Below are 142,601 nucleotides of genomic sequence, written 5' to 3' on the forward strand. Positions count from 1 at the left end.
ATGTCAGTTACCAACCTTACAATTAGCCAGTCAGACAGAATACAAGTCAAAGGAATCGATTAAAGAAATATTCATGTATAGTTATTCTGACCTCGTGACTGTAGGCCCACCTAAAACACAAAGACTGGAAACAATGGGAAACGGCTACTTTACAGTATCTGTCACCCTCAGAGTTAACAATCTCAGCAGTAACTGACATGTAGCTATAAAGTCTGCTGGCATGTTTCTCTAAAATGATCATAATTTAGAAGAGTAGTATGCTGGAAAAGTTTATTTTCCTTTTTTTCTTGCATCCACAGTTATTGCTGGACTCATTGCAATAGAGACAGAGCTGTGCAGTTACTAGTATCCAGCTGTGCGCCTGTCTGTGGTGAACATTTCCTGATTGAAGATGTGAAGTTTTCTCTTACATGCCAAACCAAATGTTAATCACACATTAGGAACAGTGTTAAACAGAACAGAGTCTCTGTCTCAGGCTCTTTTTGATGTCTGACTGATACATTTGGAGACACTCTGTAAAGACACCATCAGTAAGGCAGTAATCACAAAGGCCGACAATATACAAACAGCACATGGTGTTTACACAAAACTGGAGAGCCAAAGGAGAAGCATTTAGCTGATGTAATTACGGGGCTTTTAGTGAAAGGCTTATAAGACTTATTACGAGCTTCGATGGACTACTTGAGGGATTCTCGGGCTAAATCCAAGTTGGCTTTCAGAAACGAAGAAGTCAAACGTGGGCTTACTGTGAATTAACCGCTTTGGATAAGGGACACTGGCATGGGTTACTATTGTGTTTTTCCAGGACTGTTTTTATTACTTAAAATTTTATAGGTACATGTGTTCAGTCACATCTATCTGAATATGCCAGAGACCTGCAGGCTTTCTTTTAATGTACTTAGTACATTAGCACTGACTGAATAGTATTGTGATGTAGACTTTATGCCATGTTTGCAAAATGTGCTTCCTCATGATCTGCAGCTGGTTGTTTGGCTTCCTTTAAAGGTGAAGTTTTGCCATTCATTGCTGCTTCAGAAAGCTCTCCAGTTATCAGGTTGAATTCCCACTATTGGTTTGGGTTTTATATATTAGAACTAGTAAGGTAGCAGCATGGCACAGTGCTGCAGGGTAGCAGAAGATTGTGCTGTCATCATTTAAAGCAATAGAGTACCTAATAATGATTTGGGGGGACTTTTTTGTGAAAAAGAAAAAACCCAAATTATTATTGTAATTATTATTATGATTAGCTTAGCTTGAGATGAAGGCTGGGAAAGGTAGGAGCTGTTGTAAGTTGTAAAAAAATCGGTTAGCTACCAACACCTGTAAATGTTTAATAGACATTTCTGTTTAATTTATAGACAAATATACATGGTTTGACGCCGTTGACATTTTGGGATAAATAATAGCAGTGTAGACAGATATGACATGCGCACTGAACAGATGAATAGTGACATATAAATATATAGTTAGTGACGTGTACAGGTGATGAGAAGGGATTTTTTTGTTTAGGTGTAACCAGGCTTGCTTTAGCCTTTACCTCCAGTCTTTATGCTAAGTTAGGCTAAGTACCTGCATATTCTGACTGTCTTTGGTTTCATTGGAGTAAACGCATTCCCTCAGAAGTCACAGTTTTGTTTAGCTGTAAATGTCAGAGTTTGATTTTTTTACATCTGACTTAATGCAAGCCAGTCATATAAGGCTAAATATTCATGAACAGTGTGTTTTTTGTGATTCTTTTGCTGCATGAAAGCAGTGTGCTCAAGTAGCGGGAGAAATATATCTAAATCAAAGTGCCAGTGTGATCAGTGCTTCCACATATTTTTGGGCCTTCAACCAAAATATATATAACAAAATATAGAAAAAGTTATTCCTAGAGGTAATCTGAACTATACAAATCATCTGTCTGTTATGGGGAACTCGGAGAATAATGTCTGTGCTGTTAAGTGCATGTCTCTCAGTGTAGACAAAAGCTGGGAAGAAAGGCAATCACATTAGAAAGTTTAAACATTATAAAGTCTAAAAACTCTCAAGAGATTTAAACCTTTATAAATAGAGATCTTCACTGGCATCAGCGGACCAGTGAGGCAATGTTTGCGTTAGCCCATCCAAACATTCCTGCTTCACCATTCAGACATCTCTGAGTTGTTCAGCTCAGTCAGTCCTTGCGTGATGCTCCATAGAATCCATAATTCAGACCACCTTTTATGATGCTCAGACCTCTTCTCATCCCATGAGGCTGTGAGAGAGTGATGAACAGGTTGTCACTTGTGACCCTGAGAAGGATTAAGTCAGTGAACAAGTGACAAGTGAGTCTAACAGTTAGTTCACACAGAAAAGAAAGTCATCCTCATTCACAATCCTGGCAAATAAGCTTTGGTCATTGTCAGCGTACATCAGCTGATAGCCCAACTCATACCCTGATGTGCATCCAATAGGTGAATCCTAATAAAGGGCACTTCTTTAGACAGGCCACAGTTTCTGAGAATCTCCAGTCTGCTTTGCAACCCACCTTCTCCCCTGCACTCCCTTTCATGCTGCATCTGACCGAATGACTCATTGATCTGACCAAATATCCATCATTTATTTCTTTGTATAGCACATGGTTTGCAAAACACTACAATGTACTGTAGTTGCAAACAAATACAAGGCCTTTTGCTTGATTGCTAATGTGTAGTATACAATATAATCATTGTGCATTGGTGCTGACAGAAAATAGTCCCCAACAAAAACGTGTTTTATGCTGTTTGAAGTACATTTGCTAATAACTGCACTTGCATGTGTTATTAAGAGAACATAATGTTCATTTTAGCTTTTTTTCTCCAATGCTGAATTTTAGCTTGTTCTTCCAGATTTTAGAGAAAGTCCTTGTTTAATTCTGGTCTCTATAGAGCACCGTCGATTATATGTATATATTAAGCAATCTATTAGAAAAGCATAGAATAGAATAGAATAGAATAGAATAGAATAGAATAGAATAGAATAGAATTCAACTTTATTGTCATTGCACACGTCACAAGTACATGGCAATGAAATGCAGTTTGCATCCATCCTGAAAGTACATTAGCAATAATATAGATATATTACAGAATATAGATCTATTAGAGATATGATACAATGTACACGGTATGAAGGTATGTTATGAATAAGTATGTACAGGCTATAACTGAAGTGAATGTACAAGCTATATACAGGCTATGAACAGGTTATACGTATGGTTATAAATATGAAAAGCTATAGCAGATTATAGATATACAATTGCAAGTATTAATAAACAGTTGTAAAACTATAATTATTGTATTGTACAGTATGATTGTCTATACAGCATTTACAGTAGTGCAATCAAGATCAGTAAGATATGGATAAATTATACAGTAATTATATAAAGTGCCAGTGGTTGTAAGTGGTGGTTCAGTCCAGCATCAAAACGGGGGTGTCAGTTTTTCGGTGCCAATAAATCTCTGTTCAGTTTCCCACAAGGGTAAAGTCTAAAAGAGTGCCATCCTTTTCCTGGGAAACGCAACAGATTTGGGTGTTTCAGGGAAAGGGACGCTTTTGGCTCATTTTGTTTGTAAGTCTAAATGACTGTGTATGGTACCGGTCATAGTACAAACTAAACTGTGACATGCTTATGTCCCATTATGATGCACTGCTTACTGTTGGTGGGCTCCTCTGCAGATCTGAAAATCTTGAAACAAAAATACAGCGATGAGAGTGAAGTGGCCCTCTTTAGTATAACCTTATATGACCAAGAATGAAAGTAAAGCTAGCCGGGTTAAGCTTTCTTTGAACTGCCTTATAATGTATTGTATGATTGTTTCTAAGGCTAGAAAATAGAGTTGTTTGACCTTAAGTTAAAAAGTGTGATGTAATCTCCCAGTGCTGGCTCTTGTTCTGTTTCTATTGTGAAAGACAGGAATGCCTATTTGTCATAGGTTAGAGCTTCCTAAAGATAGTTGCAGTCTTTTTGGCTCAAGACTAAACTGATTTTATTTTCTATTTTCAGTACAGGGTGCATGACTTTCAGCTGCAGTCTCACAAAAAAATTGGTATGATGTTTTCTAAATCAGCACGGCCCAGCGACCGACTAAGTGTTGCTGCTTGCACTACTAGCAGTAGGAGGGCACCTACAGTGGGGCAAAAAAGTATTTAGTCAGAATCAGAATCAGAATCAGAATGGGTTTATTGCCAGATGTTGAGGTTTACAACATTAGGAAATTGCTGCATTAGGAAAGCCACCGATTGTGCAAGTTCCCCCACTTAAAATGATGACAGAGGTCAGTAATTTGCACCAGAGGTACACTTCAACTGTGAGAGACAGAATGTGAAAAAAAAAATCCATGAATCCACATGGTAGGATTTGTAAAGAATTTATTCGTAAATCAGGGTGGAAAATAAGTATTTGGTCACCTCAAACAAGGAAAATCTCTGGCTCTCACAGACCTGTAACGTCTTCTGTAAGAAGCTTTTCTGTCCCCCACTCGTTACCTGTATGAATGGCACCTGTTTGAACTCATCATCTGTATAAAAGACACCTGTCCACAGCCTCAAACAGTCAGACTCCAAACTCCGCCATGGCCAAGACCAAAGAGCTTTCGAAGGACACCAGGAAAAGTATTGTAGACCTGCACCAGACTGGGAAGAGTGAATCTACAATAGGCAAGCAGCTTGGTGTGAAAAAATCAACTGTGGGAGCAATCATCAGAAAATGGAAGACATACAAGACCACTGATAATCTCCCTCGATCTGGGGCTCCACGCAAGATCTCATCCCGTGGGGTCAAAATGATCATGAGAACGGTGAGCAAAGATCCCAGAACCACACGGGGGGACCTGGTGAATGACCTGCAGAGAGCTGGGACCAAAGTAACAAAGGTCACCATCAGTAACACACTACAACGGCAGGGAATCAAATCCCGCAGTGCCAGACGTGTTCCGCTGCTGAAGCCAGTGCATGTCCAGGCCCGTCTGAAGTTTGCCAGAGAGCACATGGATGATACAGCAGAGGATTGGGAGAATGTCATGTGGTCAGATGAAACCAAAGTAGAACTTTTTGGTATTAACTCAACTCGTCGTGTTTGGAGGAAGAAGAATACTGAGTTGCATCCCAAGAACACCATACCTACTGTGAAGCATGGGGGTGGAAACATCATGCTATGGGGCTGTTTTTCTGCCAAGGGGACAGGACGACTGATCCGTGTTAAGGACAGAATGAATGGGGCCATGTATCGTAAGATTTTGAGCCAAAACCTCCTTCCATCAGTGAGAACTTTGAAGATGAAACGAGGCTGGGTCTTCCAACATGAGTGTGTTCCAAAACACACCGCCCGGGCAACAAAGGAGTGGCTCCGTAAGACGCATGTGAAAGTCCTGGAGTGGCCTAGCCAGTCTCCAGACCTCAACCCCATAGAAAATCTGTGGCGGGAGTTGAAAGTCCGTGTTGCTCGGCGACAGCCCCAAAACATCACTGCTCTCGAGAAGATCTGCATGGAGGAATGGGCCAAAATACCAGCTACTGTGTGTGCAAACCTGGTAAAGACCTATAGTAAACGTTTGACCTCTGTTATTGCCAACAAAGGTTATGTTACAAAGTATTGAGTTGTATTTTTGTTATTGACCAAATACTTATTTTCCACCCTGATTTACGAATAAATTCTTTACAAATCCTAACTTGTGGATTCATGGATTTTTTTTTTCACATTCTGTCTCTCACAGTTGAAGTGTACCTCTGGTGCAAATTACTGACCTCTAGGGATGGGTATCGTTTAGGTTTTATCCGATACCGGTGCCAAATCGGTACTTTTGAAACGGTGCCGGTGCTCAAACGGTGCTCAAACCGGTGCTTAAAGAATGGAGAACACAAAATTGGTCCAAAAACCTCTCATATTCAGCTGGTTTTTTGTAAAAAGATAACAATGTTAGCCTTTTCTGCAGCTATGGGGCATATATGGTATCACTCTTAGCTGGAAGCAGTGCTTAAACAATGGAAAAAATACAAACTTTGTCCAAAAACCTCTCATGTTTAGCTGTTTCCCTCTTTTTCTTTGGTCATTTTAGCCTTTTTGGCCAGGGTGAAGGGAGTATCTGCCATCAAACAAGAAGACAGCTGCATGTAGCTATGATGATGTTTGCTAGTTTACCTTACATGCATTAATGTAATAACGTGGTTAGCCTACTCAACGTAAATTACACACAAACAACATTAAGCTACTCACGCAGAGAAGAACGGCTGCTGCTGCCATCAAATACGGCGCATTTCTCGGCTTTTTAAAAAAAAAACGCTATGCGTTGCCAGGTGTTTCATCGGATTCGAGGTATTACTTCCTTTGACAGTATCACAGTATCAGCTTAAAGCACTTGTTGCAGGCTGCTGAGTTTGCATATTTTGCTGTGAAGTACAGCCAGACTTTTGACCGCTTCGCCTTGGGCATTTTTAATCTGTAGCTCTGCATAAAAGAACGTACGTACCTGGCCCCGCCTACTATCCTCGGAAACGTAAAATGATTGGCTAGAAGTGTATCACAGCTCAGGAAAAAAAAGCACCAAAATAAAGCACCGAAATGTGCGCTGCTTTTCGGTCTGGTTACTACCGTTTATGTCAGAACCCATCCCTACTGACCTCTGTCATCATTTTAGGTGGGGGAACTTGCACAATCGGTAGCTGACTAAATACTTTTTTGCCCCACTGTAGGAGCAATTGGCTAGTTGCACAACTTCATGTTCATCCAAAGAAAGAGCAAACATTTGGAAAACTATAATTTTATTGCATGCTGAACACTGGATTTGAGCAGTCTTATTCCAATAACAAATGTGGGATCAGCAGCAGCCCATTTATAAATATATACTTTGGTTTATTCCCTAACTTTTCAATAATTTGCTGTCCTTCAGCTATTTTAACCAACCAGGGATGTGATGACAGTGGAGTAGAAGCAGGATTTCACTAGACAGGTTCCTACAGGACTGCCAGACACTCACACACACAAAAGTTCCCCCTCACACTCACATTTTCAGCCAAGAACCATCAGTTACCTTAGCATCCATGTCTGTAGTGGGAGGACACTGTGGACACAAAAACTGCTATAAATGAAGGATTTTGTGTCAGCCTAAGAAGCCATTTTATCTAAGTCTGTGCATTTAAATGAACCCTCAGTTCTTTTCTCTAAGCCAGAAAGACTAGCAATTAGTTACTGGGCACAGGCTGTATGACGTTAGTGAGCTTTGGGAAACCCTGCAGGCCAGATTACAGCTTTATTATTACTAAAATGGGGGCTTTGGTTTTCAGTTGATTGATCTAGCTGAACAGTTGATTGTAGATTATAAGCTTTGGCAACCTTTTACAAGAACTATGATTTTATCTGTGATGCTGGAAACTCTAATTACCTTTTAAATGCACAGGAATGCCCCGCCTCTGAAGTTCAAAGAAACCTGTTTGTAGATTGCGTTTCCCACTGGATCTCTTTATCTGTTTTCAATGAAACTACAATAACAGCATAGGGAAACACGAGGAGTCAAACATGTTTGAATAATTTAATGAGAGAGAAAAAATTGCACTCTTCTTCCTCTATTTAATAACAAATGTATCTGTCCAGTACAGAGCCAGTAATTACAAATATTATTCATTATAGTAATTATTAGTTGGAAAAAAGTAATTAAAAGGCTAATGGCATTTTTTTTTCTTTGGCAACTGAAAACCAACGTCATGCCAGGCTAATTGCTGAAATATAAACCACTGCGCACTGCAAAGCTGTCCTGTGACCAGTAAGTGTTGTGCAGTGAATAGCGTTTTAGAAGCACGGAATAATTCTGTGGAAACCTTTATAAATTAAAACCGACACATCTGACATAAGCTAGATAAAGCAGACAAGGTACAGTAAGCAGAATAAGACAAAGTTTAAGTCCAAATTCAGAGATCAGGGAGGGAAAAGTGAGAGTCAGAGGGAGCGAGCAGGAGTCTGCCTGAGGAGGAGGGAGGCTGAGAAAGAAAAAAAGGAGAGCAGAGAGGCAGGCTTTGCCTTTTCTGGTAGTTGTAGTCACTGCAAAGACAAGCAGGAATTCTTTTTGCGCTGCAGAAGGACTGAGATATAAACCAGACTGTGGGAGCTGATATATGACAGGAGAGGAGTCTCTGTTGTCCGTGGACTAAACTTTCGCTATTGCTAAGGTATTGTAAACCAGCAGACAGAAGTTTTTATTGATTTTTTCATATGTTAAAAAAAGTTTGGGTGGGCCCTTTGTCATATTGCAATGTGTGTCTGTTAATCTGGACCCTACAAGCTGCTGTTAATTGAGTTTAAACTTTTTTTTTACATGTGCATTAAAAAGTAAATGTCCATTTCATTTAACTTAGGATACTCATGCTGACATTATATTTGTGTCTTTTAGTGAGAAAGCAAGGAGAACCTTTTGGCCACCATGGATGACGACTTTGACCGCCGCATGGAGCTGAGGAGGCAAAGGAGAGAGCAGATGCGCCTTGAAGCTGAAAAGTGAGTAATCCTGTAAAACCTGCGCAAAACAACACATGCACACACACACAAAAGACACAGTCCTGAGCATGCAGACTTAAAATTACAAGTGAAACTCACAAAAAAAGGGTGAATGCACTGTGAATATCAGAACATCTTACACCACATCATCTTAAATTAAAGCCTCATTAGCATTGTTAGCATGCAAAGTATTTGTGTCGGCTCACAAAACAAACCGGATAGATTTTATATTTGATTAGCAGGGCCTACTCACCCACTCCGAAACACACACACACACACACACACACACACACACACACACACACACACACACACACACACACACACACACACACACTTTTTTTTTTAGTTTTTAAACAGCAGCTGTTTCCCAGTCACATCTGTGGTGACACTTTTAAACCCTTGGGTGCAGTGAGCCATTCTGAAAACATTAAACAAGATGTTCCTCTTCTGATCGTTCTTCTGTGCCCTCCGATGATTGGTTCGTCTCATGGACACATGCTCAGTGAGCAGGCCTTTCTATATATGCATACTATATGTTGTTTGATGTATGGAAGGATGCATGATGGAGTTTTTTGTCTCCACACGGAGCAGAAGGAAGAGCCGATAATGGCCCAATGATCTCCACACTATCCTGAGCTCATTAAGGGGACCGTCATCTGTGCTGCTGTTTGGGTTTACCTTTCATTCTCTGTTGTTTCATTCAGTCTCTTTCATGTGCTCAGTAAATTAAACAATAATGTTTAAAAGATGGTGCTGATATCCACCCCAGTGGTGTAAAGTAGAAGGTTTGTACTTGCTGTGACCTCAGGTGGAGTAGAAACAAAGTGAGAGATGCTGACACTTAAAGATGTCAGAAGTGTTTAATCGCAGAGCTAATTAAACTGATGATCAAACACTGCGGTCACTGCATTTTACTCTCTGAATGGATTTGAAAAGATTATGATCACTTTAATCCTTTATGTGATCATATAATCAAGATGTCCAAACATAGCCCAGCATGTTGTGCTTTTTCCAGTCGGGTGCTGTCATATCAGATGTGCCATCAGTGCCCAAGCAACGAAGAGCATTCCTTGCAATTTTCTCACAGCCGGCCATGCCAAACCAGCCTGCCCTTCCTTTTATGCCTTCCAGTTCCTCTCCAAACGCTGCCGACACTGGAATGTTTTGACTGTCATTTTTATTCCAGTGCATAATAGCCTGCTCCGAGGGCTTCAGACTTACACTGCTTGAGCTGAGCTTTTTAGCCTCTTTCCTTCATTTCACTCAGCACCTCTGTTAGCCAAGTAGCTCCCATCATATTTCCCCTCATTTATTATGCTTCGTGTCCCTCGGGCTGGTTGTCTGGAAATGTAACTGTGACATTTTGACAGCACTCAGTCAGGAAGCTTCAAGCTTTGGCTGGGGTTCTCTCTAATTGGATTGCTTCCTCACTGATTTCTCTAGGTGATCCGTGCCACTTGGAGAAATCTTTGCCTGTGGATTTATTGGCTTTCCGCCTCATTTGGGTCTTTGTTGCTGTTTTAAAGACAGAAAGGATTCTTGCGGTTGCCTTCCACCTCTCGCAACATCTGTAAAAGATTGCCTCGCAGATTCAGGAAGAGCAGAGGGAAATAATACCCGTGTGCTATCAATGGACCATTTCAAGCTCCCTCTCTGTCTCATAAAGCCTGGTAATACTTAAAAAGATACTCCCAGGCATGTTGAAAGATTAACTGTGGAAGCATTCAAAGCTGGATGAAAGTCACTGACAGGAGATATGGGGTTGATGGAGAGGAACAGCATTGTTCTGCATCCCTATTCTGTTGCTTTTTCTCCCTTTTTCATATATTACATGTTGTAGTATTAAGTCCCAAGTGAGCCAGTCTTTTGAAGTACACGCATCTTCTTGGATGTGACATTTGCATGTGTAGCACGTGTGTTTATAATTATTTCTTATAGACTATTTTCCTCTCAGTTGTGGTATCTCAAATCTTCATCGTGTCTTTTAAAATCAGCTTTAGATGGTATGGCTTTAGCTTCTCATGTGGTCAACATAAAAATGTCACATATCACATATTTCTTTTGGAGGAAATTGTGTTTTTGATTTATGTGAAGTTTTTTAAATTTTTATCAGGAAAAACACTTGTTTTGTCACTTTAGGTTTCTTAAAAACATAAAATAAAATGTGTATGGGAAACTCCACTCTACACTAAAGCCTTACATAACATGTCATAGTGTGTCACAAGTAAAGTAGGCACAACCACGAGGTCCATGGAGCTCAAAGCATTTACAGTTAGGTCCATAATTTGTTTTCATCTGTTCATCTATACAGCGTCAAAGTGAATTTGCAGTCAGCTTTTAATACTATTACAAATACTAGAAGAGGAAAGTACCATTGGGAACGATCCAGCATTCTCACGTAGGCAAACGTGTAGTAAAAAGACAGAGACAGGAAGTTAAACTAATAGGCATACACAAGCAAAGTGATAGGCAAAAAACAAAAAACAAAACATGAGCCGAAACTATATCACAAACTCCAAACCAAGGCATTTACAGATTCAATAAAGGACTAGATGTTACAATCTCTGATAATGCATTGCTTCAAATGAAGAAAGTCTTGAGGGATGGCTACTATGAAGAAAGGCAGCCTGAAAGCTTTACCAGCGGGACACATCATCAGTTGTGGCTTAACTTCACAGGGTGTTTCGGGCCTTTTATCACAAATTATACCAATTTTATTTTCTGCTTCTTTTAACTTCCTTGGTTAGGTTTAGGGATTAGAAATCTGATCTAGAGTATAATTTTTAAAGACAGCTCATCAATAGTGGACCTTGGATTCATTGGGTGTTTTAGCCATTAACACTAGACAGTGATATTTTAGCACAAAAGCTGCCATTAAGCCAAAGTAGCTTTCACGTGGATTGACGTGTTTTCATGGTTTAACCCAAAAAACTAAAATGCATTTTAAACAAAAGACTGTAATTCTGCACATGTGCTCTTTCAGGACAGGTAACACCAATGATGATGATGAGGAAGAGGCTCGGGAGCGAAGGAGACGCGCAAGGGAGGAGAGAAAGAAGATGAAAGACTCAGAGGAATCTGGTACGACTGAGGTGATCGACACTAACAGGTAAGATGTGTAGCCATCATCTAGAATGAGGTTAAATAAGTAACTTCCCATTAGGGGTTTTCTTAATGAAAAAAACTTTTTTTTGACGTATGAAAAATAAATTTACACACAAGTTGAATTGTTGTGTATAAAAGCAGCACATTTTATTACCTTGGCCTATTGCACAAATTAACTGTGTCACAAAAAACAAAAAAGTGTTTTTTCATTTAATTTTATTCAAATGCTTTTTTGTTCCTGTGTAAGCGTCACTGAGAGAGAGAAAAAGAAAAACGCAGCAGCTCTACAGCCTATCTAAGTGTTTGGTATTGATAAAGCCCTCCAGCCTTAATATTTGGAAAGCTCCAGCGGTTGTGAGGTTCTTGGATTGATGTTTTCGCTGGTTAGCCACAGGAGAAAATTCCACTCAGAAAGACTTGTGGGTTCATCACACTTGATCAGACCAAAACATTTGATAGCAGCCAAGATTTTGAGGTTCGACTTTGATTGAATTTAATCTTTGGTGTTTTGTTTTTGTTCTTTAATTTTTCAGCGTGACAGAGACAGAGTCCTCCACGGCCGTAAACGAAGGGGCAGATGATGATCAAGCTTTGCTGGAGCGCCTCGCCAGAAGGGAGGAACGCAGGCAAAAGAGGATGAAGGAGGCCATGGAGAGACAGAAGGAGCTCGATCCCACAATTGGCACCACCAATGGCACAGACGTCACATTGGAAGAGCAGACTTTCATCAGCATCAGCAGGCAACAAAATACAGAGGAGGAGGAGGAGGAGAAGAAGGAGGAGGAATCTGCCCAGAAGGAGGTGACGAGAACTGATACTAACTCTTGGAGGAAAGAAGAAGAAGACACAAAGGAGGACAAGAAGGTAAGATGTGTTTCAGCCTTTTTGTTTGTTTTATAAATTATAATGTATTTACTGGGGAAAAAAGTTTTTATATTGTGATTTTTTTTATTGATTAATTGATTTATTTTTGTTGTGATTGTCAGGAATCTGTTGAAGAATCAAGAACACAAACAACAGAAAATGAGGTAGAGTTTTATGTCTTTTTACCTCTTTTAGACTCATTAATCCAACTCCATAAAACTGACGGGAAGTAAATTTAATTTGTTTTTGTAGGAAGAGACTGAGGAGAAGGCTGCAGCAACAGAGGTGGACACTGAGGAGCCAGGTTTAGAAAATAAAGATGCTGAAGATGAGCCTGCGCCTGGTGTTGACAATGAAGAAGAAGAAGAAAAGAAGAGGCAAGAAGAAGAAGAAAAGCATCAAAAGGAAATGGAAGAAAAGCGGAGGATAGAAGAGGAAGAAAGACAAAAAAGGGAAATGGAGGAAAAACTCCAGAAGGAGGAGGAAGAAAAGACACTAAGGGAGGAGGAGGAAAGGAGAAAGAAGGAAGAAGAGGAAAAACAACAGAAGGAAACTGAGGAGAGGCTTAAACAAGAGGAAGAGGAAAAACAAAAACAAGAGATGGAGGAACAAATGAAAAAAGAAGAGGAGGAAAGACAGAAAAGAGAGCTGGAAGAGAGACAAAAGAAAGAAGAGGAAGAGAAGCAGAACACCGAGGTGGAAGAGAGACTGAGAAAAGAGGAAGAGGAAAGGCAAAAAAAGGAGCTGGAGGAAAAGAAGAAGAAAGAGGAAGAGGAAAAACTGAAAAGGGAAATGGAAGAAAAGAAAAAGAAAGCAGAAGAGGAAAAACGAAAGAAGGAAATGGAAGAGAAGAAGAAAAAGGAGGAAGAGGAGAAACAAAGGAAGAAAGAAGAGGAGGAGAGACGAAAAAGGGAAGTGGAAGAGAAGAAGAAAGTAGAGGAGGAAAAAAGGAAAAAGGAGGCTGAAGAGAAGAAGAAAAAAGAGGAAGAGGATAAGCGCAAAAAGAGAGAGATGGAAGAGAAGAAGAAGAAAGAGGAGGTATTGATGGGATTTGTGGGACTTTTGTGTTAATGTAACTATTTGCAAAGTAAAAAAAACACTCTTTATTTATGTGGGTTTGTTCTTGCTTTGCTGTGTGATGTGGTTTTGTGGTTTGGTCACAGATCACAGTGCAGTCGCAGTGTTTTGCTGGAGGTGGTGATATCAAGGATGCTGCAGTGTCATAGCTCTTTAGCTTACATCTGCTTTGCATTCACTACCAGTACTCCACTATTGTTTGATGGCCTTTGTCCTGTGTGTGTGTGTGTGTGTGTGTGTGTGTGTGTGTGTGTGTGTGTGTGTGTGTGTGTGTGTGTGTGTGTGTGTGTGTGTGTGTGTGTGTGTGTGTAACACTGGATGCTTGCTGATCTTTTCTTTCTCTCTTATTTTCACATCTTCGTGTGAAGGAGGAGAAGCCGAAGAGATTTGGGTTTAAGGAGAAGGTAAAACAATACTAGCTGTCAATATTCAATATGTGTTTATTTTTCTTTTATGGAAGAAAAACTTTTCTTTTCCCGTCTTTTTTGAAAGATTGAACCAACCAAACAGAATGGAGCTGTCATTGAAAGTAAATTAAAGAAAACAGAAAAGACATCAAGGTACATCTTGGCAAACTGTCTCCACAATGTAATGGGACCACTGCTTATAGACAGTCAATGATTTTGATCACTGTTAAGTCTAATCTGCATATTTTAACATGTGAATTAAATAAACTGTGCCTGTTTGCGAGCAGGGACAATCCGCCCTCCACTAAAGCAGAAGACCTGGAGCGACAGGAGGCTGAGCGAAAACTGCAAGAGCTGAAGCGCAGACGAAACAATGCGGAAAGTGAGGAGTTTGAGAAGATGAAGCAGAAGCAGCAGGGTGCCGAGGCAGAGCTGGAGGAGCTGAAGAGGAAGAGAGAGGAGAGGAAGAAGATCCTCGAGGAAGAGGAGAGGCAAAGGAAACAGGCGCTAGAGGAAAAGAAAGCCAAGGAGCAGGCGAGGATGTGTTATTTGACATTCAGGGGTTAAATATACCAATTTAAGACAGTGCATGGGTTTGGATATGTGCTATTTATCATATGTGTGGCTACAGAAATGTGACAGCAAAATGGGGCTTTTGTAACAGGAGGAGAGAAAGAGGATGAAGGAAGAAATAGAGAAAAGGAGGGCGGAGGCTGCAGAGAAGAAGAAACAGATGGAGGAGGGGTCTACAAAACCAACCTTTACTATCAGTCCCAAAGGCTCCTCTAAGGTGAGTGTCTGAGAATTGGTTCGTACGGCTTAGTTGTCACACAAGGTTCACTGAGTTGAGTTTACACACACAGTCTCGGTTGTATTTGCCCAGATCCTGCAAAGCCAGCTAAACATATGGCCACTTATCCACAGTAGAAACAAAAAGTGTCTGTGTATCTTTTTAGAGTAATTTAAATAAATGCTTTATTATACTTTGAGCACTATAATAATAACAAACTTTGAAGTCATAGCCAGATATCTGAAAACCCAGCTGAATAGAGAAAAATGCTTTTATTATAACTTGTGTGAGTAAACTCTTGAAAATAGTGACACTGTAATAGTACAGGCTGTAAAATATAGCTGTCTTGTATAAATAATGTATCTGGTTTTTATAAACTTTTATGTAATTGAAAGAAATTCCTTGAGTTTTTTTTTTTTTGTCACCATGAGGTTGGAAGGCAACCAGAGACTCAACGACATGTACTAAGCAAATAACACACTGTTTCGTTTTCAAATCTAGGTTTTCTCACATACTGTGAGATGATTTGGAGTGCTGCCTGGTTCATTTTGTTACTTGATGACAGAGCCAGCCAACCTGTTTCCCCCTGTTTCCATGCTTTGTGCGAAGTGGAGCACAGATATTGTTGTTCTCCCTTTATGGTCAAACATTTTTTCCTGACTACTGTTTTTGTTCATTTGGCATTCCCTTATCAAGTTCTGGTTTTAATTCCACTGATATAAGCTGTATGCTATTGATTAAAAAAAATAATGACACCTTGTGGTGCAACGCTACCATAGCTTTTTTTATAGAGTGTGTCTTTTGTCGTGTCCCCCCACCTCACAGCACTGACCGGTCATGGCAGATTGCTGCCCCTTCCTGACTGTTCTTCTGATTTGGCGCTATATAAATAGAATTGAATTGAGTTGCAGAATGTGATTTGTGGCTTTGAAACGCTACTTGGTGTAAAAATCCACATTGTTTTGTGCAGATTGGGGAGAAGGCAGAATTCCTCAGTAAATCAGCCCAGAAAAGGTAAGCCACAAAAAAGATTTTTTTCCAGTACAAGAGAAAACGATAAATAAGTGGTTGGTGGCTTTTACTAATGCCCAGTGCCTGGTTCATCTGTGCAGCACCACAGCCAGAGTGTCACACACTCCTATTGTCTCCAAGATTGGCAACAGAATGGAACAATACACTTCTGCCATCCAGGTGAGAGCTGATCTCTATGTTAAATATTAATCACCATCCTTAATAAAGGTAGCAGTAATAGTCATGTTTTATTTGAACATATATTCTTTTAAGTTGCAACCAATGCAACAACCTTAAGATGGTCCATTTGAAGTCAGAGTATGATGCATCAGCTACACGAGAAACACATTTTTCTGGTGTAAATGGTTTAAATGGAGCAAGTCTCACATCATATGTATGGTTAAGTGTCATCGACTCATCTCTATTAATGGGTCAAACCAGGCTGAGAGGTGAAGTGTAGTGTTAGTTCAGTCAGATGACACAGTCAAGCTCAACCCACGGTTCATAATGACTCACATTCAGCACATCCAGTAGACCTATTTCATATGAAATAGAAGGTAAACACAGGTATTATTAATCACACCAATTAAGATTCTCCACCTAATACAATAGAATCTACACATATTTAATTAGCGATGCCTGTTTATTTACTATTTCAAATCAAAATGATTACCTGGAAAAAGTTCTATTGGCAAATCTCATTGCAGCCACTATTTAAGCTGCTTATCCTGCTTACTTGTGCTTTACAACCCACCTTCAGCCCAGCTCATCCTGGTGTCTGACTTGATTAGCGTTTGTCTGTTGTAATTTTTTCCTCCTTTGCTCCATACCCTTTGGGAGATCTTTGCTGGTGGTCTCCCTGTCCCAGGCCTTTCTTACCCACACTTCCATGTATGCACATAGATGGGTGGGTAGGTCCCAGAACAGAGCAATACTTCCAAATATAGGTTGTAGATGGAAAGAATAATTATTTTTAACTAATGTGAGTCTGACTAAAATGGTAATGGAAAAAAAAGCTGGACAGTAAATATTTGTTAAGACTGAGGAGCCATCAAGATTTAAATTTAGATAAGATTTAAAATCTTATCTAAGTAAATGTAGCAGATAAAATGTTCAATGTTAGCCTGCGAATTTGAAATATACACATATGAAGGGTGTATATTTCAAATTAAATATGTGTAGATTAAATTTTTTTTTTTTAAAGCTGTATTTTCTTCACTTGGTACTAAATGATTAAAAGTTACAGTTAGTTATATTTGTATTGCAACATGGACCTAATGTCAAAGCTCTGAAAAGTGCCGATCATCATTTTGAGGCTTTTTATCTCAGTAAATAGTAGAATAAAATTGATAAATTGAAATGAAGCACAGTTATCTTAAAATTGTGCTTAAGTACATTAATGTTCTTGGGTAAATTTAAATCTATGTTGTTATTTGTGTCCCTGAGCTTGCTCCTGTGTTTGCCCATGTAAATGTAACTAAATACATCTTTGGGTGCCTAGAAAAGCGCTATATAAATGCAGTCCATTATTATTATTATTATCTTTTTACAGGGAAACAAAGATGTAAAATCTCCCAAGTCTCCAGTGGCAGATATTCCTACGGGGGGAACACGCAGCATCAAAAGTATGTGGGAGAAAGGCAACGTGGGCAGCACCTCTGAAAGTCCCTCACCTGCAAACAAGGTAACGGAGAATGAGACAGAAAGAGGCTTAGTGTGGTTTAGTGTGTGATTGCATATTTAAAGTGTTTCTTCAGCAGGATGTGGCCGGTATCAAAGGAAGTGTGACCGGACGTGTCAACAGTTGGACGGGAAAGCCGGCAGAAGGCGAGAAGACAGTAGCGCCAGCACCTGCAGCAGCAGCACCGGCACCAGCGCCATCAGCAGCTGCAAAGCCAGCACCAGCAGCAGCAGCAAAGCCCGCAGTAAGACCTGATAAATCCTTGCCGTGATCACACATCCACACACTATTGTAAATCAGACGCCAGTCTTCAGCAGAGTAATCCCTTGATATTCTGCACATGCTGATGTGCTCATTTGCACATCAACATGCCTGTCCTTTGTTGGCTGCAGCCTTTGGGTCTGCACTCCAGGGCTGGACGGTGCTGCTGTCTTAAGTCTAGCAGCACCACATGGAGAGTTTACTGAACAGCATATGCTGTCATGGCTTTCTCTGAGTTCTTGTACACATGATGGGAAAAGCTTCAATTAATTTATTTGACCAGGAACCCATGAGAAATCTTTGTACAGAAGCAAAAAAAAGTATTTATCTATTGCAGACAACAGAAGAGCCGTGAAACACCTATCCTTTTAACATAATTTATTTTGTATTTAAATCCTATATTCCAGAAAACTGCAGTATTTTCAAACAGAAATCTCAGTTTGCATTTAACTCTCCCTGAAATGCATGTTTTAGTCCTACTGATGAGTCCATACTTTGAGTGTCCTTTGGAAAAGGAGGAAAGGGTCATATCTATTCATAGCTATCACATATTATGACATGTCACAACAAGTAGATGGAAACTTAATGATTTAATTTGTTCTCTTTATGGTCATATAGCATAAATAAATGTGTACTAGGGTAGTCAGTGAGCACTGTGTCCTCTTCTTAAAGTCAGACACCAGCTGCTAGTAAAAACTGTCTGGAGACACATTCATGGGGAGTAAGGTTGGTAGATGACGTGTGACATTGTTCTTAAGCAAAATTTATGAGCAAGATAACTTTGGTATCAAATATCTTGGCCAGAGAAGTTCTGTAACCTTGCTGTTACTCTTGCAGTAACACTTCCCCCTGATGGGTTGAAGCTGTACCGCAGTCTGGTGCATGTGTGGATATTAGCATTAAATCTTTACTGTGTCTTTACTGTGCTAGTGGTATTTTTCAGCCTTTCTGTCCTCTTTAATTGTGCTCTTTCCTTCAGCTATCCTCACTCAAGCTTTTCCTGCTGCTTTTTGTCTGCTCGTCAAACTGGTAAAGGTTTTGCATATACTTCACCAATATCACCAGTAATAACCAGAAGCCTAATAAATATGTTTGGGAACTGTATTTGCATCCATTGAAGGGAAATCATTTGGTACATTTACTCCCTGGACATTGATGACTTCATACTTCATGTGATGTTAGTTTTTAGTTCTCCTTTGCTTAAACATGTCACTTAAACCCTTTACTAAGGAATCACTGTCTTCTCAGGATGAAAGCAGTTCTATAAAGCCCTTCAAATCTGTTAGAGGACCGATAAGGAAAGCTCTCCAATGTTTTACAGACAGTCCAAGTTATTGCTACTTTTTCTCATTCCTCACCATAAAAATGGTCACACTTTCAGTTATCTGATTTAATTTAAAGTAGGTTGAGGAGAACATTTGAGACAATTTACTCATAGTACCTCTGTGCTTTCTGCTGAGAAATTTCTTTGGATAAAAGCTTCTTCTTTTCTATACTTTTTGCTTAAGTAGCTGGTCTAAATATTTCTTCTGGCACTTCCCAGGGCTAACAATCTTTTTGTGCATTTTGTTTGTGACAGGATGTGAAACCAGCTGATGTGGGCAATAAGCGTGGCATGTGGGAAGCAAAGAAGGGCTCTACGCCTGGAAAGGTAAAGACACAGACACTGTTCTTTGAAGGGGCAATGTTAGTGTTTTAAAGGATTTACAATGATGTGGTAATAGTTGTTTTTCTTGATGTAGTCTACCTAATACATGAGTGAAAGTGGTCATTTGTGAAAATGTGACTCCAAGCTGATGTTACTTATTTGGAATCTTAAGTAAAAACATAAGATACACGGCTGCTCCAGTAATTCACTCGTTCCACATTTTGTCATGTTATAGTCTTATTTGTGTTTCACCTCAAAGTTCTACACACGATACACCATAATGACGAAGTGAAAAAAGATTGCTTGAAATTCTTGCAAATTTATTACAAAATATAATAAATAAATAAAAATACTCAAAACTGAGCTCAGATGCATCCTGAGCATCTGTCACATCTTTCTACAACTTAACTGGAGTTCACCTGTGGTAGATTCAGTTGATTTGACATGATTTGGAAAGGCACACACTTGTCTATATAAGGTCCCATACTAGACAGTGCACAAACCAAGCCATGAAGTCTAAGGCATTGAGCACAGATCTGGGGAAAAGTGCAGAAATTTCTCTGGCCACTGATGGAGGCCACTGTGCTCCCTGGGAGCACAGTGGCCTCCATCACCTGTAAATGAAGAACTTTGGACTCTTGGTAAAGTTGGCTGCCCGGCCAATCTGAGAAATTAGGGTAGAATGGCCCGAGTCAGCGACTTGACCAAGAACTCGATGGTGACTTTGATAAAGACAGGAGAACCTTCCAGAAGGACAACTATTTCTACAGCACTCCAGTAATCAGGCCTGTATGAGTGGCAAGATGGAAGCCAATCCTCAGCAAAAGGAATATGACAGCCCACCTGGAGTTTGCCATATGCTTACCTGAAGGACTTTCAGACCACAACAAACAAAATTCTCTGTTCTGATGAAACAAAGATCGAACTCTTTGGCCTGAATGCCAAGAGTAATGTCTGGAGGAAACCAGACAGTGCTCATGGCCGGGCCAGTGCCATTCCTATAGTGAAGCATGGTGGTGGCAGCATCATCCTTTTGGATGTTTTTCAGCAGCAGGAACTGGGAGACTAGTCAGGGTCAGAGAAAAGATGAATGCAACAATTTACAGAGATGTACTTGATGATAAGCTGCACAAAAGCACTCTGGACTAGGGCGAAGGTTCATTTTCCACCAGGACTATGACCCAAACCTCTAAGATCATATTGAAAAAGACTTGAAGCTGTAACTGCTGCCAAAGGTGCTTCAATAAAGTGTTGAGCAAAGGCTGTAAATCCTTATGTACATGTTATTTTTTTATTTTTAATACATGTCAGAGAATGTATCAAGCATTTTTTTTTTCACCTTCACCTTCATTATGGAGCACTGTATGAAGAACTTTGAGGTGAAAAATGAATTTGATCCATCTGGAACAAAATATGGAAAAAAGAAAGCACTGTGAATACTTAGATGATAATTTGCCTGAATACCAGTAGATGATTTGTCTTCCCTCATTTATTTTGTTTCCTTTATTCCTTCTGCTTGCACAGGTGGCTGTGGGAGGCAAGTTTTCTCGTTAATGGTAAGCTTCTGAAGTGACTGTATGCAGTGGTCAAATGTAACTAAGTACCCTTACTCAATACTGAACATTTATCATTGCACAAGTAAAAATAAATAGTCTAACATACAGTAACACTTGTGCATAACTATAATATACCACTAAAAGAGTTTAATAGTTGTTCCTTGTTTAATGTCAGAGAAAAGGTTTAACAAATACTAAACAGATAGACTCTCTTATGGTAGAGTTAATATGAAGTGACACCTAGCTAGCTTACAGAGATGGGAAATTAGGGCAAACAACCGATCATTTAAAAAACAATAGTTCAAAGTTCAAACTTATTTATATAGCAGTTTTAAAACAACAGGTGTTGACCAAAGTACTGTCCAATAACATGGACAAGGCAATAAATATAAAAAAAAACAGAATAGTATTTTAGAAGAGAATAAAATCATAAAAAGAGAATAAAATCATAAAAAAGAATAATAGTAACAAACTCATGATGAATCAAAAGCCAGAGAATAAAAACGGGTCTTTAGACGACTTTTAAAAGTATCCAGTGTTGGGGAGGATCTGATAATCAAAGGCAATGTATTCCAAAGTTTGGGGGCAGTCACAGCAAATGCCCGGTCTCCTCTGTGTTTTAATCTGGACCTAGGGATAACCAAAAGCATTTGGTCTGCAGACCTCAAGGATCTTGGGGGAGAATACCAGGTTAGGAGATCAGCAAGATATGTAGGGGCTTTCTTTGCAAGCTCCTTTGACAGCAAGATATGTAGGGGCTAGTCTATGCAACGACTTAAAAACAAGTGTTAAGATCTTAAAGTCAATTCAAAAGCTGACTGGCAGCCAGTGTAGTGATGCAAGTATAGGAGATATATGATCTCGCTTGTGTGTGCCAGTTAGGAGCTAGCTGCAGTCGGCCAGTTGATGAAGAGGTGACACCAGACTAGAGACTATTACAGAAGTCGAGGCGAGATGAGATGAAGGCATGGATCGCTTTCTCAAAATCTCTGAAACAGAGAAAGATAAGATAAGATAAGATAAGATAAGATAAGATAAGATAAGATAAGATAACCTTTATTAGTCCCACATGTGGGAAATTTGTTTTGTCACAGCAGGAGTGGACAGTGCAAAAGTTATGAGGCAAAAATTAGAATACAATAAGAATAAATACAGTACACAACTGTACAGAATAGAATAAAATAAAATACTATATACAGTAGAATAAAATAAAATAAATATACAATAAGATAAAAATAGAATACAAATACAAATACTATATACAACTGAGTAAAAATACAACGATGACAGAAAGGATTATTGCACTTAGTATTATTGCATATGTATGGATGTGTGTGCTTGATCAGTTAAAGTCTTTATTATGGAGTCTGACAGCAGTGGGGAGGAAAGACCTGCGAAATCTCTCCGTCCCACACCGTGGGTGCCGCAGTCTCCCACTGAAGGAGCTGCTCAGTGCTGTCACAGTCTGCTGCATGGGGTGGGAGATGTTGTCCATCAGGGATGACAGCTTAGCCGCCGTTCTCCTGTCACTCACCACCTCCACTGGGTCCAGAGGGCATCCTAGAACAGAGCTGGCCCTTCGGATCACCCTGTTCAGTCTCTTCTTGTCCCCAGCAGAGATGCTGCCGCCCCAGCAGACCACACCATAAAAGATAGCAGAAGCCACAACAGAGTCATAGAAGGTCTTCAGGAGTGGGCCCTCCACTCCAAACGACCTGAGTCTCCGCAGCAGGTACAGCCTGCTCTGCCCTTTCCTGTAGAGGGCGTCTGAGTTATGAGTCCAGTCCAGTCTATTGTTCAGATGAACACCAAGGTACCTGTAGCTGTCCACAGCCTCAATGTCCATACCTTGGATGTTCAGTGGTTGCAGTGGAGAATGCTTGTGCCTGCGGAAGTCTACCACCAGTTCCTTGGTTTTACTGGCGTTGATCTGGAGGTAGTTCAGCTGGCACCAGTCCACAAAGTCTTGGGTCAGACCTCTGTACTCCTTGTCGTCCCCATCAGTGATGAGGCCGACTATTGCAGAGTCATCAGAGAACTTCTGCAGGAAGCACTGGGTGGAATTGTGGGAGAAGTCTGCAGTGTAGATGGTGAAGAGGAACGGAGCCAGAACCGTTCCCTGTGGGGCCCCCGTACTGCAGACGACCCTGTCCGACACACAGCCCTGAGTCCTCACATACTGTGGTCGGTCGGTGAGGTAGTCCAGGATCCAGGTAGTGAGGTGATGGTCCACTCCAGAGTTCACCAGCTTGTCCTTTAGAACCGAGGGAAGAATAGTGTTGAAGGCACTGGAGAAATCAAAGAACATGATTCTCACAGTGCTTCCAGCGGTCTCCAGGTGAGCGAGGGAACGATGTAGGAGGTGAATGACGGCATCATCCGCTCCAATGCCAGGCTGGTAGGCAAACTGAAGTGGGTCCAGTGATAAGCTTATTAGGCGCCGAAGCTGAGCCAGGACCAACCGCTCCAGGGTCTTCATCAGGTGGGATGTCAGAGCCACCGGCCTGTAGCTGTTGAGGTCCTTGGGGCGTGAAGTCTTTGGCACTGGTACAACACAGGAGGTTTTCCAGAGCTGTGGGACTCTTCCCAGCCTCAGGCTCAGGTTGAAGAGGTGCTCCATCACCCCACACAGTTGGTCCGCGCAGGACCTGACGACCCTCGAGCTGATGCCATCTGGACCCGCTGCCTTCTTGCCATTAATCCTCCTCAGTTCCCTCCTAACCTGGGTGGTTGAGAGAGACAGGCTGGAGCCTTGTGTTGAGTGTGTATTGGATGCTGCAGTTGGGGGTGGGGGGGAGTGAGCAGGGTGAATAGAGGAGGTGTGAAGTGTCTGGGCTTAACTTTTGTAATTAGGTGAAGATGAAGGAAACTGGTTATGACTACATTATTTATCTGTTTATGAAATGTTAAATTGCTGTCAAAAATCACCCCTAAATTTCTTGCAAATGGTTTTTTATCACTTTCTAAGGGGCCATGGTCATAATGGTCAGAAGGACCAAAGACAATGACCTCAGTTTTCTGTTCATTTAGATTTAGAAAATTTAGAGCCATCCATGCCTTGACATCTTCTAGACAATCAAACAGTCCCTTCAGAGGATTCACAGATTTTCATTTTAGTGGAAGGTAAATCTGAGAATCATCTGCGTAACAGTGAAACGAAATTCCATATTTTTTAAAAATAGATCCCAACGGGAGCATATAAATTGAAAAAAGGACTGGACCAAGGATAGAGCCCTGGGGGACCCCGCAAAAAAGGGTCGTCTTTGGAGACAATGTGTCTCTGAATCTAACAGAGAAAGTACGATTAGATAAGTAGGATTTAAACCATTCCAAAGCAAGCCCTTTAATTCCGGCACATTGTTCCAGTCAAGAGATAAGAATCCTGTGATCTACTGTGTCAAAAGCAGCACTGAGGTCTAATAATATTAAAATAACAGAATCTCCCGAGTTGGTAAAAGTTAAAAGGTCATTAGAAACTTTAAAAGAAAATAAATCTGCGTATAATTTCAAGTGGGTTAAATTCTAGACTATTTGTCTTTATCCAGTGACTTCCTGTTCATGGAGTCTCCAATGACCAGAACCCCTTTGGTAACCAAACCAACTGCTAGCTGTAGCTTTCTTCCTTCCTTTCTTCCTTCACAGACATAGCTGTAGCTTTGTATTTACAAACTTAAGTGTGGTATAGGTCACCACTTCCTTTATCAGAAATAGACAGCCTAGAATAAAGTAAAGGGCGAATGACAACACACATTTCCTAAAATATCAAATTAGTCCTTTTGCTGGAGATATTTTTAGTGTCTCTACATTGGGGTTAGCTCTACTTTCACTCGGGCAAAGTGAATACTTCTTTTAACACTGCAAAGCTGAACATCGTACATGTTAAACCAGGGCTTTATGTTGGTCAGTCCTGGGGGAAGCAAACTTGAGATGAAGTGTGTCTGCTCTTCAAAACATGTACTGGACAAGTACAATAAGCCTTGACTGATTTATAGCCCAGCAGGAGCTCGTAACTACTACTACCCACCAACTTCTCTTTCTACCAGCGTAGCTGCTCACTGTAAATCAAATCTGCTGCTGGAGATTTTTGGGCACGGGCTCAGCTCTGTGGCACTGCGATCTATATTTAAAAAAACCCTCACCCTGACCTTGTTTCCCAGTATAAAGAAAGTTCCAGACTCCTGGGATGACTGTCATGTTTTTGCTGTGGGCTGTTCCCCAAGTTCCACCTGGACTTGGGGAACCGTGCGGAGTGTCAGAGAGCTGTCAGGCATACCAGAGTGCAGCTGCTTGATTGTCACATTACAACTGACTGCTGAAAAGGATTACTAGCCATTTAAGAAGCAAATCGGGCTCGATCACCAGGCTTATTCACTCAGTGCTAATGATAAAAACCTAAGATGAGCTACCACAGCTACATAGGACAAGTTAAAACGTTTGACTTTACAACATAAATCATGAAAAAGATATTGACTTTGGCATAATAAAGCTGCCTTGCTTCTTCGTGTTCAAATATCACGTTTCTTCTGACATGAAGGCATCAGTGCTTGGGCCAAAGTGTGAACAATAGGAGTGGAAAAGTGTTTGTCGAGTGTCAACTTCAACTCTAAATAGCACTCCTTGCTTGTAGCCTTCCAACTTCTTCATCAGAAATAGACGGCTGAGCAATGAAGTAAAGGGCAAATGACCAAGTTACAGCTTTCAGTCACAAAGCAAAGTGTCCTAACTCTGAACAACAACAACAGCGGCACTGAACATGCATTATATTGTATTTATAGAGAACAATGGTCGTGAAAGCATTGATTAATGATGCTGAGGCTAGTGGCTGATGATCTTTATGTTTTAAAGTTGACACACTTGAAGGAAAATATGCACTGATCAGTTTTAAGCTGCTTTCCCCTCTTGTATCTGTGGAAGTATTGTCTGTTAAATTGTCTGTTAAAATGTTTGAGGCCCATATCAAACATGGCCAAGTATGTCCTCCTTCATTTCTTAGTTTTTTGCATATTTGGTACACTTTCATGTTTCAGATATTCAAATAAATTTTAACAATAAGCATAAATACAAAATGCAGCTTTTAAATGAAAATTTCATTTATTAAGGGAAAAGGTTAACCAAACCAACCTGGACCTGTGTGAAACAGTAAGTGCTCCCTAAAACTAATGATTGGTTGTGTGACCACTGGCAGCAGGAACTGCAATTAAGTGTTTGTGATACCTGGCAATGAGTCTTTCACATTGCTGTGGAGCAGTTTTGGTTCACTTCTCTTTGCAGAATCGTTTTAGTTCAGCCACACTGGATGGAAACGGCCTGCTTAAGATAATGCCAAAGCATCTCAATCTGATTTAAGTCCAGACTACTCAAAACCTTCATTTTGTTTGTATTTTTATTTTGGGGGGCAATTCAGAGGTGGACTTGGTGGTGTGTTTCTTATCATTGTCTTATTGCATAACTTAAGTGAGCTTGAGCTTCAGGCCATGAACTTATGGCCTGACATTCTCCTTCAGGATTTCTGCTAGACAGCAGAATTTATGGTTCGTCAAGGTCCTGAAGTATGATCCGCTGGTATGATCTGTTTATGAAATGCTGTGTTAGTTTTATGCCAGATGTAATAGGACTCAAACCTTCCAAAAAGTTCAACCTTTGTCTATTCAGTCCACAGAATATTTTCCCAAATGTCATCAAGATGTTTTTTGGCAAATGTGAGGCGAGCTTTTGTGTTCTTTTTGGTCAGCAGTGGTTTTCTCCTTGGAACTCTGTATTGTTGAATCATGACCTTAATCTAACGAGTAAAGTCTTCTGTTCTTTAGATAGTGTTCTGGGTTCTTTTGTGACCTCCTGGATGACTTGTAGATGCATTCTCAGAGTAATTTTCGTGGACGATCACCCCTGGGAAGGTTTATCACTGCTCCAAGGTTTCTCCATTTGTGGATAAAGGCCTTCGTCATGGTTCACTGGAGTCCCAAAGCCTTAGAAATGGCTTTGTAAGCATTTCCAGACTGATAGATGTCAGTGACTTTGTTTCTCATTGTTTTTAAGTTTCTTTCTTTCTTTAAGATCTTTTAGGCTCCTTCATTTTGTGGAAGGTTGTTGACAGGTTCTGTTTGATTGACTTAACAGATCTGCCAAGAATCAGGCCTAAGTGTGGCAAGCTAAAGTGAACACAGCTTTCCAAAAAAAGTGTAAAAAAATTGTTCGATTGAGGATCTGAAAGATGTAAGTGTGACAATATGCAAAAAAGAAAATAAAATAAAAAAGAAGAAATCTGAAAGGGGCAAATACTTTTTCACAGCATTGTAGAAATTGCTTCAGGTTGCTCTATAAAACACACCACTAAGGCAGAGTATACGAAAATAACGATTATGACCGTGACTCGTGCACCGTTACTTCAGTACAGTGTAAGCATGAAGCGTGGTGTTGGAAACAAGAAAAGCATTTTTTAGTTTTGTAATCTCAATGATTTTACTAAAGTTTGTTTTAATACCATTTAGAGGCTGATATATATAAAATAGTTTATACCTTAAAAACATGGCATTTTTTCTACTTTTCTCTATTTTAAAATATTTTTTTATTCATTAAGGGATAAAAGTAGATTTCCAACATCAAAGAAGATTTTTGTACCAACAAAATAAAATTTACAACATTTGGAATTTATTCATTGTTCAGATTTATATATTGGTTATTGGTTATTATGCACATTGTTGTCTATTTCGATAAAATTTTAGAAACTTGCAGAAGAAATAGTAAATTTTTGTATGTAATGTAAATAATATTGTGGGATTTTATCAAGGTGATATCTGTTCTGTTTATATTCACATATTCACCTGTGGTGTCTCACCTTACTCTAACAGTGACTTTATCAGCAATGGACACAATGAGAAACTGATCTTTAATGTCTTTCTGTTTCTTTTATAGCAGGAGTGAGACCCTAACCATTGACATCCCAGTTACACCTGTTCAAACTCACACTTCTGCTGCTCTACGTTCACACCTGTTCCTCTTCAGCACGCCCGTATTTTGCATGAGGTTCGCATCACAATGAGGGAGAAGGGAATGACATAATGGGATTCCTGTGTCAAAGTCTTCCAGCTCTAGCTTTACAGTATCAGTACCTTTGCACTGCCACCTATTTTGACTTAGCCATGCTTCAAGAGTTTCATCAAAAATGAAAAGATGATGGCTTGACTTGATATGTGACTATAAGAAATTTAAAAGAATATTACACTTTCTAATTGTTTTTACATGGTTAATACTCAGTAGTAAACTAAAACTGTCCATTAGCTGTTGCTGTCACTATTTTTCATTCAAGCATTCTGCAAGTTATTTTGCTTTCAGCTCTCATTAGCAGGTCTATAATTCATGTGGTGCATTTGGGCTTTGACATTATGTCATATAGCTTATACCCAGTAATTAGTATTCTTGCTTTATAGTGATACATGCACACTGCTTTTTGTGATGAAAGTTATGGTTTTGATTCCATAGAAAGTATACTGTACTCCACAGCTGGATATTGGATGAAAAGCTTGTATATAATTTACTTGTTTTGTAGGTTTTCGTTTCTACTAAGGCATCCATCATAAAGGGTTTCTGACGTATTTAATAAGGCCTTTGCATGTACTTAATATAGATCAGTTAGACGTAATTAACAAGTCTGTGGTTGTGAAGCAATAAAGAAATCTCTTTGGCTAATGTTTACAATTTTGATAAAAGTTTTTAATATTTTTTTTAACAATAATAAGTTGTGCACAAACACTCATAAATAAACCATTAAATGAATGACTTTGATGTTCGCAAAGGATGGCAAAACTATCCGAGTGATTCAGCTCTTCAAGAGAGAAATATATCAACATCTATGTAGGGGTGGGGAACGCCAGGCCTCAAGGGCCAGTGTCCTACAGGTTTTCTAAAACCTTCAAGATACCGGCCCTTGAGGCCTGGATTCCCCAACCCCTGGTCTACTGGATGGATTAATCTATTAGACATTCATGTTCTGTTAGTCATTTTTAAATACCTTGTCATGCAAACGTACTCACTAAAAATGGAAGACGTGATAAATATTTTTACCTGCTGAACATTGTAGTTTCTATTCCTATTGTGAGCATGGCATCAGTGTGACTCTTCGGATGTAGTATGAAGAGCACACAGAGAAAACACAGACTATCTGATCACTCACCTCGTGATTAACTTCAAAAGGCAACTGGCTCTTAGTTCATTCACTCGTCATTTAGTCAAATTTACAACTCCAAAATGGATGATGCACGATAATAGTAAGAAAGCCGATAAGCCTTGATAAAGGCGCTCTTATTAAAATTCTAATTAAAAAACACACAAGGATCCACACCTCAAATCATAAGTTAACACTGGCACATCCTGCCTAGGCCTGCTACAGCTGCGTGAAACATTTTCACGAATAACATCCAGCTTTGTTACTGTTATGGCTTTTTTTTTTTTGCAAAAAAAAGTCTATGAATACTTGTGTATGCAAGTATCTACTGTAACAACAGTTCAGTGAACAAATCTTATTGTATTCAACAAACAGGTTATAGTCTGGCTGCTTTGCTTATCTATTGTGCATTTACATGCCACCTACTTCAGCTTTTTATGCGTTGCAGAAACATTAGAGACCTGCAAGACAATCGCAACATGCACTCTGTTTAAAAAAAGCCTGTAATTAACAGTGAATGTAACCCGGTGTTCCTGTCAGCAGTGCACATACGTTCAATTCTGCCTAAATGTATTGTGACACTTTCAGCATTTTTTTTATTGATTGCCTTGTTTGAGTTGTTTACAAATATTGTATGTATGGCTTCAGCAATAAAAAAAAATGGAGGAAAAAAAGTTCTGGTTCTGTTTTAATTTTAACCAATGAAAGGAAATGCTGTCATTTGTAACCATTTGTGAAATTATGGTGTGTTGAAAACACAGTGGAGGGTGACGAGGCAGGAATCTACCTGCAAAACATGTAGCACGTGTGTGTGTGTGTGTGTGTGTGTGTGTGTGTGTGTGTGTGTGTGTGTGTGTGTGTGTGTGTGTGTGTGTGTGTGTGTGTGTGTGTGTGTTAGTATCTAGTTCCTTGTGTGTCTGTAATGTCCAGCTCTCTAACAATAGACTGATCAGCCATAGGGTGTTGCAATCACATGAGTCAGAAGGGCTGGACTATGTATCCTTGATGCTTAACCTGTTTGTTAAGTTCAAGGAGCTGGAGTCTGTCGCTCGCCTCTGAGCTCCTCTGTCTGGGTCACAGGTAAGAGCACGCATGCTCTGTGTGGGGAAATGTTACCAAATAAATCTTGTTTAACCTTAAATATTGAACTGAATTAATCGATCAGTTAGTTTATCACTGAATGAAATCTGGTCTTGGATTGTTTTCGCAGCATGCTGAAATCTTTTTAAGCCACATTACAAATCCAACAAAACTGTCTCCATGGCATCTTTATAACATCTTCTGTGACTGTACAGCAGCTTGAACATGTACGCACACAGACACTATTGATAAATTCATCATTTTTGCTTACTTTTACATTTTGTTATAATAAAAACTTGTTATTGGCAGAATAATAAGCAGATAATAATAAGTAGACAATAACACATTCTATACATGAGTAGAATTTCAATGTTTTACTTCAAACTTAACTGGAGATATTAACTTTACATTTGAAGCCGTTCTGCCTACAGCATCACCATCTGCACAGTAATAAAACACTTTTTTATAGTTGTCGTCAGTAATTTCAAACTTGTGACAGGACTTTGATCACATTTAGTTGAATAACTATGTGTGTACCCTTTAAATACGCATACAGAAGTGTTTTATTTGGGCATATTGAGTAGGAGTGTTTTCCAGTTATTGTGTTGCTGCTGTTGTCCAGTTAAAGATCAGAATAGACATCTTCAACTCTGGCCAGGCTAAGATATCTGATCCAACGCTGACCCTCATTGTAAACTGTGTGAACGGTTGCTATCTCAGGATCTACTATGCTGCTTAATGATCAGAAATAGTTGTTGGTGTAAATATAGGCTAATAGGGTGTCCATTTTGCAGAGCTCACCCTTAACAAAATGTCTGACACAGAAGAAGTCGGGAAGGAAGAAGTTCAGTATGTGATCAATTTTACACTTTTTTTTAATCTTCATGTTATTATGAGTGCAACATTTCTTTATTGTGTAATTAAGAGGACATTTTTAATTGTGGCAATGTTTCTGCTCTCTTCCAGGGAAGAAGATGGTAAGAAAATTGCATCTACCCATTATTTTATACACCTGATTTCATTCCCAGTTTACTAATCATGTGTGCTCCTGGTCATCAGCACAAGATGACTCAAAGACCAAGCCTAAGTACGTTTCTTAACTTCCCTTACGTTGAGCAGTTTAAACCTCACTTAGGACGAATCATTCAACGATAAACTGTTCACACCTGCAGGTTTATGGCAAACATTTCGGCCCCGAAGATCCCTGATGGTGAAAAGGTGGACTTTGATGTGAGTCAGCCTCATCAAACGTCTCTCTGTTTGAAACTGACCAGACACATTTCTCACAATGTTTGGTTTTTTGACGCAGGATATCTACAGGAAACGTCAGGAGAAGGATCTAGCTGAGCTGCAGTCTCTGATCGAGGCTCACTTCGTCCAGAGGAAGAAAGAGGAAGAAGAACTCATTGCCCTCGTTAATAGAATTGTGAGTTGGTTGCAGAGCAGTCACAGTGTCTGTACCCGGCTGAAGTTCACCGTGACTGCGCGCACCTTTGTGTGTTTCTTGGTTGTTGTTTTTTTTTAGGAGAAGCGTCGTTCTGAGAGAGCCGAGCAGCAAAGGATCAGGGCGGAGAGAGAAAAGGAGAGACAGAACAGACTTACGGTACGGACGTGGATTTACACCTTCAGTCTACTGTTTATTATTCCACCTGCAGCTAAAACAGTATTGAATGATTGGCTTGTGCTGCATGCAGGAGGAGAAGGAGCGTAAGGAGCAGGAGGAACAAAGGAAGAAGATGGATGAGGACGCAAAGAAGAAGAAGGCCCTCTCAAACATGTCTCAGCAGTACGGTGCTGGACAGAAGGTCTCTCAGTTTCCTGTGAATGACAGAATTAGAATAGTATGAAGCAGACATCTGCTTGCTTGACTTAATAAGAATGGATCACCTGAGTGGATAGTCCACTGTGATGCTTCAACTGCAGTAGCTTTGCATGATTTACAGTTAAAAGTACTGGGCCCCTCAGTTTACCCACAAAGCTGGTTTTATCTACTCCACCTTTACGACTCTTCTCCCATTAAGCTCTCTCTTTTGATTGGCTGTCTTTGATAGACAGAAGCCTTGAAGGTGGAAAACAATGTCTGAAACTGAGCATTCCCAGCTCTCTGAAGACTTCAGGATTACTTGTACATATGCTGGAATGCAGTTTAAAATAAGTTAATAATAATAATACATAGAGAATGTTGAGGCGGATTCATGCTCATTCTTTATGTTATGTTAAGCAGAGTGACACCAGAAGAGGCAAGAAAACAACTGAGAGAGAGAAGAAGAAGAAGATACTGGCTGAACGCAAGAAACCTCTTAACGTTGATCACCTGAGCGAGGATAAACTCAAGTATGACAACACTATGCAGGGCTTCTTCAGTATTCATAGTTCATTATGTTTCTAAATATTGGCCACAGATAACTCGTGTTAATACTGCAACATATTTAATAGTAACAGGTAATTTGATACGTTTTTGGTATGAATTTCTACTTTAGGGATAAAGCCAAAGAACTGTGGGAGTCACTCATGGGGCTGGAGGCTGAGAAGTTCGACCTCAGTGAGAAACTCAAAAGACAGAAATATGATGTAAGTCATGAACTATTAATCCGTTCTGTGATATTACTGTCATTATTTAAAAAGACAAAATAGAACATTGAGTGTATTTATGACCAACAGCACGAGAAACACCTGAAGGCAACCATCCTGCATTTATCATTTATTGATATTTGTTGGTGTGGTTTGCTAGTTTCACGATTCACGTTAGACCCCGTTGTGTAAGATTATCAGCCTTTTTATTTCGAAACACTGAGGAGATGTTTATGTGCCGTTGCAGATCAACCTGCTTCTCTCTCGTGTTCAGGATCACCAGAGGTAAGCACACAGCTCCCCCGCTGGATCTCTTCCTATTTTGATGACCTTCTAAGGTTTCTTGTCTTACATAAAGCTTCTGTTTCTCCATTTCATACTTTTCTAAGATACGATTTCACCACTCACAATCAGAAAATAGATCAGAGACCGCAGTTATGAGTGTATTATGTTCTAAAAAACAGTGTCACTCAGCTCAGCGGATACTCGAGAAATCTATCATCTGTGACATTATTAGAAAAACACATCACGTACCCTGTTCTTATAGTTTGAATTTATTTTCTGTTAAACAAACAGCATGCAGCTTGACAGCATACCCCCATGAAGTCAAAAGCCTTAAATGTTTGCGGTTAAAATTTCTGCACTTAAAATATTACCAACTTAATCATTTCCACATCATCTCATGACTCCCACAGTCTTTGTATTTCCGTCTTTAACATCTGTACCCTGGGTAATGGCATGTCGAATTGCTAAATAATGAAACTATATGATATCCGTGTTTATTAAACTCATTGGTATCCCGAACCTTTTCAGTGCCAAAGGTCGTGGAAAAGGCAAGATGGGCCGTGTGAGATAAAGCTGCTACAAGATAGAGTCGAGGCAAACGGTGACACCAGCGATGGACCCTGGTGTCTATTGTCCATGTGTTCATTCTTCTATTGTGTAAGGTTATGTGTCAGTTGCTATGGTCATAAAAGTACAAAACAAGTGTTTCTGTGTAAATTTGTCCACTATAACAACTCTTACACAAAAATTCACACTGAACAGCAAATGTGTCTAATTTTGCATTGTTCTTGTGTCGCTTTAAAAATAAAGAAATAAAGAAATAATGAATGTATGATGTATTGGTATGGGGTATGTTAACAATTACAAAAAAGTGCATTTCTTTTGCAGTGCACAAATTACTTCAAAATCCAATAAAGAGGGCATATACATGGTGTCACATGAGTTTTCATTTGTAGCTTTAATCAAAATCTACAGTTGGAGCGCATATTCCTCAGCAAGGCCCCACATAGTCGTGATGTATAATATTATTTATGTACTGTTTTACTTACATTAAGAAAAATATAATAATCTAGGACAGAAGTATACGTGATGCCGATGGCGAGTGACTAAAATGTACTTCCCCTGATTATTACTTCCTTGCTGTACATTAAAACTATGTTTCCATATACACATATCCACACCAGTGCATTTCTGAGTTGTCTCTACAGCCTGAGCTGCTGCATGACTCGACAGGGAGGTGGGATGGTCCACATGAAGACAGTGAGGGTCCCCACAAGGATGAAGAGAGCTTGCTGAAGATTGCTCATCCTCACCACAGGTGGGTTTCTCGGATCTCTGCTATCACCTGGCTGGCTTTCTGCAACGCCTAGACACAGAGATGAGAAGACAGATGTAATCTAATAACTGATTTTAATGTCGTCATCACACCGCATTAGGATCATACTGGGATGTACAGTTTCTCCATCAAGTCACACAAGAGAATCATAAGTCTGATTTACTGCGGTAAGTAGAGGGATTTTTATGCTAAAAAGATTTGAAAAATCATCTGCTAGATTGATTCATTTCTCGTGCCTCATATTGGCTTCAAACAAATGTCTAAATGAACGTTTGTACAGAAAGATGCTGTGTTCACAGAACAGTCAGTGAAACAATAACTTCAGAGCACTGAGGAACCATGTATATCTCTAATGTTGCCATAACAAAGCATGCTAAATAGTTAAGGCTTTTCCTAATTCATAAGACATTTCTTTGTCTTTGGAAAAAGAAGTTATATATTGTGGCATGCAGAGGAATCTTCACAAGGAAGCTCCACACACAGATTGAGCTTGCTGTTTGACCCCAAGCTGGTAGGGGGAGCTCTTTATTAAACACTTGCTGGTGCTACACTGTGCTTCGAGGGTCAATAACAGCGTAACAGAACTCATTTATGGTACTGCATTCTTTCTATAAAACAATAACTGTCAGTGACTTTGTACCGCAGTACAAACACAACATTTAAGATAATAGTTAAAAGTAACGTAACCATAAACAATAAAACAAGAACATCTAAACAGCAGCACGTCCTAGGGCATGATGAGAGAGAACTAGCTGCTCCCTCAACACGCCACAATATTATATTTACTGGATAAAATATAACTTTGTATGACATTGGCTCATGCTTTTTTGTGATGAATCTGTCACCTTGAGCATGTCAGCAGCCTCGTTGCGTCTTTGAGCCATGTCCTCGGACTCTGTCAGCAGGTCGCTCAGCAGCGTCGTCTTATATAACTGACCCACCAGCTCACTCTGCAGGCAGTCCTTCACATGGTTCACCAGGAAGTGCATCACTGCCTTTGGTACACTGAGGCCAAACGCAGTAAAACGTATAGTAAGGATTAACGATGTTAACGTTTACTCTGTTGCAGATGAAAAACCGTGAATCCTTACCTGTCTTGGATGTTTTTCCGAACAATGAGGAAATAAGACTTGATGAGTCTCTCGATGACCTCACAGTCTCTCTGCTCCCGAGCAGACAACTTTCTTGATACTGGAACAGGCTGACAATGAAATAAGAGAAACTCTAATAGCTATAATATTCGGCAGATTAGTGCACTTACAATACATCTACAGAACATTTTACCAATACCAGATATTGCCATCGAGCAAAAACAATTTTTAAACCTGCTTATACAAATGCAGAGTTCTCACCACATCTAATAGGTTGACAGCATAGCCCTTCTGGGGACTTGCAGTGATAAGAGGCTGGGGCATGGCCCTGTCACCAGCTGGAATCTCCTCGCCCTTTCTCACCATGCTCCTCCAGTTGCCCGTGCCACTGTCTGTCTGGTCACTGACAGAAGAGCTCTGAGAAACACTGGCTGCTCCCTACAGAGGGGAGAGATATAAGAGGTAATGAAAACAAGTAAAATCATCAGCTGATCCAACATTAAAAAAACCCCAAAAAAACAGAGCACATCCAGAAGGAATTTCCTGATAATTTTTGACATGCTTCAAATATCAGCATGCCATAGGTCTTCTTTGACTTCAGTACAAAGACGTTCATCCAGATTGGTGCTCATTGTCCTGACTGTGAACTGAGCAAGCAAAGGGAATGTGTGGATAAAATGACAGGCAGTGTGTGACTGGGTGAAGCAATCATGACACAAAGGCTTTTTAAAGTTATTTAACTATATAAAATTTGATATAAATCCTGAGTGTAATGGCTCTTGGCACAAAATGTAACAGATTTACCTAAACCAGATCTTGAATATCTTTCTTTGGAGTGAATATATAATAAAATTACAAAGAGTGTCCATATCATATAGTCTACCAGTGCTAGTAAGGTTTTCTTCAATTCCCCATTAAAAGAAACCCCAAAACAAACAAAAACCTCATGTCATTTCAGTTGAGCTGGGAATTGTGCTTTTTCTATCCGTGCAACCAGCATGCAGAAAATAGGGTTAGATGCAAATCAAAGTGTAAGAGCCAAAGAAACACAGTTTGGCTGATTTTAAAGGAATCAAAGAAAGTCTGGGGGTGGGCAGATGTAGACACAGGCAGGGGAAATGAACAAGACACACCTTAGTGACCTCGCCCTCATGGGCAGAAGTTTCGGTGGGGGAGAGAGACTGCCCCCCAGGACCTTTAAGGGACTAAAGAAAGACATAAGGAAGAAAGGAGAGGAGCATGGACAGGAGCTATAAGCGGAAGGTGTGCATGAGCCTTACATACAGTAAGATAGAAGAAATGCCCGACATACAAGTTGGGCAGCTTCAGGTTAAGCAGACTGAAAGCACATAATTTTTTTATTTGTATATTTTATTATATTCTTATAACTTTATATATGCATGTATACGTGAACAGCTGGTTTTGCCCTGACTAAATAAATCTACATATGCAGGAAAGAAGAAGTTAAAGTGCGTTACCACAAAGCAGTTACTCTCAGACAGACAAACTGTACCTTATCTCTGGGAACGGCAGAGGGCAGATCTCTCAGTCTATTCCGTCTCTGCTCCTACAAAAACAAAATTTTGAAAAATATCACAAGCAGAAGAAGAGAAAATTCTCCCTTTTCTGGAAAAGAAAAATCATAATTAAAAACAATCAGTGTGAGGTGACAAAAGAGGATTACACAAACACTGCATTAAATAAATGTAAATGAAAGTAGTGGCCAATCTCTTACTTCGATGTTGTTGTTCATAAGGCCACTGGCATCAGCAAAGTCGGGGTGTTTGGTGTTGATATACGCCAGCTCAATGGCAACCAAGTTATGTACCTGAAAATCGATTCAGAAAATAGGTTTTTCAGATTAGGGGCTGTTTGTTAACTTCCTTTATAAATACCACAAGTGTGAGGAGTTCCTGACCATTTCATTTGTGACTGGGAGCCTTTTTCTGAGAAGGGATGTGACCACCTCTACTATAGCATCATGAAGCTTTGGAAACCTCAGTAACTCCTGCAGAGATGATGAACAATCAATCAAAATGAAAGCCTAATGTTACAACCTTCGGCAATTACAGCACACCTCTGTGCTTTAGTCGCTGGTGAGGGCGTGTCTGACCTGCGTGCTGTAGTTACTGCAGTGCTGGATGATCCTCTGCATCTCCTCGTGAACGAGCTCCACGCAGCGCAGGCTGGGCTCTTCCAGACGCTTGACCTGCCGCTTCACGAGCAACTCAAATGAAACCTCGGGCACAAACAGAGCCGGCCTCGGGCCCTGACAAAGGCAATTAAAGTGTAAGCTTTGAAAAAAGTGCCTTTTAAGACTATCAAATCAACGGATGTCACAGAAACCAACCGTTGCATTTCTGATTGCAGTGAGCACGTCAATGGTTGTCAGACCACCCAGAGGATCGACTGACTCCAACGTGCGACCGAACGTCTCGTGGAATATATAACAAATCCGTGCTCCACCACACCTGAGGAGGAGAAAGGACCACATTAAAGCACACTCAGATGCAGAATGGGCTTTCATTAAGGAAAGTATGATGCTAGCGCCCCTTGGTGGCATAACAAAGTAAATGCAGTTTAGAGTTGTGTAACTCACAGTTCAGCTGTCTCGATGTACTTGGCCGTGCCCTCTATTGTGTTGCAGTACTCTGCAGCAAACTTGGTGATAATCTGCAGCAACGTGGCACTCTTATCCTCGACAGGTTCACCGTAACTGTTGAGTAAAGACTGATACTGCGCTGCCAGCACATTGATCCTCGTCTTCAGCTCAGGGAGACAGTCTCTGATGTGGTGCATCAGTAACCTGTGGTAATAAGAAAGGAAGTCGGCAGGCTTGTTACGGACTAGTGTAGCCAGTGCTGTTTCATCTTGTCAGGAAGGGACTAAAACTCAAACAATTAGGCTAAAAAAAAAGGTCAATATTTCAAATTTAAATACATACATAATGTATCACTTTCATACCTGTTCAATGTTCTAGCCAGATATTTGGTTCCATTTCTGTTTGCGAGGGAGGGGTACTTCTTTTGTAAGAATGCATGTTCATCTCGAATAGAATCTGCCACCAGCTTCTTCTGATTGATATCCAACTGGCTCCTGATCAAGTGCACAAACAAAAATAACTATGAGGCTGAGTTGAACTTAAAAGGCGCAGTTTTGCCTTGTGTGACCACTCACTGCACCGATACCTGTTTACTACTCCAATAATGCCCAGTTTAACAGGGATGACTCTGCCCATCAGGACATCCATGGCGTCCGTACCAGCATCCATCAGGTCAAGCTTGGTTATCACTGCTAGCGTCCTCCTACCTAAACACAGAACGCACAAACCCAATGTTAAAAAAACCACTGCTGAGGAAAGAAAAGCAAAGAGCACGTGTGAGGGAGAAATGAAAATAAATGCTTGTGCTGATTTAACTAAAAACAACCAGGAGAGAAGAGGAAACCAAAGCAAAACAGGGATGCCATTTACCATCAGGGTCAACCTCACGGGCCACCTTGAGAGCCTCTGATGTCGCCATATCTGTGTTGGCAGCAGTCACAGCCAAGATGATTGAATTGGGGTTGGAGATATACTTTAAAATCAGCTCTCTGATCTGGATCTCTATGTCTTTTGGCTGATCGCCCACTGGTACCTGTTTTAACAAATACAAGTAGACTTTATCCATGGCAGATGACCACAGCTGATTAATAAATAGCAGTGGGGTATTAAAGCCTACAACCACATAACTACTCATGTAAGCACATTTATTTAACACTTATCAGTCCTTTCAAGCTACATGTAACTAGCTTTCATCTGAATAATCAATGAATGTGACCTGGACAGAGATACATGAGCAAGGAGAAAGAAAAAATCATTAAATCAGCTAATGTACAATATGGATCAATATGCTTCCTAGTTCCTGTTATAAAACGTACAAATAGCTTAGCAAACTTGTCTTACCTTGGTGATGCCAGGAAGATCCACTAATGTGAGATTCACAACTTGTGGAGAGAAGATTTTTAGGTGAATGGGTTCATCGCTAATTCCCTGCAAACATAATAAAGCACCTTTCAGGTTGGTGTGGACATTTAAAGCTCATCCATTTTCTCCATTCATGTTTGACACTCACTTTGTTACTGCCAGAAATTCGTTCCGTTTCTGTCTCGATTTCGTGTCTGATTTCCTCAAAATCTGCGTAGATCTGAAAAGATGATTTAACCATGAATATTAAGGGGGTAAGAATGAGCAACATTAATTTTAAAAAGCATTTGTTGACACTGAAAAGACAAGGACAGCCGGGAGGAGCAGAAAGTACATGACAGGGAACACTTACAAAGAAATCCTGAGAAAATCCAATTGATATCACGAGGCTCTCAGCACCTCATAAGAGCTTATTTGTTCAAACATGAAGAACTACAGTAAATGAAACTCAGAAAAAGACACAATGTAGCTTTGGAGGACATTAGCCCTGTGGCCAAAAAGATATTTTTAGCAGCTGAAAGGGTGTGTGTGCCTGATCCTGTAACATGTTTTACATTTGAGGCATGCCGCAAAACCAGAAAATGTCGTCCTGTTCAATGCAAATGTGTCAAAGTAAATATGGGGCAAAGAACAAAGATGTGTCTTTTTTCACCTTTGTATTTGAAATATTCAGATGTTTCTAATACACAGTACAGCATGGGCATGAGAGTGTTAACCTTGTGGAGAATAGGCTGAAAAGTCTACCTTGTTTTTGGTGTGTAGGAATTTGCCCCATTCTTCTCCATCGATGCCTGCAGAAATACAAAGTCGAGGACAGATGTTTTAGATACAGATTACGTGATAGATGTGGCCTTGAGACAAACGTTACTATTATTACATCCCTGATTTAAATGTGTTTTCTGCCGGCAAGGATGTGAAAGATAAACTCTTCAGAGGAGAAGGCGCCACAGCTGAAGAGCTGTTCTCACATAACAGTAAAGGAAGTAAATAACCTAAAGCAAAAATAAAGTGCATTCTGGAAAGCAGAAACCTAGAAAGGCTATTTAAAAAAACAAAACAAATCAAAGTAAGCTGATTTTTGATGCAATAATCAACAGGTTGGGGTCTGTTGTTCATCTGAAGGAAGCTGCTCTATGAGGCCCTTATAATTATTTTCAACACAATTGTATATTTTTTGACCAGAATATGCCAACTCTCTCTAACAAACTTCAAATGACAGACACCAGCCTATTTGGGCGGAAGGGCATGAGATGAAGCCACATGGTTTTGCAGTTTTGGAAAAGCTATACAAATACAAAGCAAGATGGGGACAAATACAGAAAAGAGATGGGTGGTGGGGAGCGTTGGATTCGGTGGGGGGGCTGATTACATAAGATACAAACACAGTGGGATACAGAACATGGGAAAAGGAGACCTTTGTAAAGGCGTCCGTTTTTCTTGGATTCTGCAGTTAAAGAGAGACGACAGGAGAGAAAAGAGTTAACTCGGCAATCTGCAGCCCCTGCATGAGACTCTGCAGTAATGCAGAGTCACTCTGCAGTCATTCCCAGAGGGCAGGACAAACTACACGCAGGATCTTGGCACATTTCAGTTCCTTGTTTTTGTTTTTTACTGAGAAGCGGGTGGCATCTGTTCTCAATCAGAGATAATAACACCATCAATACGAAGTCACTCTAACTGCTCTAACAATAAAAAGCAATTAAGAATCTGTTTAAAGAGCTCCCTTTATTTTACATTTTATTAAAGCTGTAAATTTTGTCAGAAAATTGGAAGCATAGTGGACTAATCCAACTACTAAACAAATGCCAGTCTGAAAAATGCGTTAGAAAACACCAAAGGCTGAAAATGTGTAAAAAGTTGACTTTAAAACTAACTATTTAGAAAAATATAAATGTTCATTTTCGACATAAAAATTAGAAGAGGGGACAGTTATGTTACCATTCTCTTCTGTGGGTTTTCTGCGGTCTTCTTGGTCGATGTGCACTAGCTGGAGGACGAGAGGCCGGCGTGTGACAACACCAGTCCCTCGTGGCAGAATATCCCTGCCAACCAGGCTCTCCAAAACCGAACTCTTCCCGCTGCTCTGTAGAAAGTAACAACAACAAGATCATAAACAACAAAACTCCCCCCAAAGGGCGTAATCTTGACCCGATTTTCACCAAAATTAAATCAGCTCTTGCTTTTATTGGTATCTACCACCATGCAAAATTTAAACACAGTACTTAGAAAACTGGACACCAGACTGGTAACAAACAGTCAAACAAACCCAATTACACACTCCCTCCTTTTGGGTGGAGAACAAAATCACCTCATATAAAAGGCTCAAGTATGAATGACTCATTCATTGGCCAGAAAAAGTTGTTTTCAGCATACAGAAAAAAAACCTCTTAACTGACACAGAGTTTTGCATTCACAGACGAGATTTTGGTGCCCCACACAAAAGAAAAACCTCCCGACCATAATAAATGTATTTTACCGGTGTGGTTAATCAGGGCTTCATTTAATCGAACATCATTTTTAATTACATGGTCAGAAACAGCAAAAAGCATCATTTTGGTCTGATTCTATTTGCTGTACATGAACCAATACTCTCACACAGGAAGCCCCATGAGAGGTTAGCATTACACTATTTTTTAAAGCCCATTTTCGCTGAACAAATGTTTTCAGGCATTAGTAGAGGAACTAGTATTAATTTAGGAACTAAAGTTTGGAGTTCTGACAAACATTCAAGTTTTTTAACCTGTGCACTATTTTTGTCTACACAGGAGGGAAGCGCTATAATGCATTAACACCAGTATAAGGGATGGTGTTTCTATTGATACAGGACTGTGTGAAAGTCTCAAGCCACCCCTCATACATGGAAAGAGGGAAATAAATGCAACGATTATTTAAACCTGCAAAAATATATGGAAACACAGTACATAAGGCAGAAACAGAATTTGTAAAATTCTAATGAGCTTTAAAGTCAAACTTTCATATGACCACCTTTATTCTTCTTCACAGCCTGAACTCTCTAAGGCAAACTTTCTTGCAATTTCTTTAAGTAGTCTTCAGGAGTAGGATTTGAATGATTTGAAATTGAAGACCTGCTGATTTTCAGTTCAGTTTTTGTGTAATGTTGGCATAGCTCAGCCTTTCTACCTTTTTCAGTTCCTTAAGAAATGCTTCTTGACAGCCACCATTTCTGATTGGTGAACACTAGATGTATCAACTGAAGAGCCAGATGCATCTCTCAGGTCACTGCTGGACTTTTACCCTATTTCTTAAGGACATGACTTTCAGATACTGTGCATCTGCTACAGGTAGGTTTTTAGGCCTGTGACGATTTCTTTTATTCTCCACTTGCCCAGATTCTTCAATATTTAAGGAGACACTTGCATAGCGCTGTAGGCTTGATTCAGTTTGTAGTTGAGTCATCTCTAACGAAACTGTGTGTAAAGTGAAATACTTCACATAGCTAGCAAAATGCACATAAACGGCCAGGTAATCTTCCACAGTAGGAGCAGCAGCTGTAGCAGTAAACCTAAAGTTGATCTGACTGCTATATGTCGGTCTAATGATGGACAAGACACACACACAAAAAACAATTATTAAAACCTTCAGTGTAATCTCTGAGCTGCTCTTAACTGAAGCAGAGCATTGACAAGGACAAAGATTAAAAGAACAGACACAAGCACGTTGCATCCGGTCTTAATGGGTCAAAAACATCCTTTGGCTTGCCTGGTTTTACTCTAACACCCTCACATCCCTGCCAATACGTCTGAGACAGTCACATCCCATTAGCCTTAGGCAAAACCTCCCACTTTAAACCACTTAGGCTTCAATGTCTCACTACTCCACAAGGTAGTGAGAAACTGTATTATAGATGTTGACTTCATGTCAGTAATAGTTTTTGTGGTGCTGCTAAATTGCACTTGGGTACAGTAGGGTGAAAGACGTTTTTAATTAATTGTTCACCGCTGTAATATTAACAAAGATGCGATAAATATAACTAATAGTATATTAAATCTCTAAAGAATTGGCAGATAAAATACTGATGGGATGCACTAGTTGTAGATAGGTGTTCTTCAGAAATTGGCAAACTTAAATTTAGTCTAGGTTATTCATAAAGTCGTAAGTACAAATTGTGTTTTCCATAAAAACGACAGACGGCTGGTCAAATTGTTTATGTAACTAGATTAAGAAAAACAGCACTTGATTTTGTTTTCTGGAGACTAACCACAAGGCTAGAACATGTGGATAAACACTACTGTAAACTGTCAACCGTAACCCTGCTTAGTTTACTATGGCAGTAAACTAAAACAATTAAAAATCCACGTTATGCTTTTATGGACAGTTAATAGTACTGTGTCTGCGTGAAAGTGAAAGAAAAACTGCGGTGAAAACAAAGAGTCAAAACAATAAGTTGCTGCAGGCTAACTAAAAGTTAGCTTTCAAGCAAAGTGACGTCTCTCACCTGTGTTCCCACAACAACTATCTGCGGCAGTTGGATTGTGTCTGCGCCAACAGTTGTAAATACGTCTTGCAGCTTGTTTATGACAGGTATAAGTGCCTCCATTAGCGCCGATTCTAAACCTGTCAAACAGAGAACTTTCTTAACGCACACGGGTACAAAGTCATTCAATGTCCCGCAGCTAAAAGCTACTGGTTTGTCTTCGGATCGGACATCTACGCACGTAGTTAGTCACAGTTGCATTATGGGACTTGACGTTCACGACAGTCAAACGCAGCTACGCCTCTTTCTCGGGATTCGATTGTTGCCGAACTACATTTCCTAGAGGCTACATCGTGAGCCGTACTCCCACAATAATAATTATTTTTCCCGCAACGCAACAGTAACCACGGTGAGCGTCAAAAATATTTATAGGAACACAGACAAAAATTAAATTCTAATTCAAAGTTTTGTCTGGACATTTTATTATGCCCTGGCTATTGCTTATTTTACTACATTATAGCAGAGTGTCAAGTGCACTTCATACAGGAGCGAACTAATGAGGAATATTAACAGTGTTAAACTCAACCAGCACTGATGCTTGTAGTACACAAGAGGCATTAAAAGCCTATATGCTTCCGAGGTAGTTCAGTTTTAACAGTCCTTCCACAATTTACTTTACACATACCCTAACACAACAACGTTTTTAATGGAAATAACACAACCAGACTGATGCAACATTGACAATTTATTTTTAAGCAATAAGGAAGCGTTTTAATTTATGACAACTCAAATTAAAAAAATGAGTATGTTAAGTTCAGCATACTAGCGTTTGCTGATACTATTGTGCTGACTTCTTTAAATATAAACTTTAGTTATTAATGATTAATGAATATTGGAGGCAATACATTGTTGTGGTATGTTGTGTAATACATGTCAGAAACATTGTGGGTCTCAGTGAATCAGAGAACCACTGCTAGGCCTGCAAAACCTTTGTGAAACATATTTTATTTGAATCAACATCATTTGTATCTGACAAATTATCTTGAGGCTAGATGAAGCAATTTCCACTTAAATCCAAGTCCCAAACAATCCTCTCTTACTTGTATTTTTGGCTTTCCAGCTATCAACCAATTTCTTTCATGTTGAACTGGCTGTAATTTCATGATCATAGTGTTCATAAAAGGTCCAGCATTGTAGAGTACAAGAATATTTTATTATTTCAAGTAAAAACTCCAAAACACAAGTTAGACAAACCAACATGTGGAGGTTTACAAGTTTTTTGTTTCTGCTCATTTGACAGCTGCAAGCAAAACACTGCTGGCTGCCACTGTTTCTGCCAGTATATGTGATTGTGGAGTTAAAATAACAAACCCTTTACAAAGAACCTGTACAAAATAGTGGTAGGCGAACTCGTAACACATACATTTCTGTGCAATATTGAGCAACATATATTTTTTTCTTAAATTTTATGTTATTTATTTTTCCACAATTGTAACAAGATAATGTTTTTAAACTTCATTATCAAAAGAAGGTGCTTGGAAAAAATACTGACAAAACTGCTTACTTCACCACTAAGCAAAAAACTACAACAATCACTCACAAGTGAAAATATGCTGGAAATATGTTGGAAAAAGATAGCTTATTTCATTTTAAAACTAAGCTAAATTGCCTGTTTATTCAGTGCCTGTCATTCCTGAATGTCAGTGCTTAACACAAATGTTCACGCTTCACAGTATTTTGAACCAACTGGCTTTCTTCAACTTGAAAAATACAAATATGTTGTATGCTTTTAAGGCATTTTTTTAAGCCATTTACATTGCACCCTATGATGCAGTGCAGTCTGTGTAAGTAGTTACCATATTACCTCTGCGTTGCGTTACTGTTCTACAGTGCTGTTTCGACGTACCATGAAACCGGTTTTCAGTCTGTTTGGTGTGTCTGTCAAAAGTAAACATTCTCTCAATATCATCAAACATATCATTGATAACCCCGGCTCCAAAACCACCTTGAAAGTGTCTTTTATGTCTGCTGTGGGACCTGGAGTGTTCATCAAAGTGTCTTCGGTGACGGGCGTGTCTGTTCTGGCTGTAGATGTCAAAGTCCTTAAATATGTCATTAAAACTGAAGGTGAAAGGTTGGTGGGCACCTTGTCTGTGTTTGCCTTGCGTCTCCCCATCGAAGTACGCGTCAGTGTCCCCGAACTGATCATACTCGCTTCTTCTTGCCTCATCTGATAAAGTTTCATAAGCTGCACAGAAATACAGAAACACAAAATTCAGTCAAAGTGAGGGAGTTTTATTATCTCAACATTAAAAAAGGTGTGGCTGAAAAAGCCCCGACTAAAGGCATGACTAACCAAACTGTAATATAGGTAATTGGTGATCAATTAAAGGACAAACTTATCCATTGGATCAACATGTGCCACCAAGAAAACCCCAACATGCATCAGTGTTCCTTATCATTAATTATTATTATTAGTAGTAGTAATATCAGATTCACACATTGTACTGTTCACATTTCATTTGTCACTCATAAATATAAATTTTAACAGTCTAAATATCAATTTTCCTGTTTGATAGTGAATTAAAACGCTACATTACAATAACAATCATATCCAAGACATGCCAGATAACTACTAATTTTCCCAAAATACGCCAAAATAAACAAATCAGCTGTACCTCCAGCAATTTCCCTAAATCTCACTTCAGCATCAGGGCTCTTGTTCTTATCTGGGTGATATTTCTTTGCAAGCTTGTGGAAAGCCTTCTTTATCTGGCGCTCTGTGGCCCCTTTAGGCACTCCCAGTATGTCATAGTAGTCCTTCTTGGCAAGTATCAGCTCTGTTATCACGAGGACGCACACTGCAAACGTTAGCACAGACTGTGCAGCTGCCATGGCTCCAGTGTCCTGTCATTCAAGAGAGAAAAGTACAGCACAAATAGTGAGTTTCAAGCCAGACAGCACGGTGTAACTGGTAGTATCACATGTCCTAGCCTCTGAAGAACCACCGCCTTTTAAACGCAACATCTGTCTTAACCTACATTTGGAGAATGAAAACTTAGCCAATAAGAAAAGAACTGGTACAGGCTACTGCTGTTTGAATTAGAATTTATCTTTTAAAATTTTACATTTTTAAACGGCGGCACCAACCTCTCTTAATACTAGCCTGCCGTGGCTAACACATGCTAGCGGTCCCCATCACAGTCTACTCAGGCTCCGACTCAATCAATTACCTGTCTGGGTGTCGTCTGCCGCTTCCTTTCTACACAAGCGGTCATTAACCGTTTAACCAACACCAAACATCATGGTATTAAGTTGTTATTAGTAGGTGTTATAGACGAGTAGTGTGAAATGAGACTAGTTCCATGTCTTCTTCGCTAGTTTTGCGGTATCTCTTTAGACCTGACGAATTCTATCTTATCTGCCCTCTGTCGGTCAATGCCGTAAATATTCCTTCTTAAAATGTCCATAATTAGTGTTGTGAGTCCCACAGGCACTCGCATTAGTTACTAAACTCGCTATAACTATTTGAATACGCACAAGTGGTTTTATTTAATTTTGATGCAAAAGATTTTGCTGTTTATGTGATTGAACTATTTGGGTAGCATCTCTTTAATTCCACCTGCAGCGCTTCAATTTTTAACAGAAAATCCCGAGTTTCAAAAAACGTGTGGGGACAATTTCTTCATAGAAAATGCTGACTCCGCTTCCCCTGGACACATTCGGCATACACCGTAAAGCATATTAAGTGTACCCTATGCAGCCGTCAATGGTGGAGAATCTGCTTAACCAATCAACAGAAACTATTTAGAGGACCAAAGGACAACTGGCCAATCGCAGCGAAGATGGAGGATCATGTGACCATTGTTTTTCTTTCGACTGTTGATGTCACATCACTCTGGAAATTAGGCATCGGGTCGAGCAACCTATTACACTCCCGTAAGGTGTTATGCTTTTGTGTTATAGTTAATCAAGGATGACCGTTTAATAGAAGGATTAAGTGAATCTGGTCTCTCGTGAAACAGCAAAACAAAGGACTGGTATGCCTTGTTGTTTTGTGTGCGGCCTGTATAAAAGCTAGCGTTTAGCGGTACTCTGTTAGCTAGTTGCTGATGTTGACATAGTTAACAGTGAACCTGTTGTCCTCTCACCTGTGACAGTTAATGAAATAGTGTGCTTGTTAAAAGTTGAGCGATACTCAAACACCAGATTAACAAGAACTCTTTTGGTATTTTTTTCTGTTATGCAATTGTTAAAAATATTTTATTTTTAAATCGATTCATTCCAAAGGGCTTTATTGACTTGCAAATTTAAGTCAACAATTTACTATAAACAGTGTGTGATACAATGATAGATTTGATATAGCATTACGCTCTGTGGTTATTAATTCTATACAGTGTTTCCCTTATTGGGTGTATGTAGTGGTGATGTAAACTTTTTTTTTTCATTACCAGGTTAATGAATGGGGAAAGCACGGGTGTACTCTTGATATTTCTTCGAATGGGTTAAACCCTTGTGGACTGAAAGAATATGAATCACAGATGGGCTTCAAATACCTGGGTGAAAATAAGTAGAGCATTGCTTATATGGCAGTCCCATGCTCACAAACCAGCAGCATCATTGCCTTTGTGTGGTGTGTTTCACTGTAAGAGTCATGCACAGCAGCCCGTTTTCCATAAGGAATGCTATCTCAGCTGGAGGCACATTCACCACCTGAGGGCCAAGGGTCGCAAGGTGGGGTTCTTTAAAGGTAACCAAGTTAGACATCGGCTTGGCCTCCACACCAGCACCCTGTATTTGAACACTTCAGCTTCAAAGTGGTCTGCTGGCCTGAGCCGACATATGTCTCGTGTCAGGAACACGCTGGACACAGTTTCCAAAGCTGTGAGTGGGACACATACAGAGCTGATGTCAAAGATCTCCAGACTCAAACCTAATGCTTTAAAGGCTGATAAAAATGCTGAAGCCAGTGTTGAGACAAGGCCCAAACCTGATGAGAATACAGTCACATCCACTTACAATCCTTCTAATGCTGCTCTCTCTCTAGCATCAACTGCTCAGAAACCTGTTGTTCAGAGATCTTCTGCCAATCCGTCCCTTTCCACTTCTGCCACATGTGATACAAGTTCCATTACCTCCACTCATGCTCAGACTTCTACCCAAGAGACTGTCACTGCTATAGTCCCAACTGTAACGGAACCGAGGGAGAAAAAACTGAGACGTATTGCTCCTGGCGTCAAAGCTACTCGTTCCAGGAGGCAAGAGGAGCTCCAGCCTTCGCTGAATGATTTGGAGAGCAAGAGCACAATGCCCAAACAATCCACAGACCTCTTCCATCCGAGCACCTTTTCAGTGAACCTGGGTGAGACTTACACCTATGTAGCAAATCACGTCAACTCATACTTTGGCAGCAGCATAAACACTCAGGACAAGAAAGAAGAGCATCTTGAAAGCTCTTCCACTTACTCTCAGGATCAACAAACCTCAGACCTCATGCCGGTGTCTAATAAGAAAGACCCTGCTCCCCCAAAGAGGGGTTTAGGACAGTACCTGTCTTATTCAGCTCCAACTGTGCAGGCATTTGTTGGGAACTACATAGCACCTTTTGTTCCTAAGTTCAGAACAGGAGAGTCCACGAGCGCTGTACTGGAGGAAAAGAAATCAGAGGACGTGTCAGTGAAACAGGCTGAGGTTAGTAACGAGCAGAAGGCTGCGGAGGAGAAAGCCAAGAAACTTCTGCACCAAAGGGAAAAGGTAGGGCTTACAGCACAGCAGTATTTCTTTCATAAATTTTTCCTTTTGTAGTAAGCCATATATTTTTAATAACCTGTTCCTTGAGAATCCTACGGGCATGCTATAGGACTTTCTGCTTTCATTCTACTCAATATAAACTTTTTTTCAATAGTCCCAGATTTTGTGGGTTACGCTTTTTGTCTGTGTTTGAGTGAAACATTATATGCATATTAAAATGATCCAGTATAGTATAGTGTAATACAACAGAGTGTCCACAATTAAAACTCAGACCAGCGCACTTGTTATTCTATATGTCTATTGGAAGGATGTTGACTTGCTGTTCTGGGAGTTCTGGGAAGCTACATTCAAAAATAACCCCCTTGAAAAGTTACAGGGCCACAGAGAGAGGGCGCTTTATAGGCTTACGGGGGCCTTTATGTTGTGGAGATCTAAGCAAGTCTGACATCTAGTTTGTGGCAATGCTGGATTGACTTAAATGTGCATAACATACATGGTCTTAGATATTATTATAACATATTAAATAATATATCAAGCACATACATAATATTCACAGCAACCACCATACCTGCCTAGTGAGGAATAAATGTACTGTATTTTTTATTTATTTATTTATTTTTGCTTTTATGTCACAGATTATTGCAAGAGTGAGTGTGGACAATCGAACCCGGGCACTGGTTCAGGCTCTCCACAGGGCATCAGATGTAAAGGTTTATATCAACAGGGTGGAGGACTTAAGTTACCACCTCTTGGAGTTTCCAGAGACTCGTGGCGTTGCAGTGAAGGTGAGAAATGTAGCAGTATGTGGCGAGGTGTGGTCTGTGGCTCAGCTGCAGGGGAGGGGTGGTGCAGTGGGTTTATGGGGCAGTGCCAGGGGAGACTGACCAACACAGCTGGAGATCATGCCTCCCCTATTTGGGCGGCACGCCAGGATCCGAGAGGATGAGGGAACTGAAAGCAGACAGTTGCGGGCGCGCAATTGTCGCAGCAACTGTGCGAACCAGCCAGCAACAACAACCTGAAAAGGCAAAACTGTAAATAAAGAGCTGAAAACACAGAAACACTGTGTGGGTGTGTGCGGCGTACACGAAGCCAATTGCGTTACACAGTAAAGATGGTTTTTCTTGTTCATTTTCCAGCAGATTAACATCCACACGTGGGTGATGTTTTTTTATAGAGAGCTGACGGAGTTGTCAAAACAGTTTTCAGCAGCATGTTTCTTTTTATTTACATGTTAATTTCCACGTTATGTATGTACGGTCTGCATATGCTGTGTGGTCAGTTGCTGAGCTTCTGCAGCATTAGCATGAGAATCATATACATTATGCTTTCTGATTGTATTTGAGAATTCTCCGATGCTTGCAAAATGTCAGTCTGTGAGCTGCGCTCAGCAGGTTACACACAGCTCTAAATGCAGACTGCACACTGTTACATAGATTTATGTCACATCAGTGATACCACAAATACTAATCTAGAGTATTTTAAACCAAGGTTGTTTTTCTCTGTAAATTCAGTTTTTGGTTTCTCATATTGTTGAGAGCCTCACTTTGCAAGTGGCTACAGAAATAAATGTAATGATATTTAAGTTTTCATGCACTCATGCTGTGAGGGGGGAAAAAGAATCTCTTCAGACATCTTCGGCATTTATTTCGGTCACATTGCTCAGTCTGTTTGCAGTACCTTTAGATGTCATATTTTATTTATGATCAAGGTTTTACAGATGTGCAGTGGTCACACCAGTATCGACCCCCATCCATTTTTAACCATGACAACGAAGGTCAACATTAATTTCTCATTGCAAATTGATTGCACTGTGTATTTTTTGCTAAATTCAGTCTGAATAAATAATGACCGGTGAACGAGCGAAACTGGTTTCAGCCTTTTTCATGGAAACCGTGGGGATGACCTCTGATTCAGTAAGCGTCGATAGTTTGTGCCCTGGTTTATGTAACTATGTGCTGACTGATATCAGGCAGCAGAATTAGATGGGATGCAGGGTGAGAAATACAAGGAAAGAGTAAATCTAACAGGAAGTAATCATGATGCATTATCAAAACAAGGAGAATATAATGCACAATCAAAAAGAAGACTGTTTATTCATGCATGCCTGAACTTTGCTTGTTTTCATATTTGTTCACCCGTTATGATGTTGAAGTTTTGGTTTTGAGAGCGCAGCTACGTCTCGTAACAGAGAGACGGTTCACCTCTACATTCCTACTATCTAGTCCACACCACTTCATGGTGGATTGACAGCATTTTCTGTTTCCGGTGCTGACTGTCATGCTATGTTTGTATTTGTCAGGAGAAAGTTATCCCTTGCCTCCTCCGTCTGGAACAGGCTAACGATCCGGGTCTGAGAGCAGCCGTTAGAGAAGCACTCGCTCTGGTGGGCTATCATAAACCTGTCAAAGGTAGAGGAATAAGGATCTTGTCCATAGATGGAGGAGGTTTAAGGTACACGCTCGGCTTCACTCCCCTGCCCCCCACACTCATCTTTACTTTAAGATATGAGTTGATGATATCAAGTTTATAGTGTCAAAGGTTGTACACTTCTTCTATTAGTCTTAAATCTTGTGCTCTTGATGATGAGTTGGTTACTAATGTCTCATGCATGTATCCATGTATTTGTCTGGCTTTCTACTTTCAGGGGAATTGTTGCCCTTCAGACGTTACAGAAGCTAGAAGCCCTGACTGGGAAACCCACTTACAAACTGTTTGATTATATCTGTGGTGTCAGCACAGGTACGCTGTCCTCCTGCCCTACTTCTGTATAGTCAGAGGCATGTATATGGATTATCTGAACAAAGTGCAACACTTAGCAGAGTACAGGCAGCACTGACCTATTTGTTGCTCTGCTCTGAATTTCGACCTCAATTTCACCAGCAGCCCCTTTCCTCTCAGTCTGGGTGAGAACTAATATTGTACAATTGCACAATAAATTTTGCTTTCATTACAGTTGATTTTAAATTCATAAAATGAATTCATAAAATTTACAAGTATTTTACTGTCAAGTACATTAGGTGCTTCCTTGATGTTAAATCACCACAAGGGGGAGCTGTGGACCAACCTCAAACTGATTAAAAATAGATTAAAAGCCTGCTGTTTATTTGCAAAGCACATTGGGCTTTAATCACTGTTAGAAGTTTCTGTTTGTCCAGCATTCTCTCAGTTATATGTTTTAATCTCCACCAGCTGGAGATTAAAACACTCACTAAATCTGAAAATTTTCAGATTTAGTGAGAGTTGTCAAATGTGACAACACGCCTCCTAAATCAAATGGTGTTCTCACACATTTAGAAACCTATTGGGGCCACATCTGGCACTTTTGCCCACATTGTGCCATTGTGACTCCCTAATCCTGTTGGCAATACTTGATCAGTCTTCTAACCATGTTATTCCTATTCACATCCTGTAAACTGATCTCCAAAGCATCTGGTTATAACAGATGATCCTTCAGTAAGTTTCCTTCCAGTAAACCTGGTTCATTACTGTATGAACATCATCTTTGAGGACGAGAACAAGCTGTTCCTCGATGCTTTCTCAAAGGATTGTCTGAACCTCCTCTACCTCCTGTTTACAGCAGCTCAATTAACAGTACATCTCAGTCACTCTCATTTGAATGTTTCTGGTTGTTTTAACTCAGGTGCTGTGCTCGGGTTCATGCTAGGCATGTTCCAGATCCCTCTGAAAGAGTGTGATGATCTGTACCGAAAGCTGGGCTCAGATATTTTCAAGCAGAATGTATTTGTCGGCACCATGAAGATGGGCTGGAACCACGCTTTCTATGACAGTGAAGCGTGGGAGAACATCCTCAAGTGAGTTTTGCTGTTATAGTTCATGATCAGTGTCTAGATGAGCACCTTGTCTTTCTCCTTTATTGTGGTGCCATGCAACAACAATGGCTCTTCGACAGCCATGGGAGCAATTAAAATACAGAAATGCCTAAAAAAAAAACAACAAAAAAAGCTGCTTGTTGAAAAAGTCTGAAAGCTATATTACAGAATAAAGATTACTGTATGATTAATCACAGTCAGCATTCCTTTGAAGGGAACTCATTTACCTTTAGTCATTATGCTACTCTAAACCCTCTACACTAGAAAATAACATCACCTTTGTGAACCTCCACAGAGAGAAAATGGGCTCTCACCTCATGGTGGAGACTTCAAGAAACCCTGACTGCCCCAAGGTGAGCTTTATGAGATGGTCTGACTCATTATTCCCCCAGCGTGTTTTTTGCCTCACCTTGTTTACTTGTATATTACTCAGAAACCTTCTTTCTCCATTTCCCTCTCTTTACTGTTCTGCTTGACAGATAAAAATAGGCTCTAAAGCCATAAGAAAGTGGGCCTAAAGAAGAGTATATGCTTTTCAGATGTCAGCATGTCTCCTCTGAGGCTCAGAGCTCAGTGATGACATAAAATTGATCTGTCAGAATGTCGACCTAGATATTATGCCTGCATTTCTTGTCTGCTTTTGTTCAACTACAACCTGACACTGAAAAAGAAAGTCACCCTGTATGTTGATGCCCTCACCCACAGGTGGCAGCTGTGAGCACCATTGTGAATCGGGGCACTCCTCTGAAGGCATATGTTTTTAGGAACTACAACCTGCTGCCTGGGATGTGCTCACACTACCTTGGGGGCTGCCAGCATCAGCTTTGGCAGGCCATCCGCGCCACATCAGCAGCCCCCGGGTATTTCCAGGAGTTCCCTTTGGGGAATGATCTCCACCAGGTCAGTCCCATTCACAGCTGTTACGAAGGGAGAAATCCTCCTGATACTGGCTGTACTGACAAATTTCGCCAAACTGACATTTTTATTTATGTCAGTTTTTAATTTAGCTGGTTTTATATCAATGCGAGAATGAGGCAACATAGGATTTTATAATTTATACCTTTGCTGTATCTACTAGAGATGGACCGATCCGATATTACGTATCGGTATCGGTCCGATACTGACCTAAATTACTGGATCGGATATCGGAGAAAAATAAAAAATGTAATCCGATCCATTAAATATCACGAAAGCACCTCACAAAACTTGCAACACGCCGTAACTCACCTCAGAACGTTAGCACGTCGGAGCAGTATGCATCACGTGATAGAGCGGCTGTGGCATGCGGGACCTGTCGGTGGTCTGGATAGCATTTGGAGCTTTGCTAACAACCCGGCATTTCATCTCTGACAAAGTTATCCCGAGAGAAGTAAAGCAAGTGTGTAAGTCCATCTCTGAATGTTTGTAAAGCATTCCTGCGTTAAGCTTAACAAACGACTGCCTCTTCTTGCTGCTACTTCAATCATGAAACTGCTTAACGATCAGCTGATCGGCTTTTCTGTCGCGAGTCCGTGACTCTAGTTTGCTTTTGGCCCACTTTGCACCAGAAAGAGGAAACCAGCGGCTGAACAACAGCAGCACGTTTAAGCTTGATCAGCTGTTGTTAGAATTTATTTATTATTACTTTCTACTCGAGGATCTTTTTCTACGTAGCTGACGGCTGGTAACTGTGCAGGGGCGGATCTAGCAAAGTTTAGCCAGGGGGGCCGATAGGGCATTAACAGGGAAAAGGGGGCACAAAGACATACTTTTCTTTCTTATTCTCATTTAAAATGTCTAGCTTTTAATAAATAATTATCTGACACCCAAAGTTTTAATTTGATGTAAAATGAATAGAAGTCAATTACTGTATATAGTAACTATTAAGTCTAATATATATACCCTAGTAAGCTATAGTACTTTTTCCTTTGGGAAGGTACCATCTGTGCAGTCTGCAATTTTGTTGAAGAAAGATGTTGAATCTATTTAATATTTCTTGAAAAATAATTGATTTCTGTTCATTTTTTTTCACACTGCATCAAATTAAGGTTGATTACGTCGATTAAGCATCATGAGGTGGAGCGTGAGGGGTGGTTCCCTATTTTTTATTTATTTATTTTTGTTGTTGCTGGGAGTTGGAACCCTATTAGTTAGGTTGCTTAATATTTATGCTAAGTACTCTTTAAAATACCAGAATAGGGAGGATGGTGTAGGTTTAAGTTTATTAGATTGATCAGTATTGCTGAACTATGAAATTTTTTTTTTTTTGCATACAGGTATAACAGAATAGCTTTAGTGTAGTTGTTGTTTTAAACTTGAGTATGAACTTATACAAAATGCAGCAAGATATTTAAAAAACAGTTTTGTTGATTAAAAAACACTATATCGGATTCATATCGGTATCGGCAGATATCCAAATTTATGATATCGGTATCGGTATCGGACATAAAAAAGTGGTATCGTGCCATCTCTAGTATCTACTTGGAGGCTGAGGGCCACTGGTGGCCGCCAGTATTTTTGTTTTTATTTTTATTTATTTTATTTTGTTTTAAATGTTCTTTCATATTTAGCTTAGTTTTAGTAGACGAATAGCCTCAGATTTGGCATATAAACTGTACTGTTGGTTCAACATGAATACAGTTTGTATAATTTGACCAATAGTTCAGGGTTTATAGTCATTTTAGGGAAAACAGATTTTTCCAGTAAAGTTTTTCTAGTCCACATCCTATAATTACTTCTGTTCAGCAACATTTTGACAGTCAGAGCGTTACACGTACTTCATGCACTCAGCCAGAAGTCATTGTTGTCACAGCGTGCCATATCGAAAGACCTTTGCTGGCCAGCTGAGAATTGCGCTGATATTTAGTGTTCATGCAAATTCTTTTTTTCAACTGCAGTCCGCTGCTGCAGTATTAAAGCTTTTAGTCTTGGTCTTCTAGATTAACATGCCCCGCACAGTCAGTGTCAATGCTGGAGAGTTTCGAAGGATTTTGAGAATTCTAATGAGAAAAATTCTCTGCAGAGCAAGTGAGAGGGAGGAACTCTATTTCCTTTCTGTTAGTATTTATTTCCAGTCAGCTACATTTTGACAGAAGAATGAGGGGTAGAGTCGTCGTGAGACGCACTTAAATCCATCTCCATTAAACAGGTTCGCATTAGCCATCAGCAACATAACAAACCACCAGTCCATTTTGCCATTTTGCTGATCAATAAATCTCTGTTACGCAAATGGAATGGCAGAAAGCACAGACGATATAAGAAACCTTATGAGGAAAGTCACACCAGAAACTGGGTAAACGTCTTGTTTTATTTTATTTAGAGTAGTCATGCTGCTTATTTTAAAAAGGCAAAAACACAGGTGGGAAAAGGTGGGGAATAATGTTCCACTACAGTCTAAGTATTCAGTTGACGTAGCCTGTGTTTGATTTGCCACATACAAGTGTGGGAATCTCCTTAAATTTACATTAAAAACACAGATGAACAGACTCTGATGAACTTAGTGTAGATCCATCACACGTGAATGAGAGTGTGTTTACATCAAAGGCAATATCCCACACAGGCGAGCTCTGGCACTCCTAATTGGAAGCTGTGTTAGGTGTGCAGGTGAATGAAGTGCAGGGAGAGAGAATGAAAGAGACTGGATGATGAAAACCCACCTGTTGTGGGAGATTTCCCCAGCATGTCGTCTAGCAGGTCTCCCTCTGATGCATAAATTATCCCAATCCAGAGCTTCCCTCATCACACAAAACTGTGTGACTGCTACATCTGCTTCATTGGAAAGAAAATACAGACAATCTAATTATGGAGCTGCTTTTGCAAAATCACTTAGTTGGCGGCCAGCAGGAGGCCTCGTACTTTGAGATGAGACGCCATCAGTAGTTTAATATATTTAACACATCTGACATGAAATCAGTTACAGCTGTTATATTTTTATTTCAAGTCTGTCAAGAGAAAATTCCAGCTGAAGAACTGAGTAAAATTAGAAAGAGCTCTTGGTAAGAAGAGCTAGGGTTAATTTTAACCTAAAAAATCTCTGAAGAATATTCAAAGGCCTTGACTGAGAATTCATGTGCATACGGAGCGTTTGCACAGCTCTTGCAGTTTTGGGAGTGTTTTTGCTTGTATTTACTATCCTGAAGATGACTTACATTTGTATGTAACACCAGGATATGTCTGGCTACCAAACGTGTATATTTTAAAGCACACCTTATTTGTGGTTCCTGAGACACTGAGTTCATGCTGTTTAAGCTGACATTTACCTACCCGAATTCCGTGTTTTGATTTCTCATTTCAAATTTTAAGATCTATTGAGATGTAAGAGGATAAAATAACTTGCCTAAATCAGTCAATTTAATTTAATCCTAGTGTATCAAAGGCTTCATGGTATCTTTTTGGTAAATTCGGATTATGTTGATTTTGATATAGGCATCATATGAAGTTAGACTCACAGATAAGGACAAAATTATTAGCAAGGGATTTTCAACATTGCATTTCCCACCATACTAGTTTCTATAGAAAAAATAAATGATATCTGTTTGCACACAATATCAGAAAAAAACTCAATTACCAGGGTCAATATTATTAGCCCCCTGAAAAACAGGAGATGGATATATGAAGTTACAGTCACAGTGTTTCCAAATGTCAACTAGAGTGTGAAGTATCATGAAGAAATTCAAAAGAGAGCTACACAGTACAGAACAAGCCCAGCAGAGGGAGGAAGTGAAAGATTTCAAAGACTCTGTCAAGAAAAACAGTGATAGATGTGTCTAAAGACCCCAGAACAACTGCCAACACACTAGTGAAAGACTTGACCGAGACAGGTGTTGTAGTCTCGAAGATGACAGCCACTAGAATCCTGAATGGGCTTCAAAAACAAAACTCTACATCTGAGAGACACCTTTAAGTCAAACTGAAGTATGCCAAGAACAACCTGGAGAAAGATTATGTAGACTGGTTATATCTGGAGAAAGAAAGGAGAGGGGTACAATCGAAACAACGGCATCCCCACAGTAGTGGGACTATTATGCTGTGGAGATGTTTCAGGGCATCTGGAACCAGGAATCTGCTCAATGAATGAATCAAGAAGAAAGCAGGATATGTGAAGATTTTGAAAGGGAAATCTCCAGCATTCAGCAGCAAAACGCGGTCCAGTTCATCGCTTTGTCTCTTAACACAATGACACAAAATATGTGCCGCTACTGGTGAAGATCTACCTCCAGAAACAAAAGAGAACATTTCTGACTGGCCTGCACAAAGCCCTGACTTGAATGTTAATGAAAATCTGTGGGGTGAACTGAAAACCTGAGGTTCATGCCAGAAGATCAACAAATCTGGAGTAGCTTGAGAGGTTCGCCAAAGAAGAATGGGCTGGGTCACTCAGGTGAAACTTGTTGAAAACTAGTACATAACTGCAGGCTATTATCCAGCAAGAAGGGTACAGAATTAACTATTAGCATCTGGGAGGCTAAGAATTTGACCCTGAAATTTTGGATTTTTGTCAAATCAAAAAATTTTGTGTGTGCAAAATAAAAATAATACAAGCATCCAAAATAAAACCAAGATGTTTGGAAAAGTTCTCAAAGCGCTTAACAGCAGTCTGTCCAGGCTGTACCCCGCCTTTTGCCTTATGGGAGCTGGGATGGGCTCCAATCCTGAGAAGGATAAGCAGAAGAGGATCAGCAGATGTTTAACAGCACATTAGAAATACTTTTTTAAAAAATGACTTTTTTATAGAGAGCTAGTAATTCTATCCTCATCTATTTGTCAGTTTTCTTTGCTGAAGCAAAGACTACTTTGCTCAAGCTAATGGAAACCTGAGTGATGATAGTTCAGATGTAATTTTAATGAGTTTCTAATTATGATTACACAGTAAAATCCAAGAGCAGGACCCGTAACAAGCTCCTGTTCATATACGGTTTCTGTTAAGCACTCTAATTTCCATGTGAATGTTTGACCATCTTCAAAATGCCACCCAGTCTGATGACTTATTTGGTGCCTGCTTGAGACCAGTTGTGAACATAACATGCTGTGTGTATGATGTCAGGATTCCCTAGAGAGAGAGTCATCTCACTCTTTTCCACCGACGCCCACAGACTTTCCCACTTAATTCAAGCCCTCAGACAATCAACCTTTTGTGACAGCAAACGCAACAGTTGTAACGGCATGTGCTGAACGAAGGTTGGACTTCTCAAGCAGCTTTCGAAGACAGATGAGTGTTTGTTGATGATTCTGTGAGTCTGCAGGCTGGAATGGAAACCTGATGGAGAAGCACCTAGATTCTATAGATTCTTTCTACTAACACTGGGAAAATTGTAACTTGGAGCGAGACCTTTGAAGCAGAGCCATGGCATTATCAAAGCCTCACACTCGCTACCATAGCCGTGGAGATCATCCTTTAGTGAGGGGGGAACAAGGGAAAAAGAGGTGGGGTGGAGGATAGATGAGATGAAGCGAGAGAGGAGGCGCATGTTCCACATTAAAGCTCGCTCAGTTATCTCGACTCTAAAGAACACAGAAGTAAAAGACTTCAGACATTTCACAGGGGATGCCAGGGCATGCCAGGAATGGTGAGGAGGACCCATTTTTTGTTTGTTTTTTTGGCCTAGTTGCCATGGTGTCTCCTGAGGCGATGGGAAGGAATGGGAGCTTGTTTTGTGCCCACCCCTGCCAGCATTTGATGGGAGACATTGGACTAGTGGACCACCACCCCCAGCGCGACCCCTTGGAGCCCCAACGTGGCACCATGCTCAGCCGAAAGGCTTCACTCAGCCACAAATGAATAGGTCACATCAGCCCTCCCATACGTATTTGTCACTAATGAACGAGGGAGTAGACATAAATTAGTACAGGAAGGCATTAAATGTGGTATCTGTGACTATGAATGACGTGAAAAGCAGAGGGGCTTTCATAATTAAATGGCATTCTAAGGTGTAACTGAAGAGATCCTAACATTTTAATTCTTTTTTTTCTTTTCTTTTTTCCCCTCTTAAAGGCCTCTGGAGATGGAATTATTGGTCATAAATGATATATTTGTATATGGCACTAACTCATATGAAGCAGAGAGGAGAGAGGAGATGTTGTAGATTCAGGGTGTGAATCAGAGCTTTTAAACTCTTTCTCATCCCTGCTTGCTCTTCCCATGTTAAGCCCTGGGAACTTGGCCTGCAGACTGTTAGAGGATGGAGCTCACATTTTAGCCATGCTGCAGACAGCTTCCTCTTCTGAGACTGACTCAGGATCTTTGTCCTTTGAGAATAAGTCCCATCTCCCATTTTTAACAGGGGTGGCTTGAGGGGCTCCAAGAATGTACCTACTGTAAGTAGAGCTGCCTTATGAAAACACATACTTAAGCAAAAGTAATCGTTTCAAAAGATGCCAATTGTCTTTAGTTTTTATTTATTTTTTGATATAGCCTTTATTCATGCAGGTAATCCCATTGAGAATCAATGTCTTGTTTACAAAAGAGACCTGTTTCAGACAGCGTAATAAAATTACAACGATAAAAAAGCTAAAATTATCTAACGTTGCATCTCGGCTACTGTAATAAAATACAATATGAAAATAAAGCTTTAAACTAAATGAATCAGTTTGTTATTGTAATAGCAAAAAGGGGTGTGAATAGGTTTCAGCATAACACAGACTGATGCGAGCCACACAGTTCACTTGATTAAAGTACGGCAACTCATAAAACAGACACTAAATAATGGCAATGAGCGCAGCAGTGTGAGGCACAATGAGAGCTGCTTAATTCTGATTTGATAGGCAGGCATATGTGAAAACCTTTCGTAGCTAAATAAAAAAGTAAATCTCACATTTTTGATTGGCGATATTATTTTCTACTGTCTCATTGAGGCTCAATGAGACATAATAAGGTGATATTTCATTGTTAATTTTATTAAACTCTGCAAACAGCATATTTGTTCCTTCACTTCTCACATGCACTGACTTCAGAGCAGCGCTCACTCATTCACTTACTGCACTGCAGTTATCTGTTAATCAGACCTGCCAGTGGTGTTGGATAAATTCAAAAGTGCTATAATTATAATTAAATGGAATTAAATGCAATATTATACAATGTTGTGAATAATTTGGCTGTTATTTTGTTCTGTCATCATTAATAGAAGGGCAGGAGATAAATAGTAAAATTAGTAACATAGTCAAGCATAATAGAGTTGTAGGAGTGATAATTCTGCAACAAATGACTCGAGTGAGAGTGAAACCTGTGCTTCTTTAAAACTCCTCTAACAAGTGCATTTTAGTTGAAAGTTACACTTTCTGAGCTATGTGCACTTGAGTAACTTGTTAGCACCCACCTCTGATTGTCACATCACCTCTGTTTGCTCAAATCGCCTTTTCTTTCTTTCTTTTGTTCTGTAGAACACACTTTTTCTCACATGCACAAACACTCGATTGAGCTGGCACACTTGTTTGAGGATTATGCTGGTCCACTTATTATGTTGACTGACTGCTGTGTGGAAGCTTCAGCAAATCTTCCTCGTCTCTGACCTCCCTCGCCTTTTCACAATTGCGCATCACATTCAGATGACTTCTTTACTGCAGACCCTGGAAAGAATTCACGGCTTTAAACCTCGCGTTGCAATATATTGTCACGGAGGTGTGTCTTCCATCATCCTCTTAGCAAAGCAGCAGGGTAATCTAGTCTAAATTGTCCAGGGGATGAGTTTTGAAATCATGCTTTTTAATATGAATCTGTCAAATATGTGCATAAGGCCTAGAGTGACTTTAGGCTGAGTAAATATGGAGGAGAGCTTCTGAAGGCATTTATATCGCTTCATGAATTGTCACAGTTTAATCTCAGCGGCTGCAGTCGACAGGGATGATTCATTGTTTCAATATTGGGTGTTCATGTGTGGTCGTGTATTCACAGAACGTGTGGGAAAAGGTAACTGTCTGCAGTATATCTCAATTGTTTTGGCTGCCTGGGGGCAAAGCTGGCACCCTTACAGATGAGTCCTTCTTCTGTTTATAGCCTGGGAAGATGATTTGAACGTCACGGTGACCTGAGGGGCCCATAAAGCTATAAGGTCAAGTGAAGAGCTAGTCCATGGAATTACTTAATATGGCATGAAGCCCTTTGACTTGACCTGGCCACCATTTAGGACTGGTGCTCACACCGTTTCAGTTCCATCCTTGCAGATCACAATGATGCTTTTTATGTGTATTGGAAACCATTTGGGGAATTCATTTTGGTCAATGAGCAGATTTATTTCTCTGATTGCACAGGCAGTGACTGGGATGGCTTCATTTTGTGTGCAAATGGTATGAGTTGATTTGGAAGATTCATAGTTGTTTTTTTTTCCTGGCAGCCTAATTATCTGCTTATCAAGTGAACGACCATCTCTCTGGAAAACATTCTGGTATTGTGACAGACGTAATCGGATGTCCATGACTTATGTAATTCTTCCCTAATTAATCATTTGTGAGAAGGGAGCCTCATTGGCGGGGCATCATAACAAATTACTACAGAGCTTAGTGCTCCTCAGTCCATCCCTGTCAGAGGAGCAAAAGAAGAAAGTGTAATGACTAAAGCTTCTCCCCAGAGCTGAGATTTGAATGCTACACCAGGCTCTATTTCAAAAGGTTCACCTCATTTAGATTTAAGCTGACGCTCCCTCCTTTTCTGTGTTGTGGTCGTTCATAATGAACCCTTCCACAAATGAGTATTGAAGGTTTACCCACGGGTTAGAGAGGGAGAGGGATGCAGAGGCGCACAGGCTGGATGAATAGGATGAAGTTTGCTGTCCCTGCTAATGGGAGCTGACATACATTGGGGCGTGAAATGACTTTTAGTGATCTCACGATAGCACCTCTTTGCTATTCAAATCAGCTCTTCCCCCTATAATGCAGCTTAAACTGACACAATGAAGATAAGCTCCCAAAAGTTAATGACAGTGGAGACATTTTTTTTAAGCAGCAGTGTAAATAAATCATGCAAATCTCAATATTATTCATTTAACTGAGAGAAATTTTTATTCCAGAATATACTGTAAGAACAACATCTTTTTAAAGCCATTCGGTTTTTTGAAAAAATGTCCCCCTGGGTGTGGGAGCCCCAATTAGGTGAAAACTTGGTATATTTGCATACAGACTCATAGAAGTGATGAGCACATTTGTGAATTAGCCATTAGACCCTGAAGGGCAAAGGCGAGGCTAAACGAGCTTTGATCCTCAGAGTAGTAACTAACCCATAACACCGGAAGAAAGACTCAAACACTGTCACAGGAAATCATTAAGCTTCTATGAAAGCCAGAATTCAGAGCTGGCATTCCTCTTTATCTGATAGAGAATTTAACCTCAAAGGGGGTTAAATGATTGCTACTGACAGGGGTGTACTCTCTGAGGACATTAGTCTGTAGACACATGGCATTCCTGTTTACAGTGACATTGAGTCATTTCGAGTATAAGCAGCATTACAGCTCTAAATCCTCGTAAATGGAAGTGACCTTTGCCTCGCGTCATGCTGCGTGTTTGACAGACAGCTTGAGTGGTGCCATTTTGCATGCAGCCTTATTTGCAGTTTGTCCCAAGTGGATCATAGTTTCAGCTTAATTCATCATCCAGATGTGCTCTGGCCTCAAGAATCTTTGTGTGAAAATGTAGTACTGGCCAGTGTAAAAAGGTAAAGTATTGGTATTTGTATTGGCCAATGAATGAAAATGGAAAAAGTTAAAGAAAAAAAAAAAGACTTTTCACCTTTCAACCATGTTATAAGTGTTGATGTTGCACAGTTTGTCCACCAGAGGGTTCTCTGCGATTTTACTGTTGGTTTGGAAAGCTGCAAACACAACAGTCATCTAATCTGAGCAGACTCGGGCAGAGCGTGAACGAGTGAATAAATAATACGTGTAAGAGTTGTTAGGGAAATTCGTGGAAAAAAAAATTGTTGTCCAGTACATTGGAGTATTGAATTTTTAAATTGCCAGATCTCGTTATTAGTATAAAAAGTCCTCTATCGGTTGGACTTTGATAAAAACAGTGTGTAGAGTATCTTAGTCTATCAGGAGTTGCTGCTGTCCTGCAATAGCATGCAACAAATCCCAAGTAATGCTACTTTTTTCTTTTAGCAACACTTTAAAAAAAAAAAATGTGTAAAATTATTGTCAAAGCAACTATTGTTTGTGTCTGCCATTGCCTTACAGTACTGTCGTATTCAAATAATCCAACAACCAAACCTTGTGATGATTGGCTGCAGAAGTTATGCAGTCTCAACTTGCAAACTCACCTGGCCTAGCATTCCAGGAAGCATAAGTACAGGAAGCTTTGCAAGGCTAAAATCAAACTCTAGCTGACTCGCTCATCTTCTGGTTCTAGCTTTTGCCATTCAATTTATCGACTTCCTGCCCTTGACTGTAGGATAAGAGGTCAAAATAGTAGAGCATATAAAAAGGCAACATGATCTCTGGGCAAGTCTGCTCCTCTGGTGTTGGACAGATGGACAAGTATGATGTCTTGAGAAAATTACATTAGAATGCAACCAGGCAGTAGCTAGTAAGCATGCCAACTTCATTAGATTTTTCTGCAACACACTACATTATAGTCTTTAATATAGTCATGTCTGTTTCTTCTTAACATTCTTTTCACAGTTTCACTTATTTTTAAATGGTTAAAAAGTTGTTTTTGCAGTAATAATGTTAAATAGTGCTCCTGTTGGAAAGTCGGGGTACTACCAGCCTGTTTGGACACCTGCGTAAAAAAGATGACTATACAAATGACTTTTTTTTTTTTTTTTTTTTTTTAAAGAGAGAGAATACAGAAAGAAAGCCTAGCAGTCTTTCAGTGATGCAATAGGTCTTTCTATCAAAAACATATTTTTCATAATTGCCTTGACCTTTTTTACCCGCTCTGGGCTCGTCCAGCAGGTGCACTGAGATGCAGACAAGCTAAAGCATTAAGTCCCTCGCTCAGACAACCATTGCACAGTCTGCTTTTAAAGTTATATGCCCTGGCACTGTGTGCAAGCGCGACCACTGCGCCTCTGAAACTTGCCCCCAGCTATTAAGCACAAAGAAGCCATAACTGGACCCGGACTGTTGCCATCATTGCCGCAGAGTTCAGAAAATGGAGCCTCTCACACTGGGGTGAGTGATAAGAAAACTGCTTAGTTGTTTTGTTACCAGCTGGGTTTGACTGGTGCCCAGTGCAGCAAGTTCCCCTAAGTCTCTATTACGGGCACATCCAATCCAGGCATTTTCCTCTTTTTCTTTTTTTTTTTTTTTTTTTATGTGATTCATTTCTCGGTCTGCCAGACAACCTACTGGTGCATAATGATGTGCTTTGGACAAACGGCCACCTCAGCAGTTCTTCTATGCTCTGTCACAGAGTGAAGCCTTCTTTGTATGACTTCCATCTCAGCCAGTTAAATGGTGCTCTCTGAGGCTCTGGCTCTAATTATTATCTCAGCAACTAACTTTTAGATCATCGTAGTAATGATTGATTACACATTATCATAACAGATTATTAGACACACGTGTCTTTGTAGTTTTTCATGTTAGTTAAATTTTAACCACTGCAGTAGTTTAATGCTTGGCAGTGTCTTTCTATCTTTATGTCTGTCACTCTGTGCATAAATAGCAACAACAAATTCTGGCACAACTTCACCTACTTCCAAGGTGCATGGAGAGGATGCAGGAAGGTAAAGAGGAACAACTTTATTAACTGACCAACGTCTTTCGGCTCGTGGCTTTCATCAGGGTCATAATAACATATAAATCAATTTGTTTAAATAAAGGGAAAAAAAATCCCCTTCCCCCATTTTTATCGTTAATGGTCTAGTCCAGTATTCACTTGGGCTGCGACTTAACCTATTAACCAATACTAACCTGTTATACGTCAGCTGGTTTACTTACTCTGTGAATGAAACCATAGAGAACTATTGCAAAGGTTATCCTGCCATTCTTTTGTACAGATGTTATTGACCTCTAATGGCTCTTTCACTGAACATGTGTCACATTTTCTCAGTTATTTCATTCGTCCTTGATAAATACGTCTGTGGTGATGTCTTCAGAATGTATGCTAGGTCCAAGCAGGTATTCAAAACCTGAAAAAGTTTAGTTGACTATCACAGAAAAGTAAGGAGATGAAGCGTGTACATAATAATTTTAGTGATATATAAATCCATTCATATCTCATGAAATTAGTCAGTTTTCTCTTGATCTGCTTATTGGTGTGGTATTAGCCCCCTGCATTGTTTATGAGAGAATGCCTGAAAAAGTGAACTATACAAACTGTTAGAATAAAATGTTAGCAGCATTGTGTAAAGCTTCCTCCTGCAATGGGTTTAACACACTAGTGTCAAATGAAGATGTTTTATTGAATCATGTAGGTAGTCTAAATAAATTTCTTCCCCAGATTGATTTACCAGAGTCAGTACTTCACGCCTACTCGTGGTGTTGCTTCAATGAAGATAAAGTGAACTGAAGTCTGGTGAAACTGAAGAAACTTGCCGAGGAGAGCGGCAACAATTAAGCAAAGAGACAAGTTGAATAATGGAAATAACACACAGAAAAATTGAGAGCATAATATGGTGATTAAATACACAATTTGTGCTTTTTGCAGTTACACTATAGGGAATTTTTTTTTTCTTGATTTCTTTTCTTGATATCAATGCCATCATTAAAAATTGGCGTGCAATATATAAACTACTGTAATAATCATAACAGAATCATAATTATATCAATACTGTGATAGGAATGAAATGTAATGCGAGGTCAGCAAAGTGTTAGTTTCCCCATCTGTGAGTATGCACGGGTCTGCTTGAGCCCAGCTAAGCTCCGTGTGGACGAACAAATGCCTGAACATTTTTTGGGAATCCATGCACTCATCCACGGGACAGTAGAACACAGTAGAAACTACTGTCTTTGCATCCTCCAGGCAGTGTGCAGTACTTGAAATTAGTGTAATAGGAATGACTGCTCATGTCTGCAGCTGTCTTTATCCACCACCTTACTCTGTGATTTGACCTTCCAATGAAGATTTTTTTTACACTTTTTATTTTACGACAATACAACCAGAAGTTATTTATCCATTTGATTCATTATTACAACACCAGCTATAGCCTGTAACTCATGATATCTGTGGTCAATGAATGCCTTTATGATTAATACAAAGGCAGCTGGCTCTTTGTCCAAACTGAACAGATCAATCATAACCTTTGTTTCTACTCAAATATCATTAAAATGTTTTGGGAGGTTTTGTGTGCCTTTCTTTCTTTCTTTTTTTTTAATGGAAAATGTGTCTTTTAAATTGTATTTATTTGCATTTCTCATTATAGTATGAACTGATGACACAGACTTGCTTGATCTGTGTCAGCACAGCTTTTATCAGTGCAAGCGAGCTGCTGACAGTGCAGTTGACGCAGAGAACTCTGTGTCTAAGTAAATCATAGCTGAGCTGCAAGTGTGTCAGTAAACCCTTAAACTTGTTTTACTGTTATCTAATGCCAAATCAATTCTCTTTAGCACTCCAGGTTTTCGTAGAGAACTTGTACATTAAGTTTTTCAGTTGTAACGGGAGCTTTTCCTCCAGTCCAGCTACAATAGCCAGAGCTTTGCAATTTTATGTTGGATTAATGGAACAGTTTTCCATATCGCACTCTCAAATTTATACACGCGAGGTGTTTTCCCCCATTGCTGTGTGTGTGTGTGTGTACGTATGCCACACGCTATCAGAAATGCACACATTATTGTATGCACTGAGCATGTGCTCTCGATCAAACATGTGTGTACACGGCCATGTAAACAAGCACCATTCGCTCTACTGTGTCCCTAGACATTTGGGGCCCTGCGGCTCCCAACCCCCCCAAGCTCGGCTTCCTTAATGAGAATGGGCCCTTGTGTGTTTGATCCTGGTGCCAGCCCTGCGGCCCCTCAGCCTCATGCCTATTCAACAATTCTGCAGCCTCTCCAGTTACTCCCCCACTGCCTTGGGTACAATATGGATCCAAAGCGAAAGCACTCATGGGCAGTTGTTCGATATCAAAGCAAGTCTGACTGAAACTGTGAGGGGAGGGGAAATGCTGGGACTCTTTGTTTAATAGACTTACAAGCAGCACTAAAGCTGCACATTGATTGATTGATTGATTGATTTTATTTTTCCTCTTCACTTTATCAGATGTTCTTCTGAAATTTTGTCTATTGACTGTTAAAATCCATGAAAGGTTTCAAACCCCAATTATTTGGTTTCACTGACTTTGGTGTTGGCATGAAACACCAAACCTAGCCTGTAAACAGGTTGCCTAACAGCACTTTTGGGTTTTTTGTTGTTGTTTTTTCACAGGATGGAGGTCTACTGATTAACAACCCCACAGCACTTGCTATACATGAGTGCCAGTGCTTGTGGCCTGACACGCCTCTGGAGTGTGTGGTCTCGCTCGGTACGGGTCGCTTTGAATCTACTGGCAAAAGCAACGCTGCATATACAAGCCTCAAAACAAAACTCACCAACGTCATCAGCAGTGCGACAGACACTGAAGGTAAGGATGCACCACAAAATGATGGCGACCTATTGTGATCGCCAGTGTTTCACAGCTTTGACAGCTGCTAAATGTACAACTAAATTCTAAAGCACACCTGTGTCAACCAAGGAGTGATGAAAGCCTGAAACTTGCCGTGACAGGATCAAGTCATAGTGTAAAGATGGCTGCAGTACAAAAAACTGTGAACTGAACTGCCTTTGTTTGCAGTGTTGTTTCAGGTCTGTTTATAGTATTTCCTCTACACAAGAAGATTAAATAAATGTACATTAGCAGTGATCATTCCCTGTTTCTGTTTCTTTTCTAAGGGGGAGATTTAGGATTTTTGATGGTATCTTTTTAGAAAACACTGCACCGCAGGTCGACTTTGTTCTAGATAAATCCCACTGTGGCCCTTTGTAGCGGCAACCTCTTTGTCTCCTTATCACCTCTAGACATGGGCACTTCTGCTGTGCCTAAATTTGGCTTGTTCCCCTCCCTGTTGCTGCTGTGGTGCAGTGTGTGTGTGACCTAGATGCTTCTCTGCACTTGTTCGTCCTGTATTTTGGGATTAATCCCTTTCCTAGCTCTCTTGCGGGCTTTTGTTATTTAGAAACAGCAGATTAGAAAGAGTGTTTATCACAGATTTCCTCTTTTTCAAAAGCTTTAGTGCTCGCAAGCCTCCTAGTTTGTCTTTGGTGTATCAAGCTTAGCTGTGTTTGTTGTTGCGGATAGATAAAGCAGATCTAATAGGGTTTCAGTGACAAAGATGGAGAATATTACTTTTTATATATCTTCAGACGTGTTTTGGAAAAATGACCTTGGGCCACTCGTTCTTGAAACAGCTGTTCCTTTTATAAAGACCTTGTACATCCAATATACGTGCAAACTGTTTGCTTAAACACAGTATCCTGTGTTTAAGCAAACAGGTTGCATGTTTCAGTTTGTTTGGTGAATACATGGATGTCTTACAAGACACAGAAACGAGTCTGAAAGGTTTGCAGCAATTCTGGAGTCTTTGTGTTATTGTTTTGTGTTTGGATTTCCATATTTGGTAGGTGAAAGGTAAAAGGGACTTTCACTAGGAAGGTGATGATATCACTATCTAACAACTAATCCTTTCTGCAGAGGGAAAATAGTAGAACACTTTTTAGCAGTTGGCATCCAGCTCACTGCACAAGACCAAACTGTTTATGATTGACAGTATAAAATTTTGAATAACGAGTGCTTTATTAAAGTAATGAAAACAAGGTTCATCTCTGATTTAACCACATGCATTATCTCTTGTGAGTAAGCTGTTCTTGTCTCTGTGTATAACTTTTCAGCACACAATAGTCTAACACTGATTTGCTCTATAAAAACTCTCCAGATCACCTCCAGATAAGTTACTCCTTGTAGAGTTTTGCAGAGCCTTGGAGACGGTTGGTTTTAATACTGTGGGAACTCAGACAGAAACCTTTTTGGGTGCTTCAGGCCTGTTTTGTTACCCGCTGCCTGTTTGTTTGCATTTGTAGGATGTTGATTTTAAACTGCTCATGCAAGGCAGATGAAAACAGCCGTGATAGACAGGCTAGACATTTTCACTTGGTGTTACCTCACACTCTAGCCCTGAGCGCTTACTCAGTGACACTTGTAATCCTATAACAGCGCTGATAGATAAGGTTTGACTTTGCTAGCCCCTAGTAAGGCAGTATGAAGTGAATTGTGTTTTAATTTTTTTTATTCTCTCTTATATGACCTCACTCTTACTTCTCCTTCCCCCTCCAGAGGTTCACGCCATGCTCGACGCCTTCCTTCCTCCAAACACTTACTTTCGCTTCAACCCCTACATGAGCGAAGATTTCTCCTTAGACGAGAACCGCCAAGAGAAGCTCAACGCGCTGCAGGCTGAGGGCTTGCGTTACCTAGAGAGGAATGAGGACAAGCTGAAGAAGGCAGCTCGTTTCCTGACCCGAGAGAAAAGCTCCACCCAGAAGATGACTGACTGGGCCAGGCTCAGGGTTGATATGTATAATGGTCTGCCCTTTTACTCGTCCAAGTTTTAGATTCCACTCGAGCCACGTTTTTCTGGTCCACACGAACCTGGAAACTTACCGAGGTCCAAGTGTCATTTTTATTGCCCTGTAGCTCTGAAGAACATTATGTATGTGCACAAGTAGATAATGTATACAACATGCCAAATGCCACCTCCTCACTCTCACTTGACACTGTGATGTGATTTTAGTTTAAATGTGCTAACATCTGTGGCAATGAAGATTTATCCGATGTATAACACTTGACTTAGCATAGCATTTAAAGAAGATCTTTTAAATGGCTTGTCGATTTAGAAGCTCCGTGAGTAGAGATTCTACAGCAGCTGATGGCAGTAGTTTAACATTTAAATGACTTCTTTGCCAAAATGAATGCCGATTTTGTGTTGCAGATGCTCAGTTATCTCCAGCCGACAATTGGCTTAGGTTAAAGACTGAACTAAAGACTGAAATTTGTCTGGATTCTTCAAAAGGTAATAAAATCCAGAATCTGCCTGGGAAAAAAACCTACCTGTTCTCAATTTAAGACTTAAAGCTAACGTTAGCTAACTAGCTGCTGGGACTTGATAAATATTGGTAAAAGTGGTGTCGATGTTCTAACTTAACATTCTGATAACTTTATCTCCTTTGATGTTCCTTTCAAACATAGAACACAAAGACTTTATTTCGCAGATAAGCTAGTAATGGTGGCATTAACAATGATCTTCCCACCATGTGGATATTTACTGATCATTTACTTTTGTTTAAAATACTGAAAACCAGTACATCCTCACAAACCAGTATTTATATTCTCACATAAAAAGAATATATATATATAGATGGACTTCATGTGTTGTTGAGTAAATGTATAACTTGTAAAACTGCATTGTTAAGAAAAAAAGTCTAAAATTAATAACTAAAATTTGCACAACAAATACAGCTACTGCTAAACTGTGTAATTGTATTTTGATAAGAGTAACACTGATACACGAGGGGCCCACATGAAGCGTTACAGAGCTATAAAGTATGTCAGTACAATTTACATATGATGATAAAAAATAAAGATGTCTATGGGGAAAACACCTCAGTGTGTTAGTAAGGTGCTAGGCTACCACAGCAGCTTCAGTGGGCTTTGGGATTAATTGTACATGTCACTCAGTTGGTATTTTGTTGATGAAGTGCTGTTTAAGACTCCAAAATGTCCTCTGGCTGTTAAGGAATATTTTCTACAGTTTTTCATTCTTATCATAGATAACTTGCATCCACACAGCCATCTTCATCATCTCAAAGTCTCTGCAGTATGTTTAACCTGCAAAAAAACCAACACAGCCTAACAGAGAGGCCCTAGGGGTCAAGGGTTTTTTATGTTGTTTTTTTTGTCACGTGTATGTAAATTGTGATAAGGATCCAGCTAGAGCCTCACTGTCACAAAGCGTGAATTTTTATGTGTTATTTAAACTGCAGAGTATTTTTAGTTCAGTTGTTTCAAGCGCTTTTATCATTGTGTGCTTTTATTGTTCAGTTTTCTGGAATCCCTGCAGGCTACTCACATTTTCTCCTCTGTCTTTAGTGTGCCCTCTTTCCCTTTGATGACTGTTCTCAAAAGCCGCTTTCACCCTTTCCACCTTGAAGTGCTGTGTTTTAGTCCCGACTCTACTGCACTGTACCGTTTGTTGAAATCACACAGGGTTTATCTGATGGGCTGGATTAAAACAGATGGCTGCTTATTGATTGGCTGGGATGTAAAATGATTTTCGTACGCTGCTACTTTTGCTGCACATAAATGCATTGCAGGCGTCCATTTCGACGCCTAACCTGGTCACGTACCGTATTACTGATACGACATTGTGTCGGTTACTCCCAGAGGGCTTGCAGCCAACACAGATATAACCCAGATTAATATAATTCCACTCATCTCTTGTTGGTCCCGTGTAAAGAATGTTTGAGAGTGTAATTAAAACCCACTACTGAACTGCGCTGCATTCTGCCTCCTAATTGTATGAAGATTAGATTATTGTGATCGGAGGAAAGCCGCAGCTTCTCTTTACTTCATCCCAGGAAGTGAGGAGGTGGAGGGAAGAGGCTATCAAGTACTCAACGACTGCGTAATTACGACTGCAGAGATCTGAAGTGATATTCACCCCCCACTTTCTTGGCTCACTGTCCAGGGTGCTTGGCTTGATTAGCTCATTCTGATTTGAAAAATTGTTACTTGGGCACATAATACAGTATCTCTCAAAGGTTTCAGGTCACAAACAGAAAATTTCACATTTTCCATGGAAACACGTGAACAGGATATATATTTTAATATAGGAGTAGTTTATTTCTTTACATGTAACTTAAAGAATTGTTCTAACACAATTCTGCACTCCCATCCTAGCTGTGAGTTTGGTGAGGAGATCTGGAGACATTTAAACCCTCGATCATGTAAGTGCATCCCACAAGCTGTTCCCTGGTTTCAGATCCCTTTTATCCCGCACAGATTTCACACATTACTGCAGCCAAATTGTTGCATTTCCTCCACCATGCTTGAAAGATGAACTCAAGTAACCCTAAAGCATCTTTTCCTTTGTTCTGCATCTCACAGATGGTGTTTTGTTTGGCCCAAATGCCTCTAACTTAGATCTGTGTGTGTAAGTAACACTTTCTTCCCAGTATCTGGACTTGCTGGCCGGCCTTAATCACTTCTCTCAGTGGCCGGTCGCTGATATGGCTTTTTCTTTCCAATCCTGCCTAAAGGACCAGCATCGTCTGAGGTTCCCGTTCCTTGTCTATTTTTGCCCAGTTGTGCACCGAGGCCTCCCCATTCTTTTTCTATTCGTGTCATTCTGTTCTAGCCAATTGGCACAGCTCAGTGAAGAGCACACATTGTATGAAATCTTCAGTTTGATGTCAATTTCCTGCATGGATTAGCCTTCATTTCCCCAAGAATACTTAACAGGAATATTGTGATGGCTTTCAAACGCAAAGTCTTTTTGTGTTTTGGCATTTCAAGATTACAGTCATAACTTAGAAATACTGATGCTCAGCCAAGAGTTTGCAGTTGTTCCAGTATAACTGGATTTTTTTTTTTTTTTTTTTAATGATCCACTAGTATTTTAGCATGATAAACTTGAATTAGGAAAAACATCTTGGCTTTGTGAACTAACCATTTAATTCAATGCAATTTAATGTTCTTTCATGGTAAAACAAACACACTTTCATTTCAAGAATGAGGACATTTCTATGTGACCCCAAACTTCTGAGCAGCAGTGCGAGGAGAGATATACGTGTGGTCAGTGTGAGTGTGCGCTTTTTTCTCTCAAATATATGTTGTTGTTTTTTAAAAAATAGGGGTGTATTTTCCATGGGAATATAATTTGAAGGCCTTTCCCTGAGCTGCCTGTCATAACAGAGAAGAAGGTGAGACGAGATGACTGTACAAGGCTGTGCTCAGGCACCTGGGTAAAAGCTCTGGCCAGATGGATGGCATTTCCCTGCAGCATAAACACAGTGCTCTGACACAGCTCTCCACCAACTGCTTACACGCATGAAAACATATCCGTGGCCAAAGACAGTAGAGGACACAACAAACAGCGTCACTGGTAGTCTGAAATGGTACACCTTATAGGTCATTCAAATATGTTGTTTTATCTAGAATTTAGCAAAAGGGCAGAGCAAATAAAAGCAATATGGTGGCGCTGAATGAATATAGCATAAAAACAGTTTCATAAACATTTTTCACTGCAAGTAGAAATGAGACAATCATGAAAATCACTATGTAAATCATCTCTGGCTTCCTGGATTAAATAGTTAAAGTAATTTCAGCCTTGTAGTGTTGGGAGCGAGCTATTCTGCAGTATCTGAGTCTGAGGAAAAGGCACGAGTTCTTTCCTGTGTACAAAAACAGCCTTTTGCTGCTTATTCCACCTATACCAGCTGCTGATGTTTTGTTTACTTTCGCCTTATGCAGATTCTACCGAAAGCAAGGATTTTGTGTTACGTCTAGTATGTAAACAAGAAGACTCGTACAAGTAAATCCCATTCTAGAAGTTTAGAGTGCATCTAAATTCCTGAAAGGCAAAAGCAGTAGATTTGTTTTTGTTTTGGGGTATTTTTTGGGGGGTGTAAATTCACAAGGCAGGTCTTTTCACATCAAGTCTGGTATAGAGCTCATACAGCAACCCATCGTTCAAGGTTCAAGGTTCAAGGTTCTTTATTTGTCACATGCATAGTTATACAAGTATAACACACAGTGAAATGTAGCCTGACACGCTCCTCGACATGTGCAAAACAGGATAGACAATATAAACATATTTAAAATTAAAGGAATTGAAATGTACATTGTGCCTTGGTTTAGTGTCCGGAAGAGTCCTGACTCAGTCAATTATAGATGATGTGAGAGGGCGGGTGTGTGTGTTTAGGGCACGGATGGCTTGGGGATAGAAGCTCCTCTTGAGTCTCTCTGTCCTTGCCCGGAAGATGCGGAACCTTCTACCAGATTGCAGAAGTTGGAACAGTTTGTTGCCAGGATGGGACGGGTCCTTCAGTATCTGCGCTGCTCTAGTCCGGCATCTCCTGGTGTAGGTGTCCTGAAGCGGGGGGAGAGCAATCCTGCAGCAGCGTTCTGCTGTACGGATCACTCTCTGGAGAGCTTTTTGGTCCTTCACACAGCTGTTCCCAAACCACGATGTCATGTTCTGTGTGAGGATGCTCTCCACAGCGCCTGTATAGAAAATCCTGAGGATCTTTGGAGAGACCCTGAACTTCCTCAGTTGTCGTAGGTGATACAGGCGCTGCCTAGCCTTTTTGGTCTGGACCTGAATGTGGGCAGCCCATGTCAGGTCTGAGGAGATGTGGACACCAAGCTACTTGAAGGTATGTTAAAGCTAAGCATGCCTTTTATACTCTAGTTGTTTTTATTAAAGTACTGAATCTGGTAAAAATTGACTACTTATGCTTTTACTATTGTCTGCCATATACAGTTATGCTCAGACGTTTACATACACTCATCACAAGCTTTGGGAATTGGGAGAACAATTTGAGTGTATTCCACACAGGCCAGACGTGTATATATACAGACTTATTAATAAGTGTTGCTGAAGGTTCTACATTGTCTTAACTTGACAAGATCACTTCACCTCGAATCAGCTACACGCTTGAAACTTGAACCCAACTGGGTGTTCCAGTAGCACAATGATACCAAACACACATTCCGAACTGGTTTGGAAACGGATAAAGCAGGCTAGCATTAAGCTGCTGGGATTGCCTTCCCAACAGTCTGACCTCAGCCCTGTTGACATTATGTAGATGTGCTTAAAAGCCAGATCTTTATCAGAAAACCAAACACTTTAAATACACTCAGCCAATTCTGCCCAGAAGAGTGCTCAAGTATGCAACCAGAATTATGCCAGAAGCTTATTGATGGCAACCAAAAGTCTTCTGTCAAGGTGCAACCTGCTAAGGGACATTTAACCAAATATCGGTGTGTGTGTGTGTGTGTGTGTGTGTGTGTGTGTGTGTGTGTGTGTGTGTGTGTGTGTGTGTGTGTGTGTGTGTGTGTGTGTTTTTACCTTTGACCCTGAGTGGATTAGGGAATATCGAGAATAAATTCAAATTTGTGCACCCAATTCTTCTTTTTAAAGGTCATTAAATATGTAATTAAGGATGTGGTATCCTATCCTGAAAAAAAATAACAATTTAAACAGTTTAAAGAAATCATTAAAAGCCTTTTACCATGACATTCATGCCATGATTCCCATGAGTGTATGAAAACTACTGACCATAACTGTATACTGTTAAAGTGGTGGATGCTTCAGATAATAAGTTTCAGATAATAAGATCAGTGTATGCACAAGTCATTTCTGTAAAAAGAAAGAAAAAAAAAGAAGAAGCTTAGGCTGCTCAAAACTCAGTTTCTGAAACTCAGGGTTTTTTGTACTCTTGGCTCTTTGTGTGATATCAATGAGAGGGGAAGTAAAGAAGGTGGCCTTAAACAGGAAAAAGGATAAAAAAGGATGAGCAGAGCTGCACGTAGGCACAGTAAAACATAAATAAGGATTAAACGCCCAGAATAAGAATTTTAAGTTTACGTTTAATTTTATGATTGTTATTATTATTAGGGATTTTTTAAAAACCATTTTAAGTCCTCTTTAGCCTTTAAGATAGTTTAAAAAACCCATTCCTGTGGCTGAAATGAGTCACCACAACAAAGAGAATTATTTTTCTTTTATTTCAGCAGCAACTTATTTTAATAATTTTACAAGGAGCATAGAGATAAATGAGCAAAGGTAGCTTTCTAATGGGAAATCCAGAACACCATATTGAATGGCCATGAAGTCACATGAAGACTAACATCCACAGGTTGTCCCTATGTTGTATTTGTGAATTCCCATCAGGTTTTTGCCCCCTGTGTATTAACATGGTTAGACAGGCTTTAAAGGCTGCTCCCTCTCAATACAGAGAAGTCATGTAATGTAATTACACAGCAGACAGAGAGGAAATGCATCCTCCCCTGATGTAAACAGCTCTGACTCATGAACTTGTCCCGCAGCTCTAATTACATCAGTAATTTGATTTCTTTTGCACCTTTGGCCAAACCTCCAGACTGTAAATATGAATATGTTTCTTTGGTCTATACCCGAAATGGATCCTGAGGAGATTTCGACAGATACTGCCTTCTCTCATCTTTGCTTTCATGTAACAACAGTTTATCCTCCAAGTGGCTGCTGCTCAATTACACCTCACATTTATCTGTAGCTAATAAACCCAGCTCATTAGTACTTAATTAGTTTTGGAGCTGACGAATGATGTTAAGATAAGATTTAAGCTGCTCAATTGCAAAAACATGATAGCAATGTTTTGAAAGGGAAAAAAAGCAACTGATAGAGTGATGCACAGCCAATACACCGAGCAGAGGAACAGTGTTAGGGGTTCATCGGCTCTTTATATGATGGTCAACAACTTACTTGAAATTTAAAATAAAAATATCCAGTGGAAATAAATGAATAAGTAACATTTATTTCAGCAATAACAAATCATATAAATTTCCCCGTTCATTCCCAGATAAGGACCAATCACATAATATATTAATATCCCAGCTTTAACCTGAGAACAACCAAACCAGTGCAAACAAATGCCACTGCACTACATTCAGTCACACCCTATTTGAAGCACTGGCACTGACTACACTTACAAATTGTGAATAAGTTCGAAAACTTTGGAAAAAATGGAGCATCTGATGTCTGATGCTGTTTTTTAAACTGCTGTGTTTTCCTATAGGATTTGGGCTGCTGACCTGTGTTCAAGCTGTGTGAGTTAATAATTACCTCTGATGTGGACAACATCGTTTCATGGTTGGCTTGTTGGTGCCGTGCACGGTTTGTTCTGTACAGAATAAAGAATAATAGTGGCGTAAACACGGAGAGAGATGACTTTCTCTCCCGCACAGTATCTGTGCCGTAAAGTTTTGCATCTGAGTGAGCAGAGGACTTCAAGGATCCACTGTAGTAAAAGGCACCGTAATTGGCGATGCCAGTGAGGCAGACACAGCGTCTCCTCTAATGGGTTTTGCTTTTCAACACAAAGCCTTGACGGCGTTCACTTTGCAACTTTCAAAGTGTTATATACTCTGCCTCTGTGGTGCTGTATCCTTGAACTTGTGAAAATCCCTTTGAGTATTTCACAGATAATGTGCATGGGGGAAATTAAGAGAATATTTTAATGAGATTCAAGACGTATGCAGACATGTCTGGAGGCAGTTTTAAATAAGAGGCAATGACAATTACAGTATTTTCCCCGTGTGGGGAGGCAAATGTTGGTGAGAATTCCCTGGCCCCCTTAAGATGATGACGGGGAGGATATTGGAGCGTTTCCCACTGGGGAATCACGCCTCAGTTTTCTGTCTTTTTCTAACACTATATAAGCAAATCAAAGAAACTCTTCGCATATAACTAAAGAGGGGATGCTGGCTAAGTTGGAAAATAGTGTACTGCGGTGAGGGACTTGCGCTTTTCAAGCTTAAAGGTGATTCTGTAGCTCTTTAAGCTTTTTACGATCATAATTGGAGGTTTTTCCCTCAGGTGATTTCACATATACGTTATAAACCCGTTTTCATCTTATGCCACAACCTAATTTTAGCTAATCTCAGTCAACCGGCTCCTGCATGGCAGACCACAAACTGTCTCTTTGCCAAAACCGGGATTATCCGCGTAAAAACTACGTCACTTACTCTTTGTGTGATTCCACGGCTGCAGATGGATACCATTGCTAAGCCTCGGATAATGCATGTGTGTAATGTGCAGTGATAGAAGAGAGCAGTCTGAGATAAAAGTGTGCCTTTTAACGTCACATGACCTCATCCGGCAAAGGTCTCAGTTGATCCCACGGGCTGCTGCTATATGGTTATGAGCGCAAACCTGCCTGCAGGAAAAACTGTCATGCTTCAGAACATGCAACTGTCTTTAAGCAATTAGTTTCCAGAACAGCTGGAATTCCCTGAAAGGTGAAAGCACTTATATTTGACTAATATGTGAATCAGACTTTAGTTTTTTTTTAAATTTATTTAAACGTAATCTTTTATTTTTTTCAGCCCGATTAATGGAAAAAAATGTACGTATTTCAGTGTTGAGCTTTTCTTGTACTTGGCGCCTTTTTAAAGCAAACAGCGAGAAAACAGTTAAATGAAAAAGCCACTCCCCGCTGTTAGATAATAATAAAAAGGATCATCGTTTGGCCTTTAAAATATACAGTCTGGCTTTTTTTATATTAAAAGAAAAACTTAAAAAAAGAAGCTTGTCCAGATGTTGTCCATCTGTGATTTTGAGGCTTCAGGGGGGGTAAAGCACTATTGTATGTATTTGTATGACAGTTTTCTGGAATGGTTCACTGCCTTTAGGCCACCATACATCAGCAGCGGCGCTGCAGTGCGCGCAATGGGCGTGCGCACGCCTCCGGGTGCTGATGCGCGCCCCCGCCTGTGTGTGTGTTTGTATGTCGGTGAACTGGTGGGAGAGAGAGAGGAGGGGACCGGTGGCTGAGAGAGGCATCGGAGGCAAGTGCAAGAGGTTCGGCGCTCTGAGCGGGGACTCCACGTGAATAACCGCAGCTCACGGCTTCGCTCTGTCGCGGGAGGCTGAAGACACCCGCGGTGTTTTGTGTTTCTCACCGCCCAGGGAGGAGGTAAGGTGAGCTAAATTAGACCATTCATAATAAGCACGTGTCGTGTGGCTTACAGTTCACTGACAGGAGTTTTGTGGCACGTTGGAAGGATGCCGATAGAAAAACTGCCCCTCTTTTAGCTCCTTCTCGGGGGGTGGGAGTGTGCAGGAGTGGTTTATTTTAAATAACACGCCGCGCTGTTCTGGGTGATATTTTACGTGTTAGGTGATCGTCGGAGAGAGCGAAAAGGTGTGGGACATATTCCGGTGAACGACTGTCAAATCAAAGGGTTGACACGTACCGTGACGCGTTAAAGATGCTGAGGGGAAAAACACAAAAAACAAATCATTGGCACTTATTTGCGAATATTGTCTTTGGACTTGATCTTTTTTGCTTCGATCATCACATATCACATGGTGTAGATACAGTGGATATTCCCACAGATAGATAGACAGCTCTACTGTACTTGACAGCTGCTTTTTATTGTCCTGTGTTGATGAAATCGCTGTCTGGATACACGCACAATCCCTCATAAGCTGATTTGCTTCCCACATGTTTGATTCCCCTCATATTTATGTCACAACTCTGTGTTGTTTTGACTGACCAGTCACTTTGCTGAGTCTAATTTCCCTTCATGGGACTGAATCTGATTATGATAGGGCCCCCCCTGAGATTTCACAGAATTCATCTCACACCATTTTTCCACCAGTCAAAACAATTCATTTGCTGGAAAAAAACCCAAACATATTTTCACACAATCCTGTCTTCCCACTCCACCTCCTCCTCCCCCGTCTGTCTGCCCCTTGGTCAAAGCTTCAGTAAAGGGGGAACTCACCATCATGCAACAACACCCCTCCTCCTCCTCCTCCTCATCCCCTCCTCTGCTCATCCCCAGACACTCTCACTCATACATACACCCAGACACACATGCCTTGACTGCACACTTTCGCTGCCTGCTCAGTTGGCCAAATTAATGCAATGCTAATGACCCCTGTGTTATTGTCTGAAGCTCTTGCCTTGCGCTTACTGCTCTGAAAAGCCTGACACACTTTCTAGTAATGTTTATTCACTCCAAGCAGACTATAGTTAATCTGGTTAAGACGATAACAATATCCCTCTATCCTTGCCTTATGTCTAGTTTACATTAATTTATAAAACTGGCGGCAAAAATGTACGTCCCAGACAGTTTGTGTGCTTTGTGGTAGTCTCTTGATCAGGTTGTAGTTTGAGCTCAGAGAGGCTTTAATCCACAGCTACTGGAGTGCTGCTAACATAACATTTCAGCCTCATTTGACAAATGTGGAGAAATCGGGACAAGATAGCGACCTACATTGTGCTGCCTTCTTTACTTTCAAACTCATCACAAATGACTCTAGACGGGGAGATTTGCATAACTAAGGGATTATCATGACACACGTTGGCCAGAGTTATTGTGAGAGCACCAGTCAGTCACACTGCACGCTGACCTAAAACCAGCGACGGGCAACTTTGCTCCGGGGGCTATGGGAAAAGCTTGGGTGTTGGAGGGAAAATGCCACCAATTTCTCTCTGTGGGCTGCAGAAAAACGCACGCTATTCTGTGAGAAGTGATCAACGCGCCTTCTCTAAGCAGCCGTCCGTGGACATTCACAGGCCAGAACAAAGTGCCTCATAGAAAGGAAGATTTGTTCTGTGTCACTTGTTGTAATGATGACATAATTTCTTTCAGGAACTGGTCTGAACCTGAGAGACTGCCATTTCATCAAGGGTACATTTGAGTCATGTCAGAGTAATGCTTGTTTAGGGAAGCAGCACATATTCCGAGATGAAACAATAACACGATTCCGGCAAAGTGAAGCTGAAGTCAGGGTGGGAGATGGCTAGTCTCAGTAGACGTTTAGTAAGAGGGACCTGTCAGTGTAAAGATCGCTTCTGGTTAATCACAAGTGTCTCTTTTTTCTAAGTCTTGACAATCATTTATGTGACATTTCATAGTTTCTATGTTCTGAATTAACTAAGTGCTAAAATCTGGAAATGGGAATATGAAGGCATTACAACAATTAAGGCCAACCTAGGCATTAGAACCAGGAGTAAATGATTCAGTAATCCATCAGTGAGTTGATATTTGATACAAATCTGGCATGCTTAGCAACTTTAGATCTTACAACGTTAGCAACAGTTTTCTGGGTGCAGTTTCTCAAATGAAATATTTTATGCTATATGATGGTGAACAGAAGATATTTTAGACCTCGGTCTGAGCGCTGAAAACATAAAGGAACAAGAAATCATCTCAAGTTTCTTTGACATTTGTTTAAAAAAAAAGAATTCACTGATTAATTGAGGAATACAATAATAAATTAATTGGCAATTCATCTATTTCAGTTTTTACCTAAAATCTGGTATCTGCACATGCTACACACACACACACACACACACACACACACACACACACACACACACACACATTATGTGTATATATATATATATATATATATATATATATATATATATCCAGATCTCAGCGAATATCTTGATATTGATTCCAGTTCCTGTAGAAATTATGACTGATGCGCTGAAACCAACCATAAATACCCCCTGCAATAATTTCTTTTTCATGCAAAAGTGCACATGCACTAATCAATAATTTACCATCATAAGTCACTCCAGCTGATTGACTGAATGATTGAGTGAGTTCTGGCAACACGTGTTCTCGTGTCCCGAGTGAAGAGGATCCAGCAGCCATTGTGAATAGAAACGCCGTGCTGCTCGGCTGTGATGAGGCTAAATTCCCTGGGGAATGATGGAGGCCCATGCCTACCCATTAGTGTCACTGCGGTCTGGGTGTTTCATCCCAGTGGAGCTATCACGCACAGCAGCGCAGCACACTGACATCATTTGGACCTCCTTGTCATAGGCATGTTTGTCTCATTTTGGGACTGATGAGTGCCTCATTATCACACCACAGAGGGAACGGTGCTCTGCCTGCTTCACAGCTGCCTGATCACTTTCACTGTTTGTAATTTGGACAAACGTATGCAGAAGCAAAGAAAGGCATTCATACATGTTCATTACATGTGCCCATGTTTTACTTTCCTTCTCTCTCCGTCTCTCTCTGTGAGTCGGGCCTGCTTGGTTGCAAGCTGGTGGGTACAATTAGAGTTTCACAGTCAGTTAAGCAGCAGCTCTAATGGGAATTGACACATTCCTGTAAATCCCTCCACACAGCTGCAACTGTTGGTGTTTACACCGTAGACTTGTATTTTATTATCGGGAGTAAATGGCAACAGATGACTAAGAAAAATGGGTAAACAAAGTAAGTAAAAAGTACAAAGTGAACCTCGATTAGATAGATGTCTTGGTTTCGGCTTCTCCTTTTACTTCTTGCTGTTATGGATATTGACAAGAATTTATTAACACCAGTGCCACTGCTAAGTTTTCCTATAGGTCAGATTTGTTTTTATTGATCCCCATGTTGTTTACTGATTGGATTTACATGTGAGGAAAAAAAGTAAGCTTGCACAGGTTTGTATCATCAATTCAAATACCTGGACCTGACTCTAATTACTGTACAAAAACAGACTTGGATGTGACTTTGGTGTGCAAAAGCTTTCACACATTTAACTCATAATGGATTGGTTCCGGGTTTTAACTGGAACCAGTAGTTGATTCCTTTCATTGCTTGTAACAGCACATTAAATAGCTGACACAAGGGTCTGATGATTTGATCGATTGGTGCACAGACAGAAAATTCATCATCAGCTGTTTGGACATGTTTCTAATAATTTTAATAAAAGTAAAATTATAAAAATGCTTTGATTCAAGCTTCGCACGTGTTAAGGTTTTCTCACACTAATATCTGAAACAGAGCAGTCTAAAGCCTGAGCTTTTGGCAAGTAGGGATTACTTGGCACATACTGGCCATCTGCCTTTGCAACAGTATATGACAGAAAACAATGAGCATCCTTTAAGCGTGTTTGTTTTTGAGTAAATTCAAGCTTTTCAAATGTGAGGAATTATTATTTAGTCATCTTTTGAAATAAACTAAATACCATTGGCTATGGTTTGGATAAAAAAAAGTGAGCTGTATGTTAATAATTATGTTGGATTAAGCTCTGGAAACAACAAAAAAGAGGCATTATTGTTACTTTAAGTGATGGAAAAGCTGTTAGTCATAGCCCCGACTCGGAAGCCCTGCTGATCAGAGATGCTGTGCTCAGTTGATTTACTGTTAAATTCGGCTATAGATTTTGGACAGCAGGTAGTTGGACAGATGTTGGATGGATGGAGGTCAGTGAAGACCTCCTTGGATGGCCCCCTGTGACCAAATCATTACGTTGGAGCTTCACACCATGACGGTCATCAAGCCCAGTCACTCAAGGTTGCCAAGGGAACCCTAATATTACTCATGTCAGGTTATCAACCCCCTTTAGTAAGTACAAAGCATTTAAGGATGTTCTTTTCCGTCCTAAGTAAGTGCCAGGGGGGTGACAGCAATAGACCCTTTTGAAATGGGACATTGAGATAATGGAACGTAATGTTGCAGGTTTTATGCTCTCTCTCTGTCCCCTTTAGACCTCCTTGTTAACTAGGTGATCTGAACCACTCAACCTCGAATTTAGAGATCCAATGGGAACAAATGGAAATTCAATTCGATGTTTGCTCCAGGAGTGCATTTTCTGAGATCTCATCAGATGCGCTGCTTCGTTGCTACTGGCTAGGGGAGGAGGAGGGAGGAAAAGGAAGAAGTGGGAGTGTTTTCAAGCTTTTGGGGTTCCAAGGGGGAGGGAGGAGGGGTGGATCATGTACCTCCATGGACGCTGAGAATGGGCAGGGGGGAACAAAGGGGGTCTGTTTTCTCTTTCTCTACTGGCAGGGAGGCTTTTATTGCCTCTTGCCTTGCAGTATGTGTGTGGGTGGGTGGGGGTGGTGATAATGCTGGGGAGGGGTGATGCAGGGGTTATCCTGAAGGAGATCCACAATAGAAACTGTGGTGTTGGAGCCTCTCTTTGAACAGCTGAAGAGGGCTGGAGAGGCAGTCCTTGCTGGAGCGACAGCCTCGGGCCTGTTGAAGCTCTGGCCAACTTTGGATGGGCAGCAGATGTTGGAGAGGTAGCTGGTGGCCGAGTGGCAGCACATAACAACAACCGGTGCTTCCCTTTCCTGTCCTGAAAACAACAGGAGGTGGGCATTGCTCCACTGGCAGGGTGCAGGCTGGCCAAAATTGCAGGGAATACAGGAACAGTGTGCACTTGAAAGCTTTTCTGCTCCATTCTCAAGCTTCCATCTTCTTCCTATTTGCATAGAGCTTAAGGAGAAAAAAAAAAACAAAACCGCGTTGCACATCCCACTCTTTGTTGGCACTGCGATGCAGCCCACTTGTGTAGACTAATAGCTCAGAAAATACATCACCACAGCTCTTTCTCTGCTTATAAAATTGGCCTGTACCGTGCCAAAAATCCAACGCAATCCCCAAGCCTCCACAGCCTTACTAGTCTCTTGTTGAACACCACATCCAACAAAACTTGCAGAAGTGGGGGTCTGCAGAGATAAGCGGAGCAAAGGCTTAGATTATCTTTGTTGCCCCAGCGCATGATGCAACAGCGAATCAACAGGAAAAGAAGGAGACACTTCGCTGTCAGCTCATGAATAAAGTTGACATGGAAACACAAAGTGGCTTTGCCATGGTTCAGGACTTGCTGACCTCGAGGTCTTATTTAGGCCAGGCGCTCTAATGCCCTTACCCTCTGCTCCACCCCTCTACCCCCTCCCACACCCTGGCTGAGGGTAAGATACCATGTTAGAAGCTCAGCAGCCACCACTGAAGGGCCCTTAATCCAAGTGGGATGACAGTTTGGCTCTGGATGCCATTTCTGCAGTGCTGAGACCAATGAGCTTTTCTTCCCCTCTTTTTCATCCCTTAAACCTCCCAAATACAACCACAGGAATCCTGGGAAAAAAAAGCAGTTCTCGGGGAGACAGAGGAATAGGATGGCAAACAAATCAAAGGGAGGATCTCTGATTCCTCCTTTGTAGAGCAGATAAATGTGCACATTCACAGAGATATCAAAAGCACACAGTGTTGACTTCAGCTGCTATTTTTTTTGTCCACATGTAGTGTAAAAAACATAATCTATAACCAGATAATCTTTGTCCAGGCTTCAGAATGATTAGGGAAGATTGAGGTCAGAAAACCATTAGACTCATCAAATTTAGTGATGCTGCCACATCAAATCCCTTTTCCTGCCTTTAAACCAATCGGCAGAGCGATCCGCGGACCACATGTTAACAGAGGTTCAAATGGGCCATCCATTATCTGAAACAATAACGAGCATCATGCATGTTTGCCATTACTGTTACTCACTCTGCATTGCAGCTGCAGCTGATTCTGCTTTTCCACACCGGTCACAGTCCCACTGTGATGTGCAATAATCTCTGGGAAGTTGACTTTGTTAAGTTTTTATAAAATTTAGTTTGGAAATTTGTCAGCTGATCCCTTGACACAATATGATCACATAAAAACGTCAAATATTTGTTTTATGCAGAACCTCAAATGTTAAAATGTGCCGAATGCAGTATGTATTTCTGCCCCTTTACTCTAAAAATGTTAACACCATCAATACAGAAAATCATCATTTAATCTTGGACTAGAATATGATGGTGAATAGCAGCACTTGTGTCCCCTGATGGACCCAAGTGCAGGAAGAAGGAGCCTGGAAATATTTCCTCTGCACTGAAAATTTTTAAATCAGTTTAAATTCAAATTAAATCTCAAGCTGCTATTACTCAGTATATTCAAGTAGATTCAAGCATTTTAAAATTCCTGTTATATCAAAAGCACAATTTTTTCAACTATGGGAAGCCTGTGAATTTGATTTATTAACTAAAACCCAAGGTCATCCTCTCTGGTGTTCGAGGGTATTATGCCAGAGCAATTTAGAATCAAACGTGAGCAATGGAATAGCAATCAGTATTATCTCTGTGTGTTCAGTCCTGTGCTGGATTCTCAGCGCTGTGCATCTTCAGGAACTGGAGGAATGTAATTGTCAGTAAGATCATTCCTTTCTGTGGGCTAGTTCGGCCCATCTGTGAGGAAGGGAGAATGGGCATGGCAACTTCCTTTATCAGGATCTCCGCTGTGGCTGGCTGGCCTGATAACCCAATCAAGTGTCTAGTGTGACTAAGAGCTGTCTGGGCGAACACTAGGCTTTTTTCAGTTCTCCATGTGGAAATATCAATGAGGCTTTGTCAATGTGCCATTGTTGACAGCCAGAGCCCTGTGGTGTTAAAAACCTAATGCAGACTCTCAAAGAAAGAAAAAGTCTCAATAATAATCTTTGTTTACTATTTTCTTTACATTTTCACACTATATTTGGACCTTGGCATTGAATGGCAGTCCTGGTGTTGGTGTTAGTCGGCATTGTGCCGGTACAAGCTGAAAAGATTCTGGTTTGAGGCAGACCTAATGTTCGGGTCTTCAAGGTTGGCTGGTTTTTGGGCCTCTCAGGGGCTCAAGGCACAATGACCACATCTCTCAATGAGTGGAGCCACAGTGGACATGTTACTCAAAGGGCTTACTGCATGACAGGGAGCACGCCTCCACAGATACAAGAGAAAAATAGCACACTTTCACTCTGAGGTGGATTTCATATAGCTCACAGTTCTGCTGTCAATATCTTGATTGTAGTTGACATTTAAGGGAATGCATAAGGCAAAGGGCATTCTTTAGATGTTCTCTGCTGCTTTCATGAAATGTGTTTGGTTTGGAATAATGGATTAAATTGTTAATGTACTCAGAGGGAGGTGAGGGTCGGATCATTCTGAAGTATTCCTAGATTTCTCTATACATTTATTTTTTACATAAGCTGTGCACATCTGAGGCTTTTACACAATCAGTCAAGCTGCTATCTGAGTTAAAATCTCAGTTTTCCCCGATTGAAGGATCATGATTAAAACTGTAGGTTTCCAAAGCCTGTGCCTGAGATCATGATATGCACAGTGCTTATGGAATTATTTAGACCTGTTTTATAATCCGTGATTGTAGGTATGGGGTTTAAAAATAAAAAGGAGCAGTCGTGCCCTGAGAGCAGATTATGCACGGATCTCCACCACTCTGGCTTGGTTTCTGCCTCTGTTTTTTTTTCTTTGTTTATTTCATTTCCTTTTTAAGTCTTTTCTATATGACTTTTCATAGATTTCGTTTCTCCATTTGGTAACCTTTACTTTTGTTTGTCAGTATTCACACATTAGATGAGACCATTAATGATATCCCAGAAATGTCTGGGTTAGGTTTGCGTGTATCTCAAGAGCTTACAAGTTTATACAATGATACCCAGTGGTACAGCCCAGTAGCGTTCATTATATGCTTGCAGATTTTATGAATTTAGATTTTCTTCTTCCACTGCTGCCTTTTAAAATCAGGCGTTGTTCGCTGATGTAGCGCTTAATCCGTCCACAATAGGGCAACTACATGGAGGTCAACTTGATTGGATTCTCCACAGTCATCTGCAGTGAAAAAAAATCTAATTAAGCTTCAGGCACCTAAGTCAAACTCCGTAGGATTACCCTGGCCCTGCACCCAAAACCTGGTCCTGGGAGATTGTGATAACTCTACTCCCATAATCTGAAGCCGGGGAAGCCTAGAGGGGGGTGTTGGCAATGAAATCCATACAAACCGAATCTACTCACCCACTCAACTGCGTGGATAGCTGAGTCACGTAAAAAATATATGGTGTAAATTAAGTTAAAATCAAAAATCGCAGTGCGAGATTTACCAAAGTCGAGTTTGTGTTAACATTCAAAGCCACAGCAGGACACAGTGCAAATAGCTACAGTGTGTTTCGAAGAGATAATGATAGAAAAAAAACTGATTTCATGCAGAGTTTCATCCGTATCGTTCACAATCCCCTGAGCTTTGAAGTCAAATTGGAAGTGTGTCTGTATGGGTGGAAACGACAGACAGATTAGAGAACAGAAAACATGCTTTGAAAGAGCTTTTAACCCCCCACCCCCACCCCCTACCCCCTCCTACTCAAATCTGTCTTTTTCAGAGACAAATAAAACCCACCAAAGTATCTTCTCTTTTGTCCCAACTTTAAGATGTGGGTTGGATGTAGATTTTCCACTGAGCAAAAAGTCCATGTTTGTTGTGGTCACCACAGTGCTCGAAACAGCTTTTTTGTTCGGAAGATAACTCACAACGGGAGACCGCTATTGACCAGTTGTTCCCCTAAAGGAAATGGGCATGAAGGGGGAAAGAGTGGAGGACAGTGAGGGGGTCAAGATGGGGTAAAAGACACGGATGTGCAAGTGACCAGGACATGGTCTCCATCTCACCAGGATGCAGCTAAAATATGGCTCTCTTCTTTTGATCCTGGAGACAGTGCACCTGCTGGAGGTCTAAGGATTTGTCCTTTTCCCGTCTATCATCAAGGTATCACTTTATGTATGCGAGTACAGCTCTTGGTATTCCACTATCATTACATTTTCCTTCTTGTACTCATAGCCACAAAATTAAAAGGCTGCAAGAGCTTGTGATCTCTTCCCGCCTTCTCGCGGGAGTTGATTGTGATTGGGGGTTTTTTCTCCCCTCAGTCTCGCATCAAAATGCAGCCAGACTGAAAGCTAAAAATGCTCTTTTGGCCCCAAAACAAAAGCCTCTGAATTAGTTTCACTCAGCCTGTTTATCTGAGCTGTGATTCAGCTGAAATGGGACTTTGGATATGAATTTTGAGTGGAAGCAAAGCGCTGGCAGAAGTGGCAGAGCCTTGTCCTTGACAGCCTTGTTGAATTAATTCCTTCCAAATGGCTGGTTTAAAGAATGAAAAGAAGAGTGTTGAATACAAGCTAATACTGATCTGATGCTATCTACGGCACAGGTTCAATTTTTAACCGTAGTGTCTTTGTGAAACCATCCATTTTTACCCACGTGACTCATATTGTGTGCGGAGTTAAAGGATAATGGAATAGGTGGCCACCCAGGACAGCTTGTCATAGCACTTCAGTTTGATTGACATGCCACTTCTTTTTTCACACCAGACATGGTAAAATTGTATAAAAGTGACTCTTTAGCATAACATTGGACAATTGCGTGCTTAACCTCCTTCATTCTCCTCTGGGGCTCGATTAATTCAAACCGGAGCAACTTCAACATATCTGTGTTGTAATGCTAAAATTAGCAGGATCTGAGGCATGTGCTTGATATGGTAATAGGGGAGGTGAATTTGTTGCTGTGGGCTACGTGGATGTGTACGTCATTGTATATAAATATCTTGTGATATATTACATTTTCTTTAAAAAATCAGGTGAGAAGCTGGAGTTTGAAGTTTCACTCCTGACCTCGGGAATAACAGCATCCATTCAATGTTTTTTCCAGCTTTCATCGACATCCTCGCTCCCTTCACATGCAGGTTATTTAGTTTTTATGAAACAGTTATTACCCTATACATTGGGTAGAATATTCTAATAGGAAATAATGAAAAAAAAATTAACTGCTGTGGTGGTTAGCCCTGTTACCTCACATCAAGAAGGCCAAATCCACCATCTGTCCAGGGCCTTTCTAGGTGGAGCAGAAGTTTTCTTTGAGTATTCTGGTTTCCTCCCGCGGTCCAAAAACATGCAGTTAGTGAGGTTAAGATTATTGGTTATTGCGCGCAATGCGATTGCGTATCTGTTTCTGTGTTAGCTGCGTGACATGTTTTCAGCCACATCCTTCCAGAGTACACCTTGCCTCTCATTTGATGGTAGCCGGGATAAACTACAGCACCCATCGCAACTCTGAATTAGATAAACAACATATTTCTGGGTGTCAGAGATTTACAGTTAACAAACAGTCAGGTGAATAAACAACACTGAGACACTTGTGTAGGTTAACGTGCTGCACGGGTGAAAAGCTCAGAGCAAATCACACCGAACTGCAGTATTCGTTTATTTTTATAGGTTACATCGTCAATATGCAAATATAATCACATTTCCTGTTACGCAGGTCCTGATGCTGTCTGTGTGTAAGCTGTGTGTGTGTGTCACAAAGTATGTGTGTCGCAAGTCAATTTCTAAGAATAATATAATGCAAGTCAACTTCTGCGGATATGTATTTCTGTACTGGTCTCTTTTCAGTGTCACAGGGTCAGCTTCCTGTTTCTACAGAAAACTGTGTCTGGTGAAATATGTATAACATAACTTTTGAAGCATAAGCAAATAAAACAATAAAAACTCCCTGACACTGGGTTTTAGACTGGTGGTGAAAAGAAACCTGTCAACGTGCAGACTCGGACCTGAAAAACTGCTGAGAGTCATTTAATTTAACAATTTAGTGAGTATCGCATCAGATTAAATGGCCTGGTAAATGGCCATTTAATCTGATGTATTTATCATAAATAAATGAATCATTAGCAGCAACTCTAATAGACGTTGTTCAGTAAACACTGTATGTGTCTTCATATTGTTCAGCTTTAATGGGAATGTTTTGCGTTGGCTTCCAGAGTATCACTTCAGTCCTGAATACTCATTTGCTGAGTTTTAAACATGAATTGCTATGATTAGTTTATTCCCTTTGATCCCAAGCATGGCAGTGTGTGGATTAAATATAACTCAAGATAACATCAGATTAATCTGCAAAGGCTAATTTCAGTAAGTTCTGTCGTTGTACTACATCTACCTTTTTCCCTCCTCTCCTCCATAACCTCATCTCCTACACAGAACTAACCCATCTTAGAGGAAATACTGAATGCATTATGTGGTATAAACAGCTCCACGTAAAGATGCATTTATTGGATCGTTTATGATAGCGGGATATGAAGAAGTTTTCCCACATTTCACACAGTGGCTGATCTCAGTGGTTCCAAGTGCAAGAGTGCCGCTCTAAATGTTTAATGGCGAGTTAAAGGATAAGGGCCATCTTCTGTCTCTTTCTGCATAGTGTCTCATTCCAGTCTGGCTGAGCTCCAGTGCTCACTGCAGCATTCTGACTCACTATGTTGCTGCATTGAGCCTAGATACAAAGCATCTCTGGAGACCTTTTAGCTCTGCTGGAGTTATGCAGTATATTGAGTAGGACAGTTTTCAAACTTGGCCAGACGACTAGGATCATTTGTCACTCTAGTCGCGTGCACCTATATTTTATTTTTATGGCCTGACCTTCGGCTTCACAACCTCAGTGTGCAAACGGGGCAGACCACCAGCCACTAGTCCGCGTCACGGTCAAAGCGTCAGCGTTTCGGTGAAGCCCTGGCTGCTCTTCAATGGCCCTTTCACTGCCACTTGGTGACAATGCATTTTTTCCATGCCATAAAGCAGATGCTGTATTCTAGCAGTACAATACAGGGCCCATCTGAAACTGTTTACCATGTGAAAGGCACACCGGGATCAGGATGCCTACCACTGTGTGGGGCTTTTTGACTTGCCACTCTATAATGAGTGCACGCTGGAAGGAAAAGGAGCGCGCAGCTTTAACTGGCATTGTAATCACTGCATGGAGAGAGGAAATGCAGTATAAAGTGCTGATCCAGCCTATTCTTCCCAGGCCAGGGCTTTTTAGACTTATCTGAATACAGAGATTACTGTGACACCATATGAGCTTGTCAGCAGTTGCACCCATAGCAGATAAATAGGGAGGAAACTCGCAGTTTACGTACCCACCTAAAACAGATCATTTAATCTCTTATTCCATCGGGCCCTGATCTTTGATACAGCTGTGGCAAGTTTTCTCTAAGATGAGGTCTCTGATCTTTTCCGACCTCTTTCTCTGGAAGTCAAAAATCAAGAACTAACAAGTGGAAACATCTCAACTGCAGAGGCTTATCCGGTGTAACAGAAACCCCCTGCAGTTAAATCATTATCTTTGTGCGACTAGTACCTGTCTTCTCTTGTGTTGCTGTTTGTTGTCGACAAGTTGATGACGCTCAGCTTGTTCCAAGTTGTCTGCCCTCAGGCCTCGCTTTGTTATGAAGTCTTACTGCTCCACCTCTTATGGAAAAACAACTAAGACAGCGTTAAACCAGCCCTAATGGTGGACTTAGTGGTGGCCTGACAGCAAGAGGTGTAGTGAGTAATTAAGCACTCAAGCAGTGAGGGACCCTGAAAGGCCAGAGGTACCCAACCTCACAGACTGGTCACAGTCAGATTCCTCTCCACCCATACAAGGGGTGTCAGAGACAGGGAAGCTACTCCTGAAGCTAAGGTCTCTTTGGCCCTTCGGCACCACTTAGAGGGCTTATCCTCCTAGCCAAGAGCTCTCTAAGGCCTCCAGCTGGTCATCAGTCATGTCAAGGACACACATCATACATGTCAAGAGCCTGAAGAAATAACAGCGGTGCCACAGACACAGGAGTGCAGATGGGGATGTTTTTAAGTATATTTAAATGACACCTTGGAGGAAGAATGGCACTGTGGGAAATACCTGCAGTGGTTGCAGCTGGCTGAGTGTTAAGATGAACTCACTCGCACATTCCTGCTGTTTATAGTTAATTTTGAGCAGCATTCTGGATCAAGTTAATGCATGCATTGCAATAAGTTTGCAGAGAGATTTCTGGTTCACATAGGAAGGTGTTTTGAATGTTTTGCTTCTTGTGGGTATTATGAGGTTAGTATTGCAGAGTTTTAGCAAATACTCAACAATTTACTGTGACATTTAGTCCTGAATAGTCTAATAACCCCAGTAATGCTTTTAGTGCCTTATTTTTTATAGAAGTCTAGACTTGCAGAAGGCTTCAGTTTGTTAAACCTGCAAAACCTGCTGTAGACTTTCTAATAACATCCTCGTTTTCAGTGTATGTGTGTTGTGTTTTCTTTAATTGCTATTGAGCAAATTTTGGCTTTTTAAAACACTTGTCTATCTTGATAATTGCACACATTAAACCTGATAAACATCAGTATACTGGCATTGGCGTTGTGGGCATGTTTGGGCATGCTGATTGGCGTTTAGCTCAGAGCATCACTGTGCACAGAGCTGCACAGTGTCGTGGTCCCCCTGAGCAGCTTTTCTAAAGAGTATATCCATTTAATAAACTGTTTTAAAGACATTGTTGTTCAATGGGATGCAGACACAGGCAAATATGCACCATTAATCAACAGACAACATGCCAGTTTAGCTCCAGACAACTCCAGAATATCTTTGATTTTCTTATTTTTTGTGTTTATACACCAGTTTGCATGTAATCATTAGTTATTATTAATTTCTAGGTCAAAGGCGTGTCTTTTGTCCTGTCTCCCTCCCCTGACCCCCAAGCTCAACAGATGGCTGCCCCTCCCTGAACTGGAGGTTTCTTTCAGTTAAAAGGGAGTTTTTCCTTCCCACTGTCGCCAAAGTGCTTGCCAATAGGGGGTCTGATTGTATGCCATCAACACTTACACAAATACAAGAAAACAGCCATTGCATAGCTGTCCACTGCAGTGACCACTATGTGTGAAAGGGTTAGAGTTGTACTTTATTTAAAAATTGCATCCTACTTCATTTTATGTGCTATAAAGCAGTTGTTTACCAGTTTATTTTTCCACCCCAGGAAGAGACTTGGTGTGAGTAAGTAAGGGAAGAGCACTTTTAAGTGTGTTGTCAACACTTTCACATTTTTTGAATCGGAAAAATTGCCATCTATTCACCTAAAACGCATTCCATCACTTTTTCTTCTTATGCTGCTGTCTGTGCTGTCATCTAAGTTATTTTAGCGGGGAGCATCTGTCCCATTTTGTTGTATCATTTCCCTGAAGAGTACACGGCATCTTGTCACAACCGGAGGAATGTTAGTTTTCCTTATCAAGAAGGAAGCCGAGGGAACGCAGACCACAGAGACTAACCCATATACAGCGGAGGCTGTGTAAAATCCCTCCAGTTGCGAATAACTGAGCATGTCGCACAGATACCAGAGAAACCGTATCACTGATCAAACGCGGGCCTGTAAAATACAAAGCTTGTCTCCAGCAAATCAAGTGACGGCGGTTTTTTTTGTCTTATGCTCGGAGCCAGTGTCTCTGACATTGTGCATTCAGGCAGAGCTTGTCTTTTAGCTTCGTTGTGTCACTAATTTATTCATTTAAGCGGTTGCAGCCATATTCAAAAACAATGGCGCACAAGCTGTGAGTTGAATTAACCTCAATAATTATGCAGTTCTGAGGAAATAAAAGCCCAATTGTTAGATACTCCTCAAGATTCCTGCCCCCTTCTGTGCTTAACATCCAACTGAATAGATTAATAACCCCCAGAAAAATCCAACCTTTCCCTTTAAAGTGTCCTCTCGGATCAACAGGACAGTGCACTTTCACATTTGTTTTCGTGGTATTTGCATCGCATCCTCCAAGGTCAAGCTTTCTGTTTATGTTTGCACTACTGATGATTTTCATATTAAGCCTAATGGAAGCATCTATCCACTGTGAATGCATTTGCAAGGGATCCATTTTCTCAAAACACCATACAGGAATGCACTTTTAAGTGATTCCAATAAAAGCATGGTTCAAAGTGCTAATGGCACATGTGATCAATACGCAAGCTTTTTTACGGCATTTGAATCCATCAGATGTACACATCAATCCAAAGGCCATTTGGGTTGCAACAATAAGTTTATGAATATTCTATTGTGTATCGCATTACTTTGATTTATTCCTTCTAAAGGAGCTCATACTGTTAAAACAGCGCATTATAATCCTGTAGCTTTAAGTCGATGTGAGGCCAAACATTTGGCTAGCACAACAAGCATTGAAATACATTTCATTGAAGTGGATTTATAAGAAAAAGAAATACATCAGTTTATAGAAAACATCAGCCCTCCAGGGTTTACACGCTAAACAAAAAATCTGTCTGCACTTGGCGCAGATGAGTGTTAACAGATTTCTTCTTTCTGCTAAAAACCTTAAGTCAGTAGATCATTTCAAAGTTTTGATATATAATTAGTCTTTTATCTGAAAAGTGCCTGGCGTGTGTTTCTCACAGCTCCTCAAATTTGAGAATTTGAATAATCTCTGTCTGATCTAAATTTCAGTACATTTAGTGCTGCGCAGTCTGCAATCTGGGAACATGAACCTGGGCCTTGAGAAGCTGGGATCGTCTTCCCTGTGTTCAGGCTGTTATAACACCTGGCCACAGCTGGCAACAATAGAGACGTTGTGAAGTGTTGGCTGGATGTGAAAAACATCAGACAAACACAACAATAACAGAAGCCCATTTGCATCCTCCACTCCGCTGCTAAAGTAAGAGCAGCCAAGATTCTGGCTAATGCATAAGACGTTGTTGGAGATGAAAGTCTCACTGTGACAGTGTTCCTTGTGCTCAGCCTGCTTCAGATGAGATGCGGTGATGGATCTTGAGAATAGCAAGCCCGAGGATGTGGTTTTTAGTCATGCATTTCTAAGAATAGAAACACCAAAAAAAAAAAAGCTCTCGTGCTTGGTTTAAAAACTGAGGTAATTTGTACTTTAATGATTCAGGATCAGTGGCTGTGATATGTGTTATCCTCTAACTACATGGTCATTGCCACATTCAAACACAGTTTTGGTACTGCAGGTTTTGGCCAGTACCTTCTCTCTAGACGGCCTGCATTCAGTGTGCTTGCATGTGTGCGTTTGGGTGTGTTTGGGGATATATGTGAGGGTGAATTATTGATGCAGTGTAAATCCAATCTGCCTCGTGGCAGGTGTGCTGCGTTCTGTTTGCTCTGTGTGTGTCTCTGTGTGTGTGTTTATGTGTGTGAGACATTGTCAGAAAGGAGGAAGGAGCTGTGCTGCAATTAAAAGGCAGCACAGTCTGCAGTCCTGCCCACACAGATACAGCTGTAGACATAGAGGCTATAGGCTCAGTGTACCTTGCATCCACGCATGACCACTAGAGTGTTCACGAACATGGAAAACACAGTCCTTCTCACTCTCCCTCCTCCCTCCACTCCTTTTCTCGATCTGTTGAGCGGTACAGTTTGCTTTTTTTTCCCTTCTTTGCTTCCCCTGCCACCCTTCCTTCTCTCACCCTCTGTCTCCTGTGCTCTTTCTACTCTTTTCTCTCTCACACATAAACTTTACAGTGTGCCACACTTGACCTGCAGCAGTCTGTTATTGTGCAGCATGCACAAGCTGCTAAGAGTCGAGTGGTGATATCATCCCATTGTCCCTGTGCTGTCACCTGCACCAAAGAGCATGGAGGCGAAAGAGAAAAAAACAAAGATGAGAGGAAAAGAGAAGTGGATGTAGGAGAAAGGTGGAGAAGGAATGAGATTAGAGTGCGAGAGAGGGATGGAAACATCCTGATAGGCATGGAGGGCTGCTTTGTCTTCCTCCACTGGGGCCAGTTAGGGAACACCAACCGCTGCAAAGACGTGTTTTTCAGGGCAAACAGAGACGGCCAGGCTTTGAGTACACAAATATTGGTTTGGATATGTATTTACCTCAGATATTTGTAGAAGCAAGACAGGGAAGAGAAGGTTGAAGGAAGAGAATGTTGATTATTTTTTCCTATAATTTAAAAACAAAAAAAGTCTCCTAAATTTTGTCCCAGGCTTATAAATTGTTGCAGTAACTTTGCTATTAAAGATGTGAGGATCCTGGTACCTGACACAACAGAAATAAACTGATACTATCAGACACAGGAATATTATTGATGAGTATGACAATTAAAATGCGAATACTAATAGTCACGTTCCTATATAGGATTTTAAAAGTTTCCCAGCTTTACAGAAAGAAAAACTCTTATTGCAGACTGATTAGACTGTTCTAGCAATACTCCATTAGATTTAGCAGTATGTGAAGGTTGTTGGAAACTGCCCGTCAAGACTGCAGCCTTTTTGTCTCTGCCCCCTGCTGCTGTGGCCGCCTGCTCTTGCCTCCTTTCCAAGCTCACCAACAATGAGTCTATTAACAGCCCAAGGCAATGCTTTTAATGTGAAATGTACAGGAAGTGTTATGATTTAATCACCAGAACAAAACATTTTGGATAATCTCCCTCTCTCGCCAAGATCTGGATTTGGAGTTTGTTACAACTTTCACGTCTGTAAATCAGCGGCTCAAGTTACAGATGTCTTACCTGAAATGGTGGATACTGTCTTTAGCAGTAAAGAGGAAAAGGCAGAGGAATGATTAACATGAAATTACAAGTGAAAACAGCCAAGGCAATACAGAGGTAATTTCACCATCCCCTCAGTGTTTTCCTTGACCTTTAGTTATGTTTACCAGCCATTAGCCCAGTGGTAACACACACTGTGCACACGACAGGGGATTCATGTTTTCATTGACATAGTCACACATACAAAAACAAACATTTGTGGATTCAACCCACTATATTTGAGGTGTAATTTGGAAGGGATACATGTAGGCTTCAATATCCAAAAAACTCTCTTTTCAAAATAAAATTAAAATACCTGTATTTTCACAGTAAGGTTAGGTTACAAAAACTCCAACACGTTTCAGTCTATGGACACACCGAATCCTTCTACATATGGTGTTCAACCAGTAACAAGCTTCCACCTAACCCAGTAAGTGTGAGTGCAATATTCCACTACTAAAGCTCCACCAATAGGAGAAGTCATATAATATATCAGCATCAAGCCCAGCCTTACACCCAAATTCAGTTCAGATCAGACAAGAACAAGAACACATGAAGGAGAACACATAACAACATCAAACATAGGTGACACAAAATGCATCTTTAAAGGCACATAGTGGTTATAAGAAAGAAGTAAAATGTGTAGAATGTGTGGAATCGTGTTGGAATCTCAGGTATGAATAGCCAGCACCTCTGCACCTTTGCGGTCCTTTGCACATCTGCACCTTTCATTTGTCTGTTCTCCTAACAGACACATCTGTCTCCCTCCCTTTACATTTTTATCTCAGCAGCAATATCATGTGTGTGTGTGTGTGTGTGTGTGTGTGTGTGTGTGTGTGTGTGTGTGTGTGTGTGTGTGTGTGTGTGTGTGTGTGTGTGTGTGTGTGTGTGTGTGTGTGTGTGTGTGGCAGCCTCAGTCTGTTGTAGACAGCCTGATTATACCCTTCAGCACAGTCTCCTTCACCGCTCCACTCATGACGACTGATGTCACTGACACTCCCCCCCATCCATCTTTTTTTCTCTCAGGAGTTTTTGCATTAAAGACTGAGCAGAAACTTTCATTTCCTTGTTTCTGCTCTTGAGCCACTGCACGTGATATAGACTTTATATTAGGGCGTCACTCGGAAGCTGGTAATTTCACCTCTCTGCTTATGGAAAAGAGAGGTAGAGAGCAGGGCTAGACTTGTTTTCCCTGGATTTGGCTTTTCCGTCTGCTCTCAGTCCAAGTGTGTAGTTGTTTGTTTGAGGGGAAGCTTTGATTGTGCTCAGAGAAAGCAAAGACTGTCTGAACTTTATCTCCTCATTCATTGCAGCCTCCTATACCGGCTGTGTGTTTTTTGCTTTAGAATTCTTAGTATGTTACATTTGGTATGTAACATGAACCTATTTAAACTGAAATAATAGCTGTGTTTGTTGACATCCCTGACTGCTTCTGTATAGTCTTGAGAGATTGCGGTTGCGTTGAGGAGACAGGTGGTATGAGAGCTGGAAAGAGGGCTCAGATGAGGATGAAGATGAAGAAGGGAGCAAACTCTCCTTTGTCTTGCTGCTGCCACAAACATGCACTTCAAAGATTCCTTCTGGAGACACTCAGGCAGCAAAGTTAAGTGAAATTCCTTTAGCTGCTCGTAAAGTAATAGGTTAATGCTTAATGCACAGCTTTAAATTAAACTTCCGTCCATTCATCCGTCTCTAGCTGGTGTGCAATGCATCAGAGGGGCAGGTTGTTTGTGCTTATGGTCACAGAGTTGCCAACGGTAATGAACAGCCGGGATGACGCGCCCCGTGCAGCATCGATCGCACACTCTCACAGACGGTGGATGGAAATTGGTCCTGGTGGGGAAGCAAAGGAGGTGCACACATGCCTGCGCCTTCTGTGGACACATATGGACGCGGGGATCAGTGCACATGCACATACTGAGAGAGAGAGTGAGGGTGAGTGTGTGTGTGTGTTGGGGAGTGGGTGTATTGACATCTATGGATGCTTACTGCTCACTGGGCCGAAGATGATCTTCTTATGGGTGACAGTATGGAGCATATAGAGGGGGAGATCTGCTTGGGGGGCTTTTCTGTGTTGGTGCAGAAAAACTCTTGGATGTCTGCCACCTCCCCTCATGTCCTCAGCTGGTGCTCTCTGCAGTTGGAGACAAGCCCCATGCACACACCATATCAGACCTGGCTGCAGCACTTCCTCTCTTGCTTCATTATCACATGGATGGTTGCCATATTGCTATATACTGTATGGCTATGGTTGGCAAGTCAGTCAAAGTCTTTGGCTTGAACATGGTGAGCTAACAATAGCCACAGGAGCAGGAATTTCTGTTTTAGTGGCTGAAAAAGCAGTTAAGGTGTTCCACATCCTCAAAGCTAAATCTTAGTGCTGGGATTATTATTGCAGTGTCAGTTGTTATTCATTTAATTTCTAATGCGATTGCACTCACCAAGTCGAGTGTTGAAATCGGGAAACACAATAACATCGCTTTAAAAACGCTCACATGATCAGAATGATTGCAGACTATTACAGTTTGGCCATATTATCTGGACTGCTTGAGAGTTAACCCTGTCAGGCTCAAATTAAGTTTTTTGTTGCTTATGCACAACCAAGTCCTGCAGTGGTACTTCTGAGTAAAAAAACCTCATAAAATATGTATGTGGGGTAATCAGGTTGTTAGTTTTTAACTGTTGCAAATCGGCAACGCCTGCCTCGAGAGGGTTAAAACTGAAAATAAGCACTGCGGAAATATCCATATAATCCTTTATTGCAGAGGAAAGTTGAGCAACTTAACAAACAAGAAGGTAGAAAGGCTGTACAAACAAACATAAAGATGCCTCTGACAATATTACAGGTAAGTCAGCAAGTACATTGTTTGTATTGACAGTTGTAAGTTTGTACTTCTTCTGAGGCCTGTGATGTTGATTGTGTGGGATTACCGGGTCCTAATGGAAAATTGTGGTTTATTACACCATAGGTTTTGTTTTTCTGACCCTTTTGTGCTGCCTGTTATTATAACACGGGAATCCCCAAAGAGCTAGAATCAAATGCCTTTGTATATGAACAATAAGACCATCAGACAGGTTGTACAAGTCCATGTTAGCCTTGTTATTTGGGAGAGAAAAGAAGTGGACAATAAAACCCACAAAGTCTTTGTTGTTGTTGTGTTCACTCACAGCTGTTCTGAGTAATGAGGGAACTTTAGTGACCTTACAGATGTACTAACTGTACGGTTTAAGTTCTAATTAGTAAGCTCCTCTAATCTAAGCTGTTTAAAACTGGTATGATTGTCTTATTGTTGTTTCTTTTGCTCCATATTATTGCTCAGTAGATTGCTATGATTCATATCATTGATGGTACCATTCCATATTTCTTCCCACTACAACAGATTCCATGCAAACAGAAAGTTTTGGTAAAATCACAAACTGTATATCAAAGATGTTAGCCACTGTCACATCAGCCACAGTTTAGTGAGGTCCTGTTGTGAAACTCTGAGACAAACCTTTGAGAACATCCTGCAACATGCCTTTGTTTTGAAACAACAATTTTTGTTTTGCCCCACCTGATGGGCCAGGTGGGGCAAAGGTAGCAAGTTAGGGCCATCCTACAGCTTATCTTGCTTTATCCTTCTTGTGGACACTGTAAGTTATATAATAAGCACATTGATAAGCTGTTAAATTACCATTTCACAGCATCAAGCCATCAAGAAAAAATATACTCAAGTCACAAATGAAGTGAAACAAACCTTTTACACACACAATTTTGCTTATTTTGTCAGTCTCCCCCTGCTGGCCATTAGAAGGACTGCAGAAACCAAATTAAAAGTAAGCACACACTTTATATGAAAAGAAATCTTTAATCTTTAAAGTAATTTATTTGCCTTCATTTAGAAATTGTTTCAAAAGCTTAGACCATAGCAATATTGGCCTTTCTGCCCTTTTTTATGACTGACTTTTTACAACGTTGATCTTAAACTGTTAGTACAGTGTTATTATAACTACTACAATATGTGCTCTATATTGAAGTAAAATTAAACAGAATTGTCCCCGAACAATTTAGAGCAGCGGTCCCCAACCCCCGGGCCTCGGACCGGTCCGTGAGTCGTTTGGTACTGGCTCAGTTGAGGCTCAGGTGTGAAATGTATGTTTTTCAGGATTTTTATCGGTTTTCAGCGTTATTTTGTTATCGTTTTTATCGTTTACTCGGTTTTCCTGGGTCTTTTCACGTGTGTTATGAGTAAATCTTCTTTTTTTCGGTACCGGTACTAGTTTTATTTTGTTGTATTTATCCGCGACACCTTAAAGGCCGGTCCGTGAAAATATTGTCGGGCATAAACCGGTCCGTGGCGCAAAAAAGGTTGGGGACCGCTGATTTAGAGTACATAAATTGAACTGATGTTATAAACAGTTAGTAGCACGAAGGAAATAAAGAGACGCTGCTGCTCTGGCTTTTGTTAAGTTGAACTATTGTGTATTTTGAATTGTGTCAGGGTCTTTGAGTAGAAAAAAAGAAATACGATACAGAGCACTACAGGTCCTTAACCTCAGGGATGGCCTCTGTGTGGTAAATCTCTCCCTTTCTACACACGCTTTGTTTTTTTTTGTTTATTGTTTTTTACTGTGCTCTCTCTGCCTCTCTCTCCCTCCGTCCTTTTCTTTTCCCCACCATCATCCTCCCTGTTGTCTTTGAGCATGTTAACACTCCAGCCCTGTCAGTGAGCCTCATGGCACCATGGAAACCAGTCACACCATTCTCTGCTGGTGTGTTCCTGTGCGCGTGCGTGGCCGTGTGTGTTTGTGCGCCGATAGGCGGGATCGGGGTCTTGTTTAGGTTTTTTTTTTTTTTTTTTTAAAAGCTGAGGAGAGGTCGCGGCCGTCCCTAGGGCCGTCTTTCTGTAATTCATGTAAATTCCCTTAAGACGCCGGCAGCTTTGTTTTCCTCATTGTTGCAGCTGAATCCGATGCCTCTGTCATCAGCGCGGCTTGTTGTGAAATGCTTTCTGTTTCCCCGTGAAATTCCTACACCTTCATTTAGCTCCTTTGATACTTTACCAGTTACCCCACGTTATCTCGTGATAGTCTTGGTACATGATACCTCAGACACCTGATCTCCTCGGTGTTATTGTGTCCTAATGAGTTCAGGCAGAGTTAACAAGACTAAATTTGATGCAGGCATGGACGAGGACGGTTCTGCAGTGTCCTGTCAGACCATTTTCATGCTTTTATTGCTTTATACAAAGCACATTTAAACAGTTTAATAACTGAAATTTGACCTGAAAACAAGACATAAAACATTACTGTGCGATATACTTGGGCAAACAAGTGTGGGAATGATGTATTAGGAGCAAACTTTAGAAGGCTAAATCATCCATGCTTGTCTTTTCTTTCTGTTTCTGACAGGCAATGAAGTATTTCAAGTGTCCCCCGCCCGCCCGCCCAGCCTCGATAGCCTTGTGAACCCAGCCTCTTATTCTCTCTCCAGGCCAATCATATTTCACTCCCATTCACATTTCTGAATAGGAAGCTCAAAAGAGTCCCCGCCAGAGACAAATGAATTTATGAGTGTGCACAAACAGTCACATGCACACTGTGCGCAGCTCCGGTTACGAGGGCCAGGTCTAGACGGCAACATGAAAGTTTTTTTATTTATTTATTTTTCTGTTAAAAGTTTCTATTGAAATATGCAGTTGCCATTGAAATATCGTTCTTCTATTGGTGTCTTGACAAAGACCGGGGAGGGCGCCGGTCCTATCTCAGTGTGAGACTGAAAGAGCAAATGGGCCGGCAGGGATCGCCCAGTGTCTCTGCACTACGGAGTCAGTGTGCAGAAATAATGCCCATTAGACTTGGTCAATCACGCCCCTCGCTCAGTGAAATATGGCCCTTTCACTCATTTCATACCACAATACGTACACCTCACTGCTATCCATCATCTCCCTGAAAGACGTCCGCTACAATGAATGCTTTTATTTATGATACATTTTTTTGTTTAAGTTAATGGCTTCTCATGCAGAGACGGTAGATGCTGAGAAAGCTCAACGCGCTGAGTTATGTTTACACAAAAGGACGACCGAAGCTGTTCATTAGCAGATTAAGCTGGAATTGCAGTGCAAAAGTTTCGAGCCTCCCGACCACCAGTGACACTCTGATGGTCTGTGGGCTGATGTTTTCATCATTGTGAGTGGGTGGACGTTATGTACTCACAGCGATTTGCAACAATGACCATGTTGTGAAGCCATTCAGCTTTTCCCACTGGAGCAGACAGATGTCATATGCCATGGAGTATTATGAAGTGGGTATTCCCAAAAGCGCAACCAGTGAATGGAGACCCTCTCTTTTTTTATGCAAGCATTTGAACAATGAAAAAATACTTCAGTAAAAGTGAAGAAGAACTATTAACAATGTATAGTAATTAATAATAGCTTAAAGATGAAATATCTGCAAGTGCAATCCCTCTTTGAACAAATGTGATTGGTCAATAGACCTTAAGCTATGAACGGAAACCAAAAATGTGATAAACATTGTGCCAATGGTGTCAAAACTCATGTCCTTTGCCTACAAGTTCTGCATATTAATTTCCTGATATCTGTCTTTAGAGAGATATGTTCCATTGTACCATGTCCACTTACTGTATGCCTATTTTTAAGCTATTATACATCTGTGTGCATGTATGGAAGTGTGCCTTTTGGAATTAATGTGTGATGCTGTTTTCTGACAATTACAAGTCACAGATCAACAAAAACTGTGAACGGCTAGTTTAATCTCTTGTAAATGTTTTGCACTTTTAAAATCATAATTCGAATAGTTACTTGCAACAAAAAAAAAAAACAATTTTAAAAATTACTCTGTGGAGCAAATGTAAGCATAAAGACATAAAAACTCTGGAGTAAATACGTGTGCTTTTTGAATACCAGGGTTGAGGTCCTTGTTCAGCCGGAGCGAGAATCCTCTTTGATGCAGATAAAGTTACATTTTCAGTGCTTTTGTAGCGAGGGGGTGTTATTTAAGGCTGGGCCCAGAGAAAAGTGACTCTTTCAAACCATTGTTACCCTCTGCAACCATAGCTAACGGACGTCAAAAGACTTTTCACATCTATTCTCTTAAAATGGGTTGCAATAATGCTGGCGAGGAGTCGGCAATAAATAAGCTTCCTCTCACTGTGTCAGCTAGATTAGATTGCATGGGGACATCTGTTGACTGTAGGTGAGTACTTTCTCTGGTGTCTAACTGTATGGGAAAGGAAGTCCTTCGGATGTGCCTTGAGGCTTTTTACTCTTTTTTTCTTTTCTTACGTTGCTGTTCAGCCTCCACCCTCTATTGAACGCCTCGAAGGCCGCATTGATTCGAGCACAATCAGTGCAGCTGACAATTATTTTACTGTAGACTGGGTGCAGTTTGATTTAACATGCAATTATAGTGCCACTGTTGCTTTTATGCTCTGCCAGATTCATATAGCAGGATGTTGCGCTTCTGTCATTGCCTCATTTCGCAGACTGTTACGTCTTATAAAAACAAATAACTTTAAAAATATTTCATGTTCTTGCATAAAATACTAGAAATTGCCACCCAGTAACTATGTGGATTCTGCGAGCAGTTCATGTGATACCAGGAAATGTTTAACCTCTATTGTAGAGACACAAAAGGTTGTTTTAATCCCACTGTGAGAGGGGAGGGAGGGTCAGGGGAGGTTTTTGTTTTTTGGAGGAGGGGTTTTGGGTGTGCGAGGGAACCAACCCCTCTCTCTTTGCTGTCAGTCAGTTACAGCAGACACGTCGAGAAGTAAACAACCACCGGGATTATGACAGTTGAACTGGCTTCATGCAATGAATGCACAAACTGAGGCGACTTATCCTCACTGACACACACGGAGATAAAGGTGATGTATCAGCTTTGTGGTTAAATGGCATTTAGGGGCACAGTGTCTCTGTTTTGCTCTGTAAGATCTGCATAAGTCATCTTCTTAAGTTTTGAATGTTTTTGGGAGAACTGATGAAATGTCCTGGATGATTAAACCGCTTCAGCAATTATTTGATTTTAAAAAAGGAACCATTATTATTATTGTTGGGTTCAGTTCGTTGGTAATATTAATTATTAATCAGGACAAATATCAAATAATTGCTGCTTTAAACTTCTCAGTGATGACTGTGTGTTGGTCTTCTCTCTTTTATACGATTTAAAATTAAGTATTTGGGGGGTTTGAACTATTAATCAGCCAAGAAATTACATTTGATGGTGTTGCTTTTTGCTTTTTAGAGCTCATGCTGGTTGTATTATCACATGTTGGTGTTGATTGACAATTATTTTTGAAAATTAGAACTACAAACACATATTAAATTGACAGAATTGTTCAGTGTTTTCACCCTTTTTTTAAGCAAAATATTATCTTTTAAAGTTTTTGTGATAGTAAATTGAATATCTTTGGGTTTTTAACTTGACTGGGCAGCAAAAGGCTTCTGAAGATTATTTAGACAAAACGAACGACGGTCAGTTTCTTCACCACATTACCAAATGAATATAAACTAACTAGTTGATACAGAAAGTAGTCATCAGTTGCATGAGTCTGAAAATGTTCACTAAAACATTTTGAGACTTGGTTTCGTCGTGTACTTGTAGCCTGTCACTCTTTGAAGCTGTGGGTGTTTTCCTTGTGGTAAAACCTACAGACTGGTTTTGCAGCTCAGGTTTGATATTAACACGTTCATAGAGATTTTGCACCTTTCCAGCGCTTGCACAATCAACAAATCCTCTTCATTTTGTTGAGCCTGCTTGCTTTAAAATGTAATTTAAACAAAAAAAAAAAAAAAACAGAACCTTTCTATCTGCAAGCCATGTCCTCTAATTTAAATTCAATATTTCTTCCCTCTTTGGCAGTAATGACACTTCATCGGGAGAACGGTATCATCTATAGCCACACTGCCTCTCATTAGGCGATAGTCTAAAATTAAACCAACAGGCTTCCGTGCCAACGCTGAGCCCCCTTCCCCTGTTTATGGACACAGGAGCACACGCACAAACGTACAGCTAAGAACAACACAGCCTGGAAGAGAAAGCCAACCAGACCCTCATTAGAAGAATGACACTGTGCTAATTAGCATTTCTACAGTGAGCCATGCTTGTTTCGCCTGTTGACATTTCACCGGACATGCCGAATATGCAGTATATGCGTCTCTGCTCTATTTTGCATGAGATGACAAATGAAAAACAATGTCCTTAGAAGCAGGTATTCAGCGGTGTACTAACAATGCCGTCTTTGCTTTGTGACATCAATTAATGTCCATTAATTAACAACCAGAGTTTAGTCAGCGTGTTCTGTTTATAGAATACAAAGTCTTACACATTTAGATAGCTCAAAAAAGATGTGAACACCATCTCAAGATTACTTATTTTTGATGCATTTTAATAAATTTACTTTTGGCCTCTTTGAAGCGCCATAAGATATACATACTGTTTGCTTATTATGAGTGTGTAAAGCTGAAATTATTAGCAATCTGTTATTTCTTGCACATTGTTCAAATACGGATTAACATGATATATTTGGTTTTGATCTGCTTGATGACTCTATTTCACACAGATATCTGCTCTCTTTGTAGCTCTGGTTTGGTCTCCACCGACTCCTGATGACAATATCAGTATATCTCTATCTATTCCTAACTGCTAAATGCTTCACAGTGTTAAGCAGCTATCCTAAAACTTTGTTTGTGGGTTGTTGATTTGGCAGGGTGTGTGCAGTTTGCTGGTACGCTGTTAACAAAAGGATATAACCCAGACAATAAGCAGAATGAGCACCGATGTGTTCATTATTATTTTGGGCCGTCTTTTTCCACAAAGCATCAGTGTTATTGTGAGTTTTAGAAGATTCAGATGTTTGCTTTGTTTGGCAGGTCTCATGGCACGAGAGTGCTCCCTAAGGTTTTGAGGGTACTGTTGGTCTCTTGCTGTGAGGTGCTTTGTAGTCCTGCTCGCTGCCCAAACTCAGCATCCCGTCTCAAGCTATTTTCAGTTTCGGTCCTCGGTCCTCTTTCTTATCACCATGGCAGCTGAGCTGGACGAGAGCGCTGCACGACTCTGTAGTGTCTAAGGGCAGAGGTGGGGTGGTGAGACGGCTGACTCGATTACATAGTGGGAGGTTTCTTTTGATGGGATCAGAAGGCAGCCCTTTCAAACAGGATGTGGAAAGGTCACTTTGTTGCTTTGTTTTATTCTAAAAAGTCGCAGCTGTAATCAGCTGTTTGATCCTGCAAACCCACAGAGAAGAAGAAAACTGTAAAATCGGTTGCACATTCACCAAAAGCAAAAGGTGAAGAAGGCAGCAGCTGAACTGTAGCGCTGCTCTCAGGTACAGAGTCAGCTCAGGTGTCAGCATTATTACAGTGTGATGCTGTGAGAGAATAGTATGCGTGTCAGTGTTTTTTAAAATCTGGGTCAGAAACCTTTAAATTCAGGGCTGTTGGATGATCAGATTTTCTGTTGTAATATTCTGTAAGAAGTAATGAAGTGACTGTGCGAGCTGGTAAGGCTTTTGAAACGTCGAGCTGTGCGGAAGGTTGCGGTAAATAATGCAGGTTTTGGGGGAACATGGCTAGAAAACAATTCATATGATTGTAAACAAGCGTGCAGCACAGGGTGCACACATTTAAATTTTGGTTAGTGGGGTTAAAGAGCGATATTGAGACAAAACATATGCCATTTGTGTTAAGCAGAATTAATGTCAAATAACTGTTGACAGTTGTGAAAAGCAGTGTTCGTATTTAGCCAAGTGGAAACGGCTGCTTCTCTCAGTGGGACTTCGAGTCATACGAAGAGCAGGAGACTGAAGTCGATAAGCCTTTGCTCGAAGTAAATTGGATCTGCTTCTTCAATCATTCTGCAATCGATTCCGTTAGGTGTGTCCGTGTTGACTGTGACACAGTTTAAGGAAAAGAGAAGACAGATTTTGCTACAGCACCAATCGCAACAGAAGCTGGATAAACCGAACAGAAGTTATTAGAAAAATGACAAGGTCAGCATAGGTTAGGACAGAAAATCAAAGCCTTTTCCAGCCTCTGACCCAATGTAAAGTTCATATTTTTATAGCAGGAGAGTCATGAGAGAAGTAATTCAGTGTGAAACATTGACTGGGTTTGAAGATTTATGTCAAAATATATATTTATTTAATTTCAAATCTGTCAAGACACATCTGTATATTATCTCCCAGGTCCATGTGCGGGATCTTTAGTTTAGGTCATGATAGGAGGAAGAAGATGAATGGAGAGAGCCTTCTTGGCCACGTGATAAGTCCAGTGTGTTTCCTACTTTACATCCTATGACAGCTGAGATAGGCCGTGACCCTAATTTAGATAGGAAAGTTAGGAAAATGGATGGTTGGAGGATGAAGGCATGATGATCACATTTGACTCGATTTGTTGTCCCACAAATTCCCCAAGCTGTCATGTGAAACCTTTTTCTTTTCTTATTGATTTTTAAAAATATAGTTAAGTGTGCGTTAAGGCAAACATTTCTATTTTTTATCAAGTGTGAGATAATAAGACAGGAAGGCTGAAAGTGGAGGCTGTGTGAGGAAAAGGTGATATAACCAAAAAGGAGATGAGGTCAGAGGAAAGAGGGCACGAGCAGAAGATAGGTGAGGACGACAGGCGTAGAAGAAGAGGAAGAGCAAGTATAGAGAATACACACAGAGTTAAGATGGGATAAGAGAAGAGGAGCTGAAGGAGATGAAACAAGACAAGACGAGAGATGAAGGGAGGAGATGTCTCTCCTCCAGCTCTTAGCCACGGGCCTCAGCTTGGATTGCACACTGTTGCCTCTCAAAGTCTCTGGTTTACACAGCTTGACTGTTTAGGTGCTTTTTACCTCCAAAACTTCACAGTTGGAAGCGTTTTAAGTGCATTTCCAGCCAGTCGACACACCCATGCATGATTACATATATTTAAAAAGAGAAGTGGTCTTTTTTCATAAGAGATTGATCTGAAAGAGAGAATTATCTCTCTCTATCTAAATATCCTGGTCTAATCTGTGCTGTGACTGTGACGGAGCATTAGACATGCACTACGAAAAAGAAGTGTTTTTAGCAGAGTATAAAAAACAAAGCACAGATTAGTGAAGCCATTCTGAAATCAAACAGATGTTGGGAAAAGCCGTTTAGGAAAGACTAGATGTTCCTTTCAAGCTGGTTTAAAATGCTGGTTGTTTCAGAGAGAAGTCTACATGGTGTGCGCTAAATTTGTTATTCCCTGCTGTCCCTTTTTAACCAGACTGAATTCAGCCAGACAGCGGGCGAAGCAGGCCAGGGAGGAGGAGAGAGGGGATTTGGGCTTCTCTGGTAAGTCAGAAACTCCACGGATATCAAAACTTTTCCAAAACAGTGTGAACTTCCGGCCTTTTCGCAATCAAACGTTCTCGTTCTTCTCAGAGCCATTTCCCCTCCCACTGGATGTGAACACACACAGATGTCAGTCTGTTGCCTTTCCTGGCAAATGTCCCCAGTCTAAATATCTTCGTCTATGATGCTGCCAGAATGTGAATTTATTAACATTAACACTCCCTAACCAACTCCCCAATCTTTCCACAGCTACACGTCTTTCTCTTTCACTCTTTGTAGCGGTGCCTACTCTTTTGTTCTAGCTGAAAGGTAGAAGGTCAGCACTTGTTTGATTTCCAATTCTCTAGTGGCAAAGTGTGTGTGTGTGTGTGTGTGTGTGTGTGTGTGTGTGTGTGTGTGTGTGTGTGTGTGTGTGTGTGTGTGTGTGTGTGTGCCCACAATCATTTTGGCAGTGAGGTTGGGCAGCCAATAAAAACAAAACACTGTTGTCTGCTTTATGCCTATGGTTGTCACGGTAGCACACCCTCTCATCCTCGCCCACTGCTGTGAAAGTGGGCGTCAATACTTAAAAATCACAAAATAGCACTCAGTGCCTAAATTGCGCCTGCTGCCTTATTGACACATAATGTGTTATAATGGAAATTGCAGAGGTAGAAAAGTTCCCTAATGGCAGCAGTAAAGTAGCTCTCTTGAGTGTGAGGTCTCTGGATGCATTAGAGTCCAGAGAATTGGCTCTCCGCTAGCACAGTGGTTTTTAAGTGACCCTCCGTAACCTTTGGCTCATCCCCTCATTCTGCCCTGCTGAAAGTGTGCCTGTGATTCAGCAGGGAGTTGATCTAATGCACTGTGAGCTGAGGTGACACGGTGTGATGTGTGTCCACCGCCCAGTGGAGTGTGAAGGAAGGATCCCACCTCGCCCTTGCAGCACGCCGTGCCAAGCGGGGAGGCTGGGAGTTAAGGGACTCTGACAGCTTGGAGCTCATCTGCCTCAGCTGTTGGTGCTATGGTTCTTTTACTTTTGCCATTGGGGGGCGAGGGGGCTCCCCCTCTCTTCCAGTTTATCCATTTATGTTCCTGTTTGAATCTCTCTCTTTGCCTCGACTTTTCTCTCTGTCTGTGTCTGAATTTGTAATTCTTTCTGCTTCATGCTCAGCAATCAGTTATTGTGTTGTGAATGTGTGCTGCAAGCCAGAGAGGATGAGTGTACACTTTTCAATGGCCGCGTCATAGAGGGCAACACCGAGGAGTAGCAGTTTGAAGCACAGTGAGGCGTGAAGTGTGTATTGTGAAGAAACAGCTTTTAGGTCCCAGGCTTTCAATAGAGGCTAGAGAGGTTTCTGTTTACCTCCATGCTGCTGTCTTTCACCGCTTTCAATCACGTGTCCAATCAGAGCGTGTTGTATTAATGTTTTTTTGATAACAAATAGAGGTGAGTAGGAAACAGATCAAAGATCAGAGCTGTGCATCTATCTATCCATCTGTCTGTCTGAATTCAATTCAATTCAATTCAATTTTATTTATATAGCGCTAAATCACAACATAAGTCGCCTCAATGCGCTTCATAGATACAGAGAAAAACCCAACAATCATATGACCCCCTATGAGCAAGCACTTTGGCAACAGTGGGAAGGAAAAACTCCCTTTTAACAGGAAGAAACCTCCGGCAGAACCAGGCTCAGGGAGGGGCAGCCATCTGCTGCGACCTGTTGGGGTGAGAGAAGGAAGACAGGATAAACGACATGCTGTGGAAGAGAGACAGAGGTTAATAACAGATATGATTCAATGCAGAGAAGTCTATTAACACATAGTGAGTGAGAAAGGTGACTGGAAAGGAAAAACTCAATGCATCATGGGAATCCCCGGCAGCCTATGTCTATTGCAGCATAACTAAGGGAGGATTCAGGGTCACCTGGTCCAGCCCTAACTATATGCTTTAGCAAAAAGGAAAGTTTTAAGCCTAATCTTAAAAGTAGAGATAGTGTCTGTCTCCCGAATCCAAACTGGAAGCTGGTTCCACAGAAGAGGGGCCTGAAAACTGAAGGCTCTCCCTCCCATTCTACTTTTAAATACTCTAGGAACAACAAGTAGGCCTGCAGAGCGAGAGCGAAGTGCTCTAATAGGGTGATATGGTACTACAAGGTCATTAAGATAAGATGGGGCCTGATTATTTAAGACCTTGTATGTGAGGAGCAGGATTTTGAATTCAATTCTGGATTTAACAGGAAGCCAATGAAAGGAAGCCAAAACAGGAGAAATATGCTCTCTCTTTCTAGTCCCTGTCAGGACTCTTGCTGCAGCATTTTGGATTAGCTGAAGGCTTTTCAGTGAGTTTTTTGGACATCCTGATAATAATGAATTGCAGTAGTCCAGCCTGGAAGTAATAAATCCATGAACTAGTTTTTCAGCGTCACTCTGAGACAGGATATTTCTAATTTTAGAGATGTTGCGCAAATGGAAGAACGCAGTCTTACATATTTGTTTAATATGTGCATTGAAGGACATGTCCTGGTCAAAAATAACTCCAAGGTTCCTCACAGCGTTACTGGAGGCCAAGGTAATGCCATCCAGAGTAAGAATCTGGTTAGATACCATATTTCTAAGCTTTTCAGGGCCGAGTACAATAACCTCAGTTTTATCTGAATTAAGAAGCAGAAAGTTGGCAGAAAGGCCATCCAGGTCTTTATGTCTTTAAGACATTCCTGCAGTTTAACTAATTGGTGTGTGTTATCTGGCTTCATAGATAGATAGAGCTGGGTGTCATCTGCATAGCAGTGAAAATGTATGCTATGTCTTCTAATGATGCTACCTAAGGGAAGCATGTATAATGTAAACAGAATTGGTCCTAGCACCGAACCCTGTGGAACTCCATAATTAACCTCAGTGTGTGAAGAGGACTCTCCATTTACATGCACAAATTGGAGTCTAATAGATAGATATGATACAAACCACTGCAGTGCAGTACCTGTAATACCTACAGCATGTTCTAATCGCTCTAATAGGATATTATGGTCAACAGTATCGAACGCTGCACTGAGGTCTAGCAGGACAAGCACAGAGATGAGTCCACTGTCAGAGGCCATAAGAAGATCATTTGTAACCTTCACTAAAGCTGTTTCTGTGCTGTGATGAGCTCTGAAACCTGACTGAAACTCTTCAAATAAACCATTCCTCTGCAGATGATCTGTTAGCTGTTTGACATCTACTCTTTCAAGGATTTTTGATATGAAAGGAAGGTTGGAGATTGGCCTATAATTAGCTAAGACTGCTGGGTCTAGAGATGGCTTTTTGAGTAAAGGTTTAACTACAGCTAGCTTGAAGGCCTGTAGTACATAGCCGATCATTAGAGATAGGTTGATCATATTTAAGATCGAAGAATTAATTAATGGCAGCACTTCTTTGAGCAGTTTTATAGGAATGGGGTCTAAAAGACACGTTGATGGTTTGGAGGAAGTAATTATTGAAATTAACTCAGAAAGATCAATTAGAGAAAAAGAGTCAAATTAGAATGAAGGGTAAATTTAACTGGGAAAGAATAAGATAAAATATATAAATTAAAGTTGAAAATAAAATAACTGTACAACAAAATACACAATATAGAACTATATCTAACTTAACATCAATGGTACTAAGAGTAGCTGTAGATAATATTACATCTGTGGGATGATTGTTGGTAATTTTTTCTCTAATGATAAAAATTTTATTTGTGAAGAAGTTCATGAAGTCATTACTAGTTAACGTTAAAGGGATTGTTGGCTCAAAAGAGCTCTGACTTTTTGTCAGCCTGGCTACAGTGCTGAAGAGAAACCTGGGGTTGTTCTGTTCTGACTGAGCAAGTATAGTAAACTGAGTGCATTCCTAAAATGTAAAATAAAATAGTAATTATAATAAGAAGAAACACAACCATAGGATTTTATGGCCATAGCTTTGATTTTTCCAAATGTCTGACCTTGCTACAACTGATTACGTGTTTCACTTGCTAAAGGCACAAAATTTCCTAAAACAAGCAACAAGTGCAGATGGCTGCAGCGCAGGGCTGGCAGAGCAAAGGGAAGAAAGGCGCCAACAATCCACTAGTGTCTGTGGGTCATAGCCAGTTATTTTCTGCAGCCAAAGATTGAAGGATTTATTTATTTTTAAAAAATGGTTTAAAATATCTTGATTCTGCTCTTTGGTTTTACCTAAAACTGAAACTGCATATTACGCATTCCCTTCGGTTGCCAGGTTTTATTTACCCAAACTTCATTTTCATTTTATTTTACATTGCTAGCTAGGGAGCTGGCTAGTGTTTTTTTTGTACTTGTGCAGTCCATCTATTTTTACTTGTGATATTACTACATTGCTGAATCTCAAAAAACAGTGGGCGAGGTGAGTGCAGTTTTGTTCAGAATGACTGGAGGGTTTTCAGTAACCTTTGATTCTTGGCATTCTTCCTCTCCCCTAATTTTGTGTCATGTCTCCTCTGCCCACAATCAAAGAGTTAGAAAGTGACCCTGCAAAACAGAAAGGGCAAAGTTGCAAAAAAGGTTGTATGAACCCAGACTTTGCTTTTTTTGCCCAGTGATACTTTGGATAGAAGGAGTGTATGTGTGTATTTTATATATGTATATTTATTCCCCACTCGCGCTGTGGACATTCCTTGTCCTTCAAGCTCAGGTCCTCTACCGGAGGCCTGAGAGTTTGAGGGTCCTGTGGAGTATCTTTGCTGTTTTTAGGACTGCCTTCTTCTGGACAGATATCTCAGATGTCGTTCCTGGGATCTGGGAGCCGTTCCCCCAATTTAGGAGATAGTGGGAACACTACTGGTCTTCAGAAGAGAGGCTTGGGGGTTTGAATCCCAACCAGTTTATGCATCCATACTCAGGGTAGGCCCACATGCTCCCTAAGCCTACTTTGGAATGTGAGTGAGAGACACATAATTGGAGAATTATCCTGTTACAAAAGTCAAAAATTCAGGTGACTCAGGTGGTATTTACACTTTCATTTATAAACTCATGTGGAGTAAAATGCAGCAACTTTGTAATTGGATGACAAAAAGAAAGAAGATAAAGAGAGATTTTTTTTATTCATGGATATTTGCTGAGCAATGACTGTAATTTTGAATGTGGAGTTGACGCACAATCCTCGGATCGCGATGTGAATGGCTTCACTGGAAAAAGGTTTTCTCTAAAACTACATATGTGCGTCAGCACCTCTGAATTTATATGTGACTGTTCAGACTGAGGTCACGTTCAAAAAATAAGATGTGTCTGATTGAAGGCCGCAGATGAGCATCAGTTTGAAAATTGAACAAATCAGACTCAGTGGGATTTGCCGTGGCTGCGTGTTATGAAAAGAATAGATGCGAGAGATTAGTGCTATTTTAGCCTGCAGTGGTAACACGGCCTAATTAGAGCGAACATAGTTCCTGTTGTTTTTCAGGTTCACTGCAGAACCAAAAAAAGCCTAAAAGTTGCATTGAAAAGGCTGAACACCGAACACTAATTTCAGTTTTAGAATTTCCCAGCTCAGTGTAACTGAACAGTTTGCTGTGAGTAGAACAGCAGTTTTCTTGCATGTGGTTAGAAAGCAGTGATATTACTCAGCGGCAGCTCAGAGATCAGACACACTGCGGATAAGTAGCGGGATACACGCTTTCGCAGAGGGCCTCTGGGCTGCTCCCAGCGCACACTGTTTCAGATGAATGCATCAAGACGTTTCTCCGGTGTCTCTTCATTATACGCCTGACAATTCTCTTACGGTTCTCTGTGTCAACACTTATGTCTGTGCGTGTAATGTCTCCTGTTTGTGGGAAAGAAGCTGCGTATAGACGCATTGTTTTAGTGTCTCTACTCTAATAGATGAAGGAGAAAAAATGAGATGTCTCATGTCTATTATGATGATTTACTTTTAAGAGTACTTGTACTTCAGCATTTTCTCATTAGATATAACCTTAACTTCATGACCACTTTTATGCAGAAATCATAGTGTATAAGTGTATGACATATACATGTAATCCAAAGATTTACTGTAAGGTTTTCTGCTTTTTTCCCAGTGAGACTGGTTTTGTGAGAAGCAGACACAAACAGGGAGATACCCAGAGACCCAGCTAGTTTTGGGAAGCACATGAAAAAATAAGCAGATGAATAGATGGGCACAAAGACAGTGAGGGCCAGAAAGAGGCTGGTGAGGCCCTTCACGGGGGAATTCTGCTTGTCTTTGCCGTCTTCCAGGGCAGTGGAAAAAGTTGGCTTCATGCACAGCTGCTTCACAAACAGCTCAGCAGAGAGCCTGGAGAATCTGCTCTGTGTCTGGTGTTGCATCTCCATCTTTATTTTCCCTGATTGCACTCTCCTCTCACCTGCACAGCCTTGCCCCAGGCCTCGCTCCACCTTCGCTGCTCTTCCTGTCTGTCCAATTATCGGGGAATCAAAAGTTGTGTATTTCACACAGTTATGTGCTAGGCCTGTTTCTTGGAGCCAGCCAAGCTAGCTGATCCTCCCTTTCTCCCAGTCTTTATGCTTTGTTAAGCTAATTGACTGCTGGCTTCGCTTCATATTTAGAGCACGGACACAGGGCTTATGCCAGTTGCAAGCCCATCGGCATGCTGGGCCTGAGTTTGGCGTTCCGCTTTTATAGATACAACAACAACTTGAAGTGAAGATCTAAGGTTATATGATTTTATAACTTAATACCATCAAACTTCAGTTCAGTTGATACATGTGTTCTTTTGCAATGCCACTCTTACTCACAAAGCCATCAATGCTCAGATACTCAGGCAGACTATTCGTCTGGCTTAAGAAGGAGCATTTTTCAAAAGGAAGGCCCTAATTCACTTTACCATTATTTTTGCCAGAGAAGGATCAGGCTCCGGCCCATCAAGGTTTCAAATCCTTTGTTGGTGCTGCGTGATTAGTGATTTTTGTATACATTTTTTTTCAGTGCGAAATGTCTAGGATAGAATTTCAATGTGGCTTCAGGACTGAGAAGACGAGAAGACTGTCCTTATACTGTCGAAACTGGTGGGATCTATCAGTGTTGGAATAGCCTCTGAGAAACCGAACGATTTATGTGCCTGCTAGCTGTGGGTCCTGGTTCAAGGCCGAGCCTATCTGCTCATCACTACAAACAGCGTGCTCCCTGGGTGTCGTGCTGGAATACAAATGCTTGAATTTAGATGTGACCCCTGGCTCACCTGCATCTCATCTAATGAGAAATCTCTGTCTGTGTACCTGCTGTGAGAGGGAGAGTAAAGGAATGAGTGCGTATGAAACATAGAGGCACACTGAAATAGCAAGCGATTCAGACTTTTATTTATGGCTGTATATTGGAATACTTTTTGCTGTTACTATTTTGACTGTATTCATTTTAAATGAGCACATTAATAGGCGTTGCTATAAACACGGAGTAAATAATAACCCCAAAATATTAGCATACCTAAACAGAGACATGGATTTTATTAGGCATAGGACAACATTATTTTAGTTTGTGGTGCTTTTTTAACATGTTGGTCCCAAATGTTCAATAGGTTCTTCAAAATAGGTTAGCTAGTGACTCAGAAGGCTATTAATCATTTTTATACTCGTTGCAGTTTCAGTGACCTCTTTTGATGGGAGCATTGCCCCTCCCAGCAGGAAAGAAATATTTCTTCATGCGATAAAATCAATTGCTCAGAATGAGCAGATGCATTTGCAGCTCTGTTGTACTACAGGTCAAGGCTACGGGTTTTGCCTTTAATTGTTTTACATATGTGATAAGCATGGATGCCCATGTCAGCTATATTTACTTGGTGAAGTGGTATAATGTCAATGCATTAATGTTGTCCGGTAAAACACCAGCTATTCAACTGAGACATCTATAGAAAACATGTGGAAACTTTTAAATCAAGCCTGAGATGGACATTGAAAAACACAATTTTCTGGTTGCAGATAGTTGAGGTTTACATTGTATCGTTGACACATCACAAAATTCTGTCGCGCTGAGTACTGAAAACCATCATCTTCACTTGAAATAGTTTGTGAATCACATTAAATATTCTGTAATTTTATCCTACACTTTATTCAGCCGTGTTTGGCTGTGGCTGCTTGTGTAATCACACCATTTAATGCTGAATAACTTTACCTTCATTAGCTGAGGATGAAAATGAATATGCAAAGAATATTTTCTTGTGTTTATGTACTGAGAAAAGTATTTTTTTTAGAGAAACCCCCCCAGAAATTGCTATAATAACTCAACTTATGAATAACTGTGTTTGAAGTGCACTGTTTAATGTAAATGCGACGACCAGTAAAATCCTCTTATTCATTTTTCGTGTGTTGACAGAGGAGGTGGGTGAGGTGTTTCCTGTGGAGATACTGTACTGTATCATTATGTGTTAGGTTGGTAATTCATTATTCTGTCATGTTAAACACCCCCCCCCCCCCCGGAAAAAACTGAAACACCTCTGGGTGCAAGTGACGCACGCTTTGTCCTACAGCGATGTTTGACCTCACTGCCTCATCCTTTTTCCTCTACCTGTACTGACTGATAGATGCAGCCAGATAAACGCCACAGGCTCCACCAAAGCCTCACACAGCCATTATCCAACACTCAGCAGACACCTCTCATGCATTAGCGACCGGTCTCATCCTGTCAAAGGCAGACGCAGGACAGAGACTATTAGCGGAAGCTTGCGGACTGTTAGTGTTAAATGGGAGCAGTGTTTCCTCCGGAATCACCGGTTGACAAATGAGGGCTGATGGAGCAGTTCTTGTCGGAGGCCATTATTTTTGATGGGACCAGATGATCTGTAAGGATGGAGCACTGTTTGTCTGAGCTGCGGCGCCTTCTGGGCAAAATATCAGACCTACTCGAAACCACTCAGACTCTTCAAATGATGGATGTAAAAGGGAAAATTGCTAAGCTGTAACACCAAGAATTTTTTTGTTGAGTCTCTGGCGTATTGTTACGACTCAGCATCAGCCGCACATCCAAGGAAAGTTGTGAAGAACATAAAGAGACTCCCTTTATGAGAAGGCTAAGTCTTTCATTATTGTCATTAATACTCATTAGCTAACGTTTCAGTCATCCAGACCCATGAGAGAGATAGAAGCATGTTCACACTAAGCCTTGGTAAGGCACCAAGAGTCCTGATCAGTCACTCAACCTCCAGGGGTTTTATTTTCATTGTATTCTTTAAACTCACTCTTTAATTTTATCAAATCCAATGCTTCAGTTAAAATTAGGTCATTCAATTACATACTGACAAAAAAATAGTTCCATCAGCTTAAGGGAGATGTTATCGCTCTCCCTGTTATTTCACTTTTGGTAAAATAAAACATACACAAGTTCTCGGCCTCAGAGCTTAATTAGATCAAATTCCATCTGAAATCCTTGGATGGGAAATTCAGACTGAAAATTCCCAGCATCTCTGCCTTCATTTCAAAGAAATGTTGGAGGAGTTTGCACAGGGATATCTTTGATGAATTGTTCACTTCCCCTGGAGGCGAGTTTAGCATATGAAAACCTGACTACAGAAACAGAGTGCCCATACATTTTGCCAAAGTAAGCAAAGCTCATTCAGACTCGACCCAAAGTGAATGTTTGGATCAGCGTTGCAGACACACTGCTGTCACATTAAGCAGCACTTCTATATGCGCTGCGGTGTATTTTGGTGAATAATGTGAGTTGTGTGGGTTGGTTAATGGTTCTGTTTTTTGTTTTTCACTGAGTGTAAATAAGAGGAAAAAGTATATGACTGGAAAAGTGAGTTAACTCATAATTATTCCGCCTTCTGACAGCTAGAGAACCAAATTTTTGTATTCAGTTTAATGTTCAAGTCTTTTTTCCCCCCCCTCTGTCTTGAACAATGTTTGGTAGAGTATTAAAGAAAGACTGCAACTAAAAATAGTAATGAGTGAAAACGGAAACAGTTGAAAGTTTAATAGCAAAAGTAAAATAAAGTAACCAGAAAGATGATTACAGAACTCCATGTAACGACTAAGTACACCCCATGATTCAGTCAGGATTCAGGTGGCAGGACCTTCAGCAGCAATAATATGAAGTAATCCATTTTCGTAAGACTTTATCAGTGTCTCAAATTATTGTGGAAGAATTTTGGCCTACTCTTCTTTCTTTGTGCACAGGTCTCTGAAATGCCACCACAGCATTTCAGTCAGTTTGAGGTCTGGATTTTTCAGTGAAGCTTTTTCTGTTGTAGATGCGCTGCTGAGCTTGGGATCATTGCCCTGTTGCATGACCCAGTTTGGGCCAAGCTTTAGCTGTCACAGCTGGCCTCGTGTTTAACTCTAAAAACTTTGGTGCACAGAAGAGTTCATAAGCAGTGACTCCAAGGTGCAGAGGCCCTGTGATTGTACCCGTCCAGTTGTATGAGATGTTTGTGCTAATATGCTCTGTTTTCTTTTTGCCATTGTGCATCATGGTCAAACATTTGGTCTTGTTTGTGCAAAGGCAATTGTTGCAGAAGTCTTGTAGTTTGTTCAGGTGCAACTTTGCAAACTTCAGCTATGCTGGCGTGTTTTGCATTTTTTAGAGAAAAGAAGCTTTCTTCTGGACACAACCTGTCCAAACAAGCCATATTTGTTCACTCTTTTTCTAATGATACTGTTATAAACGTTAACATTTAACATGCTTACCATTACTTACCCTCTTAATTCCTAAGGAAGCAGTGGGTGTATTTACTTTTTCACACAACTGTGTTCAGTCTTTTGAACTGATTTAATTTTTTTATTACTGTACGAATTGCTTTAGTCATTTATTGATCTGACATGTAAATATATAATTTTTTAAAAACTTATTTAACTCACAGATGCTTTGATTCAGTTCTGTTTTTCTGAGCTGGTTCTGCACAAGAGGAAGGGTAACCTCCTAATAGTGTCTTTTAATAAGAAAAGACCATGATTTGATTTTCTCACACTTTGAAAGGACCATTGTTTGTGTCCTCTGTGTCTGAAATTGGATGGTGAGTCCTTTTGGAGAGCAGCGGAGGGGAAATGATTTGTATTCACCTGCCGTATCTGAAAGGGGCTGAGGAGGGGCTGGGAGAGAGAGAGAGTGAGCGAGAGGGGGCAGTTACATAGTGCTTTCTTCATATGATAATGGATTGCGCTGACATTCACACACATTGTTGTGCGGCGTGTCAGTTAATACTCTTAACTCGCGGGATGAATGGCAAATTTTAAACAGATACCATTAAAGTACTGTCTCGCACTGGCACAGGTCACAGATTTATGTATAATGTGTCTTTTTTATGAAAAAAACACCAACATGGCACCTTTATGCACGTGCAACATATTTGTCACGTCATCATTCACTCCTGCAAATGAATTACTTTTCTGAATTTCTTTTTTTTCTCTCGTTTTTTTTATGTAACCTCACTCTCTTTTATTGGCCCAGCTGGGCAACTAGATTCTTGTGTCAGCTGCACAAAAGAAACAAAGTGAAGCTGGGGACAGGCAGTAATGAGCAACTCCTCTTACAGTGTTACATATAGACCTGCTGCAGTGTTTGGAAGCCTTATGGAGACAATGGATGGTTTTGAGAGGTCTGGAGCTCTCTGAAGCCCTTCTTTGATTGAGTTTCCTGGCTCTAGGCTCCAGCGTTGAGGATGATTGTGGAGTGGGATCTGTAGGTCCAGGAAGGGGAGGACGGTGGGGGCCTGAGGACCCTCCTCTGTGCTGACCTTTTACAAACAGGTGGGGTGGAGTGGAAGGGGCTGACAGTGGAGGAGGAGAAGCGGGAGAAGCCTATTGTGGCGCTCTGTGAATGCAGAGGTGGCACTCAATAACAACACTCACTGCCTCCTTCCACCTGCCGCAGATTTTCTCACAGCTTACTTTTCCCACTTTTAAATTAAATATTCTGGTAAAACACTGTGATAACATATTGTTCCAGCACAGAGCCAGTGTTCACACTTTGTTTGCCAGCAGAACTTTCTCTCTAGTCGCATTGCTGGCAGCAAGTCTTTAGGGATTGTGTCCGTTTGTTGTGACGGTAGGTGCACTGGAACACTTTGGGTTGGAGATGGCCACAGTTTCCTCCAAGGATAAATGTGAGTGACTTTGGCGATTTCCCTGACTACTTTTTGTATCACAAATACAATTTTGTAGAAAAAAGCCCCAGGACAAAAAACATGCAAAAAATATTTTTACTACAGTGCTGAACACTTGAGCAGATAATAACAAAAAAATAACTTTATTTTTCTGGTGTTTTTGAGTTCTCTCATTATCTTAATGATCTTTAAATATTACAACTTTCACCACACTTTTACTGAGCCTTAACAGATCTAGATATTTTTCAAACTGTTCTACTGGAATTTTCTGACACAGCCATCTCTAGGGTTTATAGAAAATGTGCTGAAAATTATATGATAATACGTTAGTCATGCCTGAGTTCAAAGGAGAATGGAGAGACCTCATCAAGCTGACAGGAAGGCAAAAGTAACTCAAATAAACCACTTATTACAACTAAGGTATACAGGAGTGCACAAAGGTCAAACCTTGAAGCAAAGTGGCTACAGCAGCAGAAGACCACACCAATCCCCATGAGTATCACTGTAGAGAAAGATGGCAGTATCATGATGCAGATGTTTTTATTCAGGTTTGCGATCTTGGTTTCATAATTGTTACATCCCTATTACTCAATAGGCACTACTATGTTAAATTTGAAAGTACAGCTATACTGTAAGCAATACTGCAAGCGACGTTAGCAAGCTAATAGCATGCTAACATTGTGCTAACGTTTAGCTTAGAGCTCACCTCAGAAGTTCCACTAAAATAACTTATTTCAGTAAATTATATGTATATTTCTGTTTACAAGCATTCTCTTAAGGATTTTGCATGAATAAAAAACCATTTTATTTCTTCCTTTATAGTTCTGTGAATCAATATAAGCGTGCTGTTTATTCTAATTATGTGCAGAGAAATGGCCACAGGATACAGATTGTATTCAATAAGCCTCAGCCTCACCGCCTCTGTCCACCTGCTCCTTTCTCACTTTTGAATTACATGTTCTGGTAACACGCAGCGGTAACAGATTGTTCCAGCTCACAGTCAGTGTTCACGCTTTGTTATCTGATGTTGCCGACAGATTTTACTGGAGTGAATGGTACCCGCACAAAGTGCAGACAGCTCCAAATGACCAGTTGCTCCCTGCCTGCCTACATACTGTATCAGCACAATTCAAATTCCAGCAGAAGAGCGTTCATTATACAGTCATGCTTTTCTAGAAAGCCCTAGTTGCAACTGTTGACTCACAGCAATCATATATAAACACTGTTTCTTTGTGCTACCATGGCTGACTTAGCCCGCTGGAATTCATTTGCTACATCAGAGCTTTTTTGAGTCAGAGGTGATCATTTCCTGCACACAGACTCTCTTTATGGCACCCCTAAGCTTAATGTAAACTTCTCATATTGGCACCATCTTGAGAGACCCTTCACACGTGTAGTAAGCCATCCGGTGTGGACATAGTGGCAAACTGAGATTCTAATCACATCTCTTTTGTTGAGCTCAGAGGAGGCTGAGACTGTTTTTTTGGACCAAACAGATGTCAAATGTGCAGGTTTTCTCTAAGGTTACTTTTGGGATGATAAATGGGCCTGGGCCTTTTTCTCCTGTTTTCTTTTTTCGTCTGTATTTGGTGAGAGAATTGACTTTTTTTTTTGTTGGCATGGAAATCTAAAAGTATTGAGGGGATTGCCATGGATACAGAATGCCCTTTTGGAGTGCAGTTTTGAGTGGCTGTACTCTGCTGGAAAGTGTACAGACAGTCCCTATATTTAGCTTGAAACCATTTTACTATCTTTGCTGAGATTTAAATTGCTTAACTCCTTAAGCACTATTTGAGTTTACAAATGCACAGATATTTCTATCTGCTGGCTCACAGGATTTGTTCCCAGAGGAGATTGGGTTTTGTTGATTACTTTTTTTGTTCAAACCTGCCATGTCTCTGTGGCTGAAGTTTGTCTTGTGGTGTCGTATGAGGATTTTAACAGTTTCTTTAGCTATTCAGGAAGCAGGTCGGCATGCATTCCTCCCACTCCTCTTGCATTTGCTCATGACAATGAACGTCTGCTCAGCATATGAATGGCTTCACCCATAACGCTCTCATGTGGTAGGGCAGGCATACTCGAGCTCCGTGCTTTGCACTGCTCCGGTGTTTATCTGCCCCCTTCTGCACAAGCAGAAATGTTCTCATACATAAGTAATTATAGTGTAGTGATCAGCTATTGCATAAAGGTCAAGTTCAGATACACATTTGTTCATTCAGTCGTGTCCTGCTTTGCCACCTGTTCTCAATTCATCTATGCTTTTTAAAAGTGGCACTAGTAATTATTTCAGATGTCATAAAAAGACTTTTAAGTCCAACCTTACTGTTTTTTTTTTAAAGAATAATTAGTTTTTGCTAGATTGTGAAGCAGTGAAACGATTCCCCGCTAATACTTTTCCTAAGGAGAGGGATTTATACACAAACCCCAAGAACGAGAGACCTAATTGAGGAAACACAGCCATAATGTGAGGACATGACGTAGCAACTAAATGTATTAAATAAAAGAAATATGTATTTTTATTGCACTTGGATTCCTTATCGATAATGTATTCGTTATCAGTGATATCCCTAATTCTAAGTCTAGCCCCAGGCAATCAGAATATGCAATTTTGTTTTTCTCCCAAGTCTTGGCAATGAGGGATCAAAGAAAAATAATGATTGTAACGCAAATCAAAATCTGTTTTCATTTCCACCTGCCCAAAAAAAAAAGGAAAGAAAAGAGAGTTTTGCCTTTTCCTAAAATGTAGGGCATGGGTAAGGTTAGCGTTATCATCTCTGATAACTTAGACCTCCAAGGCGTTAAGAGCACCATCCCATCTAGTGGTGCTGCTTCCATCTGCATGTTAAAGAGGCCGTCTTCCTCAGAAGTGCCGGCGCCGTTTCTGATTAGCATTTAGGCAGAGGGAACAGCGAGCGAATCCTGAAGTGTTTTTGGCATGTATGGCGAGCAAGCTTTGTGAATGTCAATGTGTGGCGCTCTGAAAGAAGGTAAACTAGACAAATTGCCGGACATGTTGCATTAGCAGCAGATGCCAATTAGAATTAAGACTTGTTTTATGTCGATAGCCAGGGGAGTTTCAAAAACAAAGCCTTGTAACTTTAAAGGCCTACCCCCAAAGATGTAATGGAGCTTTTCCATGAAGTGTGACGACTTGCCTAAAACAGTTTTTCAAAAAGCAAGAACTCATGACGTAGTCGACAAAACATAAAGGTCAAACTATCTGGAAAATCCAAGAGCCTACACATCCCATAATTACACACCCCATGCACATGTCTTTTTTTCTTTGAGTGATTTTTTGCCTGGTGCAAAGTCAGTGGAGTTCACATCGTATAAAGTGGTTAATATTACTAATGAAAATACTGAAGCCTATTTACTCATGTATTTGGGAGGCCTATGCATCAAAACCACTACAGCTCTGGTCAGAAAGCTGAATTTAAATAGCATCTTTATAGTGAATCAGATGATTGAAGATCTTTTATTGTCTTGCATTGTACAGTTCAGATCAAGGGCTCTGGTGTGTTCTTTGGGCTATGGGGTCTCGTTGAACAACAGGACCCCAATTCATATGTTAACCACACCAATTATTTGCATACGCTGCCTCATTTACAAAAGCTAATGAGAAGATTATGGGAAACATACACTGAAGCCGGCCCATGGAATGTGTGTTGTGGTCCTGTGGCTGCTAATAAGAGGCCCGTGAGAGGTATTAGTCAAAGCCACTGAACATTCAACCTCATGTATCATTGCTGTAAATTGTATCACCGCTTACCCCTGTTTAGCACATTAGCTGTGAATCCACAGCTTAAAAAGACAAATGATTAAACTGTATTATTATATTATATTATATTATATTATATTATATTATATTATATTATATTATATTATAATCTACAGTGATGTTTTTAGCTAAACTGTAATAACTTTACTATTTGTTTAACTTCTTTGACCTCAACTTTGAGATCCATGGAAGATACACACACATACACAACCACACACACACACACACACACACACACACACACACACACACACACACACACACACACACACACACACACATACTCCTGATATCTAATAGCACAGAGAAATACATGCAGCCCAAGGCATGAATAGCAGGCACCGAGAGCACCCGGCAATCTCAGAAAAATAAACGCTTCCAACCGAATCAGTTTCCTCATCACCTCCTTCCTGAGCGTGGAGTCATTCTCATCATAATACCCCTCCACCCCCATCCATTCAGGCATCTGTGGGGGATCCCTGCTGCTCCATTAAGGCCATACCGAGGCTCACAAACCCCTGATTGCATGAGCCATCAATAGCACTGATTATGGAAGTTAATTAGGGTGCTTGGTGCAGGAGAAAGGCTTGTTTTTCATCATAGATGTTAAAAGTGTAGAGTTCTGATGCAATAGCTGTGATTCTGTCAGGGTTGCAGTGTTGCATCACTAATGTTTGGCACATACAATGACAAGATCTGTGCAAGTGATGAGCATATGAGGCATATAGCGTTATCCGTTGCTGTGAGGGGAATTCAACTGGGATTTTGTCTATACTGACTGCAATTCATTTACACTGCAGTCTACTTCCATTGTCAGTCCTTGTGCCCCTGTCACCTCTATCTGTGTGCTCAGACACGTCCTGACCCTCACATTCTGTTGACAGCCTCTGTGAATGTGCTTTATCCTGGGTGTGTATGTGCTGTTGCGTGTGCTATGTCCCTGACATGTGCACAAAACCAATTAGTTTTGGGATGGTGAAGTAGCTGGGTATGGGAAAATGACAATGGAGTAATTGAAGAGGCTGGATGAATGAGAGGCAGACAGCTCAATGCAGCTTTTACAGAGCAGAGTGTTGACAAAATGAAAAGCAAGACGTGAGCGAAGGTGGTCTTATGTAGTCGGAGACAGTAATTAACATTGCAGCCTTTCACTTTGCTGACATTAATTTTTACTGAACTTAGCTTGTTCGGTATTTAAACGCTAGCTTTGCTCATTCATTTTTTTTCTACAATCAGATAACAAAGCTGGCCATTTGTAAACCACATGTTTGTTTGTGTTGGCTTTTCTTTGTAACCATTTCAGGCACGATTTTCAACAACTTTAACCTCATATTATGCTGAAAATGTCACGGAGGAGCAGGGAGGACTCGGCGCAGACTGAAATCTCAGAAAAACAGGTTTATTTACACACTCCAGGTGCACTATATACAGGTGAAGGAGAAGGGGGCCAGGGTTCCCAGGGGTGCAGAGCGGGGTCGGGAAAAGCGTCCAGAGTCTCCAAACCAAACACGAGAAATCTGCATACAGAGAACAAGGGTTAGCACGGAACTTTCACGGACAGAGCTCAAAACTGGCTGAGGCTAAAGTAGCACTGACGAGCGTTATTCAATAGTCCAGCGGCGAGGTGCTCTCAGTCACTGCCTTAAGTAGCGGGAGCAAACAAGGTGAGGAGCCACAGGTGATTGCCTACAGGTGGTGGAGGCCGGGAGCTCACAATGAGCTCCGCCCAGGCAGCGAGCAGAGAGAGAGGAGAGAGAGAAAAGACAAAACATAACATGTAGCCACACAGGGCCAGCCGAGCAGGCACGGGGACCATGACAGTAAATGTCTGGCTGAGTAAAACAGTTCCAAAAAAACTTGCTTTTCCATATTTGATGTTCACTTGTCATTGAATGTAAATGTTTCAAGAGATGCAAGAAATGTACAGAAAACCCATAAAACAATAACTTCAAAGTATTTTGTAAAAATTCAAAATATTAATATTACTTCATCACAAGTAGTTTAAGATGCCACAAGCAACAAATGTACCAAATGTCTGCAGGATTATTATTCGAGTTACCACGTCCTCTTAGCTCACTGATACATATCTTTCAGTGTTTTTGTTTTACACCCTGCAGCCTTGTTTTTGGTTTACTGTGGCAGCTGTCACGGTGTTCAGATGATGGACTCTGTCTGCAAGGAGAGAGCTGAGACTGAAATATGTTTTCAGTGCCGCCTGCTTGTCTGCAGGCCTGTTTGCATCAAAAAAAGGACCTTTCTGAATTCTGTGAAACTTGATTGATAAGGTGAAGCACAGGCAAGGGAACAATGGAAAATATGGCATTGACCTCGGATGAGCTCTCCCACTTGTCTCTTGTTTTTTAGATGCAGCTGGCAGCAGTTGTGAATAAGCACTGTACTTGTCAAATCTACAAGTTTAAAGACATGGTTCACTCCCAAATCTAACTTGGTGTTATTTTTCAATCGAAATCGTTTTCATGTAAGTTGCCAAATTTTTGAGATATCGGCTGTAGAAATGTCGGCTTTCTTTTGAATAGAATGGAATAAATTGGCACTTGCCGTGTAGTACTCAAAGTGCCACTTTGAAAAACTCACCAGAAATATATTTTCTTGTTGGCCAATATATTTGGTTCTGAAATCACCAAATATTGGTATCGGCTGTAAAAACGATGTCATCACGAGGTAGTGCCACGAACAGTTATCACGTTTCAAAGTGAGACACCAGCTTAGTTTTCTTTCTCAGCTTTATCTATATGAAAAAGAGTGAAAATCATTTCTGGAAGTGCCCTTACCAATCTGTTGTGTTTTTGTCTAAGAGACAATTTCCTGTTCGATATTATCAGCCATCTGACGGCTTTTGGCACAGCACTCCAAACGGGACTGGGGTTTTATCTGAGCTCCAGCAAGAGAGATATGTTGACTTTGGGCTTCCATCTTCTGTCAGCACAGGATGCATAGGATGGTCCGGCAATAGAGAAATATATTTTGCGATTAAGGTTCACCTTGAATAATTGTATATTGAAATAAAAAATTGGTTTTGAACTCTAGTTTCTTTTTTTTTTTTTCAAGATTCAGGCCCAGCTTGGATTACGCTCAAAATATACTGAACGACATGAGTCGACTGAGTTTCCACCGTCACTCAACTGTTAGACGGATATGAGGTTTGGCCTCATATCACTGAAACTTACAGGGGTGACTGTAGCAAACAGACATATACTGTACACACATACACACGTACAAGTAAACACAGGCCCACACGTGTACGGTGTGAACAAAGGAAACACACTGGCTGGCTGGAGCTGAGTTGCTACACCTCATTAAATTGGGAAATGAATCTAGGATGAATCCCTGGCTCCATTCCAGATAAGAATCTCAAAGCTTATTGGGGATTCACCATAAAATGTATAATTAACACATTTATTCTGTTGCTGTCACACGCTGGCCATTTTTACTTCACCCTTTTTTTCACTCTCAGTTCGGGCTGTAATTTATGATTTAGAAAAAAAACCCCAAAAGTAGTGACGGTGACATTAATGCCTTAATGCCTAATACCAAGCAAAATGAATTGGTGCTAGAAAATCACTGCGCTGCAACACCTTACTCATAATTGTGAATGGGTTTTGCATAAACAATATGTGATTGTAAATTTCCAGCAGAAGCTGAAAATATACTGAAGGAAAGGAAATGTACAGTTTCAGCACCGATGCCTGCAGCCTGCAAATTATCTTGATGAAATGACCCTCTGGATCTTTTCATGTCAAATCCCAAGCCAGAGCTGCCTGAGGTGTCCACAGCAGTGTGATTGGCTGCCCTGGGTGAATAATACAGGCCTTCCCAGGAGAGGTATAGTTGAAGCTGGGGGCAGTAGACATTAGCCTTGGTCTCTTCCCATGCTACTAGACACCGGCTCTGAGGATGGTTCTGAATCATGACTTTAGGGCAGCACTAACAAATACCTCAGTTCCCCTAGGAAGACCAGGTCTTACCGCATGGCTGTCTAGCCTCTGGTACCAGACATCGCTTTTACAACCTCATCTGCAGCCCTGACCTGCCCCACGCCCTAAGCAGGCATGCAGTACGCATGTGTAACTCCAGCTTTAGAGTGCTCCACGTGATTTTTTTCATTCTGAATTTGTTAGTGTGCTTATGCGATAATGTAGCAAATTAATCTGCCTGAGCTCTAAATTAAGCTGTGACATTTTTAATATGGTGCCAGTGGATGAAGAAGCGAGATAAAAACAGGTTATTAAAACAGTTATTAAAACGACTCCTCCTAAGTTCATTTTCTTCATTCTTTTGACTCGGCAGCACTGAATTATGCAGATTAATATGAATTCAAATGAGCAGTCAATTTAACCTTGTGCTTTTTTAGATTTCTCTGAAGTTTGAGCCACATTCTGATCTTTTATAACTTCAATATTATATTCTATGATCTTTTGCCTGGATTAAGGTGTAATGTGGTAGCTGCGAGCTGTGTGGCAACAAGTGAACATTTTTGTTCTGTGGTTTTGTGACGTGACTACATTTTGCTTTGCTTTTTACTCAGTTCATTTAACGCTTGTGTTGTGATCAATGACTATAGAGCAATGACTGCAGTCATTGGTTGTGATGGAGACACAATTTGATAAAACTACTTAACAAAAAAAAATCCCCACTTAACAATGAATCAGTACCCCAGTTTGCCCAAGCAAGGAAAACATACGTCACCTCAGCTTAACCTGAAATCTTGTTGAACCAACTGTCCTTGACAAACAGAGATGTCACACATATTTATTTCTGTCTCGTCACGTATGACATTCCCACTACAGCAGTCTAATGAAAGAATGATGGTTCGCTCTCTGAAATCTGACCTCATTTCAGATCACTTTGCTGCTGGCTCAGCCGGTCAGTCAATCACATTGATAAAGCTCCGAGTGAAATGGAAAGTAAAGTGAGTGTCCCCTTGTCTTGTCCCTTGGCATATCATCTGCCAGCTGATGTGATCAATACGGCAGAGAAACCTAATGGCATCATGGCCGCGCCTGTGATTAGCCCTGCAAAATGAACCCATGTGGGCCCCGTCGGTCCCTATCGGAATGCACTAGATCAAAAAGATAGCTTCCAGCAAATTGCAGTGGATGGTAACTAACATCAATCTGTGGCTAGAGCTATGATGTGTCTCTCACTCATTCTCTCTTTCTTTGACTCAAAACCACATAATAGAACAAAACTCATTATATGACTGATGACAGCAGTAACTGGATGTGCTATTCAGCCCTGCGCTCTCTGTCCTTGCTTATGTCTCTAAAAGCTTCTTTCCTTCGTTTGTTCTTCTCTTGTCTCCACCTGCAGTTGTGAAAGTGCACGTGTCCTCAGAGGCGGTGCGTCACTGAATTTGGGGGCAGACCTTTGAGTCTCACGTGATCATGGAGTGGAGGAGGATGGATGTAGGAGTGCTTCTGCTGTTCCTGGTGCACCTTGCCACTGCGCTGGAGGTCCCACTAGACCGTAAGACAACAAATCACACACAGCTGTAAACAAAGTCGTCGCACAGTGTCAGGGTTACTTTGCATTTAGTTACAAGATAAGTCACCCGGCCTATTACTTGATCAAACATTTTGATAATCAAGCACATAAAAGCCGAATTTATTTTGATTTTGGATTGACAAATTTACCGATAATGACTTCCAGGTCCAGTACAGTTTGGCTGATAAAAGTTTTACCCTTGCATAACACTGTATAGCTTTTTCTTCTTTGTGTTATAAATATTGTTAACAATTCATTAATTTTGCCTTAAATTTCAGAAAAGTACGAAAACAAGCTATTTTTAATTTCTGAATCTAAAAATTCTGCTTTAAAATTTTTATGGCAAACAAAAATATGAAACACATCCATTTGAAAGTAGAAAATATTTGTTGTTCATGTGAAAATTGGCTATTAAATAATTTTTTTGGAGAGTCAAATAAGTATTTTAGCTCTAGCCTAGTCTAGCCTTTCTTGTATGCATCTGTGTAGTTTCATCAATGTACTTTATGTTTTTTCCAGTTACTGTGACTGCATTTTATCCATGTAAATGTAGTGTTGTTTGTATATTAACAATTTTTAGATACTAATTGTGACTTACATGGACTGACATTTAACGTTTCAGCCTGAAGCTTCTGTTGCTTTTTTGGTTGACTACTGGAGGCCTCCATTCCTCAATATAGAGCTAGCCACGTGCGAACCTTGTTACAAGGCAGAGATATTGAGGGGGATATTTTTCATAACTAATATCTGGTTATTTTTACTGTCACTATTCTTTTTTCTTTCTTCTTTGCTGAAGTTCTGGAAGGATGTAAGTCTCAAAGAATCTGAGTTTTTGCTTGCAGCTTGTTTTTGGATATTAAAGATTACATTTTATCTAGCTGCTCGTTATGAATTGTTGAATTGCATTTAGTCGGATTTGTTTTACAGGATAGTGAGTGTGATTTCGAGTGGCCTTGGCATGTTGCATGCATTGATTTCTGTGTTTCTTTGTTTGCTGTTTTTGTTCTGTGTGTTTCTGCAATGGTAGAGTATTTTCCATAAAGCAATACTGCAAACAGCATGAGTCCTTATATCATTTGTTTTGTCATAGTCCATTACTTATCTCCGCAGCACTGACAGGAATACATTAGGCATCGGCTCATTGCAATAAAAGGAAATGTACCTGAGCTTTCTGCCTACCTTTCTACATTCTGAGAGCTTTTTTCAGTTTGTCAGCAAACAGCTGTGTGGTTTTATTCAGTATGCTAAGTCTGCATGTTATTGGTAATCACTGCTGGTGTGGTCAATGCAGCAGCAGGAAAGAAAAAAAAGAGACCTACTTATGCAGTAAAGGTCCTGATTAAATATCGCCCGTTTTCTGGTCGTCTTTAGTGCCGCAGCCGCCAACCATCACTTACCAGTCCCCTAAAGATTACATCGTCGACCCACGAGAGAACATTATAATCCACTGTGAGGCGAAGGGAAAACCGCATCCCAGGTAGGAATCAGTGAATTTCTTTTAAATGGAAAAAATATATATAAATTCCCCAGGAGTGGATTCAGGTACCACCTGTCACAAATGTTTAAAATGTTTTCAGCAGGTTTTCTAAACAATGCCAGAAAAGTTCTGCTTGACTCCTACACTTGACACCTGTTTTTGAATGCTTTGAATGAATCTAACATATAGTTAGCTTTCATCAAGATAACATACATGCACATAAATTTGTGGTTTTATGCTCGCAAGAACTCATAGATAAAATGCACCTCTCAGCCCTTAACCTTTACTTTACCCCAGATTATTCTTCCCCCAGCCCAAAGCAAGTTTATTATGTAACCATCCAGAATATTTTTGTAGATTTAAACTTGGCAAATATAGGAAAAACTTTTGAAAAAGTTCTTTAAAGAACACAATTGGAAACATTTACAGTAAAAATTCAGGTGCAATGAGATAGCCAAATAGGTAAAACAGATTTTATTAATGTGTTCTTTTTTATATGAATTACCAGATTTGATCACTTGAAAATTACCTGCATTCTTATGATAATGGTCTTATTTTTCCTTAGTTTCTCCTGGACAAGAAATGGGACCCACTTTGACGTCGAGAATGATCCCAACGTGGACATGAAGCCGCAATCTGGGACTCTGGTGGTGGATATCAGCAGAGAGAGGGTTGAACACTACGAGGGGGTGTACCAGTGCACAGCACGAAACAAACACGGAACCGCTGTTTCCCACAATATAGTGGTTAGACAGTCCAGTGAGTGCAGCTTGCTGTATCACTTCTTTAAAATCACTTCTCTCTCTTCTTTCATTGTCTCATGTGCATCTTATGAAAAAAATCACCTCCTTTCTTCTCTTTTTCTAACAATTAAGTTGCAATTTCCATCTTAAGAGCTCTCCTGGAAGGTAAAAGTTGTTTGTAGAAAGGTGCATGTTTTATTTTGTTGGACACGACGGTAGATATAGGTGATTGAACCTTTGTAATCCCCCCACTTCCATATTTTTATTCTTGATCATTCCCCTCATCTTGCCACATCGTCATGCAAGCTCCAGTCTGTTAGCGACCCATATTTTTTGCCAAATTATGATTTGATCGTGCTATTCTCCAATCAATATAGGATCCCCCCTGTGGTCAAAGGAAAAAATCAAGCCAATCGTGGTGCAGGAGGGCGTGTCTTTGGTGTTGCCGTGTCGCCCCCCTGCTGGCCTACCCCCTCCCATCATATTCTGGATGGACAACAGTGAGCAACTTGATCTCTTATGTTTCTTTGTGGTAACATGATGTTTCTTTTTCAATTTCCTGTTCCATCTTACAACCAATCATACTGTATTTCATTTTGCAAGCTAGGCTGTTGGAAATGTGGAAATCGTAATATATTTTTTCTGCTGTCACATTTATTGGTTTCTTTTCATTCCTTAAAATTTATCACATGAAAAATACTGAATGGCAACAAACTCATCTTCAGCCTGATGAACTGCATATCAGAATGTGAATATTTGTGATTAGATGCATAAATACCTGATTATATAGGAAATGTAGACCCATAAGCGTAATGCAGCTGCATCTATAACCTGTACTCTCCCAAACACTTTCCTGTATAATGTTAATGTGACGCTGTACATTTCAGACTTTCAGAAGCTCCCTCAGAGCAAGAGGGTGTCTCAGTCGTTGAACGGTGACCTGTACTTCTCCAATGTTCGCCGAGAGGACACCCGGAACGACTACATTTGCTACGCCCGCTTCCCCCACACACAAACCATCCAGCAGAAACAGCCCATCACTGTCAGGGTCCTTAACCGTAAGTCTGACACAGCGTGCGATGCAGAGACACGAGCACTGAAATCTACTCAAGTCTTTGTTATAACCTTTAAGAAAGTGGCAGCGTTTGTAATGTGTGTGCGGATGATTTTACGGTAGTTTGTGCAGGCATGACGGCGTAGGAGGAAAACAGCATTTCCTATCTATGATGCCGTCCTTGGAGACGCCAGCGGTCGCTGCCGCACTGAAAAGGCATATTGTCAGAGCTCTCGTGGTTATCTGCCAAACAGACGTTCAGTATTACTTCTGTAATATGTTCTGTATACACATTCTCCACCAACAACAAAGGCTTCTCTCATCTCAGCTACAAGACGGCAGGCTGTCTCCACTAAAGTAGATTCTTATGGCGATCATTCTTCATCGTAGATTTTTTCCTGTCATGTGAATTTTTGTTCTTCAGTCATGTTAAGTTGTCCAAGCTTTTGTGTTTTTCTTTGCCTTGATGAGTTCAACTTGTGAAATGGCGTGTGTCTTTTTTTGGTCTTTTTTCTGTTGTGTTGCAGTGGATGAAATCAATGACACAATGGCAGCTTTTTACAATGACACTGATTTATTTAGTGGTGAGTTATGGCACCCCCTAGTGTTTAACCCCCAACTTAGAGCTCCACACTAGCTCTTACCCACTAACACTAACCCTTCAACCCATCAACCCTGAGATTTTCTGCAACGTTACTGATTATTTTTAAGGGGTAGGATCTGGCACCCTCTAGTGATTAATCCCAACATGGAGCTGGGAATTCTGTCTTACCCACTAACTTCTACCCCTCGAACCTAGAAATCCAAGTAAAGTCTTTGTCAACCTGTAACTCTTCCTCGATCTACCCAATTAGCTCTCCCTTTCTTAACATGTAGTTCTTCTCACGAATTTTCAAAATTATAGCTGCATGCTCTTTTCCCTAAACTGGACGGACTCCTTGGGATACTTGGGGAAAAAACATCACATATTAATTCAAACACATATAAAATTTATTCTGGATTGTCAGTTAACGAATTAACTCCATGTAGTAAAAATATGCATGTTAAAATTCTACTTTTCTTTCTCCAATCTTAATACCTAAGGATTTCCAAACTTGTAATTTACTCTCTTACATATAATTTTTTTCACATTTCATTTCTCCTTAACATTTTTTGTCCTTGTCTAGTGGCTACACATGTTGGCTAAATTGAAACATGCAAAAACCTTGATTCTCATCAAATTAAAACACTCACTCTGGATTTCATATTCCTAGTTATGGAGATTACTTTGTCACCAGGTAAATTGCCAGATTAATGGCAAAAAGCAGTTCTCTGTGTGCTGCTTATTAAGTTAATTTATTCATTTATTTTATACCAAACACAGTACAATGCATTAAAAAGAAGTTAAAGTCCAAATTATGAGAATTAGTCTGTGATAAAGTGACGTCATGTACGTATATAGCAGACCATTACACGTTTCAGTTTTCCAATTTGTGTGGTGATGGGAGGGTAGTAATACTAAAGGAGCTGATTTGCTCTCAATCTTGCAGACGAGGTGCTCATTTCTTTGCCTTTACAATCGCGTTCATCACTCATATGATTCTGCGTGCGTGTGTGTGTGTAAATATAGAGGCACCCGTGGATGACAGAAGACCAACCTTCCTCATCCCATCTGGCTCATCCAGTTCCAAGATGGTGTTGAGAGGTGATAAACTGGAGATGGAGTGCATTGCTGAAGGATTGTAAGACAAAGAATCTGCTGTTAATTCATGAACTCAGTGCATTCATAAGTCATGTATTTAACGAGCGTCCACCTGCCATCATCAGTTTGTCTGTCTGCGCTCTCTCTTTGTGAATCTAGGCCCACCCCTCACATCTCTTGGACCAAAATAAGTGGTGATCTGCCTTCCAAACGCACCTCCTTCCTGAACTACAACAAGACCCTTCACATCGAGGACGTGTCAGCATCAGATGAAGGAGATTACCGCTGCACAGCGAAGAACCAGTTTGGCTCGGTGCACCACACCATCCACGTCATGGTCAAAGGTGTGCTTGAGGAAATGCTCAGCTCCCATCAGACTCTGAGCTGCTTGGGAACTCAGTCACTGCTTCTCTCTACCGCTTTATTTTCTCCCTCTTCCTTATAATTGATTTATTCACAGAAGCTAACAGGGCAGTGGGTTTAGTGATTAATTGTCCAGCCTGTTTCTGTACCCTGTGCTGCTTGCAGCTGCTCCATATTGGATCGATGTCCCTCCCAGGAACCTTGTCCTAGCTCCAGGGGAGAGCGGCAGGCTGTCCTGCTTGGCCAGCGGCACACCCAAACCCACCATCACCTGGGCTATGAATGGCATCTCCATAGAGAGTAAGTGCAGCCTCTTTTTTTTTTTTTTTCAAACTCTCTCAGCTTTCATAATAGATGATCTCCTTTTTCATGAGAAGCAGGCATTATTAAAATCGAAATTGTAGATGCCTTCCCTCGGGTGGGTATTGATTCATATTTCCGTGAGTTATTATACAAATTCCGAGTTATGATACCACCTTTTTCAAACATCATTATAAGGCAAGGCAAGGCAAGTTTATTTGTATAGCACAATTCAACAACAAGGTGATTCAAAGTGCTTTACAGAGACATTAGAAACAAGAACAAATAAAAAGCATGATTTAAAATTGAATAAAACAAGCAAATTAACTAATTAACAAACAAACAAACAACAGTATATAAAATCAAAACAGATAAAATCAGAACAGTAGATAAAATCAGTAGTTAAATGTAAGTTTTGAAATTTAAGCTTAAAGTGTGGATTTGGTGCTTTATTCAAATGCAGCTGAGAACAGGTGAGTCTTCAACCTGGATTTAAATAAACTGAGTGTTTCAGCTGATCTGAGGCTTTCTGGGAGTTTGTTCCAGATATAAGGAGCATAAAAGCTGAATGCAGCTTCTCCGTGTCTGGTTCTGACTCTGGGAACTGATAAAAGACCGGATCCAGATGACCTGAGGGATCTGGATGGTTCATACTGGGTCAGGAGGTCATTGATGTATTTTGGTCCTAAACCATTCAGAGCTTTATAGGCCAGCATCAGAACTTTAAAGTCTATCCTCTGACGGACAGGCAGCCAGTGTAAGGACCTCAGAGCTGGACTGATGTGGTCCACTTTTTTGGTCTTAGTGAGGACTCGAGCAGCAGAGTTCTGAATGAGCTGTAGTTGTCTGACTGATTTTTTAGGTAGACCTGTAAAGATGCTGTTACAGTAATCAAGCCTACTAAAGATGAATGCATGGACTAGTTTTTCCAGGTCCTGTTGAGACATCAGATCTTTTATCCTTGATATATTCTTGAGGTGATAGTAAGCTGACTTTGTTATTGTCTTAATGTGTTTTTCTAAGTTTAGGTCTGCATCCATCACTACACCCAAATTTCTCGCCTGGTTTGTGGTTTTTAGATGTATAGATTGAAGTTCTCTGGTGACCTGTAATCGTTTTTCTTTGGCGCCAAAGACTATTACCTCAGTTTTGTTTTTGTTTAGCTGGAGAAAATTGTGGCACAACCAGTCATTGATTTCCTCAATGCATTTACCAAGAGCCTGTACAGGGCCTCGGTCTCCTGGTGACATTGTGATATATATTTGTGTGTCATCTGCATAGCTGTGATAGTTTATTTTGTTGTTGTTTATAATCTGTGCCAGTGGGAGCATGTAGATGTTAAACAGAAGGGGTCCCAAGATGGAACCTTGGGGAACTCCACATGTGATACTTGTCTGCTCAGATGTGAAGTTACCTATTGATACAAAGTATTTCCTGTTTTCTACGTATGTTTTGAACCAGTTTAGTACAGTTCCTGAAAGACCTGTCCAGGGTGATTATGAGTTTCAAAAAGCTCTTTCCATTATCCAGATATATACAGTATCTTATAATCCCTTTTGTACATTAACAGATTCACCCAAGGATCTGAGCAGAAAGGTGGAGGATGACATCATCATCTTCACCGATGTACAGCCTGGATCCAGCGCTGTGTACCAGTGTAACATCTCTAATGAGTACGGTTACGTCCTGTCCAACGCCTTTGTCAATGTCCTCTGTGAGTTCACTACACTCTATCCCTTTGCATTTGAATGCCATTTCCATTTATATTGATTCCTGGAAGGCAATAACATGGCAATAATGCTTCATTGCAGCCGAGCCACCCAGAGTGCTAACACCACCCAATAAAGTCTACCAGATCATCAAGAACCACCAGGCCTTGTTAGACTGCTCCTCCTTTGGATCGCCTATGCCAAAAATTACATGGTAAGTGAATGAAAATCTAACAGAGGAAAATTGTGTCGTGTTTCTTTTACTAACTGAAAACAACTGACTTTGTGCTTTAGGTTTAAAGACAGTCGGTCCAGCATCCTGCAGGAAGACCCTTACATTCTTCATGACAACGGGACGTTAGAGATTCGCGTAGCTCAAGCACAACACAATGGCAAATACACATGTGTTGCTACAAACAGTCTTGGGATTTATGAGAATCATGTCTACCTGGAGGTCAAAGGTAAGAGTGCTCCTCTCTGAAATTTTCATTCGTTTGGCTAATAAATTTAACAAGTTTTTAATAACAGGCCTAAAAATTATACTAAATAAAACTCTTGATATGCATTTGTATAGCATGTACTCACTGGACACATTAGACACTTTACACTTTATTATACACCTTTCTAGTGTTGGGTTACACCCTCTTTTTGCCTTTATAATTACCTTAATTCTTTTTGGTATAAATTCAACATAGTTAAATAGTTAACTTGTAACTATTTACAAGTTACTGTAAATAGTTTGAATGATACTCAGTTGGTCTTAAGGGGCCCGAAGTATGCCAAGAAGTAAAGTAATTAAGTAATAAAATAGACAATATAAACAATACAAAGGGTTAAATATTTTTTTAAAAGTTTCGATCAACAGAAGGCTTGTTGAAACAGAAAAGTTTTTAACTGCTTTTTAAGGGATTCCACGTCCCCCACAACATTACTTCACCACCAACAGCCTGAATTGCTGATAAAAAGCATTAGACCTGGCAACTTTTTTTTTAAACGTCTATTATCCAATTTTAGAGAACCTGTGCAATTTGTAGCCTCAGTTTCCTGGTCTGTTTCACAGTTTGATTGTCAATTCAGCAATACTCCTCTGCATACCTTGGTTGTAACAAGTGGTTATCAAGAAGGAATTTTTATTTCTTTTTTTTCTTTGCGCCAATTTCTGTGAATCTGAGGTGGCTGTATGCTAAAGACTCAGTAGGTTAAAACACTCAGTGTAGCCCATCCAGAAGCAACAACCATATGTTCAAAGTCACTTTAATCACCTTTCTTCTCCAATTCTGATGCTCAGTTCATCATACATACACGTCGAAATGCAAAGCGTTGCTGTAATGCGATTGGCTAATAGATATTTGCGTCAACAAGCAGTCGAACAGGTGTACTTAAAAAAGTGGCCAGTGAGTGTATTGACCAACCCTTTATATTTACCTGTAAAATGGGCCCGCCGATGGGCTCATGGTCAATAAAGGGTTAAGTGTATAAAATTATTTATTTATTTATTTTTAACTGCTTGTATATTTAACTGTTTTTCTGTTTCTTTAATGTAAATCTGTTCTATTTTGAGCCACGGACAGTCATCATGTACCAGTCAGCACACCTTAATTAATCACTGAGGTGACTTGCACAAAATGAATCCATGGCAAGCTTCAAGATCAACACGCTGACATTTTGAATCTGTCAGCTACTAAATAAGAACCCAGCTTGGAGCAAACACGTGGCAGTTTCACAGCTCCTGCACCACTTTATTCTTCCCCCAACAGAGCCAACCCGAATCCTGAAGCAGCCAGAATACAAAGAAGTCCAGAGGGGCCGATCTGTGGTGTTTGAGTGCACGGTAAAACACGACCCTTCGCTCATTCCCACGATGACCTGGCTCAAAGATGACGGAGAGCTGCCTGACGATGAGAGGTCAGAGCTTTTTATATCCGGAGATGTCTTCTTTCTTGAAGCCTGCTGTTAAAAACAAAAAATCAGGTCTTTGTCTGGTATTTGTGTACTGTTATGGATATATGCAGGATCCTTTGTGTACTGAATGTTGTAAAAGAAGAAAAAACACATTCATTCAGTTCATAGTGACCTGCTGAATGTTTTTGCAGACTGATCGTGGACTCGGACAGCCTCACCATCACTGATGTTACAGAGGACGACGCAGGAGTGTACACCTGCATCATGAACACCACTCTGGACCACGATTCAGCCACCGCTAAGCTCACCGTTGTGGGTATGTAATGGTGTGCACAGTTTCAAAACTGCTCAGGCATAAAACAGACTCATAACGTCTCTCTGTCTCAGCTCCTCTTAGAAAAGGTAACCTGTCCAATAACTTACCCACCGTATTAGCTTTCATCGCTTCAAGGTTAAATGCCGAGAGCAGATTTACTCAGTGGCACAAATATCTTTGTTTCCTTCTGAATGACTGACCTTTAAAACTCCCTATTTCACTCCTGCCCTCCTACCTGACAGAGGCCACAACACCAGCTGTTGTCTACGGTAAACCTGCAGCACACACGAGCACCCAGATGTGCTCTGCAGATGTGCGCTTGTGTTTGTGAAATGCGGCATGCGTTGACCTGAAAATCACAAAGCATTATTGTGTATGTGTGTGGGCTTTTTTAAATTCATTTTTGATGTTCCAGCATTTATTTCTTATTGCCTCTGAGAGTTTATTTTTTATAAAATTGCTTAGATATTTTTTTTTAATGTTTTGCCAAATATGCATAATGTTTGAATGCTTTAAACCACTGGTGGCAACATTTACTCAAGCCAAAAAAAATGTCTATTCACAGTCGAATGCAAACATCATTTGTAAAGCAGACATCTCCCGGTTGCACCACTTGGGATATTTCCAAATACACGTTGCTTTCATCACTTATTTATTCAAGGCGTGCATTTCACTTTATCACCTAATTCCAAAACATGAGCATCAATTTAACCTCTGTGTGAGCCTGAGACTCGATTTCATGCGGAATGATTATGTAGTGGGATTTTCATATGCATGATGCAATGTCTGCATGTTTATCACAGCCCAGATAACACAGTCTAGTAGAAGATGTACAGAAATAAAGGAGGAACTCAAAGGTGTGCTTGGTTAAATCAACAAATTAGCATCTATTATGGTTTCAGTATCACAGAAACATGGCCGACACGTCCTTCATTTTTTGTTTTTGCTCCATCTTGTTCATAGCATGAACCCTTCATCTTCTGTAGAATGAAGCCACTATGAATATAATCCCAAGCACACGGGTTGATGCTGCTGCTTGTGCTGTATTTCTCCCAGAGCGACCCGACCCCCCGACAGACCTGGAACTGACAGACCAGAAAAAGAGGAGTGTTCAGCTCACTTGGACCCCTGGGGATGAACATAACAGCCCTGTTCAGAGTATGTTTATGTGTGTGTGTGTGTGTGTGTGTGTGTGTGTGTGTGTGTGTGTGTGTGTGTGTGTGTGTGTGTGTGTGTGTGTGTGTGTGTGTGTGTGTGTTGTTTGGCTCGCTCTCTGTGTGGGTTTTATGTGAACGTACACCTTATTATTAGATTGTTGGCCTATATTGCTCTAAATGTTTTTGTGCAAACAAAATCTTTAAAATTGGCTACACCCAGTAGTAACCAATAACAAAGTCTAAAATCTGCCTTTTGGCAAAAAAAGAAAAAGAAAAGAAATGCACTTAAAGACTTTTCCAAACTT

At 40.6% G+C, this 142,601-nt stretch overlaps 6 protein-coding genes across 22 annotated transcripts in view; 4 read left to right on the forward strand and 2 right to left on the reverse strand.

The window, feature by feature from the left end:
- Nucleotides 1-8,030: 8,030 nt before the first annotated feature.
- LOC146665143 (uncharacterized) lies at nt 8,031-29,702 on the forward strand. 5 transcript variants are annotated; one of them, XM_085412631.1, is made up of 17 exons: nt 8,031-8,157; nt 8,379-8,482; nt 11,469-11,594; nt 12,124-12,454; nt 12,577-12,618; nt 12,707-13,492; nt 13,900-13,935; nt 14,024-14,091; nt 14,223-14,472; nt 14,603-14,728; nt 15,699-15,742; nt 15,841-15,919; nt 17,292-17,423; nt 17,497-17,664; nt 19,261-19,332; nt 20,854-20,885; nt 27,798-29,702. In XM_085412631.1, exons 2-16 carry the CDS (start codon nt 8,409-8,411, stop codon nt 20,881-20,883), a joined length of 2,364 nt encoding a protein of 787 aa, XP_085268757.1. In that variant the 5' UTR covers nt 8,031-8,157; nt 8,379-8,408; the 3' UTR covers nt 20,884-20,885; nt 27,798-29,702. The 5 variants fall into 5 exon arrangements, with proteins under 5 accessions (XP_085268757.1, XP_085268758.1, XP_085268760.1 ...); XM_085412632.1 differs by having other exon boundaries at nt 27,801-29,702; XM_085412634.1 differs by having other exon boundaries at nt 17,500-17,664.
- A 336-nt stretch (nt 29,703-30,038) lies between these two features.
- On the forward strand, nt 30,039-33,782 carry LOC146665144 (troponin T, cardiac muscle isoforms-like). The gene is made up of 12 exons (XM_085412638.1): nt 30,039-30,126; nt 30,921-30,975; nt 31,093-31,103; nt 31,186-31,213; nt 31,299-31,356; nt 31,436-31,552; nt 31,652-31,729; nt 31,821-31,931; nt 32,351-32,460; nt 32,607-32,697; nt 32,945-32,982; nt 33,511-33,782. The coding sequence occupies exons 2-12, from the start codon at nt 30,938-30,940 to the stop codon at nt 33,551-33,553; spliced, it is 723 nt and encodes a 240-aa protein (XP_085268764.1). The 5' UTR covers nt 30,039-30,126; nt 30,921-30,937; the 3' UTR covers nt 33,554-33,782.
- Nucleotides 33,783-33,921: 139 nt separating this feature from the next.
- Nucleotides 33,922-44,049, reverse strand: LOC146665145 (dynamin-1-like protein). Of its 2 annotated transcripts, XM_085412636.1 has the most exons (19): nt 43,830-44,049; nt 41,312-41,456; nt 40,118-40,164; nt 39,522-39,593; nt 39,353-39,439; nt 38,882-39,044; nt 38,598-38,718; nt 38,374-38,505; nt 38,009-38,215; nt 37,760-37,880; nt 37,523-37,678; nt 37,328-37,417; nt 37,145-37,237; nt 36,923-36,976; nt 36,543-36,614; nt 35,671-35,847; nt 35,410-35,519; nt 35,164-35,323; nt 33,922-34,348 (listed from the first exon to the last, which is right to left on the reverse strand). In XM_085412636.1, exons 1-19 carry the CDS (start codon nt 43,929-43,931, stop codon nt 34,292-34,294), a joined length of 2,166 nt encoding a protein of 721 aa, XP_085268762.1. In that variant the 5' UTR covers nt 43,932-44,049; the 3' UTR covers nt 33,922-34,291. The 2 variants fall into 2 exon arrangements, with proteins under 2 accessions (XP_085268762.1, XP_085268763.1); XM_085412637.1 differs by lacking the exon at nt 36,543-36,614 and having other exon boundaries at nt 43,830-44,048.
- A 493-nt stretch (nt 44,050-44,542) lies between these two features.
- Nucleotides 44,543-47,226, reverse strand: dnajb9a (DnaJ heat shock protein family (Hsp40) member B9a). 2 transcript variants are annotated; one of them, XM_085412640.1, is made up of 3 exons: nt 46,959-47,096; nt 46,487-46,715; nt 44,543-46,056 (listed from the first exon to the last, which is right to left on the reverse strand). In XM_085412640.1, exons 2-3 carry the CDS (start codon nt 46,701-46,703, stop codon nt 45,632-45,634), a joined length of 642 nt encoding a protein of 213 aa, XP_085268766.1. In that variant the 5' UTR covers nt 46,704-46,715; nt 46,959-47,096; the 3' UTR covers nt 44,543-45,631. The 2 variants fall into 2 exon arrangements, with proteins under 2 accessions (XP_085268766.1, XP_085268765.1); XM_085412639.1 differs by having other exon boundaries at nt 44,545-46,056; nt 47,042-47,226.
- A 394-nt stretch (nt 47,227-47,620) lies between these two features.
- Nucleotides 47,621-72,820, forward strand: LOC146665147 (calcium-independent phospholipase A2-gamma). 3 transcript variants are annotated; one of them, XM_085412643.1, is made up of 10 exons: nt 47,621-47,747; nt 48,263-49,562; nt 50,195-50,344; nt 51,862-52,013; nt 52,207-52,301; nt 53,203-53,374; nt 53,688-53,745; nt 54,098-54,292; nt 68,666-68,861; nt 70,608-72,820. In XM_085412643.1, the coding sequence occupies exons 2-10, from the start codon at nt 48,339-48,341 to the stop codon at nt 70,883-70,885; spliced, it is 2,520 nt and encodes an 839-aa protein (XP_085268769.1). In that variant the 5' UTR covers nt 47,621-47,747; nt 48,263-48,338; the 3' UTR covers nt 70,886-72,820. The 3 variants fall into 3 exon arrangements, with proteins under 3 accessions (XP_085268769.1, XP_085268768.1, XP_085268770.1); XM_085412642.1 differs by having other exon boundaries at nt 47,691-47,848; XM_085412644.1 differs by having other exon boundaries at nt 47,693-47,752.
- Nucleotides 72,821-79,838: 7,018 nt separating this feature from the next.
- Nucleotides 79,839-142,601, forward strand: part of LOC146665148 (neuronal cell adhesion molecule-like) — a 79,384-nt gene continuing 16,621 nt past the window's right edge. For 4 of the 9 annotated variants that reach the window (XM_085412645.1, XM_085412651.1, XM_085412652.1 and 1 more), the window contains exons 1-17: nt 105,722-105,843; nt 110,219-110,286; nt 131,421-131,576; nt 132,966-133,071; nt 133,637-133,830; nt 134,192-134,314; nt 134,702-134,872; nt 135,396-135,452; nt 136,478-136,589; nt 136,709-136,893; nt 137,078-137,212; nt 138,783-138,926; nt 139,024-139,135; nt 139,216-139,382; nt 140,679-140,826; nt 141,015-141,139; nt 142,196-142,297. In XM_085412645.1, the coding sequence (XP_085268771.1) occupies nt 131,495-131,576; nt 132,966-133,071; nt 133,637-133,830; nt 134,192-134,314; nt 134,702-134,872; nt 135,396-135,452; nt 136,478-136,589; nt 136,709-136,893; nt 137,078-137,212; nt 138,783-138,926; nt 139,024-139,135; nt 139,216-139,382; nt 140,679-140,826; nt 141,015-141,139; nt 142,196-142,297 (1,963 nt within the window). In that variant the 5' untranslated portion in view covers nt 105,722-105,843; nt 110,219-110,286; nt 131,421-131,494. Of the gene's footprint in view, nt 80,014-105,721; nt 105,844-110,218; nt 110,287-131,420; nt 131,577-132,965; nt 133,072-133,636; nt 133,831-134,191; nt 134,315-134,701; nt 134,873-135,395; nt 135,453-136,477; nt 136,590-136,708; nt 136,894-137,077; nt 137,213-138,782; nt 138,927-139,023; nt 139,136-139,215; nt 139,383-140,678; nt 140,827-141,014; nt 141,140-142,195; nt 142,298-142,601 lie in introns of those variants that run through there. The other 5 variants (XM_085412646.1, XM_085412647.1, XM_085412649.1 and 2 more) reach the window with 5 other exon arrangements.

This window comes from Rhamphochromis longiceps, linkage group LG7 (assembly GCF_057381845.1).
Source record: "Rhamphochromis longiceps isolate RC_006_pf linkage group LG7, R_longiceps_female_GT1.1, whole genome shotgun sequence".
Classification (NCBI taxonomy): Eukaryota; Metazoa; Chordata; class Actinopteri; order Cichliformes; family Cichlidae; genus Rhamphochromis; species Rhamphochromis longiceps.

Coding starts and splice junctions, on each gene's coding strand:
- LOC146665145 (XM_085412636.1), bottom strand. CDS start 43,931: ATGGAGGCACTTATACCTGTCATAAACAAGCTGCAAGACGTATTTACA. Junction 37,881..38,008: donor TACATCGAGACAGCTGAACT/GTGAGTTACACA, acceptor TCTCCTCCTCAG/GTGTGGTGGAGCACGGATTT. Junction 37,679..37,759: donor CTGCAATCAGAAATGCAACG/GTTGGTTTCTGT, acceptor TGCCTTTGTCAG/GGCCCGAGGCCGGCTCTGTT.
- dnajb9a (XM_085412639.1), bottom strand. CDS start 47,086: ATGACCGCTTGTGTAGAAAGGAAGCGGCAGACGACACCCAGACAG. Junction 46,716..47,041: donor GGCAGACGACACCCAGACAG/GTAATTGATTGA, acceptor CTTGAATGACAG/GACACTGGAGCCATGGCAGC. Junction 46,057..46,486: donor ATTTAGGGAAATTGCTGGAG/GTACAGCTGATT, acceptor ATTTCTGTGCAG/CTTATGAAACTTTATCAGAT.
- LOC146665143 (XM_085412631.1), top strand. CDS start 8,409: ATGGATGACGACTTTGACCGCCGCATGGAGCTGAGGAGGCAAAGGAGA. Junction 12,455..12,576: donor ACACAAAGGAGGACAAGAAG/GTAAGATGTGTT, acceptor TGTGATTGTCAG/GAATCTGTTGAAGAATCAAG. Junction 14,092..14,222: donor AAAACAGAAAAGACATCAAG/GTACATCTTGGC, acceptor CCTGTTTGCGAG/CAGGGACAATCCGCCCTCCA.
- LOC146665144 (XM_085412638.1), top strand. CDS start 30,938: ATGTCTGACACAGAAGAAGTCGGGAAGGAAGAAGTTCA. Junction 31,214..31,298: donor GACTCAAAGACCAAGCCTAA/GTACGTTTCTTA, acceptor TCACACCTGCAG/GTTTATGGCAAACATTTCGG. Junction 32,698..32,944: donor TCAAAAGACAGAAATATGAT/GTAAGTCATGAA, acceptor GTGCCGTTGCAG/ATCAACCTGCTTCTCTCTCG.
- LOC146665147 (XM_085412643.1), top strand. CDS start 48,339: ATGAATCACAGATGGGCTTCAAATACCTGGGTGAAAATAAGTAGAGCA. Junction 52,302..53,202: donor TATCTGTGGTGTCAGCACAG/GTACGCTGTCCT, acceptor GTTTTAACTCAG/GTGCTGTGCTCGGGTTCATG. Junction 54,293..68,665: donor TGGGGAATGATCTCCACCAG/GTCAGTCCCATT, acceptor GTTTTTTCACAG/GATGGAGGTCTACTGATTAA.